The 120,000-nt window shown below is 38.3% G+C and overlaps 4 protein-coding genes and 1 long non-coding RNA gene across 9 annotated transcripts; all 5 read right to left on the bottom strand.

The window, feature by feature from the left end:
- Positions 1 to 5,223: 5,223 nt before the first annotated feature.
- Positions 5,224 to 8,288, bottom strand: LOC131930042 (antistasin-like). Its single transcript, XM_059286405.1, has 3 exons — positions 8,153 to 8,288; positions 6,983 to 7,123; positions 5,224 to 5,679 (listed from the first exon to the last, which is right to left on the bottom strand). The coding sequence occupies exons 1-3, from the start codon at positions 8,190 to 8,192 to the stop codon at positions 5,564 to 5,566; spliced, it is 297 nt and encodes a 98-aa protein (XP_059142388.1). The 5' UTR covers positions 8,193 to 8,288; the 3' UTR covers positions 5,224 to 5,563.
- Positions 8,289 to 9,939: 1,651 nt separating this feature from the next.
- On the bottom strand, positions 9,940 to 12,079 carry LOC131930043 (BPTI/Kunitz domain-containing protein 4-like). Its single transcript, XM_059286406.1, has 3 exons — positions 11,975 to 12,079; positions 11,416 to 11,556; positions 9,940 to 10,178 (listed from the first exon to the last, which is right to left on the bottom strand). Exons 1-3 carry the CDS (start codon positions 12,012 to 12,014, stop codon positions 10,057 to 10,059), a joined length of 303 nt encoding a protein of 100 aa, XP_059142389.1. The 5' UTR covers positions 12,015 to 12,079; the 3' UTR covers positions 9,940 to 10,056.
- Positions 12,080 to 12,736: 657 nt separating this feature from the next.
- Positions 12,737 to 13,786, bottom strand: LOC131930044 (uncharacterized). Its single transcript, XR_009384076.1, has 2 exons — positions 13,664 to 13,786; positions 12,737 to 13,047 (listed from the first exon to the last, which is right to left on the bottom strand). It is a non-coding gene; the product is annotated as an uncharacterized LOC131930044 (long non-coding RNA).
- Positions 13,787 to 22,865: 9,079 nt separating this feature from the next.
- LOC131930047 (neuronal acetylcholine receptor subunit alpha-10) lies at positions 22,866 to 94,060 on the bottom strand. Of its 5 annotated transcripts, none has more exons than XM_059286409.1 (9): positions 93,821 to 94,060; positions 62,210 to 62,303; positions 39,121 to 39,314; positions 37,805 to 37,914; positions 36,282 to 36,474; positions 35,637 to 35,901; positions 34,989 to 35,075; positions 31,199 to 31,314; positions 22,866 to 24,020 (listed from the first exon to the last, which is right to left on the bottom strand). In XM_059286409.1, exons 2-9 carry the CDS (start codon positions 62,271 to 62,273, stop codon positions 23,463 to 23,465), a joined length of 1,587 nt encoding a protein of 528 aa, XP_059142392.1. In that variant the 5' UTR covers positions 62,274 to 62,303; positions 93,821 to 94,060; the 3' UTR covers positions 22,866 to 23,462. The 5 variants fall into 5 exon arrangements, with proteins under 5 accessions (XP_059142392.1, XP_059142394.1, XP_059142393.1 ...); XM_059286411.1 differs by lacking the exon at positions 93,821 to 94,060 and adding an exon at positions 77,573 to 77,774; XM_059286410.1 differs by lacking the exon at positions 93,821 to 94,060 and adding an exon at positions 68,309 to 68,482.
- A 5,516-nt stretch (positions 94,061 to 99,576) lies between these two features.
- Positions 99,577 to 100,389, bottom strand: LOC131930045 (histone H1-gamma, late-like). The gene is made up of 2 exons (XM_059286408.1): positions 100,206 to 100,389; positions 99,577 to 100,025 (listed from the first exon to the last, which is right to left on the bottom strand). Exons 1-2 carry the CDS (start codon positions 100,387 to 100,389, stop codon positions 99,577 to 99,579), a joined length of 633 nt encoding a protein of 210 aa, XP_059142391.1.
- Positions 100,390 to 120,000: the final 19,611 nt, after the last annotated feature.

Genomic DNA, 120,000 nt, shown 5'->3' with positions numbered 1-120,000 from the left:
CCTACTTCACAGGAGCAATCAATTAGTGTGACACTTTAATTTATACGTTCTAACTTATATTTCCTATTGATGTATTCCTAGCGATTCCATTGCTCAACAAAAGAGAGTTCTGTACGAAGCTTGACCTGTGTCAGCCAGGGTACGGCCCCGCCCCCACCCTCATGCCTGGCCTGGTCCTACTAGGGATGTTGTATTGTCCGGAGGGAAAAGTGTGTACAGCAAGCTACTGTGGAAACATATGCGTCTGATAAATATGGCATCAAATGTCTCATGGAATCGCTGGTCCGATGTAATCACTGGCCCTATGTAATCATTGGCTTTATGTAATCACTAGCTTTATGTAATCATTGGCTTTAAGTAATCATTAGCTTTATGTAATCATTGACCCTATGTAAGCATTAGTTCTATGTAATCATTGGCCCTATGTAAGCATTAGTTCTGTGTAATCATTGGCCCCATGTACGCAATAGTTCTATGTAATCATTGGCTCTATGTAATCACTGTTTGTATGTAATTATTGAATCTATGTAATCATCGGCTCTATATAATCACTGGCCCTATGTAATCATTGGCTTAATGTAATCATTAGCTTTATGTAATCAGTTGCCCTATGTAAGCATTAGCTCTATGTAATCATTGACTCTATGTAATCACTGTATGCAATTATTGAATCTATGTAATCATTGGCTCTATAAAATCGCTGACTTTATGTAATCATTGGCCCTATGGAATAATTGGCTCTATGTAATTATTGGTTCTATTTAATCACTGACCTTATGTATTTATTTGTTCCATATAATCACTGACTGTATATAATCTTTGTCCCTATGTATTCACTGACACTCCATTTCGTGTTATTATCAGCATGCTTTCAGTCGTTATTGTCATTAATTATAAAAAAAACAACTAACCCATACACCTGTTCCAGTCTAACTGTTATGTCACTTAGTTCACAATACAAACTTTACGTTCTCCATCTGTCTATGACGGTCAAGTGTGAGTACATGTCTGGCACTGAGAAATTGATGTCTGGGAATTAATGTTATTATATTGGATCCTTCGTTATTGATCCAACCGAGAATATTCTCGAAATTATTCGAAAGGTCTATTAAAAAATGTTGTTTTTTTTTAAATTATGTACGATGTTATTGAACTAAACATAGTTATAAACATCTGTTTGGTTTTATGTGGACTTAACAATTTTGTTGTTTACATTTTGTTACTGGAAATTTACATAAACATGGCATAACTATGTCATGTGGTTTAAAAAAAATATAATTTTATTTTTAAAATTTGCTAGAAATTGGGGTAGACAGAAGATTGAATGCCATGAAGTTAATATTGACACAAAAAAAACCAATTGTTGTCTGTATATCTGTGCGTCTGTAACACGATAACTTTAGTACGTTTCAGTTGTGTTGACGAATTTTGATATATAAGTATAATACCAAATGTGGGTCTGTGTCAACTTTTGAGCAATTTCCAGTTACCGGAAGTGGTATATGTTCTATTTCCAATGTCTTAAAAGCCATTAATGTTCACGTAAGGTCGAGGAAACTTCAAATACTTGTATTAAATTGTAAGCGCAATAATCATGATGGCAGGATTCTCGTCAACTCGTTGATGTCCATTACAATACTGTCTTATTCAAGAAGGTGCCATACATAAACGCTCATGTCATTGGTGCGTCCTGGTGACTAATATACCCCCCCCCCCAACGAGATGGAATTTATATAGTAAACATATACTTTTACTAGTGTCCGTCCCCCCGGAAAATGTACACCGCCCCCCCCCCCCCCCGCCCCCCCCCCCCGGAAAATATTAAGTGCCCCCCCCCCGGAGAAAAACGTCTGGAAGAAAAACTGCACACTAGGCGTGTGAGCAAATATGAACATCTGGTAGGACACGATCCGAGTTTTGTCTTGTGGTTTTTATCAGTCAATGAATGCATTGGAACGTTGTGGTTTCGGCATTTTTTTTTTAAATTAACTGAAATTCTGTTATACTTATTTCAAAAAGCCAACAGGATGTGAGAATTGGGAGTCTTCACTCACACAAAACAATAGTTAAGAGTTTATAAGTGGCAGAATTTCTGATCTTGTAAATGTTGCCGTCTTGCCGTGGTGTTTATCGAAACATATAAGCATCTAAAAATAGAAGTGTTACCTTTGTGTCCTTGTAACTGGCCGTAGAGAGTTAGACTGCTAGCCCGAAAATTTCGAGTTCGAATCCGGGTTCAAGTCAGTAGAATAGTACCTTAGTCTACCTAGCACTGATGGGTACCTAACTCACGTTAGGGAAACAAAGGCGGCTGGGCACAGTGCTGACCACACTATCCCTTCATATGCGGGGGTCTCTGAAACAGGTGAACTCTACTTCCTCTGCCCCGTGTGTCCTGGGCATTTACGGGAAAAGATGATGATGAGATGATGAACTTACAATAACAAATATCTAATTCAATCCATCACCTAGGCCTCGTATCAAGTTTTAATTGATCAAGTTAATGTGCAACAATCGCCTAACTATGACTTCAGTTACACTAACCTGCCGTGCTATTGGGATGTGAGCTGATAGAGAACATTCTAGAAATCTTAAAATATTTTATCCTAAGCTAGTTACTCCAACAGTTCGTTCGATCTCAGCAATACATTTTAATAAAAGACTACCGCTGTTACCAATACAGGTATTACATTTTCTTTTCTGACTTGTAAAGTACCCTTTTGAACGTTAGTTTACCTATTTCAGTGACCTGGATATTTGTAGGGATATTGTAGTTAGGTACATTCGCAGCCGCCTTTACTGTTCCAAACGTGCTTTTCTGACCTGTAGAGTATTATAAAAACTAGTTTGTATTATACTTTATAGATTGTTACAAGTTTTTTTCCCCGTCAAACCGACCTCATATTGAGTTATAACAGTTTTTGTTAACTGCTAACCTTGGCCTAAATATGTTAAATTAAATTGCTATAAGGTATGCATACAACGTATAACTCGGCATACTTAATGAGAGTGAACGTGTACAATTTTTCATTGTTTTCCTGTAAGCTAGGACTAAAACAAATAATATATCGCATAAACTGTTGACAAGTAATATTTAATGGTTTAAAACTAAATTACCTTCCTTGCCAGAATTAAGAACGAAAATATAACAAGAAATGATAAGCATTCAATTTGTTATCTGGATTAAAAACATAACTTTTAAAATTCCTTATCTCTGAAAGTCGGGCTGTGAGGTTCTAGAGTCAGTCATTAGCTCCAGTATCGTCAAAGTGTTGTCAGAGAACTCCGTGATGAAGATCTTCATTTTCTTGGCTCTACTGTCTTTAGCGGCGGGTGAGAAAAATTAACCAGTGTTTTATAGAAGTGTAAATATTGCTAGATCTATAACATTGTTTATACTTAAAAAATTACATGTATTTTATAATGACTAAAGTGTATCCTAAATATATTTTAAGTGATCCGATAAAGGTTAATTCCCAAGAATTCATATTTTATTATATATTATTTGCTGAAATATTGACATACTTATTTATATACATATATTTATTTATTTATTTAATTTCATTTATTCATGTTTTATTGTATTAATGTATTCATGTATTCATTCATTAGTTTATTAGCTCATTAGTTTGTTAGTTTATTCGTTTATTAGTTTATTCATTTTTTCATTTTTTTTATTTATTTAGTTATTTATTTATTTTCAGTTATTCAATTATTCATTTATTCGTTAATTCCTTTATTTCTTTATTCATGTATTCATTTATTCCTTTATTTATTTATTCATTTATTCGTTTATTCATTTATTCGTTTATTCATTTATTCGTTTATTTTTTTATTCGTCTATTCGTTTATTTGTTTATTCGTTTATTCGTTTGTTTATTTGTTTATTTGTTGATTTATTTATTTAAATTTTATTTAAATTTTATATATTTTATTTATTTATTTATTTTTATTTGATTTTATTTATTTCATTTATTTTATTTATTTTATTTATTTTATTTATTTTATTTATTTTATTTATTTTATTTATTTTATTTATTTTATTTATTTTATTTATTTTATTTATTTTATTTATTTTATTTATTTTATTTATTTTATTTATTTTATTTATTTTATTTATTTTATTTATTTTATTTATTTTATTTATTTATTTTTTTTATTTTATTTTTTTTATTTATTTTATTTATTTTATTTATTTTATTTATTTTATTTATTTTATTTATTTTATTTATTTTATTTATTTTATTTATTTTATTTATTTTATTTATTTTATTTATTTTATTTATTTTATTTTATTTTATTTATTTATTTATTTTTTTATTTTATTTACTTTATTTATTTTATTTTATTTATTTAATTTATTTACAAATATATGAACCATACATGGGTGTGTTTATGCGTCTTTGTGAGTGTGTTTGCATGTTTAAACATTTTGAGCTAAAATGTTTTTTTATTATATCTATTTTGTATTTTACAAATTTTATTCTAAAACTAACATAGCATTGAACACTGATATTTTTAAAAAAACATCGGGATTCCGTGTATCTATTTTTATCCTCTATTCCCAGGTTCGCCCGTCCCCCGAGCATTCTGTGACAAGATTGACTTGTGTGTGCTGGGTCTAGATCCGGTGCCAACCATCTACCCTCAGATGTCGTTTTATCCGTTCGCGTGTGTGGTTGGAACAGTGTGTACTCACTCTATCTGTGGCAACGTGTGCATGAAGAAATAAGGCCAAAGGTCAAATGTCATTGCACGCTACACTTTTATAGAGTACAAATGCTGAAATTAACTCGAACCATACATGCAGTCAGATATGTGCATATATATAAGATTATTTTATTTCTAATAATTAAGCAACTCTAATAATAAATTGTGGATGCAATAAGCAATAAAATATTTGCTAATACTTTCAGTTCGTGTTGGTGTTTCTTGTACGTCTGTAGTGGTGTGAACAATTTAAGTCCAGTGTTGTTCAGTGAAAAATTTGCTTCGTTATTTGCCCAGTTTTAAAATATTTCTCTGGCAACATTGGTGTTTCAATAGCCAGCCGTTGAAACAAAAAATTTAATTAACTAACTCCTAAAATTGGAGCTAGTCTGAATATTACGCGAACAAAAGGTCCTTTCTACTACAAGACATGATAATAAACCAATTTAGTAATCCCAGAGCAGAGAGTGATTTTAAATTTAAAAATTGTAAAAGCCAACAAATGCAAACATACAATTTTGATTTTGTTTATTGTTAGGTGCGTTTTTTTTCTTGTTTAAGACAGTGAAAACATTAGAAGCTTTTTTTTTTAAGAAAAAATACCAAATGTGAAAATACTTTTCTTGTAGTTTATTGCGATATCTGTTTAACAGGTTCTTGAACAATGTATTCATGTTGTTATCTCACTGATGTTGAAACATCGGACAGCTGTTGACAAGGATGTTGGAAGCTGGTGTGTGGTGATGTTGGCAGCTGGTGTGTGGTGATGTTGGCAGTTGGTGTGTGGTGATGTTGGCAGTTGGTGTGTGGTGATGTTGGCAGTTGGTGTGTGATGATGTTGGCAGCTGGAGTATCAGACAACGGGAGCCGTGTTACACCCACACGTGACGCACCCATCAGCTCCGACCTTGTGACCGTACGGGCAGAAGCTGTTACACATATACATGGGGCAGGCGATCTGACGCTTAGCTGGGGAATAGCACATATATGTTTTACATAATAGCTGGGGAATAGCACATATACGTTTTACATAATAGCTGGGGAATAGCACATATACGTTTTACATAATAGCTGGGGAATAGCACATATATGTTTTACATAATAGCTGGGGAATAGCACATATACGTTTTACATAATAGCTGGGGAATAGCACATATACGTTTTACATAATAGCTGGGGAATAGCACATATACGTTTTACATAATAGCTGGGGAATAGCACATATACGTTTTACATAATAGCTGGGGAATAGCACATATATGTTTTACATAATAGCTGGGGAATAGCACACATATGTTTTACATAATAGCTGGGGAATAGCACATATATGTTTTACATAATAGCTGGGGAATAGCACATATATGTTTTACATAATAGCTGGGGAATAGCACACATATGTTTTACATAATAGCTGGGGAATAGCACATACATGTGGTTTACACAGTATGTCTTAGCTGGGGAATTGCACATATATGTGGTTTACATAACGTCTCAGCTGGGGAATAGTACATATATGTGGCTTACATAATGTCGTACATGGGGAATAGCACATACATTTTTTACATAACGTGTCTGAGCTGGGGAATAGCACACATGTTTTTTTTTAAATAACGTCTTAGATAGGGAATAGCACATACATGTGGTTTACATAACGTGTCCTAGCTTTCAAATATATATCGGTTTATTTCGTTCGCTGGGGTGGGGAGATAGACGTGTTCTCGGGGGTAGGGACACTGCCCGCCTGAAGAGATGCCTGACAGAAACTCTGATATTCATAAACAAACGTACGATTTTTCTATGAAGTATTTGCAGGGATCTCCCTGTAAAGTAATTTGAGATCATCCGAATTTTAGGATATCTGAAAATTTTAATCAAGAACTAAATAGTATTTGTGTGTTTTGGTACAACTGTTTAAGAACAATTTCACTAAATCCAACACCATTTTCGTTTTAGTAAAATATCATGTGCACAGTTTATTTATATGTATAACTTTCTGGAACAAATTGCAATTACTCGGTTTTTAAGCGTAGATTTTTCATTTAGTAACTGGGACCCAAGTGATATGAACATGGTTACACTCGGGTAATATGAAGATAGTGACACAAAATATGAACATAATGACCCTTACCTAATACCAACATGATGACGATTATGTAATATGAACATGGTAATACTCACGAAATATAAACATAATGAACCTTACCTAACATGAACATGGTGGCACAAATAATATGGACAAGGTGGCACGTAAAATGAACAAGCTGAGACTCACGTAAAATGAACATGCACCTATGACAGCCGCCGATGTTCATGCACCACTTGTGCAGCGGGCAGGTGTTAGAACCAGGCTCACACTCATCCTGACATACGGTCTCTTGACGCTTCGACGGCACGTTGATAACAGATGCAGCACCTAGTAGATACAGGTGGAAGTTTTGTCATACATAACATTTTAGTGGTCGGACGGTAGAGCATACGACGGCACGTTGATAACAGATAAACAGGTGGAAGGAATATTAGAATGTTTATTCATAGTGGTCGTACGAAGTGGTCGAGTGGTTAAGCGTTCGACTGCTAACCCGAAAGTCTCGAGTTTGGATCTTGATCAGGAGTTTGCAGAACGCCACTGTGTCCACTCCCGTGGGTACCTGACTAACGTTATAGCGAGAAGAGGCGGCTGAGTATAGTGATTATCATACAATAAATTCTTGTAAGTCAATGTCAAGAAATATGAACTCTTCTTCATCTTCTATAGTTCTGTTCGACAGAAGAGCTTGACTTTAAATGGATAAGGTGAAATCTTATTTTAAAATTATAATATGCATAGAATCACCTTTTGTATAATGGTACTGTTTGCCTGTATTTTAAACTGATGTATATTTAAAGACCAGACATTATTGGTAACTGTAATGCAGCAGAATTTTACAAAACATGAACATGTACCTATAGAGTCCAACTTACCTGTTTTGTTGGTCAAAACAGAAGAAATTAGACTCACCTGTTGACCGGATGTATGTTACAAATTTAATTCTAATATTGACCTATTAATGCATATTACAGATGTAAGTGTAGTGTAGACTTACCTATGCATATAATTCAGATGTTAGTGTAATGTAGACTTACCTATGCATATAATTCAGATGTTAGTGTAATGTAGACTTACCTATGCATATAATTCAGATGTACGTGTAATGTAGACTTACCTATGCATATTATTCAGATGTTAGTTTAATGTAGACTTACCTATGATTGTATGGAGCAGATGTAACTCTAGATTTACATGTGAATGTAAGTTACAGATGTAAGTGTAATGCAGATTTACCTGTTATGTATACTACATATGTAAGTGTAATGTAGACTTACCTATGATTGTATGGAGCAGATGTAACTCTAGCTTTACAAGTGAATGTATACTACAGATGTAAGTGTAATGTAGACCTACCTAGAGCAACAAAAACACAGAGAACGATGAAGACCTTCATTGTGAAGCAGACGTTAAGCTTTGAGTCCCTGTCACCCAGACGACAGATTTTTATCTCAGATTTGGTTCCCGCGTCTAAGCTTTGTTTCAACGGTTCTCAAAACTTATCACGTGGTCTTCGTTGTGTCCACAGCCCCCCCCCCCCCACCCCCCTCCCAACAACACCTAACCTGCATTAGGTACTTCGCTGTTATACGACCATTCTGTGACCAAACATGTATATTGATGACCCTTGTATGGCATAGTCTATACCTTGGAATCAAGCTTGTTTTATTTTTTAAATTAAATATTAAATTTTATAACAAGAATTTTATTGTGCCAAAAACGGCCTCCTTGTGGTTGCTATATTTTATCCTTGAACTCGACTGAATGAATCCTGTGCCGATAACGTCATTAGGTAAATGAACTCGTGTTGTTTTGTTAATTAACTGTAGGGCAAAAATAATCAGCTAAAAACGTTGTCGTCATTGATCTCATTTTTGTCGCTAAAAGATTACAAGTATAATTGTAACTTGTTACTCTCAGACCAACGCAGTATATTATATCAGCCAAAGATCTTCTTCTTTCTTCTTCGTTCTTAATTTTTAGTGTTGGAAGGGATCGAGCCTTATCTGCCAGAGGGTTTGAACTCGAGACTTTTTCGAATTTATCAACCATGAGCTTTTTTCCAACTTGACCACACCTCCATCACAATTAAGGATTACGTGTCAATTGGTTATGCGCCATTGTCTCAGATTTCAGCCTGCTTTTCTTTTTTGGATTTGCTTCCATAGCCTTTGTCCAACCAAGAACAAACTACAAGGCAGCAATTGTTTGATTTTGGAGTTGTCTCTCCTAGAAGAGTGGCTGTCCCCAAATAACGAGTCTCATCTGCCCGAGGGTTCGAACTCGAGACTCTCTGGTTTAGCAAAGATGATCAAATTCGTTGAAATCTCAATCTATAATTTTAATGCTACATTAAAGAATTACAGTCTTGAAATATGTGAATATATTATATATCACTATAGGGTCGGGGTTGGTTTATCTTTGTGATATGTTGTGTTATATCTGGTACTATAGTGGTATATAGAAACTCAAATTTAATTTCATTTAAGTTAATTTTTAATTTTTGCTGTTATAGAATTTGTCTATACACGAATTAACGTTCTGAGTTATTTATCTCTTTAACAGAAGTTAAACCTTTACGAATAGGTCCTAAAGTTAAGAGCGATTTCTCTGTAAAGTGAACTGATAAACATCAGATACAGAGTTTTTGAGAATCCTATATTTTTGTGTCATAGGTCTACTTGCAAGGACACGATCCATGTATTGTAGCTTAAACCATATCCACAAATGAACTATGCTTGCTAATTTAGGTTTAACGGATAATCATGATTAGTGTTCGGTTTAGAGTTGGGGAAATGATTAAACTATTGCAAAGTTAAAGGGATGAGACTGAAAATTTATTTTTCTTCGTTCTTAATTTTTATCATTGAAGAATTCCCCCTACATAATCAAGTAGTACAAGACAACAAGTTATGTGCCAAAGGGCCCGCTGACTCAGACTTCAGTCTGCTTTTCTTTCTGAATTCGCTTCCGTAACATACTAACCACATATGAACAAACTAACGATTGTTTGATTTTGGAGTTTTTCCACAATGTGTTGCTGTAACAGCTAACAAGCCTCCTCTGTCTGGGAAGATTTTTAGCAAAGCAACTAATTTCACTACGTCTTACACAACAAATATAAAATAACCAAACCAACGTGATTTTCGTTTCGATGATGTTTTATTGTCGTTTTGTTGGCGTGACAATGTAATCTGTCTCTAGGTGAGCACTGTATTCAAGTACAACAGTACAAGGGTCTCGCAGCTGTGACACAGGCTTTAAGCTGTGGGAGCCGGATTACACTCGCAGCCTCTACAGCCGTCAGCTCCGACCTTGTAGCCGTACTGGCAGAAGCTGGCACACATCACCATAGGGCATTGAATTATCTGGCGTTTTCCGGCTGGGGAGGGCATAATACACATATAATTATATATTTAGAAACTAGAAACATCGAAACATAATACATAAAAGTAGTAGATAGATTTGCCTGTAATATTTTCTGACCGCTTAAGGAACGTAACTTTTATCATTACATGGGATCATTATAATAATCATCAACCATGGTTACAATTAAAACATGACATTTAAAAGAGATTGCAGAATTAACTGATGTCAAACTCGTCCTCTTAGCCTTGATATATCATGGGACGGCGTGGCCAAGCAGTAGAGCGTTAGGCTGCTAATTGAATGTCTCTAGTTCCAATCTGGGTTTAAGTCAGTAGAACACCCTTAGTCCACTCAGCTCTGATGGATACCTAACTCACGTTAGGGAAAGTAAAGGCGGCTGGGCATTGTGATGGTCGCTCTATCATTTCATAGGCCGAGGTCACAGAAACAGGTGACCCCCCCCCACCCCCCACACCAACCAACCACAGTAGGAAAGTGTCCTTATGATGCGCACGTGCAGTAATCTAAGTACCACACGACTTACGTAACAGTATCATGCAGTAACCTAAGTAACCTAGTAGCCTAAGTAACACACTACTCACGTGCAGTCACCTAAGTAACACACGACTTAAGTGCAGTAACCTAAGTAACACACGACCTTCGTGCAGTAACCTAAGTAACACGCGACTTACGTGCAGTAACCTAAGTAACACGTGACTTACGTGCAGTAACCTAAGTAACACACGACTCACGTGCAGTAACCTAAGTAACACATGACTTACGTGCAGTAACCTAAGTAACACGTGACTTACGTGCAGTAACCTAAGCCTAAATTTTGATCTTTTGATGATCATAGTCCTAAATATTAAATCAAGAGCTAAAAATAACCTAAGCTTAAAAGCTAAACTTATAATTAAATTTAAACCTAAACCTAATTCTTAACCAGAACATCAATAAGAATTTTATTTTCTTCGTTCTTAATCCTGATAGTAAAGAATTACTCCAGCACAATGAAGTAACCTAAGTAACACACGACCTTCGTGCAGTAACCTAAGTAACACGCGACTTACGTGCAGTAACCTAAGTAACACGTGACTTACGTGCAGTAACCTAAGTAACACACGACTCACATGCAGTAACCTAAGTAACACACGACTCACGTGCAGTAACCTAAGTAACACATGACTTACGTGCAGTAACCTAAGTAACACACGACTCACGTTCAGTAACCTAAGTAACACACGACTTACGTAACAGTATCATGCACTTGGTGCAGCCGCCCTCGCCGATGGTCAAACACACGTGACCATGGCTGCACGTGCCCGCCACACCTGGCTCACATTGGTTCTCACAGGTGACCTGCCGCTTGTGCTGCAGGACCGATGCAGTCGCTGTTTGATTGGTCAGTTTAATTAGGGGTGAAGGGACACTAATTGTTTAATTGATCAAGATTTCTTTTATAAAACCAAAAACAGCAAATCTAGGATATTTTAAGTTGTAGTTGCTACTCCATGCCCAAATTTAATCGTATGTATGGCAGATAATTATTAACACATATACAGTACATAAGCCCACATACTCACCAATCACTCATCACAACCCACCAATCACTCAGCATTGACACACAAATCACACAGCACATAATCACCAATCACTCAGCACTTACACACCAATCACTCACCACTGACTCACCAATCACACATTAAGTACACACCAATCACTCAGCACTGACACACCAATCACTCATCACAAACTCACCAATCACTCAGCACTCAGCTCTGACTCACCAATCCCACCTCACGTACTCACCTAGAACCAGAGTTGCGACAAGAACGATCAGAGTCTTCATGTTTACACAGACGTCCGTATTGAAGTCCCGAACCTACAGCCGACAGAAGTTTATCACAACTTTCTTCACACGCTGCAACACTATTATAGCGGTTCTCAAACTACGCTCAATTCTACCAGAGCAGAGGTAAATCTGAACACTAAATCAGCTGATGCGCTAGCATAGGGAATCTATCTTAAATAATTGAAGCCTAAATTTTGATCTTTTGATGATCATAGTCCTAAATATTAAATCAAGAGCTAAAAATAACCTAAGCTTAAAAGCTAAACTTATAATTAAATTTAAACCTAAACCTAATTCTTAACCAGAACATCAATAAGAATTTTATTTTCTTCGTTCTTAATCCTGATAGTAAAGAATTACTCCAGCACAATGAAGTATTTTGTCTCAGCCCGTCGACTCCGATTTCAGCCAGCTTTTCTTTATGAATTGGTCTCACCTTTGTCCATCCCAGTGTTTCTTCCAGGGGGGGGGGCGGACATTGTTGAAAGTATATATTTTCTATATAAATTATATAAATTTCATTTCGTTCGGGGGTGGGGGGGGGGTAAATTCTGGTCCATCCTAAAACAACCTACAAAGCAGCAGCACTGTGATTTTGGGATTGAGTTTCTGTCCCCAAACTACAAGCGCTGTTTTCCCTGAAGTGATTATTTCACTGTAACTAATTTCACTACGTCTTATACAGTAAGTATAAAAGCACCAAACGAATGAGATAATGCGTTCTTTTGTTTAAATGTTTTTTATTATCGTGTTAGTTGATGTAAAAGTTGATGTGAAAGTTGATGTGAAAGTTGATGTGAGAGCTCGACATTTCCATCAACCTCTAGGTGAGCACTACATTCGCGTACAACAGCTCACGGGTCTGACAAATGCGATACAGGATTACACTCACAGCTGTGACACAGGCTTTAAGCTGTGGGAGCCGGATTACATTCGCAGCCTCTACAGCCGTCAGCTCCCAGCTTGTAGCCGTACTGGCAGAAGCTGGCACACATCAACATAGGGCATTGAATTATCTGGCGTTTTCCGGCTGGGGAGGGCATAATACACAGATAATGACACATCTCCATAGGGCGTTGAATTTTTTAAACACATAACATACACATCAACAGAGGGCATTGAATTATTTACACACATACTTATACACATCAACAGAGTGCATTAAATTATGTACACATAATATACACATCAACAGAGGGCATTGACTTATGTACACATAATATACACATCAATAGAGTGCATTAAATTATGTACACATAATATACACATCAACAGAGGGCATTGAATTATGTACACATAATATACACATCACCAGAGGGCATTAAATTATTTGGCGTTTCCCGGCTGGGGAGGGCATAGCACATCAAACTTCTAGCTACTCGTTTTACTACACGCAATTGTGTTGATTAAATTTAAATATTTCAAAAACCATGTATCATAATAAAGAAGAAAACATTAATTATTTTAGCCTATATATACATATGTACGTGTGTCTGTGTGTGTGCGTGTATGAATGCATATGTGTGATTTTTATTCTCCTAACTTTGATAGATTAACTGCCCCCCCCCCCACCCCCATATTCGACCACAAGATCTAAGTGTACAAACGATGCACAAGTGCAGTAACCCACGTGACAGGTGACTTACGTAAGATGATCATGCACCTGTGGCAGCCGCTGACGGTGATGCAGATGTGCCCATGGCTGCACGTGCCCGCCACACCTGGCTCACATTGGTCCTCGCAGATAATGTCCTGGCGCTTGTCCTGCAAACAAAAACAAACCCAAATCCAAATGCAAACACAAACCCAACCACAAACGTAAACCCAAACTCAAACACAAAGAAAACACAAACGCAAGCAAACGAAAAGTGCTCATATTCTAGCCCGGGGCGCCAAATCGCATCATGCTGAGGCGCCGGCGGAACCGCCTGATTCAACTATAGTACCCCAACTTATTCTTAGTCTTATGGGCTAACGAACGTAGGCGCCATAGCGAACACGGGAAGGCCCGGGGCGCCAAAAAACACTCTGCCAGGGCACCAAAGGACGCCTGGATTCGGCTCAGTTAAAGACTATAGATAAAGGTAAACAGAGGAAATATTTGTGTTCATCAGACGGAAACTTTGAAGCTTTAAAACATAAGTGTTTGTATTTTCTTTGTGTTTGTGGTTGGGTTTGTCTTTGCGTTTGATTTTGTGTTTTCGTTTGTGTTTGTATTTGTGTTTGTGTTATGTTTGCGCTTTTTGTGTTTTGGTTGGTTGTGGTTAGGGTGGGCAATGCCGGGTATATGCTGATTACTAAACACACAAGTCATGGTCCTTTGCAGATAGTTTTTCACAGATGCCAGTGCAGGGCCTGGCCGGGACGGCTAGTTAAATTATATTTTTAAAAGCCTACATTTTCTAAACTGAGTTTGAGAAATAGTTTTTGCAAACAAAAACATGGATCAATAAAACTACAATTTTATAATTATAAACCAACTTTAATTTTGAAACAGTTGCTATTATTTGTTTATGTATTTTATTGGTAAATGCTTTAATCCAACACATTTTATTTTATTACTTCTACGCGTAATTTAGTGTCATTCCGCTCTGGTAAGTATGTAATTGAAAACAATAACAGCGTTTATTGAAAATACTAGTTCTCCGACAATCAAATTAATTTAAAATGTGTCACGCGAATTTATGGAGTAGTAATTGATTAATGTGTTCACGTCTGTTTTGAGAAAAAAAAATCTCAATTATTGTATCGAAAAAAAACTGTTCACAAATACGTTTATAAATTTTCCCGCTTGAAGTAATTATATAATTACGGAACAAGTGTTTAGTTTTAAAAACAAATAGCGCATTTTCATGTGTTTTCCCAGTGTTTTCGCTAAGAACAAGTACATACATTTTAATACAATTTAGACTCTCATAAAAGGTGACAAATTACTTAATGACACTCTAAACTCATTGTTCGGTAATAAAAAGGCTGATCTGTTTTGAATGACAGCTACGGTTATTTCAAATATCAGCATAGATAAATTAAACTTAAGTCACGCTTTGATAAAGAAAAAAATAAATTTAAAAAATGTCAAGAAATTTGAGAAAAATGTTATAGCCTTTATATTATAAATGCCGGAACTCTGTGGATGACGTTTAGAAACTAAGGGCGATAATGTTTATGTTTGACGCACATTTTTAGTAAAACCCGATGAAAGGTAGAAAGCCAATTTAAAAATTTTATATACTAAAAAATTTGTTATTGAATTTGTAATTTTTAACAAAAGCTATAATATATAATATATATATATATATTTTTTATTTTTTTTTATTGTAAAAAAATATAAACTAATTTGTGAATACGTGTTAGCAATTGTGTAATGGATCTTGTTGCTAACTATTGTCTGATGTTAAATTGGATAGAGTTGTGTTGCGTTGTGTTGAGTTGTGTTGAGTTGTGTTATTGAGTTGTGTTTTTGAGTTGTGTTGTTGAGTTGTGTTGTGTTGTTGAGTTGTGGAGTTGTGTTGTTGAGTTGTGTTGAGTTGTGGAGTTGTGTTGAGTTGTGTTAAGTTGTGGAGTTGTGTTGAGTTGTCGAGTTGTGTTGAGTTGTGTTATTGAGTTGTGTTGTTGAGTTGTGGGGTTGTGTTGTTGAGTTGTGGAGTTGTGGAGTTGTGTTGAGTTGTGTTAAGTTGTGGAGTTGTGTTGAGTTGTCGAGTTGTGTTGAGTTGTGTTCTTGAGTTGTGTTGTTGAGTTGTGGAGTTGTGTTGTTGAGTTGTGGAGTTGTGGAGTTGTGTTGAGTTGTGGAGTTGTGTTGAGTTGTGTTGAGTTGTGGAGTTGTGTTGAGTTGTGTTGAGTTGTGTTATTGAGCTGTGTTGAGTTGTGGAGTTGTGTTGAGTTGTGTTAAGTTGTGGAGTTGTATTGAGTTGTGGAGTTGTGGAGTTGTGTTGAGTTGTGAAGTTTTGTTGAGTTGTGTTGAGTTGTGGAGTTGTGTTGAGTTGTGGAGTTGTGGAGTTGTGTTGAGTTGTGGAGTTGTGTTGAGTTGTGGAGTTTTTGTTAGCATTTTCTTGTAGTTTTTTTGTGCTTTGCTATGTTTGTGTTGTGCTTTTACGGTGTTGCGTATTTGTGTTGTTATTTTTGTTTTTATGTGATGTGTTTTTTTTATTCTGTTTATGTTGCGTTGTGTTTTATCGTGTTGCGGTTTCGCTGTGCTTTGTTTATTTTATGCTTTATGCAGTGGTTTGTTTTGTAACTATTGTATTGTAAGTTTTTTTGTTAACGTGTGTATTTATTGTGTTGTGCTTATATTGGTTTTAGTGTGCTGTGTTTGTTTGCTTAGTGTTTTTGTTGGTTTGTGTTTTGTTTGTTTCGTTTTGCGGATTTTAAAACTTACGTTTTCTGACAGTCTGCGTAATGATACAATTTTTCGTAGATCTTGCTTATGGTCTAGTAAAATATAAATCTTGTTTCAGGCGAATATATTACAACACTAACATTTATATACATTTTGTTTGTGAATTAATATTAGACTAGTCAAGTACAATGGCAAGGACCAATCACGTCATCTCAACATTGGAACATGTCCTACAGGACAACTCCTCTGATGTATTACAGGACAACTTCGCTACCCTAAAGGACAATACATCCAATGTCCTACAGGACATCTCCACTGTCCTACGTGCGAACCCCGCTGTCCCACAGGAGGACTTCTCGCTAGAAACAACAGCACTGTCTGCAATAGAAGCCATCTTCTCCTGTATCGGCATCATGGGGAATTTCCTGGCCATTCGGATATTCTCCTCCATGGGCATCAAAGACGGAGCAACTTTATCCTTCTTCTTTCTCTCCATCTCCGACCTGATGTACCTCATCTGCGTCACTTCCGCTTCCATCTCCTACATATTTCTCACCCTCGAGCTCACCACCCACCTAACTTTTCCAATCGATCCGTACGGCGTCCACGTTTTTGCAGCCAACTCCGGCGGGTTAATCTACTACAACACCATGTTAAATCTAACCTTCATATCCGTCGTACGCTGCTTGAGCGTGGGCAGGCCCCTGTGGTTTAGAGAAAAGTTTGGAACGCAGAAGAACTACATCATATTTACAATAGCGTTCGCAGTGTTCACTATCGCCCATGCTGTACCCTTCTACGCCTTGATGGGGATCATACCGCAACACGACCCTAGGTTTAACGTGACCAGGCCGGCACTGTGGGTTTCTCCTTATTTTAAACCGGCACTGGCCGTGCTGTGGCCGGCTGTGGGATTTGTTCTGCCAATCGCCATACAAATTATTGTAGTTGTCTGCGCTTTTCTAATGAAGAGTTATCTGACCGAAGCTTTGATGTTTCGTCATAAAAACACATCAGCGGGTACAAGTGAAGGCGCAATTAATTTATGTAAACATTACAATAGTGAAGCTAAGGATATGAAAATGGATTCATTAAAGCATGGTGGTTATGTAGCTAAGGACGCAAAGTTAGATGCATTGAAACAATGCAATAGTGAGGTTAAGGACACGAAAATAAACCAAATGAAACAAGGAAATAGTGAAGTTAAGGTCACGAGATTGAGCGGCAAGGAGCTGCAGGTGACCCGACAGATGTTCGTCCTGTCCCTCGTGTTTATAACCAGCAATATCCCAAAGGTCGGGTACTGCCTAGCGTACATTGTCCTCCCCGAGTTCTCGGTCAACGGCAAATACGGGCGTCTGTACGAGGTGCTCGATGTTGCCGCCCACACCTTCCAGATTCTCTTCTGTTGCTGTAACATTCTCGTCTATTTTAAATACAACGCCAAGTTCCGCGCATTTTTTTGGAAATAAGTACTCACATCCGTTTGACTTGACTTGACAAATCCAAATTTATTGTCTTTATTTTGAGATAGCTACTCTATTACGAGTTTCAACAAACTGTTATTTTTACAAACTTTAGTATCTATTGGATACCTTTACTCATAATTAGGAAGAGACCCACGCTTTTCTTTATATTTATTTAAACAGTAGTGTATAATTTATTTTCTACTTTTTAGTGTATTATTACATAAAAGCTTGTTATTGAAACGTATTTATGATTTTTTTAAAACACCACTTCAAATTTCGCCATTTTATTTGATTAACCAGTCAACTTCAAGTTTTGTGTCTTTATTTGGAAATAGTTAAATTGTATTCAAAAGTTATTTAAGTCATTTCATGCGTGCTATGATTGTACTACCCATTAAAATAAAAACAAATAAAAATACTTTTAAGAATTTCTGTTCTGGCTTCTGATAATGCCTTTTGATCTGTTCTTAACATTGTTTTGTTTCAATATTTGCTTGTAACTTAAGATTACTTTTTTAAAAATTTCTTAACTAATTAAATACTTTTGTTGCAATATTAAGTGTGTTCGTGTTATCAAAATTATTAATCTGTTGACAAAAGGGAAAAAGCTATGTCATAAAACTTAAATAGGGCCTACAGTAATATTATATACGAGCCGACCCGCGGCGTATCATATGCCGTTATTTAGTTGTTGTTTTTTCTACTTTTCAGTAATTCATTATTTGTGAATTCGACAGTACCAATGCTGCCACTGAAAATATTTGCTTTAAAACACTATCAGTAGGTCGTTAAGGATGATAATCCCCCCCCCCCCCCCCACCGTCCTTTCCCCCAACCCCTACTTTAAAATTGAAGTCATTCTAAACGTCGATAATTAATAACTCATTCAACGAGTCTCATTGATTCTATTTCTGTCCATGGGTGACTACAATGTGAACTTTTGACTCCGCAGCTAAGGACTGAGCACAGTAAACTAAGCAGTCAAGAGAAACCGAGTTTGCACACCTTATTTTAGTCTAGTTCTTATGCCATTTTATATTCTACCTTTGATTATTATATATGCAATTGATGTTCATATCTTTGATGCTGTGTAAAACTATCCAAAAAAATTATTATTACTGATTTAAATGTTCAAAACAATTTAATTTTTTTTTAAAAATTGTTTGAGGACTGTATAGATATAGATGTTTGAAAGGGAAGAATGTTTGCTTTGATGTGTCTCGTTGTAATAACATAAATTTTCCGATTGCTTAAAATGTGTATCATTTTAATTCTGTGTAATCACAAATTTATTTCAGCTCTACTTAAAAAACCCAAATTCCACCCCGTACCCCACCCCCCTCACCCACCACGCCGAGGGGAAAAAATCCCTTGAATCAACATTTAATTACACATTTGCATTTTCAGGTTGGTTTTTTTTTTTTCATTTTTTCATTTTTTTTTATATTTAGACGTTTTGTATTAGATCTATGTATAAGTAAACCATCTTAAATGAATGAAAGTAGGCTACAAGTAAGAAAGAAATATTACTATTGTAAATCTGTATCAGTCCTCACAAGCCGGTGATGAAAACTGTAATACTAAAGCGAACACACACAACTGACGCTGTAAATTACATGTCTTAGGCAAAAAAAAAACCTTTTGATAGCTTGTCATAAAGCTACTAATATTTTTCAATTATTCCAAATTAATTTCATCTCGACTCAAAACCCAACCCCCCCCCTCCCCCCCCCCCCCTCAACCCACTACGCCGATGGGAAAAAAAATCAATTGAATCGCTATTTAAGTTCAGTATTGCATTTCATTTTTTTAAAATAAAATTGCTATTAGCGTTTAGTATTAGATCTATCTATAAGTAAACCGTCTTAAATGAATGAAATAAGCTACATGTAAAAATGAAGTATTACTATAGTAAATCTGTATCAGTCCTTACAAGCCGATGATAAAAAATGTAATACTAAAGCGAACATGCAAGGCAAACTGACGCTGTAAATTACATGTCTGAGGCGAAAAAAAAAGAGGAAAAAAAGAAAAGCACTTAATAGCCGTTAATTTAAAACTTCAAAAAATTACTTTACTGCACGTCAATATTTGAGAGGAAATGATCAAGGTAGAATTATAATTGATGACGTATGAGCGCGGTGAATGACAGCTATTATATGGTGTGACAATCATTCAGCTGTGTGCTTGATATATTGTTAGGGGTTGTTTTATTAGAGGGAGAGGGGAGTGACCGTTAGTATATGGTGTGACAATCATTCAGTTGTGTGCTTGATATTGTTAGGGGTTGTTTGAGTGGGGGGGAGTGACAGCTAGTATATGGTGTGACAATCATTCAGCTGTGTGCTTGATATATTGTTAGGGGTTGTTTTGGTAGGGGGGAAGGGGGGGGGAGTGACCGTTAGTATATGGCGTAACAATCATTCAGCTGTGTGCTTGATATAGGGGTTGTTTAAGAAAAAAATTTGTTAATAGAAATATTTACTTTTTTTATAAAAACGTGCATAAAAATCGAATATTTAAAGATATACTATGTGTATGTTGCGTCTTGGATTTATTGAATACTAAACGCGATCCGAGACAACGTTCAGTACTTGAGTTGTTCTCGTGTTCACACATTACACGCATGTCCTCTTCCCTGGCGGCGATCAACATGCCCCCCCTCCCCCCTTACAATCGTGCACACATCTTTTATACTCACGTTCGACCTTGGGATAGCAATACATAAACACACGGCGTTAACTGAGCTCACACACGAACTCTCTCCTGAGTTGTAGTCTATGTGAACCTATTCTAATCTAACTTACAAATGGATCCATAACAGTGTATAAAATAGAAATTCGTTGAATTCACGTTGGTGATTTATATATAGGTAAGATGAACTCTTAGTAATTAAGGTAATAGTAACCTGATTAACTAATTGATTAAAATAAAAATAGTTTGAAGGTAGCTAACTGATTAAAATAAAGAATCATTGAACAAGTGTGTTTGATTTTAAAACGGTAAATTGAACTCACCTGGCTAATTAAAATAAAGATTAACTGGTTGATAGGTAGATGTTATTAATAGTGGAGATGATGCCGTAGATTGGGGGTTCGTAGTTCCACTCTTGGGGTCAGAGGGGGATCTAACATTGAATTCAGTCATATACATCAGCTGAGCTATTTCAAGACTTACCATTTTCATCAACAGAACAATATCAAGACTTACCATCTTCATGTACTGAATAATATCACCATCAATTTTAATGCGATTACTCAGATAAAATTTTACAAAAGACTTCTAAAATCACCCCAAGTATTACTATTTAATTCACAAAATCTGTGTTATTTAAACCATTCTCAGAACAAAGACACTTTACTAATTTATATATCTACACACAAAAAATGACTTCAAGGGAAGTAATATTTATATATAAAAAATAAATTCTAAAAATATAGTTGCTTCCCTTTAGTTAAGTTTCAAAGAATTTAAAACAACGCATAGTTATTAATAAATTGCTTTTAATTATGTATTGTAAACACATACTTGAGATATAAACTGTTGAAGTTATGTAATAGATGTGCGACATAACAATTTTTAGGGTGATTAGGAGATGAGTTTTAAAAAATGCATGTATCAGATATAGACAGCTGAATTCAGTGAATACAAGTGTGTTTAGAATACGTTAATGGCATAAGTTAAAAAAAACATATTGAATCAATATTCAGATTTTCAAAGTGTGTATCAAACGGTTTTTAATGTATTATATGAATAATATTTCATATTTCATTTTTAGTTTAGTGATGCAGTTGTTGTCGACACTATAATGTAGCCAACTATCATGCTCTCCGCCCCACCCACCCCCATTGCTTAGATGCCCCCCCCCCCCACACACCCCCCCCCCCCACCTTTCCTTCTAAAACGTTCTCATTCTAAAAGAAAGGAACTTTTTTCCATTTAACTTTTCTTTAATATAATATGCTATATGTCCGCTTCCATTCCCTCTCATATAAGTCGCCATCCCTTTAATTCCTCTCCTTTGAGAGTGACACGCCCCCCCCCCACACATTACCTCCCAACCCCTCCCCTGTTGAACAAATGTTTCACGTTAAATATTAGCCCCCCCCCCCCCCCCGATGTTTGCTATAAATAGTTACATTTTGATAAGTGGACGTGGTATAGTGTGAATTCTATTGACGCATAAAAAGTTGGCTAAAGTGCGAACCCTAAGTCAAATCAACAATCTCGCATATTGTGCTAACGTCACTTGTCAAGTTTATTCAAGTGGAAGTGCGAAAAGGGGGAGAGAGTGTAGTCAAAACAGTCTAAAATTCACAGACCATCACTTTTTTTTTTGTACATATAAATAGAAGATCTGAAACATCGCTATATTTCACATTTAAAAAGCTAATCACAGTATACAACTTTACAATCATTGCTTATGTTGGATCACTGCAAGTTCAAAGGATGAGTCGTATGCAGCACAAGGATAGTATCTATAAAGGGGGTGGTGAGGTAGTTTATAAGTCACGCCACGCTTTTTTCTCCAATTCAATCCCCCCTCCACACTAATAACGTCTAATTTTAGTTTCCCCACACCTTCCTACCACTTTTTACCCTCCCCCCCCCCTCACAACTCACGCGTCTCAAACTGAATTTTTTTTTCTATTTTTTTTTATATCGATACATTTTATTTTCAATCCGCTCTTTCAAAAGAGCTGGGTCAAAACTAGGTGCATTGTTTTAATTTAATTACAATTTACAAAACCTAAAAAACCTTTAAAATGCAATAATTTGACGTCTCGCTTTCCTGCACCAACCCTTATCCACTCCTTAACGCCTCAAGAAGACTACACATGTATACACAAATTCTTCTGGATACATACATTTGTACGCATGTATATGCATTAATCTGCATACATTTGTGAATATTCAAATGTGTATACATACACAAATATACATCTGTACATATACATATTTAAAGACATACTCTTAGTATATCATACAAGACAATATACCGAGAATTAGCTACATAATTATATACAAATTACACGCTGAAAGTCTTCCACTAAACCCATAGTAGTTAGCCGAAGTGTATTTACACGGTCTCACTATATCACATGTCTCACAATTGTTGTATTCTTGTTCAATCTTATTGCTTTTTGAATAAATCCATTATATTGCACATTGAAAAATCAAACTGTGTCACTTTTTACATTCGATATGTACGGTTCAGTCTCTCTTCTTACATACAGTTAGTAAGAGTCGGTCTCACTTTTTATACGTAGTTAGTACGATACAGTCTCACTGATTGCATTAAATTAGTAAAAGACAGTCTCACTTTTTACATAAAATGACGCATAAATCAGTCTCACTTTTTACATGAAATGCACGATTCATTATAATTTTCATAAAAAGAAAATAATGTTTAAATCGCGACAATCAAGTTGCATTATTTACAAATAAAAATACGTGATCCAGTTTCACTTTTAATACACAAGAATGCTTGAATCAGTCTCACTTTGTATAGACGAATCAGTTTCACTATGTACAGACACATTTTAAAAATCCATTTCACCACGTTTTCAAAATAACTCCGTGTTCGCAACCATGCCCACTTTACGACATTCACATGTCACGTGACTCACGGGGACAACATCACGTGTCGCTCTCGTCGACGCTTCCGGTTTGGAACATGGTCGTCTCGAACAAGGCCAAGGCCGAGACCACAATGGCCACCAGGTAGACGAAGAAGAAGAGTCTGTCCAGGACGAGGGCCACGAGCTTCCACTCCCTGGCCAGGTACTCCTTGTGCGCCTTAGCCGCCCCCTTCTCCTCCAGTCTCTTCAACTGCAGCTTGATTTCTCGTACGTCCGCCTCCAGCTGACTGAGATGGGAGGGTAGAGGCACAATGCGGTCGGACAAATCCGTCTCGCTGCCCATGCTGTAGTTTCTAGGGCGCCAGTTCTCATCTGGCTGAAGCTCGAACACCCCCACGCGATCGTACTTAAAATCAACGTGGTGCCGCTTGTCTTTGTTGTTTTTGTTGAGGTTGACGTTGTTGCCGCCGCGGCCGTTTGACGCCTGGTCGACAGTGACGGCGTTGGCGTCGTTGTTGGCGCTGTAGGCGATGCTGTTTCTCCGCTCGACCCGTTCTTTCTTGTCCATCAGGGTTTTTTGCATGCAGAAGACGCGGGCGAAGAAGTCGAGCATCAGCTGAAAGGGGCAACACATGTTTAGAGTTAGTGTGTTGTTGGGTTTACACACTGCGGTGACGTAAGTCGCAGGGGCGTCGCCTAGCAACTACACGCGGGTAAGACAATAGGGCTGGTAAGTAGGTCACCAACCAGTTTTATGGCTCATGCACTGTTTATTGAGCCGTAGAACAATTTGGTGACCTACTTACCAGCCCTATTGGGGAGTAGGTTAGGGTATATTGGTTGTTTTGTTATAAAATCCGTCGCGTAATGATTGTTTAAGTGGAGAGTGCAAATTTGGCTATATCGTTTTTAGGATTTCACTATAGTTTATATTTAGGCTTATTTCATTTTTAGGATTAGACTATGGTTTATATTTAGGCTAATTGAATTTTTAGGATTAGACTATGGTTTATATTTAGGCTAATTGAATTTTTAGGATTAGACTATGCTTTATATTTAGGCTTATTTAACTTTTAGGTTTACATTTTGGCTTATTGAATGTTTAGGATTAGATTATGGTTTTTATTTAGGCTTATTGACTTTTAGGATTAGACTATTGATTATATTTAGACTTGTTTCATTTTTAGAATTAGCCTATTGGTTATATTTAGACTTATTTCATTTTTAGGATTTAACTACAGAAAAAGAATTTTAAAATCTGGTTTATTTTTAGCGATTTGCCTAATTTTAGGTCTTTTTAAAAATACCATATTAGAGTAAAGTTTCATTTGGACGGCTAAGCATCACGCTAGCTTTGAGTTAAAAGTTATCTGGAGGTTAGAAGTGAAAGTTAGGATTAGGTTTAGATATCGGTTCTGGGTTAGGAATAACATATGTTACTATACCAAAAAGAGGAAAACTATAAATAACTCCTTAGTTTCTTGTGTGCTTCGCCATTCGAGTAGTGTCTATAAATAACGTGATGCAACAATCAGATCCGCCGATGATCAAGCATTGTTGATCGAACAAGCGTTGATCGATCAAGAATGTCGCTAATCCCTCACATTAAAACATCAACCATTGTTAAACAACTACACGCATCTTAACACGGGAAGAGTAATCAATATAGAAATCGTCATCGCTTCTCATTGATTTGTATGTAATGATTGTGAGTCTGGCTTGTACATGAGTATGTTGTTATCATACATAACTTTTAACATATTAAACATAAATTCATCCTAACTCAACCTAAGAGAAAATTGAATTGATAGGTGAAACCTATGTTAACCAAATCTGTCAAAGTGTGTAATGCTTTATTTTTAAAGGGAACCAATCTCCTATCACAAGACTTACCCTCCTACAATACTTACCCTCCTACAAGACTTACCCTCCTACAATACTTACCCTCCTACAAGACTTACCCTCCTACAATACTTACCCTCCTACAAGACTTACCCTCCTACAAGACTTACCCTACCACAAGACTTACCCTCCTACAAGACTTACCCTCCTACAAGACTTACCCTACCACAAGACTTACCCTACCACAAGACTTACCCTACCACAAGACTTACCCTCCTACAAGACTTACCCTCCTACAAGACTTACCCTCCTACAAGACTTACCCTACCACAAGACTTACCCTTCTACCACAAGACTTACCCTACAACAAGACTTACCCTCAAGACTTACCCTCCCACAAGACCTACCCTCCAACAAGACTTACCCTCCTACAAGACTTACCCTCCTCCTACAAACTTACCCTCCTACAAGACTTACCTCCTACAAGACTTACCCTACCACAAGACTTACCCTTCTACCACAAGACTTACCCTTCTACCACAAGACTTACCCTCAAGACTTACCCTCCTACAAGACTTACCCTCCAACAAGACTTACCCTCCTCCTACAAACTTACCCTCCAACAAGACTTACCCTCCTACAAGACTTACCCTACCACAAGACTTACCCTCCTCCTACAAACTTACCCTCCTACAAGACTTACCCTCCTACAAGACTTACCCTCCTACAAGACTTACCCTACCACAAGACTTACCCTCCTCCTACAAACTTACCCTCCAACAAGACTTACCCTCCAACAAGACTTACCCTCCTACAAGACTTACCCTCCAACAAGACTTACCCTCCTACAAGACTTACCCTACCACAAGACTTACCCTCCTCCTACAAACTTACCCTCCAACAAGACTTACCCTCCTACAAACTTACCCTCCTACAAGACTTACCCTCCTACAAGACTTACCCTCCTCCTACAAGACTTACCCTCCTCCTACAAACTTACCCTCCAACAAGACCTACCCTCCAACAAGACCTACCCTCCTACAAACTTACCCTCCAACAAGACTTACCCTCCTACAAGACTTACTGTGATGACGCAAGGTTGCGTCGAGCTCAGGTAGATAGCAGAAGCAGGCTATAGCAAGTTGGTCAGACTAGTCAGAGAGAGAGAGACCAATAAAAATACGCGAACTGACCGGTCACGTGGGAGGGTCAGCTGACCACTGAGGCGTGGGTCAGTAGTAGAGAGATAGGCCGGCAGTTGATAGGTAGCTAGCGAGGAATAGAGAAGGTGTTAGGAAGCGGTTAGAGACGGTCGTAGTATGTAGAGCTAGGGAACAGTTAGTGTTAGGATTAGTCATGGGAGTGTGCAGTTAGTAATATAGTGAACAGTTAGCAGTAATAGTAAACAGTAGAGAGTATAGAATAGGCTAGTTAGGTAGATACTTGATTATATAATTTTAATAAAGAACTTTGTATTTGGAACTTGAACTGTGTGTTATTGGATCCATTCGTTCCGCCATCGTAAAAATCCCCACCCTCACATCTGGTGGAGCGCGGGTCGAGTAAGGGAAAGAACGTATATCAGTTACTCATGACGGAGTAAGACTTGTGTATTGCTTTCTCTAACTCATCACAAAGCGGACTTCTTCAGTCGGAACGAGTTTGGAACACAAGGGAACTGTCACCATATTCACAAAGATAAGTACCTTCCAACATTTTTTTAAACGTTTGGGTTTATACCCGTGCTGGATAGTTTGTGCCAGCGGTTTTTCTGCCTTACACATTCTATTGTTACGCACTGTTGCCTTAGTTATTTTGACTTTCCTCAACACACACACATACACAACCATGGAGGCAGAGTTTCAATGCTATAAACAGGGCATACCATTAGACAAAACAGGAGAAGAAGTTGAAACATTTGTAGAGAATAAGCTAGAAAACAAGATAGTCAAGATAGTAAGAAATGTCAAGAACAAAAGCAGAGTTAGCGTTAGCATTAGTGAAAAGGAAAGTACATCAAATAGATAACACGCAACTGCCCTAGAACATCAACCCCATGACCAGGAATTGGACCCGGACCGCCCCCATAAATGATTTTGAACAACGGACATAAAAGTGAAGTCAAGTCGAGTATTTTTGTGTTGATCTAAGTAGTCGAGGAAATCGACGTTAAGTCGTACAGTCAGAAGTCAGTGTAGTCAAATCTGAAGTCAATTGTGTTATTGAAGTCAGTGAAGTATAAGTCAGAACTGAAGTCAAAGAAGTTATTTGAAGTCAGTCAAGTCAGTCAATAAGTTGTTGAAGTCGTAGTTGAGGTCATAGTGACGTAGTTGAAGTCATGTTGCAGTCAAAGAAAAGTCTTTGAAGTTATAAAGTCGTTGAGGTCATAGTGAAGAAGTGAAATCGTCGAAGTTATAGTGAAGTCTTGGAAATCAAAGTGATGTCGTTGAAATCATTGAAGCCAAAGTTAAAGTCTTTGAAGTCAAAGTGAAGTCTTTGAAGTCAAAGTGAAGTCTTTGAAGTCATATTGAAGTTGTTGAAGTCAAAGTGAATTATTTGAAGTCATATTGAAGTCGTTGAAGTCATATTGAAGTAGTTAAAGTCAAGGAAAAGTCTTTGAAGTCAAAGTGAAGACGTTTAAGTCGTCGAAGTTCAAGTCAGTCAGTGAAGTCCTTAAAGTTGAATTGAAGTCGAAGTCAGTCAGAGGTCTATGAAGTCAGTCGATTTAGTTGTCGCAGTGAAGTTAGTCGTCAAAGAGAATTTAGTCGTCAAGTGAAGTCGAAGTCGGTCAGTGATGTTTATGAAGTCAGTGAAGTAAGTCGTCAAATTGAAATAAGTCGTAAATTGAAGTCAGTCAAGTTACTGAAGTCAAAGTGAAATAAGTGAAGTTACTGAAGTCAGTCAAAGTGAAATAAGTCAAGTTACTGAAGTCAAAAGTGAAGTCAGTCATTAAGTCAAGCGACCCAGTCTAAGTCAAGTCAGAAGTCAGATAGTGAGAGCTGCTCCACTATATGATTACGTGTTCAAATATTGATTTGAAATGGCACTATATTATTGATATACACTCACATGTCTATTCTTTTTGTGAAGCTATTTCTAAGCTCTAGTAGTGTTTACGTCTATTGAGTTTATTAGGCTTTACAGATTGTTGCTAGATTAGAGTGTACTGATATTTTATTTGGTTATGTTGTAATGTTATTTTTTTAATGTTTGTTATGCCGCCAGACAAATGTTCAGCACGTTTAAATTTGGGATTGAGGTTTTTTTTAATGGAAGGTACCTCTGTCTGTATACTTGTCTGCGCGGGCAATAAATGGTCATGTAAAGCCATTGCTCATGGTCTCGTAATACAATTTCAGACCCACCAGCGTTATACAGAATGAGACGAGATGAAGCAGACACTTCAAAGAATGCCGCCACCTGAAGCCCCTGATCACGTTGAGTTACCTGGACAGCGAACAGCCTGCTGGACGTGAATAGCCCTGGTCAAGACAGCGAACGCATCGCCACCACTTCGCCCCACCCTGGGGTTATCTAACAGACCGCCAGCTACGTTAACCTACGTCGGCAGATACAAAGAGTAGACGACCCATCGTCCAAGTTCCCAGCGTCGGAATGTTACGTCATTGTTCGCCACCGCATCAGACAGCTCCAGTTCATCGTATAACCACTCTACGTGGACGTCTCAACCAGCGTTGAGATCAGTTTGTTGCGTCATCACATTGACCAACGAAAGTTACGCCTACACCCGCCTCACGGGAATTTACATCAAAACTCGCCACAACCTACCCACCACAGAGGAACGCCAGTAATTACATAACACTTACACATACACTTACACTGCTCGCAGAGCCCGTTCAACCAGTTACACATTACTACTAAGATTAGCCCAAGGCCAGTACACGACAACCTAGCCAGAACTGAGTTCACATGATTGGATTCACACATACCATGAAACATGGACATACATTATCAAGCAGAGACACCACAGACGTCAGGATACTTACACGAGAACTAGAACAATGACATTTTTTTATTCAGGAACACAGACACAAGAATTTATGTTTTTGTAAACTGTGCTGTCCCATTTTGTATTTGATTTATATGATTGATGTTAGGGATAGAATAGAGTAGTAAGATAGATAGTTGTTGATGTATTAGATGAGTAGCAGACGCTGAAAAATATAATTTGTCAGCTACAGAAAGGGAGGGAGATATGTGATGACGCAAGGTTGCGTCGAGCTCAGGTAGATAGCAGAAGCAGGCTATAGCAAGTTGGTCAGACTAGTCAGAGAGAGAGAGACCAATAAAAATACGCGAACTGACCGGTCACGTGGGAGGGTCAGCTGACCACTGAGGCGTGGGTCAGTAGTAGAGAGATAGGCCGGCAGTTGATAGGTAGCTAGCGAAGAGTGCAGAAGGTGTTAGGAAGCGGTTAGAGACGGTTGTAGTATGTAGAGCTAGGGAACAGTTAGTGTTAGGATTAGTCATGGGAGTGCGCAGTTAGTAATATAGTGAACAGTTAGCAGTAATAGTAAACAGTAGAGAGTATAGAATAGGCTAGTTAGGTAGATACTTGATTATATAATTTTAATAAAGAACTTTGTATTTGGAACTTGAACTGTGTGTTATTGGATCCATTCGTTCCGCCATCGTAAAAATCCCCACCCTCACACTTACCCTCCTACAAGACTTACCCTCCTACAAGTTTTATCCTACCACAAGACTTACCCTCCTACAAGACTTACCCTCCTACAAGTCTTACCCGCCAACAAGACTTACCCTCCTACAAGACTTACCCTACCACAAGACTTACCCTACCACAAGACTTACCCTACCACAAGACTTACCCTCCTCCTACAAACTTACCCTCCTACAAGACTTACCCTCCAACAAGACTTACCCTCCTACAAGACTTACCCTACCACAAGACTTACCCTACCACAAGACTTACCCTACCACAAGACTTACCCTCCTACCACAAGACTTACCCTCCTACCACAAGACTTACCCTCCTCCTACAAACTTACCCTCCTACAAGACTTACCCTCCTACAAGACTTACCCTCCTACAAGACTTACCCTCCTACAAGACTTACCCTCCTACAAGACTTACCCTCCTACAAGACTTACCCTCCAACAAGATTTACCCTCCTACAAGACTTACCCTCCTACAAGACTTACCCTCCTACAAGACTTACCCTCCTACAAGACTTACCCTCCAACAAGACTTACCCTCCTACAAGACTTACCCTACCACAAGACTTACCCTACCACAAGACTTACCCTCCTCCTACAAACTTACCCTCCTACAAGACTTACCCTCCAACAAGACTTACCCTCCTCCTACAAACTTACCCTCCTACAAGACTTACCCTCCAACAAGACTTACCCTCCTACAAGACTTACCCTACCACAAGACTTACCCTACCACAAGACTTACCCTACCACAAGACTTACCCTACCACAAGACTTACCCTCCTACCACAAGACTTACCCTCCTACCACAAGACTTACCCTCCTCCTACAAACTTACCCTCCTACAAGACTTACCCTCCTACAAGACTTACCCTCCTACAAGACTTACCCTCCTACAAGACTTACCCTCCAACAAGACTTACCCTACCACAAGACTTACCCTCCTCCTACAAACTTACCCTCCTACAAGACTTACCCTCCAACAAGACTTACCCTACCACAAGACTTACCCTCCTCCTACAAACTTACCCTCCTACAAGACTTACCCTCCTACAAGTTTTATCCTACCACAAGACTTACCCTCCTACAAGACTTACCCTCCTACAAGACTTACCCTCCTACAAGACTTACCCTCCAACAAGACTTACCCTACCACAAGACTTACCCTCCTCCTACAAACTTACCCTCCTACAAGACTTACCCTCCAACAAGACTTACCCTACCACAAGACTTACCCTCCTCCTACAACACTTACCCTCCTGAAAACTCTTGGCACCTTGGTACCCGGCCCATGAAAGTACAGGTTGACCACTACAGCGGAAAGCAGTGTGGACATGGTGATCATGATCATGTTCAGACAGTAGTAGGCCCCTGTGGACACCAGGATGAGACGTATACTACAACTATTCAAACGTGTATTTAGTAAGCGGACTTACATCCAATTACATTAGGACAAATCGTGATATGTGCTTCATTAGTGTGCGATAATATCACACTAATAGAGCCTTTAAAAAGTGTGTTCGATTACAGGTTGTTAATAAAAACTAAAATGACTTGCTGATTTTAATTCCAAAACGTATCCCTAACCCAAAAGTCAATCCAATTCCTAACATTACCTTAACCTTAAATTCTAGCCTTAAAATTAAACCTGAAATTAATATATTATTTACAACCTAACACACTCAAGTAGTACTAAAAACTTCGGCCATTTATATCACAACTACTAAAACTAAAACAAGGACACATTATAGATCTAACCATGAAACAACTGAAATAGAAATATCTAAAAACAAGAAACACAATTTATAGCAATACTGGTCAATGCCCTATGCTATACCATCCCCAATTAAAACGCTTGAATGGCTTAGCTTTAAGAATTCAATTTTTCAAAAGAGCTTTAACCCCTTTATGGACCGCAATATTAAACCAGTAGCTATCCTCCACCCACTACGATTTTTAAAAATTCAATAAAAATTCGGTTTATTCAGGGGACATAAGTACTCCAATCGTACCATAAGAACCTGGAGCATTGGTTCTTACCCTTTTTGGAGGTACTGAACCCTACCACTTTCATATGCGCATGCACCGAACCCTTCTTAATAGCTCTACAGTCTGCAATGACAAAATCCTATCGTAAATTATTGGAGTCGGGTGTGTGTCATGACACCAATGAGACTGACTCACCGAACCCCTAGGGTTCGATCGAACCCAGGTTACGAACCATTGATCTAGAGAAAAGAAAGCAGGTTGAATACGGAGTCAATGGACCATGTTGGTGCACAATATTATTTAGGTTTGAGGACAGCAACTATAAAAAGGTTTATTTTTACTTTGATCCCCACCCCACCCCCCCCCCCCCCCCCACCTCCAATGTTATCATTATGCACGAAAAAGGAAACCCACTTTAATACTAACATGGAGATTCTTCATTAATTAAAAATTAGCCTCCTTATATTCCAACAGAGTTAATTTTTTTTTTAATTTAGATAAAAGTCATCTACAGATTTTGTTTTAAATCTATAATTAAAATCAGTAAGGCATTAGGGAAAAGTGGGACGTGCCTTAGCTAACCTAAAACTTAATTTTCTGATAAATGATAACTAATAATTACTTCCTCTTTACACTATCATGCAATGTAAGACAAACTTAATTAAAACAAAAACATTTTCTCCAAACTCCTATTTTACACAAACTTAACTAAAACAAAAACATTTTCTCCTAACTCTTATGTTACACAACCTTAACTAAAACAAAATCAACTTCTATGTTACACAAACTTAATTAAAACATAATCATTTTCTCCTAATTGCTGACAATGGCAAGTGTCAGGTACAAAAACTGGCCCCGCCCACCTGGCAAGATGACGTGCCAGATGAGAAGTTAATGACATACGTCACGAGTAATTACATTAATGCCAGTTAATCAACCTAAACCCAGTACCCGCTCCTGTGATGGGATCACGAGTAAACTAAAAGTATTAGATGGACGTTAAAGTTCTGGTGGCACTCGGTACAAATGGGTACTTGGAAGAGGATTTGTGTTGTTTTTGTTCACTTCTTGTTTTGTTTGTTTTTTCACTATGTTGTTTATATATATGAAATTTGTAATTCTATCATCAAAGATGAGAAAACTAAACTTTTAAATGGATTTTTTTACAAGACGTTATTTATAACATTCACTTATATTTGTTTAACCTTTTTTTTCTTACACTAATTAAAATTGTCTTCAAAGTCAAGATCATCTGGTGATTAGGAATTGGAAATCTAAGCACAAAGCCTTGGCATTAAGAAAAGTTACAGGAGTTGCCCGTGTATCAGACCCCGTCCCCTCCCCTCTTCACACAGCCGATGGACCCAAGTGAGTAATTAGATATGCATTAATTCGGTTAGGGGTGGGTGGATAAAGGGAAAACTCCCACTAACTTCCATTAACCTCTGCCCATGGTCTAGGGACCGCTCCCACTAACTTCCATTAACCTCTACCTATGGTGTAGGGACCACTCCCCCTAACTTCCATTAACCTCTACCTATGGTGTAGGGACCACTCCTTCTTACTTCCATTAACCTCTACCTATGGTGTAGGGACCACTCCCCCTAACTTCCATTAACCTCTACCTATGGTGTAGGGACCACTCCTTCTTACTTCCATTAACCTCTACCTATGGTGTAGGGACCACTCCTTCTTACTTCCATTAACCTCTGCCCATGGTGTAGGGACCACTCCTTCTTACTTCCATTAACCTCTACCTATGGTGTAGGGACCACTCCTTCTTACTTCCATTAACCTCTACCTATGGTGTAGGGACCACTCCTTCTTACTTCCATTAACCTCTGCCCATGGTGTAGGGACCACTCCTTCTTACTTCCATTAACCTCTACCTATGGTGTAGGGACCACTCCCCCTAACTTCCATTAACCTCTACCTATGGTGTAGGGACCACTCCCCCTAACTTCCATTAACCTCTACCTATGGTGTAGATTCCCGCTATGAGCTTGTTAGATTCTGTGGGATTGATCAGCTTTTTACTAGCCCTGTTACTTAACTAGACACATCGGCGTATGACTGGGACACGACTTATCGCCCCTACTTTGTTCATATATGAGGCGGGGAGGTAACCCAGTAAACATATCCATCTCTTGTGATTATGTATATAAAATAACCACATATATATCTCTTAACTTGCTGAAACAAAAACCTTCATTAAGGATAACATGACAATACTCAACAAGCTAATTTTCCTCCCTTTCAGACACAAATCTTCTATCCCCTACCTATAAGGTGTAACACAGCACTATACAATACGCTAACTAAACAGCAAACTCTCTTACCTATAAGGAGTACCACAACATTATTTAACACTAATTAGACAGCATTTCATACCTATGTGTGTTACCGCTAAACTATAAAACACGCTAGCGGCTAGCCTATTAGGGCAGGGGTCGGCAACCTGCGGCTCGCCAGCCGCATGCGGCTCTTTTGATATCAAGATGCGGCTCTCCAGCTCTTTGAACAAATACTAATAATCTTAATAAAAAAATTAAATATTAGAAATAAAAACAATGTTAGTGGCTCTTTAAAACCAGGGAAATTTTGAAAATTGTAACTTTTGGCTCTTCTGCTTCAAAAGGTTGCCGACCCCTGTATTAGGGGTACCACACCACTATACAACACGCTAACTAGCCTATGTGTTACCGCTAAACTATACAACACACTAACTAACCTATGAGGGGTACCACAACAGTATACAAACCGTTCACTAACCTATGAGGGGTACCACAACAGTATACAAACCGTTCACTAACCTATGAGGGGTACCACAACAGTATACAAACCGTTCACTAAACTATGAGGGGTACCACAAAACTATAAAACACGCAAACTAACCTATGAGGGGTACCACAACAGTATACAACACGCTCTCTAACCTATGAGTGGACCACAGAACTATACAACACACTAACTAACCTATAAGGTGTACCACAACATTATACAACACACTAACTAACCTATGTGTTACCGTTTAACTATACAACACGTTCACTAACCTATGAGGGGTATGCTTGAAGCTGCAGGTGGAGTAGACTCAGCCAACAACAGCAGCAGCACGAAGAAGGCCACGAAGATGTTCATGCCTGAAATAAACAACAGCAGATGATGTCAGCTTTAGAGAAGTCATCTTATCTTCGGTGGCATTCAGAACATCACACGGCGCAACTCATCAACATACTTCCTTGTTCGTGCCCTAGACACATGGACAGATAAAGTAAAGCTTATCCCCTCCACTTGCAGAGGAATAGTGTTTGCAGTATAACGTCCAGCCGTTTTTGTTCCTTAACCTGAGTCAGATACCCATCTGAACTCGAGAATTTCGGGTTAGCAGTCGTGAGCTCTACCACCCGGCCACGCCGTCCCTAGAGCACGCGATTAGATCGTAAATTCTAGTTAACTGTCTGTAGTTAGGCAAGTTAAGCTAACTGGCCGCGGTGCTGTCACCTACAATGTCAAGTCACTTGAACAACCCCCCCCCCCCTCCCCACCCCCACCCCCACCCCCACCTTTGATATATTAGGTCATTCATGGATAATCCTTCACCCTTCTCCTACCGACAAGAAATACATAATTTAAAATATTCACTGATCATACAACAATCACAGACAATCCATGACGACGTGCGCACACCAATGACGTCACACCTAACTGCATCTTGGCCGGGGACTCTGGCGGGAGCCAGAAGAGTACGAGGGTGACGCTGGAGAGTAGGACGCAGGGCAGGATCAGGATGTAGCTGTAGAACGCCACCTTGCGGCGGATGACCAGCTTGAAGACCAAGTCGACGTAGGGCTCAGGGCAGCAGGGGTAGTACTTGACGTTTCTCTTGGCGCTCGACTCCAGGATGTCCCACTCGTTGCTGAGGATGTAGTCGGTCATCTCGAACCCCGTCACGTTGGTGTAGAGAAACTGGTGGGTAGGGCAGGAGGGGAAAGTTTACGAGTTGAAAGTTTAGGGGCAGGAGATGAAAGTTTAGGGGCAGAAGATAAAAGTTTAGGGACAGGAGAAGAAAGTTTAGGAGCAGGAAGGGGAACGTTAGGGGCAGGAGATGAAAGGTTAGGGGCATAAGAAGAAAGTTTAAGGTTAGGAGATGAAAGTTTAGAGGCAGGAGATGAAAGTTTTAGGGCAGGGGATGAAAGTTTAAAAGGAAGTATTATAGAGCCAATAGTGAAAACGTTAGAGGCAGAGAGAGAAAAACTTAGGGGAAGCTTTGCGCCTTTTAACGGCGCTAAGTCCAGCCTTTACGGGCCTACATGTAAATCAAGTTTAGAACCGTCGTATATACCCACCTGTAAATCAAGTTTAGAACCGTCGTAGGTCCACGAGCCAAACTTCATGCGACAGGTCTGGATATCAAACGGGAAGTGACGTATGTCGATGGAGCAGGAACTCTTGAAGACGGCCTGGGGTATCCAGACGACGTCACCATTGCTGGACAAGACACACAAGGCTTCACGCTTCTCCTCCAATCGCGTGTCAGCACTGGAGTCACGTGGTCAGACATGGCGGAAGGTAGGAATGGTGTGGAAAACAAAAATAAAATTTTAATTGGAAAGAAAATACGATTATGTGCATGTTGATGTGTATGTTGATGTGTATGCTGATGTGTATGTTGATGTGTATGTTGTTGTGTATGCTGATGTGTATGTTGATGTGTATGTAGATGAATATGTTGATGTGTATGTTGATGTGTATGTTGTTGTGTATGTTGATGTGATTGTTGATGTGTATGTTGATGTGTATGTTGACGTGTATGTTGATGTGTATGTTGATGTGTATGCTGATGTGTATGTGTATGTTGATGTGTATTTTGATGTGTATGTTGATGTGCATGTGTATGTTGATGTGTATGTTGGTGTGTATGCTGATGATGTACGAGGTTAACAAGGGAAGCGACTGGGTTGAGTGACGTGGAGTGTGTTGTTGCCTAGGGAGAATGAGTGGGAAGAAACGAAGGCAGAAAGGACAACAAATATTAGAGAGACCACGATCTTGTTACTTGGAGGCGGGGAGAAAGATAGGAGTCCATAGGAAATTGTTAAATGGGATGGCGTGGCCTAAGCGGTAGAGCGCTAGGCTGCTAACCCTAAAGTCCCTGGTTCAAATTCGGGTCCAAGTCAGTAGAGCGTCCCTAGTCCACCCAGCTCTGATGGGTACCTAACTCACGATAGGGAAATTAAAGGCGCCATGGCAGTGCTGACCACACCTTCCCTTCATATGCCGAGGTCAAGAAACAAATAAACTACTTCATCTGCCCAATGGATCGCTAGGACTAAACTAAAGATGGTTCTTTATGCAACTGTTTGAATCAATTCAATGGCTGTGTTAGCGTCACCTATTGTCGAGAACCATGAACATTGATTTTAATTCTTATAAAAACTTCAGAAGGGCAATACTATAAAGTATCGTGATTTTCCTAGAGGTGTCGTTGAAAGAGTCAAAAATAGCATTAGGACTATGGGTCAGGTATAATTCAGATTAGGAATTAGGATTAGGGTAATAAAAATAATATCTTAGAGCTATTCTAACGGCGTTGGTGCTGCAGATACCCAAACAGTTCTAGATTGTTGTTTTTTATTGCCCTACAACTCTCTACTGCACGATGCACACTACTCCATCCCTAACACCCCTCCCCTCCCCCTACCCCCAGCTATAAATCCCATCTCTTCCTCCTAAAAATTAACATTTCAACGAATCCATAACTGATCAGTCGAGAAGATACAAGTATCGATTTCATGCTTTATGTTGATGGGCGGCAGCACAGCGAGGAGCATACTCGATACCAAAAAAACTGCAGTAGTCGACTACTCACTAGTTGTAGAGCTTAATATCCGGCTTCCAGATATCGTTGTTGTTGACTCGAACTGTCGTGATGTCGCCGTACTCGGATTCGTTCCACACCAGATACATATCGTTCCAGTTCTGACAGTTAAAAAACATAAATCAGGTTATAAAATTAATGAGAATAATTAGATTTTATCAAATCTGAAAAAAAAATGTAACTGTTTTACTATAAAAGTTAGTTCATGATACCAGTCGAACGACGGATGTCTCCAATATCGGTTTCGTTTGTTGTGATGCTACAATCTCGCTTATTTCCCTAACTCAATGTAAACAACGAAAGATTTTTTTTAATGTCTGGAGTTACACATCACTTAACTCACAGCTTAAGCTCATCTGGACATTGAGGTGAAGATTGACGTGGTTATTGTACAACACAAGACAATGTATACACTTGTTGAACACAGAGGAGAAACATACCATAGTGTCACTTGTCAGGGGCGTAGCGAGGGGGGGGGGGGGGGGCGGGGGGTGCGGACCGCACCGGGTGACACCATTTAGGGGGGTGACACCAAAGCAAAAAATAGCAAAATATATAGAGAAATACTTGAGGGGGGGGTGCAAATCGAAAGTTTGAGGGGGGGGGGGGTGCAAATCGAAAACTTGAAAGTTTGTCCCCGGGAAGGTTCGCTACGCCTCTGGGGGGTGACACTATTTAGTGCCGAACCGGGTGACACCCAACCTCGCTAAGCCACTGTCGCTTGTGCAGGCATTATACCTTTTTAGGTTGCTCAAAATTAGGAAATTTGGGTAGACAAAGATGGGGCTTTTTTGTAACTTTAAATCATGTTTTATTATGTATCCTTTGGTAAGAGTTATATAATTGGTAATTAGCTACGATCTCCATTATACTTGCACGATCCAGGTCAAATCACATAAGTTGCAAAATATTAGTTGTAAGCTCAGTCGTCTCATATAAGTCTTGGTCAGCTCAGTCAACTCAAGTAAGTCATCGCCAGCTCAGTCAACTCACGTAAGTCAGCTCAGTCAACTCACTTAAGTCATGCTCAGTCAACTCACGTAAGTCATGGTTATCTCAGTCAACTTACATAAGTCATGCTCAGTCAACTCACATAAGTCATGCTCAGTCAACTCACGTAAGTCATGCTCAGTCAACTCACATAAGTCATGCTCAGTCAACTCACGTAAGTTATGCTCAGTCAACTCACATAAGTTATGCTCAGTCACCTCACATAAGTCAGCTCAGTCAACTCACGTAAGTCATGCTCTATTAACTCACGTAAGTCAGCTCAGTCACCTCACATAAGTCATGTTCAGTCAACTCACGTAAGTGGCCCAAACATTGGTCGTCAGGATCTGGTTCCTCTCGTCTAAGTCCAAGATTTGTATGAGCGACATCCCGTAGCTGATGGTGATGGTGTCGTTCTGTTCGGCCACGGGCCGCCCCATCTTACCCCTCTCGCTGTAGTTGCCGATCAGGTCTCGGATCAGACGTTTCTCGTGGGACATGTGTACAATACCTGGGGTGGGGGTGAAGACAATTTGAATTAGGTCCTAAAAATGCGATTGATAACTTAGAGAGAGATAAAAAGTCACGAAACAAGACTTAAAAGTTTAGTTGGTGTACGGGTCACAGGTAAATAAGCAATAGATAAATACGTCATTTCAGAATGGCAATCTTAAACAGAGAGTTTCGCGAATGTCCAAGAAAACTCTTAAATGCCATTGATGCAGATGTTTGCAACACTGACTAAATAAACATGATATAGTTTCTATAGACGTCAATTGTGTGCTACATTCAATCCATTCAATCTATTCAATCTATTCAATCCATTCAATCCATTCAATTCATTCAATCCATGCAATCCATGCAATCCATTCAATCCATTCAATCCATTTAATCAATATAATCCATTCAATCAATTCAATCCCTTTTATCCATTTCATCCATTTCATCCATTCAATCCATTTAATACATTCAATTCTTGGTTTAAATTCAAAGAAAACGATCAGGCCAATAAAGAAAACTATCAGTCTAACCCTCAGACATTATACCCACGACACATCCCCCCCCCCACCCCACTGGAAATTATGCACGACATGTAAGTCAGTGTTGTGTATGTTGTAAGTCAGTGTTGTGTATGTTGTAAGGCCGTGTTGTGTATGTTGTAAGTCAGTGTTGTGTATGTTGTAAGTCAGTGTTGTGTATGTTGTAAGGCCGTGTTGTGTATATTGTAAGGCCGTGTTGTGTATGTTGTAAGGCCGTGTTGTGTATATTGTAAGGCCGTGTTGTGTATATTGTAAGGCCGTGTTGTGTATGTTGTAAGGCCGTGTTGTGTATGTTGTAAGTCAGTGTTGTGTATGTTGTAAGTCAGTGTTGTGTATGTTGTAAGGCCGTGTTGTGTATATTGTAAGGCCGTGTTGTGTATGTTGTAAGGCCGTGTTGTGTATGTTGTAAGGCCGTGTTGTGTATGTTGTAAGGCCGTGTTGTGTATGTTGTAAGGCCGTGTTGTGTATGTTGTAAGGCCGTGTTGTGTATGTTGTAAGGCCGTGTTGTGTATATTGTACGTCCGGGCTGTGTATGTCATGGTGGTGTATGTCTATGTCGTGTATGTCTTGGTGGTGTATGTCTATGTCGTGTATGTCTATGTCGTGTATGTCTTGGTGGTGTATGTCATGGTGGTGTATGTCTATGTCGTGTATGTCTTGGTGGTGTATGTCTATGTCGTGTATGTCTATGTCGTGTATGTCATGGTGGTGTATGTCATGGTGGCGTATATCATGGTGGTGTATGTCATGGTGGTGGATCTGCCTTGGCTCTCAGACTCTAACTAGTGAAGCTTTTCTTTGTATTTTCTGTCGCCCATCAGACTATGGAGCTATGTTTGTCTTTGCTAGCTAGTCTCGTGACCTAATGTGCCACAACATCGTGCGAATGGAAGGGAAAATGTAAGTGGGTAAAAGGGGCGGCCATGAGGTAAGCTCCAAATCCTATTTAATTTTTGTATTTAATTTTATTTTTTATTTTTTTTTATTTTTTTTTTTTAATTTTTCAAACTCTCTTATCTTAAAGGAGGCGACAAATACAAGAAAATAGGACTTACTTAAAGATTGTAGATTAGCTACCATTTACTAATATATAGGGAAATATATAACATATGACTATTGTCTCTGATATTTATATATAATAATTTTAGTTTGTAAATGTATATTTTAAACATAATACTTGATTGATATTCATAAAAAAATATTTGTTTTATTTTTCTTATTAGTTTACATATAGCCATTACTGTGTCTTTATGTCTGATTTTGCAGATTGCTTCAATATGGGAATTTAGTTTTATGTTACCTCCCTTGTCACACAAGAATTTACACATGGGAGTTAACGATCGAATTTTTTTTGTGTTGCACTCACTATACCTTAATAGTATTTTTTTTATATTATAAACTTTTGATTTTTTAAAATCTTTCTTTAATCAAAGTGCTGATAACAATGCAAGAGTTTTTAAAATAAAATAAATAAAAATCGTTTGTTCAGATTTTAACTAAATCTATTTTTAACTTGATGTCTTGTTTCTTAACATTCTAAATCTAAAAAAAAAGTGAAGATATTAATCAAGTGATGGAATTCTGCGACATCTCACTGGTCACACTAAAAACTGGTACGGGCGTCGAGTTGCGTTTTCATATTTAACGCCAGTGACATTTTAAAAGTAAAAGGTTCCTATAATTATATCCAGAGTTTCTTCCAGGCATCTCTTCGCGGGGGGGGGGGGGGCGGAATTTATATAGTAAACATATACTTTTACTAGTGTTCCCCCCCCCCCCCCGAAAATATCAAGTCTCCCCCCCCCCCCCCCCCCGGAGAAAAAAGTCTGGAAGAAACACTGATTTTTAACCAATGGTGATCTTTCAATAATAAACGTCTAATAACATAATTTATTCTAAACCAGATTTCGAGGGTTGGTTTGTGGAAATGTAACAACACGATTTGGACTGACGGTCAAACAACTGCATCCTAATACATAAAAGCCCATATGCTTCCATGCTTTCCACTAGTGAAATGCGCATAATAATGTCAGTTGCTCTTTTAAAATTTTGAAATTGTGTCGATCGTAACTTTTGGTTCTTCCGTCATTAAAGGTAGCCGACCTTTGAGCTATACTCATAGAGGGTTGGTGGCCAAAGGGTGTGTTTACGTACTAGTTTAAATGTAACTTGTATATTTATTTTTAATTTATATGTCCCTTAATTGAAGCGATCTAAAAACTACAGTGTTAGTTATTAAAATGTATCCTAAAGTTCATTTGTAAACGATTTATGTATAAAATAAAACTTCCGATTTCTGGCAAAAGCTTATGATTGTTTAATAGTATAATTTTACGTATTTTAATATGTAGCACGATCAAATTTCAGAAATATTTTGTTGATTATTTGATATTGCAATTATTATCGTTATTGTTTTGTTTCTGTTTTGTTTGATATTTTATTATGTTTATTGTTTAAATTTAATTTTAATTGAACTCCCTTGAACAATTGGAACATGGGAGATAATTTGATTCGATGTTTACGATTCCAAATATATTAATTATACTCAAAAAAACTTTGAAAACCTGTTTAGACAATGGCTAAAATTATGCTTCATTACAACTACAGCTCTGTCGTCGCTAGAGAGAGGAGTCACGTGATATAAATTGGCTAGAGCTGCGCTTTCTGACGTCACAATGTACAAAACGTTTGCAAGCGTCGAGTTCGATTATTGTATTTAGCACCAAAGACCTAAAAAAATAATATCAACATAACGGTAAGTGTAGACAATGTTTATCTTTTGATAACAACTGTCTGATTAGGCCTAAATAATATATTCTAAACCAGATTAAGGGAAAATGTTTGTGATAGAGCAACAGCGCTATTTGGTTGGTGTATGTCCGTCCGTCCGCCCACCCTTACCCTTACCCGACCTTCCTCCCATCCCCCACCCAAGAAGATTCTGGGAAAATGGAGAGCATACATTATTTTGGAAATATTTTTTTCTGAACTACCTTAACGTAAAAATGCAGAAAGATGTCTTTTTAAATAACATTTTTACTCATGTTTTTTTTTTAAATCGCTGTTAAATCTATGAGGTGCGAAACTGCGAACTGTGTAAAGTGCGAGACAAGGTTAGGCAATGACCGCTTTAACTTTATGTGATCAGACATTACGCTTGAGCATAATATGTCTGGGTAGTCAGTTCTAGTTTTAGAGTGAGTAAAAGCTGATTAACACAAATCAATCCAAAGAAACCATGCTACGTAGACTTTCGTTATTTAAATTATAAACCGTCCGAAATAATTAAATAACTAACCATACGTATTTCTTAGAATGCCGGCAAAAAAAAAATAGTTTTACTTTATCTACCCTCACAACTGTCCGACACATCCGTCCCACACCCTTCGCCCCCCCCCCCCCCACCTTCCTGATCTTAACCGCCCCCGTTGCTTCTAAGACATCCTTCAGACCAGCATCAGATAAAATATCAGGTGTCGCCCTTCAAATACAGATCGGTTACTGTTCGTGCCGTCTCAAGTCTGGTCTGTTTTAAGACATGTCTCAAGTCTGGTCTGTTTTAAGACATGTCTCAATCCTTGTCTGCTTTCATGACGTTTTAAATCTGGTTTGAGACCAAGGTTTCTTTCAGACATTTTCACAAATGGTGGAGGAGTGGGGGTCAAACTCCCGGCAGGAGGCACTTAAAACTTCCGGGGTATACTTGTTGAATTTTATATTTTGTATAATAAATGTTTTTTTTTTCTATTTCTCCTGGAAAGGGGGGGGGGATACTCCTGCCTCCATTGCCCCACCCATATCTCTCTCCTTCTAAAGATATACTTGACAGAAACCTTGTTTAAAACGTGTTTTTTGTGAATTTTCAGGAGTCTCATCTGTTTGTTGTAGTGAGATTCCCATGGCTTTGAACTGTTTGCTAGAAGCCTACACCACGTTCAGACCTTAGTACTTTCTAGCTGCGCACTCTTATGTGTGCGCACTTTTCTCTTTGCACACGTTTTCTTTAACAAATTTTTTTCTGTGTGTGCACTTTTCTCTTAGCGCAAATTTCCGTGTGCAACCTTTATAAGTGTGTGCTTTTCTTAATGAGCATATTTCTTGAAATGGGTGAAGCGAGTGTTGCAAAATTAACTGTTTAAAATATTTCTTTTTATAAATTTATTTTAAAACATCAAAAATTGTAATATAGCACATGCACATGTTAAGTTTACACCCCGTAGACTTACGAGAATGTTGGAACAGCTTAACACCCAATTACTATTTAGGCCTAGTAATGGATGCTACCGAAAATATCAAATCCCTATATTACATTATCAGTTAATGTACACATAGCATGTAAATGAATTAGTAATTTGTATTACTTTTGGCCGAGAAAATTGAATACATTTCATAGCGTACGTCTTGATAAGTAGATCTATAGATCTTAACCAAATTTGAATGAAATAGTTGATTTCTTCATATTCTAAAATTAGAAATGACGCCTTTAGTTTTGTGAACTTTCCATAGTTTAACCTTGTGACATGAGACGTCATTTTTTTTGCGATCTTACACAACAATAAACACTTTTTCGGCTGCATTGTGAAAAATATGTTTCTACATTCGAATTTTCCTTTCTTTTTTTTTATCTTCTTTAAATAAAATTTAGTTTATACATTTAAAACATCCACCATATTATTTTCAACTAAGTCCGTATCTTTAAGTTATCCATATACCTCTGAACATGCTGATCAAATAGCCTAAAAATGGTACGGAGAGAGAGAAATTAGCGTCAAATTAATGATTATTGACAAATAAATGCATTCCGTATAAAATAACATTGGGGTCATCCATAAATGACGTCACGCTTTTTTGACGATGTTTACCTCCCCCCCCCCCTCCACCCCTCCGTCTCACGTCGTCACAAAAGCCTGACACCCAACCCTCTATGACGTCACACCTCTGCCTACAACCCCCCCCCCCTCAAAATTGCAGTTAAATTTTTTCAAACATCGATATTTTTTCTAAAATATTGTCTGAACTATCAAAATAGAGTATTTTAATCAATTCCTATTACAATTTATTAAAACAGTTTTCTATAACGCAAAATAACGTCTAAAATTCGTTTTCTTACATTGCTTTTTGATAATGCAAAAGTGTGACGTCGCACCATCTGAACCCCCCCCCCTCCCCCTCATCACACACCATCACAAAATTACGGACCCCCCTCCCCCTACTAGTGTGACGTCATTTATGGACGACCCCACCCATTTAGCGATTTTCGAAAAAGTCGGCACTTGGGCAGTGGCAAACATGGAATTGTTGCCACGGGGCTGGTCACTACACGACTGTGGGGCTGGTCACTACACGACTGTGGGGCTGGTCACTACACGACTGTGGGGCTGGTCACTACACGACTGTGGGGCTGGTCACTACACGACTGTGGGGCTGGTCACTACACGACTGTGGGGCTGGTCACTACACGACTGCGGGGCTGGTCACTACACGACTGCGGGGCTGGTCACTACACGACTGCGGGGCTGGTCACTACACGACTGTGGGGCTGGTCACTACACGACTGTGGGGCTGGTCACTACACGACTGTGGGGCTGGTCACTACACGACTGTGGGGCTGGTCACTACACGACTGTGGGGCTGGTCACTACACGACTGTGGGGCTGGTCACTACACGACTGTGGGGCTGGTCACTACACGACTGTGGGGCTGGTCACTACACGACTGTGGGGCTGGTCACTACACGACTGTGGGGCTGGTCACTACACGACTGTGGGGCTGGTCACTGCACGACTGTGGGACTGGTCACAGCACGACTGTGGGGCTGGTCACTACACGACTGTGGGACTGGTCACTACACGACTGTGGGGCTGGTCACTACACGACTGTGGGGCTGGTCACTACTCGACTGTGGGGCTGGTCACTACACGACTGTGGGGCTGGTCACTACACGACTGTGGGGCTGGTCACTACACGACTGTGGGGCTGGTCACTACACGACTGTGGGGCTGGTCACTGGTGCCCAAGCGGCTGTAACTTTCCGTATGCTTTCTACCTCACCTATTCTCACTGTTCTCTGATGAGTGTTTTTATCATGCTTAAAGTTGCATTTCTTTATGATGTTTTTAATGAGTTTTGAAAATAAAATAATATGATTATTAAGGTTTGAGTATGGAACTGGAGAGCCGCATCTTGACATCAAAAGAGCCGCAGGTTGCCGACCCCTGGCCTAAAATGTTACGGAGAGAGAGAGAAATTAGCATATTGGCTTCTATATGGTAGTAGTAGAATAATACTAGAATACCCGTCATCCCTTGGATAACTGTGGGTTTCGGGGGTCATCCATCAAAAAACATCACGTCTGTCACTCAGAGGCATAGCGAGCCTTCCCGGCGCCCGGGGACAAACTTTTCGATTTTAACCCCCCCCCCCCCAAGATTTCGATTTTCACCCCCCCCCTCAAACTTTTGATGTGCACCCCCCCCCCCCACTCAAACTTTCGATTTGAACCCCCCTCAACCTTTCAATTTATTTTTCCAAACCATTTTGGCGCCCCAACATACGTCCCCCCGCCCCCCCCCTTCACTCCCCCCCGCCTCCCCTCCCCCCCCGCCTCCCCTTTCCCCCCCCCCCGCCTCCCCTTCCCCCCCCCCCCCCCCGCCCCCCGCCTCCCCTCCCCCCCCCCCCCCCCGCCTCCCCACCCGCCCCCCCCTCCTCGCTACGCTACTGCAGTGTCACTTATCGTCACAAAAACAGAGCCCACATTCAAAAATATGTTTCTTATCTTTTAAAAACACCGAAAACACCGATTTCGGACTATCCCTTCATATACTGACGTCACATGTGACCTACTCAACTCTACTTCACCTGCCCAGTGTCCCGCCAAGTCTCAGACAACATGTTTTTATCGTTTAAAAAACGATTCCAGCCGAACATGTCTCTGACCACACTATCCTTTCATATGGTTAGGACAAAGAAACAGATGAACTCTACTTCACCTGCCCTGTATCCTGCCAAGTTCAGATAGGCAACTTTATCATTAACATCTAAAAAAAAAAAATTGAAAAAAAAAAATCATTTTTTATCATTAACATCTAAAAAAAAAAAAAATTGAAAAAAAAAATATCATTGATATATTGGTCTAGAACCTGTACCACTCGCATGAGAGCGGACTACGCTACAGACTTAGCTATTTACTCCTGACGTCACAAATGAATTTTTATACTATACTTTGATGCAACTTGATTTCGAGCGTCTAGTCTAGAAGTAGTAACTTTCAAATTAAATTTTATCTTAAATTAGCCAAACAAAGATTTATATAAAATAATTAAGGCCTGAAATAGATTCTAGATGTATTAAGGCCTGAAATAGATTCTAGATGTAGAATTTACATTAAGTCTAGATTTAGAATTTACATTGAGTTTAGTGATCTAGATCTAGGCTAGATTCATAAATTTCCTTCGACAGCTGATCTTTAGATCTAGAGAAATTTATTGTAAAACTAAATGAAAAAAGACAGTTGAAAATTGATATAAGTGTTGGAACGTAATAAATACAGCAAACGGACGTATTGTTAAAGTTATGACCGACAGAAAATTAGATTTAGAACGCGTTAAACTTTGGAATGGGAACACAATTTTCTTCGATAGACGCCGCCATTTTATTGTACTAAAGAGTCAACAAAAAACTCTGACGTCACTATCAAGGGACGTCACTATCCCCACAAAGTTTATTCAAAGTATTAACATTTTTTAAAAAATACGGTTAATTTAACAATGAATAAATCAATAAATTAATTAACGTCTTTAAATAAATTTGTGATTAACAGTCTGTCTGCATTAAAAAATTATTCTCTACCTACATACTATTTTACAGCTCTCCAGATAGAGCCGAACATATCAGGATACTTGATCAGGCAAACAAACAAACAAACAAAAAAACAAATAAATATTCAAACATGTAAACAAACTTGACTTTTAGTAGTATATAGATAATATATCCCTTAGTATTAAGGGATCCAAAATTTTTAAACAACCACCGAAGAAGGGAACGAAAATTAAATGGTGGTGGAAATTTTATTATCACAGACATAATTATATAAGATTCAAGCGTCTGGCATTTGCATTTTATAATTTATTTTTAAAATTATATTTTAAAAAGTTAAAAATTTAACTTTTAGATCAACGTTTTATTAAACATTTATGTTTATTAAAAAAAACCTAAAATAATCATAAGCATTTAGTGAAGTTTTTCTTTATTTATTGTTTGTATTTCGGTAATTCAATTTAAAGTTTTCTCCCTTGACAAAATATTTCATTAAAGGATTTACACAAGAGAGGTAATTGAGTTTGATGAATTAAATATGATGTTTTTGTTTAGTGGGTTGATGCATTTAGTATTCAGTTGTTTTTTAACGTTTGTTAAAAAATTTGTATTACAAAATCGTGGAAGGGGTTTGTAATTAATTAATTTTATTTTGACCGTATAGTTATTTTATAGAATTTAAGGCAAACGGCCGAGTGATCATTAAACCAAACAAGATTTAAACAAGAGTTTGTGTAATCGTATTTTCTTGTTGAATTTACATAATTATGATTTCTACTCATGTAATAAGTTCATTATAAAGAGTAACCTAAAAGATAAAAAAAAAACCTTATAACTAATATTAATTTACAATAAAAAAAATATAGAATATCTGGTATAGCTATTTTTTTCCCAGAAACTCCTGTTTCAGAGTGGGATACGGTGGTTCATAAATGAAGGCTTTACGGATACTACCTAAATTCTGGCGATGTTGCCGTCTACACATCTTTCAACCATTCACACTACTTGAGCAACCGGCCCAATATTTAGCTATTTGGTTTTAATACATTTTTGTACATGTGTTAAAAAATGTAATTAGGGCACTATTTTTTTTAAAACACACTAACCTAGATATGATTTTAAATTTTTTGGACTTTTTAAAGAATTTTTAAAAAAGGAGCATGAGGGAATGTTATGTTGAGAGTAATATACTTTCTGAACACTATTAAATGAATTTGATGTGAATATGAGCAATAGGTGGGTTTTTTTTTTTAAGATATATCATGTCAAATGTAATAAAAATAGGCTGCAGAATGATGGTAGTGTAGTGGCAGTAAGGTGACAGTGTGGTGACAGTGTGGTGACAGTGTGGTGACAGTGTGGTGACAGTTTGGTGACAGGGTGGTGACAGTGTGGTGACAGTACGGTGACAGTGTGGTGACAGTGTGGTGACAGTGTGGTGATAGTGTGGTGACAGTAAGGCGACAGTGTGGTGACAGTGTGGTGACAGTAAGGTGACAGTGTGGTGACAGTAAGGTGACAGTGTGGTGACAGTGTGGTGACAGTGTGGTGACAGTGTGGTGACAGTGTGGTGACAGTGTGGTGACAGTACGGTGACATGTAGTGAATGTATGGTGGAAGTAGAGTGAATGTATGACGGCAGTATGATGGATATATAGGGCAGTATAGTGTATGTATGTTGGCAGTATGGTGGATGAATGGGGCAGTATAGTCGCAGTATTTTGGATGAATGGGGCAGTATAGTGGCAGTATGTTGGATGAATGGGGCAGTATAGTGGCAGTATGGTGGATGAATGGGGCAGTATAGTGGCAGTATGTTGGATGAATGGGGCAGTATAGTGGCAGTATGTTGGATGAATGGGGCAGTATAGTGGCAGTATGGTGGATGAATGGGGCAGTATAGTGGCAGTATGTTGGATGAATGGGGCAGTATAGTGGCAGTATAGTGCCAGTATGGTGGATGAATGGGGCAGTATAGTGGCAGTATGTTGGATGAATGGGGCAGTATAGTGGAAGTATATTGGATGAATGGGGCAGTATAGTGGCAGTATGTTGGATGAATGGGGCAGTATAGTGGAAGTATATTGGATGAATGGGGCAGTATAGTGGCAGTATGTTGGAAGTATGGTGGCAGTATGATGGTAGCATGGTGGCAGTATAGTGAATGTATGGTGGCAGTGTAGTGAAAGTTTGGTGGACGTATGGTGGTATTTAGTGGAAGTTCCTGGTGATTTTTCCTTGATGACTTATTTCAAATCTTCTGTTTTTAGAAAAAAAAGAATGTCAGAAAGATATCCAACACTAGCCACTTCGTATCTCTCTGACAGCCATATTTAGTACTGGAAAATCTCTCTGACAGCCATATTTTGTACTGGAAAATCTCTCTGACACCCATATTTTGTGGTTGGAAACGTTCGGTGTTTTCTTCTTCTTCTTCTTCTTCTTCTTCTTCGTTCTTAATTGAGAATATGGTGGAGGATTTAGACAACAAGTCCAACTTCGTGAACAAACCGGACTGTGGTCTCCAGATCAGCAGGTGCCCCATATAATTTTTCGATATTAGACAATCGGTTATCTTGTACTGGGTTAATGATTTTATTTGGTGAATGTCGTATGATAATAGCATTCGGGTTAAACAAAGGTTAGGGCTTCTATTTGGTTAGGTTTAGGATTGTCTATTAAGGTTAATTGAACATTATTTTGAGTGAAAGTGATATGTTGACAGTGGGATGGCAAAGTTAGGGTTACTATTTGGTTAGGAAGAGATATCATGATATATTCATAACGATGAGCATTGAATCCGAAACGAAAGCTGCTCTGTATTCCATTAGCGCATATTACCTAATTGTCATACGAATTGCGTATGATAATTACGCCTGATGTTAATGTATCTACCGAAACAATTACCCCCCCCCCCCCCCACATGGACGCGTGGGCCTCTATGAACACAGCAAGTTAACAACACAACGTCATTAGTGGACAATGGGCAGTAACCCTATCAGGAATAATAAACAAACACCAGCCCGGCAAAGGAAAGATGTGGAGAGTGAATGCCCCTGATGTAGTTAACCGAAAAGGCGAATACCTCGATAAATCATCGGGCGCCCGCTTTCACGGAAAATGAGCGAAGCGCAAAAACATGTAAATGCGAGATCAGATGATGAGGGGGGTGAAGGGGGGAGGAAGGAGGGGCAGCCCCGAGTTGACTCTGGGATATTTGGTGTTAGATAAATCACACCCTTGTACAAAATGGCCACCCAATAAAAGGGAACCCGGAATTCGAGTTTATGTAATAACGCTGTTGTGTGTGTGTGTGTGTGTGTAGGGATGCGAGGGGGAGTGGAGGGATGGATAACAGTATCGATTATTTTATTTATTCTCTCGATGGGTGGGGACCCTTATTAATGCAGTTGTCTGTCGGCGGTCCTTGCTACATTACGATGAAACCTAATCCTGTATTTTTCCTTATAGCACTGGTCCTTTTGTTTTGAACTAAAATGTTTCAGTGATTCGAACTTTATTAGTGAATTTTTGCCTAGACGTAGCCCTTTGCTCCAGCCTTAGATCTAGCTCTTACCCTCGCCCTGATATTAACTCTTTAACCACAACTTATTACCGGCAACGACTTCTCTCATTAACCCTTTAACCACAACTTATTACTGGCAACGACTTGCCCTGTCATTAACCCTTTAACCACAACTTATTAAGGCAACGACTTGCCCTGTCATTAACCCTTTAGCCACAACTTATTAAGGCAACGACTTGCCCTGTCATTAACCCTTTAACCACAACTTATTACTGGCAACGACTTGTCCTGATATTAACCCTTTAACCACAACTTATTACTGGCAACGACTTGTCCTGACTTTAACCCTTTAACCACAACTTATTACTGGCAAGGACTTTCCCTGTCATTAACCCTTTAACCACAACTTATTACTAGCAACGACTTGCCTTGTCATTAACCCTTTAACCACAACTCATTAAGGCAACGACTTGCCCTGTCATTAACCCTTTAACCACAACTTATTACTGGCAACGACTTACCCTGACATTATGATTAACCCTTTAACCACAACTTATTACTGGCAAAGACTTGCCCTGTCATTAACCCTTTAACCACAACTTATCACAATGACACCGGATCGGAAAGTTGGAAACACTTATACATTTTAGTTATAGTCAATGTATTAGAATAATCGTCGTAGTTGTAGTCGAATGATATTTTGTCCAACCTTCGTTTTAATAGGAGTATCCATCTCCGATGCCTTAGGACTCGTACATAAAACATGGCATACAGCTAAGGGAAAAGAGGGGTTTGGGCTTTTGTGACGATGAGTTAGGCGATCGGGTATGGGGGTGGGGGTAAGAAAAACGTGTTTTTGTGGTTGTTTTTTTTTGTTTTATATAAATGATTAACAACGGAAAGACGTCACTAAATTATTCATCTTTTACACTAAGTTGAGGATAGGGCATAGTAAGCTTATCAGGTGTGTATGATGTGTGGGAGTTTGGTCCTTATATTTCTAACGATGTGTGACAATCAGAGGCATCTTTTCTGGGAGAGAGCCCACCGCCCCCCCCCCCCTCCGCCCCCTCAGAACAAAATACACCTTATGTAGAAAATATATAGATTTTCCAGTGTCCGACCCCCACCCCCGCCCGGAAAATCGTGTCTGCCCCTCCCGAAATTTTCAAGTGCCACCCCACCCCCCACCCCCCTCTTCCCCGGTATAAAACACTTTGACGCTAGATAGGTAACGGTAATGCTGGGCAAAAACTTTTGCTGACGTCGTAAGCAAAAGGTCGGTTATCATAAACTAGACAGGGTCTAATATCTTAAAAACGTAGACAAAAGCAAGCAGCATTTTTTTTAAAATATGAGTTCCATGTTTAAAGTTTATGTTAAAGCCTTTATCAACAATATCTATCCCATGGAGCAAATGTTGGGCTGGTTTATTTTCCTCTGTCTCGATCGTACTTAAAATGGAAATATGTTTTTTATTTAACTTTAAAAAAATCCATGTTTTAAAATTTGTTTTAAAAATCCATCAACAAATGCTATCACATGTATCAGACGTTTTTCAGGAGCAGACGTTCAAATCGACGTCATCGGTAACGCTATCACATTATTCATCTAAGCCCCGCCCACTCCTCACCCGCTGCGCCGATCAACTATCAAGGGACATAATCAAAACTGCGCGGATAATAACCACGCAACGACGGCGGTATTCTCCCCTTGAGTGATTCATCATTAATTACTTTTTATGATGCCGCCAATGCTGCCTACAGAATGCAGTGACGTCGGCTGATTCTCTTCTGCCAGCAGGCGTCATTCAGCTGATATGGCGGTTGGTGCCAGAACCCGGTACAAGACAAGTGTATCACCGCACTATTACGTCCCCTACATATGCTGTAACGACTGGATTACCCATCCTAATGCGATACATTAGATTTTATTCCCGTGAATAATATATTGGAAGTAATCTTTTACATCTGTAGTGCATTCAGACATTTCGAGAAATTTCTTTGTTTCTAAATAACTTTTTCTTTTGCTTAAGATTCGGTTGTTGTTTAGTTATACTCGCTAGAAGAAAAAAAAAGAACTATATGCGTTTTAGCGCCGGGATGGTGGAAGAAGAGGGTGCCCCTGAGTCGACTCAGTTCTAATGGGTACCTGTCAGCAGTTGAAAAAAAAAAGTAAGAACGGCTGGACAACGTGCTGACAACACCGTCCTTTTAAATTTTAAACTTAGAGAATCAGATCAACTCTACTTCATCTTCCCTATTGACCATCTGGTTCAGGGTTTCTTTCAGACATTTTGCTCCGGTGATGGGGGGGGGGGGCATCACACTTGAAACTACCGGGATGAGGGGGGATTGGACAGTAGTTAAAATATATAGGCCTATTTTATATTTAAATTTTATTTTATTTTCTATTTCGTACCGACACACCGCCTACTCAACAACACCGGATATATACCTGGAAAAAAAACACGCGGCGGGCCTGAAAGGGAACATCACTTTTCTTGTATTACCTTGTCTGTCTAATCAGTACCAATCGCTCAAAAACACTATAGAAACTATCCCAGTAGCTATCATTGCTCCCTAAGATAAGCTTACAATTTACACGAAACCTTAGATCAACATTCACTGACTGAACTTGTGCTGCACCTGACACCTAACCCAAATCCTAATTCAGTGGTGACTAACCACGGGAAGATTTCCTTGTCCCTCCACATGTGGCAAAAACACCAGGCGTTTGAATGTCACATTATAAACCACCGTTTGTCATTATTAACAACCTTTACCATTATTAACCACCGATACCAACCTATTAAAATAAATATTGTTCCATTGTTAACAAATTTTACCATTATAAACCACCGTTTGTCATTATAAACCACCTATTACCATTATTTACCCGTATTAACCAGCGCTACCAACCCGTGAAAATATAGCTCACTTTTCCATCACCATGGTTACCTATAAAACAACAAAGTGACGGAATTATGAAAATACATTTCACAACAATTTCTTTTGTTAGACATGTGTTCTTCTGACTGCTCTCTAAGTAGCGTGAATTTCTTCAATGGTTCGCCTGGGTTTATATGCTTACCTATTCTTTTAGCCTAGAATCTATTATGTCATTCTTTTTCGTGTAGCTTTGGCAAGTTTTGTTTCGTTTGACTGAAACTTTTTATTTTCCTTTTGTTTTCTCTACAGTGTTCCGAAAAGACAAACAGAATAGCAAAACTATTATGGTTAAATTGTGATTAGATTCAAGAACAAAAAGAAATTATTCATTTTCATTATGACTCGCACCATACCTGATTATTTTGAATAATACCTTAAGGCCATACTTGAGATTTTGAATAATACCTGAAGGCCATACTTGAGATCTTGAATAATACCTTAGGATCATTACTAAGGTTTTTGAATTACACCGTACGGTCTTACCTGAGACCTTTGAATAACACCTCAATGTTATACCTCGGGTTTCTAACGTGAGCAAGATACTGGGACCACACTAGGTGCTCCATGCGTGAATAAGACCCCAGGGTCGGTGCTGTGTTTACCAAGAACCTAACCTTAACGCTAAATCCAAATGACCCACCTTCTTTGGTACCTGTATCTTGGCACTGGTTATTTGATTCCCCCCTCCCCCCACATTTCTCCCAACACCACGCCGCCCTATGATTTGTTTATTTAAATCTCTGGGAGTGCGCGGTGGACGTTGAACTAAAACCAACAACCCAGAATAAATATTCCCAGATATTTTAAGAATCGGCGCAGGTAGTAACGTTACATTAAATAATATTTAGCTTGCTGAAGTTTAGGGGACGGTGTAGTCGATTACATGATTTTTCTCAAAAAGTAAAGAATCCTCTTTAGACCTAGCGATCCATTGAAAGGATGAAGAAGAGTTCAAGACCCCCGTCCATGTGTTGGAATTAAAGATAACCAAGAAAATATGAATTACAGTAATCTGTTCTTTGGAGAATCTAGCGTTCCACTTTTTACCTTTAGCTATAGCAGTACTCGATATATGTGGTTGGGATAGTTAGCGCTTATGGTGCGGCCTAGCGGTAGAGCGCAAGACAGCTAACCAGAAAGTCTCGAGTTCGAATCCGGGTTAATGTCAATAGAATGTTCCAGCCATCTCTGATGGGTAGGCTGCCTAACTAGCGTTAAGGAAAGTAAAGTCGACTGGTCATAATGCTGATCACACTATCCCTTCACACGCCGAGCTCACAGAAACAGGTGAACTCTACTTCACTTGCCCCATGGACCGTCAGGTTCAAAAAGGGTACAGTCAACGTTTGACATCGTTAGCCACCCAGGCGTTTTGGCAAGTTGCGGGATGGCAAAACTCCGAGACATTGTCAAGTTGTTTTTGTCATCTTACGAAAACCACTTGGCATAAATCCCCAGCTAGTCAACAAGTGTGTCAGACGTATAGATACACTACCTGATGCTAGTCAGCAGGTACTAACGACATTTTGATACGGGTTTTTAACATTACTCCCTGTCAATTAACTCCCCGATAACATTTCTCCACCCCCCCCCCCCCACCACCCCCCCCATTCCTATATCAACACTCCCCCCAGTCAACTCCCCCACGGCAATTATCACCACACACTTAGGAATAATTATACACGCTCCCATCAAAGTAAGAATACCTACGTGGTATAGAAGGGTTAGGCATTCTATAAAATGCGAGCACTTGGCCGACATAGTACGAATTATATCACTAAGAGAAACACACGGAAAGTATGGAACAAACGTATCCCATCCTTCTAAACCTAAACCTCCATCTCGAACTCAACCTATACCCGAACCCAAACCTGAACCTAAACTTGAACCTGGTATTGAAACTAAGAATGAAACAGAAACACCTCGTTAAACCTAAACCTAAAATAAAACCTAAATCTTGTCAAATCTATACCTAAAATTATAACCTTAATCTAAACCTTACCCAAACCTAAAGCATTACAGTTGACAATGCACACTTTTGAAACCAGTTACCAAGGGTTTCGTGACTGTCGTCCGTGTATTCTATTAATCAACCTCACCCTAAAGCGAGTTGCAAGTAGAGTTATAATATCAATTCTACCCTAACTTTTACCCTAGTCCAGGTGTCGGCAACCTGCGGCTCGCGAGCCGCATGCGGCTCTTTTGATGTCAAGATGCGGCTCTTTCAGCTCGATGCACAAATATAAATAATTTTTTTTTTATTTTTAAAACTCATAAAAGTATTAGTCGGCAACACTTGGTAATGAACGATATAATAATAAATATAAACAGTACGCACTCGCCATTCTATTAGAATATTTAGTGACTCTTTATTTTAATATAGATCTACTTCCTTGTTTCCTAAAACTGAGTTATTTAAATATAAAGAATGCCTATGTTTGGATCATATTTATCGGGGCACTAGCGCCCACCACTATGGCGTGCTGTGTGAAAGCCTTGAGTGTAAGTTAATCACTCACCGTAACATCACCGTTAATCACTCACCGACGGTAAGTGGCGCTCTCGTGAATCCGATAACACTACCGCCGGGGCGTCGCGTAGCCCCTAGCTCGGTTTAATTATCGAATGTCGCATTGTAGGGTGCTCCTCAAAACTAAGGAAGGCGCTTAGTGCTCACGGGATTGCCCTGGGCGCCAAATCGCACCTGTAGAGACGCCAGAGGGCGCGCCTAATTCAATTTAGTGAGAGACTATAACAACCTATTGTATCCATAGCCTATCGCGCTGTTTAAAATGAACGTATTGTTGCCCATCGTGTCTATAGTGTACATCCTTAAAAAAAAAACTATGTAGGCGCTATAGTGCTCGCAGGGTCGCCAAATGGACGAGGCGCCGGCGGTTGCGTCTGTTGCAGTTTTGCCGCTGAATATAGTAGTACCCCTAACCCGCTATGCAGAACGCCCGATTAACGGATGCCAAGTACTAACATAGCCGCTCTGGAACTCTGGGCGCCAAAACGTGTATTGACAAAAAAATGCACCACCCGGGCGCCGCCTATAAGAAATTGTAATTTTTTTTTCGCAGCAATCTTCTCGGGAGTATTTTCATCTACTCTCCAAAGTTTCATGGCACTCGGATAAACTGTGTCGAACCGCATACAACTTTCTTTACAGTATATAGAGAAAAATCACACCTCTACCCCCCTGGGGCGCCGCCCTTGCGAAATTAAAAAAAATGTGCACAAACCTCCCTAGGAGTATTCTCAACAATTTTTGCAAGTTTCATGGCGATCGGATGTAAGGTGTAGTAATGCATAAAAGAAAAACAGACACACACACAAACACACATACATTGTTATATATATATATATATATATATATATATATATATATATATATATATATATATATATATATATATATATATATATATATATATATATATATATATATATATATATACCAAATCCTAATAAAAGATCATAATATTAACAATAGTATAAAAATGTTGGCGGCTCTTTAAAAACTTGGAAATTTTGTAAATTGTAACTTTTGGCTCTTCTGTCTCAAAAGGTTGCCGACCCCTGGCCTATCGCGCTGTTTGAACTAAACGTATTGTTGCCCATCGTGTCTATAGTGTACAGCATTTTATTAAAAAGGGCAGGCGCCATAATGTTCGCAGGTAAGCACGGGGCGCTTCGGGTCGCGCAATGGACGAGGCGTCGGCGGTTGCGCCTGTCGCTTATAGCCGCTGAATAAAGTAGTACCCATACCCACTACGCAGAAAGCCCAAAACGTGTATTGACTAAAAATGAACCACCCGGGCGCCGCCCATAAGATATATTAATTTTATTTTCGCAGAAATCTTCTCGGGAGTATTCTCTCTAAAGTTTCATGGCACTCGGTGTCGAACCGCATCCTACTTTTATTTTTATTTTACCGTATATAGAGAAAAATCTCACCCTTCTGGGGCGCCGCGAAATTTTTAAAAAAAAATTTTTGGTACAAGCACCCTTTCCTTGGAGTGTTTTAATCAACTCGGTAAAGTTTCTTGACGATCGGTTGAACGGTGTCAATTCGCAATCGACTTTTATTTGTATATACCGTATATAGAGAAAAAACAAATCGTCGGCCTGCCGGGACGCGATCAACGCGAATTTGAAAAAAAAGGAAAACGGCACAAACACAATCAGACATACATTGATATATATATATATATATATATATATATATATATATATATATATATATATATATATATATATATATATATATATATATATATATATATATATATATATATATATATATATATATATATATACACACACATATATATATATATACATATATATATATATATATATATATATATATATATATATATATATATATATATATATATATACCAAATCCTAACTAAAGATCATAATATTGATATAAAATTGTTGGTGGCTCATTAAATAGTGAAAAAATTTGTAAATTGTAGCTTTTGGCTCTTCCATCTCAAAAGGTTGCCGACCCCTGCCCTAGTCCTAAGTTTACATTGAATCCTAACCTTACAATCATGTAAAATACTCTAGTATTACGACGTTCCAATTGAAATGAATAACCGCGACTTTAAAATAAAAGAACTATCGGGGGGAGGGAGGGGGGATGAGGAAAGTTTAATTACCTGTTGTCATTCAGGTTTTGTTTTTTTTTTTTTGTTTTTTTTTTTTTTTTTTTTTTGAGTTATCGGACCTAAAATATTAAGAAGAATATGGCCATATATTTAATTTGGTAATGCTTATTTCCGCCAACGATAGAGGGAATACGCAAGGTGCTGATATCCTCTCACATCCTGTCGAGTTACTTTATTTAATAGTTATTTTTAGAATTTTTGGACGGAATTTTGTTTAATTTCAGGTTATTTTTTTTTACAAACTGTTTCAAGCGCTGCGATAGTATGACGGCCATCAAGAAAGATTCGGGTTCGGAACTTGTTAGAATTATGGTGGGTTTTTTGTTTTGTCATTGCTACAAATGGCATTAATAAGATAAGGTTTAACGCATTATATCTTACTTGGTTAGGGTTAGGGTTGTGGGTTGGGTTTAGTGGAAGTGGTTGGGATTGAGGTTAAGTGTTAAGGATTATGGTTTGGTTTAGAGTTAGGATTGGGTTAGGGATAGGGATAGGCTAAGAAAATTTTTAAAAAAGCTTTGTATCAGAGCAAAAATTAAGAATTGTAACTGAATTAATGAAATAACTATCTTTTAATCTTTTAACGTATGGATCTATATGAGGAGGCTTTTTTTTTCCTTTCAGAAAATTTTGTCTTAATTTAGAGGAAATGCGAAAGGCGCATATATCATTTCACATCCTGTCTAGGAAATAAACACTGTGCTTATTCCCTCTCAACTGTGAGAGGATATACCCATCCTCAACAGGATGTGAGAGGATATAAGCCCCTTGCGTATTTCCTCTACCGTTGGCCGAAATAAGCACAACCATTTAATTTTTATCAGATGGTATTTTTAGAAAGCCTTCTTCCTCAATAACAAAAAAAAATTATCATAATCCCTGTACAACGGGATACAGCTATCAGAAAAAAAATATTGTATCGAATTTGCATGGGTTTGTTTGTTTTTATGTTTAAAGCCCTTTCCATGCCTCATTCTTCCGAAATATGTAACCACGATAATAGAAAAGCTGACGCAAGGCTAATAAAACAAGGGACATGGTGTTTGTTTATCACACGGTTTCATAAAAACAACAATCCCGGAAAAAACATGGCGACAGTCCGCTGTGGCGCCATCTGGAGGCGACGATACATAGATGGGATAACTCTAGCAGACAGAAAAAACACGACACGACGGAAACGCGACACGACATTTTATTGATATAAATCGCACAGCGGGAGCTAGAGACGACAAATGTTGTTTTTTTTCAAGCAGAAAAGTTGCCGTATTTGTTGTCCCTCTTTGTTTGAGCGAAGTAAACACAATTTTATGAATCTCATTCAAATGTCACTATCTAGTCACCGTAAGTATTTGGCCTATAACTTTTCTAAAATTTTCTTATATTTAACTTCGATTAGTTTTTATTGTTTAGGTCGCCAGGGTTAAATCTACAGTTATTTTTTTTACGTTAAAATCGAGGCGCGGTTATAGATAGAACTGAATGTAAGCCTTATTTTTATTTTTCTACTTCGGCATATGAATAGTAGTTCAATACCACTCACTTAACCAAATGTCATTGATTCATGTCGGGTACAGTTTAGGGCTGAGTGAGCTCAGGTACATCCAGCGGACTAGAGCCTAGAAACTGAACTCTAGAAATCTGGATTAACGAATTGGCATTTAACCATTTGATCACGTGACCACAACATTTAACCATTTGACCACGTGATCACAACATTTAACCATTTGACAACGTCACCACAACATTCAACCATTTAACCATTTGACAACGTCACCACAACATTCAACCATTTAACCATTTGACAACGTGACCACGACATTTAACCATTTGATCACGTGACCATCATTTAACCATTTGACCACAGCCTTTAGCCATTTGACCACGTGACCACAGCATTTAACCATTTGACCACAGCCTTTAGCCACTTGACCACGTGACCACAGCATTTAACCATTTGACCACAGCCTTTAGCCACTTGACCACGTGACCACAGCATTTAACCATTTGACCACAGCCTTTAGCCACTTGACCACGTGACCACAGCATTTAACCATTTGACCACGTGACCACAACATTTAACCATTTGACAACGTGACCACAGCATTTAACCATTTGACCACGTGACCACAACATTTAACCATTTGACCACATGACATCAACATTTAACCATGTGACCACGGGACATCAACATTTAACCATTGGACCACGTGACCACGACATTTAACCATTGACCACGTGACCACATCATTTAACCATTTGACCAAGTGATTACAGTCGAGTCAGAGATGAGTACATTTAATGACAACGTCAGAATTCATGCTAAAAATAGCAGACAGGTAGAAAGGAAAATAAACAGTTAAATATAGTTGATGTGGTAGTGAGTTATGTCGAGTACACGATACAAGTGGTACCTCTCTGAGACAAAGATACGTGGAGTTATCTATAAGGGGGAACTATCTGGGCATTTGGACAATAACCGATACGGAGTTATCTTTGAGGGGGGGGGACTCTTTTCCAACACGGTTATTAAGGGGGAATTATCTGGGAATATACAAATACTTAATGTAAAAAGGGTAACTCTTGGAATATGGACAACAACATATATTTATCTTTAAAGGAGGGTGGGGGACTCTAAAAACGTAACTTGGACAAACATGAAGTAAACGGTAAATATTTTTCGAACAAGGACATTGTCATAGAGTAGATTTAAATATGACTAGACTAACAGTAGAGTAAGGCATAGTAATCAATAAGGACGTTTTAGAGTTCGTATTGACGGTTTGAGAGTACTAGCTGTTGTTTTACTTGTTTGACAGAACGTATGTATGTATGAGTACAAGGTGGCTAGTACAGAACAATGTAGGAGACATGACTGGAGAGACAGTGAATTGAATAGTGGGCGGAAGGAACTTTGTTTTAATAGTTGAGTCAAGTTATATATGTATAATAGTGGGGGAATATTCATCTTAAATGTGTCGTTTTGTTTCTTTTGCACGGAAATATATCAGGCGCCGCCCTCTTCACTGAAGATAGTATAGTTAAGTTCATAGGCATAGGACTTTACTCCTCTCCCTTCGTCAAATTCCCCACCCCCACCTACCCCCTGACATTGTCCCTCCCCGGAAACATTAACCCCTTATCAATTACCCCCCCCCCCCCCAATTATTAAGAACCCTAACCCCAATCTAGGTAACCCTAACTCAACATCAATCCTAACCCCTACTCTAAGCCTACATCTAACCCTAACCTAACACTAACCATAACTGGGCGTGGGGTAATTGACAGGGGGTACTCACCGAGATAAACAAACAGGAAGTTAAGGGATAACTCTCTAGGTACAATGACGTCACAACAACAACAAACAGCGAGTTATCAGCCCATGGCGTACTCACCTTGTGTTAGTACCACGTGACACACAAACGCTAGGCTTAACACTTGCACGCTCGGGGCGGCCATGACGTCACGCTGTCCGATCCTTACGTCACACTGTCAGAAGCACAAAAACGATCAGACAAATGCAAGCTGCACACCCTTCGTTCACCTCACCTATGTAAAACCTCTTACATGGGCTAATTAAGTGCAGGAGGGGGCAAGAGTTATGAATGTATGTCAAATTGTTCGATATCTGGAGCATTCATAACCTAGATAGAATCTAACACGGAACGTTCGTAAATTGGAATATTTATAACACTGAACGTTCGTAATGTAGAAAAAAAAAATTCACGGACAGATCGTATTAAGTTCAGTTCGTAATAAGGGTATTCATAATCTGGAAAGTTCGTAACACTGAACGTTCGTAATATGTAAAGTTCGTAACACGAAACGTTCGTAATATGTAAAGTTCGTAACACGAAACGTTCGTAATTTGGAAAGTTCGTAACACGAAACGTTTGTAGTATGTAAAGTTCGTAACACGAAACGTTTGTAATATGTAAAGTTCGTAACACGAAACGTTCGTAATAGGTAAAGTTTCTAACACGAAACGTTCGTAATATGTAAAGTTCGTAACACGAAACTTTCGTAATCCGGCAAGTTCGTAACTCGGAACGTTCTTACCTGAAAGGCTGAAATCCCAAAACGCCCTTAATCTTAACTTAAGTAACGATAAAAAAAAAAAAAAACTCTAAATCATGACCTCCCACCTCAAATTGAACGACGCTTGTGTATACAACAAGACTTCACTTCTGAAGATGTTGATGGTTATGTTCAGAGGGTGTTACATACAACTTTTTTTTTTTAATTTCCTACATGTGTTTTACCTTACCTCGTTTAAAAAAAAATGTGTTTTCCTTTTTCACATAAGGCGTGAAATACCCAACATACGAAGTTGAGTGAACACGTAGCAAAAAAAAAATAATATGTAATCTCTTTCTATATCCTGCACCATTACAGACATCATATAATTTTTAAAAAGTTAAACTAGGATGCATGAAATAATATTTTGGCCGATCGCCGTTTTCTATGTTAATCGCTCCTCTATTAATAAACTACGGGTTTTTCCCAAACTGCAAACGCGTAGTGTACATCATCACTTTATGGTGCCTTGTTAAAATAAAATGTGTTAAAATTTGGCTACAAGTCTATGGAGGAATAATCGAAACTCGAATAACAATTCGTAATTCGAATCTTTGTTTTTGTAACTCGAAACACGTAACTCGAATCTTTGTTTTGATATTTTATTGAATTCGTATCTCGAATCACCCTTAGCTACAGTACACTACTATACGACATTTCAAAAGCGTTGTTCTACAAAGCGAAAAATGGGGGGGGGGGGGGGGATTACAATCAGCGGCATAAGTAACGTATATAAAACTACACATAGGTCTGTAAACTAGCCTGTTGGCTACTGAGTTGAAGCATTTTCACGTGCAGATGTTTTACGACACAACTGTTTACATTTTTTTTTGTCTGAGATCTAGCCTCATACACTAAACCTGTATCACACTACTTTACCTGTGTGTAAGCTTGGCCTTCGGGCGCAATCAAATCTGACACTTGTGAAATCTGGCCAATTAAAACCGGAAGTTGGTTCTACCCCCCCCCCCCCACCCCTCCCCCTCCTTTTGTCCACGCGTCCGGGTGAGAAGATTTCAACGTCAGCCTGGTTAGGTGTGGTATCAACGTGACCCAGGTCAAGACGACCAGATACTTATCCTAAACATGAAGCAACAAATCCATAAAGCACTTGTTCATCTTGACCCAAAAAGACCCGATACTTATCCTAAACATGTAGCAAACAAATCCATAAGGCACTTGTTCATCTTAACCCAGTTCAAAAGTACCCGATACTTATCCTAAACATGTAGCAACAAATCCATAACGCACTTGTTCATCTTGACCCGGTTTAAAAGTACCCAATACTTATCCTAAACATGTAGCAACAAATCCATAAGGCACTTGTTCATCTTGACCCAAAAAGACCCGATACTTATCCTAAACATGTAGCAAACAAATCCATAAGGCACTTGTTCATCTTAACCCAGTTCAAAAGCACCCGATACTTATCCTAAACATGTAGCAACAAATCCATAACGCACTTGTTCATCTTGACCCGGTTCAAAAGTACCCAGTACTTATCCTAAACATGTAACAACAAATCCATAACTCACTTGTTCATCTTGACCCGGTTCATGTCAGTTTGATACTGATCCCAAACTTTTAGCAACAAATCCAAAAGCAAGAATTCATGGTACATGGTACATGGTACATGTATATGAAACCATTGATGCGGTTTTACACATTTTGGGATAAGTGCCACGTTATCTATATGGCCATCTCTTCGCCAAATATAACCCCCTACATCTTCCCTTTCCCTGTTACTCATTAATATGCACGTTATATACTTGTGGACCGGTCTTAATATCCTCATAAATGTGAAATCCAGTATCCACATAAGTATGAGATCCAGTATCCACAAAAATATGAGATAAAATACTCAAGTCCAGATTTGGTCTGTATTCTACATATGGATTGGGACTGTTATCCACCTATGCTTTGGATCTGTCATCCACAAAGATTGGACCTGATATCCACATATGGATTGGACCTGCTATCCACATATAGATTGGACCTGCCATCCACATATAGATTGGACCTCCATCCACACATAGATTGGACCTCCATCCACATATAGATTGGATCTGTCATCCACATAGATTGGACCTGCCTACCACATATAGATTGGACCTGCCATCCACATATATATTGGACCTGCCATCCACATATAGATTGGACCTGCCATCCACATATAGATCGGACCTGCCATCCACATATAGATTGGACCTGCCATCCACATATAGATTGGACCTGCCATCCACATATAGATCGGACCTGCCATCCACATATAGATTGGACCTGATATCCACATATAGATTGGACCTGCCATCCACATATATATTGGACCTGCCATCCACATATAGATTGGACCTGCCATCCACATATAGATCGGACCTGCCATCCACATATAGATTGGACCTGCCATCCACATATAGATTGGACCTGCCATCCACATATAGATTGGACCTGCTATCCACATATAGATTGGACCTGCCATCCACATATAGATTGGACCTAATATCCACATATAGATTGGACCTGCTATCCACATATAGATTGGACCTGCTATAGACATATAGATTGGACCTGCTATCCACATATAGATTGGACCTAATATCCACATATAGATTGGACCTGCTATCCACATATAGATTGGACCTGCCATCCACATATAGATTGGACCTGATATCCACATATATATTGGACCTGCCATCCACATATATATTGGACCTGCCATCCACATATAGATTGGACCTGCCATCCACATATAGATCGGACCTGCCATCCACATATAGATTGGACCTGCCATCCACATATAGATTGGACCTGCCATCCACATATAGATTGGACCTGCTATCCACAATATAGATTGGACCTGCCATCCACATATAGATTGGACCTGCCATCCACATATAGATTGGATCTGATATCCACATATAGATTGGACCTTCTATCTACATACAAATTGAGTATATTATCTCCATATAAATTGGTTCTAGTACCCATATAAAAAGACGTGTATTTAAAAAATAGCTGGCAATATTTTACACCGTCTAGACCCGTCTCGGATATTTCCCTAGAGACCATAGTGGGAAAATAAATATGTCTGTTTTAAAACATAACCACATAATATCTTTCTAGCTTCAGAAAATGGACAAGACTACTGAGTTACCCACTTTTGTTTTTGTAAAACCCTTCATTTTTTAGATTTGGTTTATTACATAATTTAAAAATAAGCTTGTAACAATTTTTTTTAGAAATTCGAGCTGTTATGTTCTTTCAGGTTTAAGCAAGGATTTTAATTAATTTTATCATTGCACTTTTTCTATTCTACACTATTCGTACTTTGTTACCTCCCCTATTATGGATGTATCACAAAATAGTAGGACAGTCGGTTGATTGTCTGCCCTTGGGATCTCAATGTTTTGACAAACAGCTAGGAATAAGGGGTGGGCGGACGAGTCATCAGTTTTCTCGGTTGTAAGGTTTTTTTTGTATTTAAAAATATTTGCCGTTTCTTCCAATATTTTACGCAGGCCACAATTTGTCGTAACTTATTTCGTAAGATCATGTACGTATTTTAGCTAAACCATTTGTTTTAGTTATGCCAATTCTGAACAATTGCAATTTTTTTAAACAAGGATTTAATTAAATTACGGTTCATCCAAAACTGTATTGTTGTTTTAGTCCCATTGACCCTCTCTGAAAAGTTTCCTTTCCTCTCCCCACCCAGACTTCTGACACTTTCATTTGACCTTCACCCCTTTTACTGTCATCCCTTGCAATATTTTTTTATAATCAAATACATGACATCATGTAAATATTCATTATATACATTTGCAAAACCTTTCGTTTTCAGTTGGTGTTCAAAAGTATGTTAAAAAATTGGATGTTGATGTACTTGTTTTAATTGCAAATAAAAGTATTTTAAAAAAAAAAAAAAATTTAAACTAAGTAATAATGTAAATTTTGTAACTGTAAATATGTTGTACTTTGTATTATGGAAAATAAAAGTATTTTTTTTAAATCTAAGTAATAGGAGGACTGCAAAGGTAATACCAAATGATAAAATAATTTGAGATATCCTATTATACATGTCCCTAATTCCCCAAAACAACCCACCCACCACCCCAACTCTAAGCAGAACTTTGTATCACCCTTTGATTAAATCTACTTAAATTTTAGGTTTCAAAAAAATTATATTAGACGGTTTGTAATATGTCGGCTATAAGTAAACCATTTTCAATGACTGAAAGTAGGCCTACGTGGCAGACCGAAGTATTACTATTGTAAATCTGTATCAGTCCTCACAAGCCGATGATGAAAAATCTATATATATAATTCTCTTCTGGGAGCCGTTAGAAAACAAGCTGCAAGCGCCTCCTTGCAGTCCCCTCTCTTTCTCTCTATCTCTATCACTACCACCCCCACCCCACTCCCACATTGTCTGGTGAGCTGTGGTCACGCTGTTTACATTTTACAATCATAGAGACGGGTTTGGTGACGGCTATTAGGGGCAGATAATTTAGTTTGAAACGATTTTAAACTTACAGGAGGTTACTAAGAGGAGGCTGCTTTCACGGGGGGGGGGGGGGGCGGGGGAGGGGGGGTTTATTGTTTTTAAGCAAATATTTTCAGTGGCAGCATTGGTACTGTCAAATTCACAAATTATAAATTACTGAAAAGTAGAAAAAAAAACAACTAAAAGCGGCGTATGATACGCAGCGGGTCGGCTCGTGTAATACTAAAGCGAACACGCAAGGCAAACTAAAGCTATAAAATACAAATCTAAGGCCTTAACTATATCCTTGCATAACGAAATTAATAATTTCTTACTTTATGCTTGGTTGACGAAATTAATTATTTCATTCATTTATGCTTGACCAACGAAATTAATTATCTCTTACATTTATGCTTGACCAACGAAATTAATCATTTCTTACATTTATGTTTGACCAAGAATTTAATTATTACTTCGATTTATCCTAAACATAACAATTCCATATATTTGTATTATATATTATAGCCCTATATATATATATATATATATATATATATATATATATATATAATATATATATATATATATATATATATATATATACACAAAAATCCTTTAACATGTGAAAAATCCTACCTTTTTTTCCTATATCTAACTCGCATGTATAGCCAAAATGACATCCGCCAGCTAACAGAAGACGAGTTATCGCTTCAGAAATCTCTAATAATAACAAAAGCAATATTTCAGCCCCTTTGTAGGTTTTTTTTTTCTTCGTGTTTTCAAACTACCCGGATGGACAAATCTCCAAGTCGCCATCTAGATTTCCAGGACGCCATTCGAGACGGGAATCACGTGACCACGGCTACGATACAGCAACGAGTGCGCGCAATGTCAACAAATAATACCTTACACGCGGGGAGAGAAAAACACTTACATGAAAAGTTATCTCCCCGACTGATCAAATCATTGTGTCCGCCCCGCTTCGAGATCCATGTTGAACATGCAAGGGAGAGCATTCCGCGGTATAATAGATATTGCATACACTGCGCAATTTCCTCTCTTTAACCGGAAGTCGTTAGCGCATTCTTAACCGGCTAAAAAAAAGCCATATTTCAGTCTGATTTTTTTTTTTTTATATTTCTTGTGTGAATTGTTTTTTTTAAAGATGTTGAGGTTTTGGGGTAAAATAAAATATCGTCGGAAAATGTCAAGTCGACTCAGCTATTGAGACGACAGGTAACAGTTTTTCCAATACATTATAGACACAATTCAATATTTCATATATTGGGGGGGGGGAGGGGGAGGGGAATCGCTCTCGATATTTTCTTGTCACGTGTTCTTTGGAATTCAGAAAACGTGAGCATACACCCCCCTCCCCCTTAAAGACGAGAAATTATCTATATATATAATTCTCTTCTGGGAGCCGTTAGAAAACAAGCTGCAAGCGCCTCCTTGCAGTCCCCTCTCTTTCTCTCTATCACTATCACTACCACCCCCACCCCACCCCCACATTGTCTGGTGAGCTGTGGTCACACTGCATGTTTACAAAGCTAAATGTTTACAAATCGTAGAGCAGTAGAGCCGGGTTTCTATTAGGGGCAGATAATTTAGTTCGATTTTAAACTTAAAGGAGGTAACTAAGAAATAACTAAGAGGAGGCTGCTTTCACGGGGGGGGGGGGGGTGTAGGGTCGGGTTTAGGGGAAAGGGGGGGGGTTAGTGTTTTAAAGCAAATATTTTCAGTGGCAGCATTGGTACTGTCGAATTCACAAATTATGAATTACTGAAAAGTAGAAAATAAAACAATAAAACAACTAAATAGCGGCGTATGATACGCTGCGGGTCGGCTCGTTATTATTATTATTCTGCTGTCAAAATTTTAGTGTTGTTCCAACACAATTAAGTATACGTGTGAACGTGTTAAGCGCCATATAAGCCGTTGACTTCAATTTCAGCCTGCTTTTCTTTTTGGATTTTCTCCCATATCCTTTGTCCAACCAAGAACAAACTGCAAGGCAGCAGTTGTTTGATTTTGGAGTTGTCTCTCCTGGAAGAGTGGCTGTCCCCAGCTGTCGAGCCTCATCTGCCCGAGTTCGAGCCTCATCGAACTCGAGACTTTTCGGTTTAGCAACCAAGAGCATTAACGACTCGACCACGTCGACTAGAAACAAAAATCGAATGGTTCAGCTTACCTTAGCAATAGAAATGTTGGTTATAACACAAAAACTTCATGAAATATTTTAGTCCATATTTTAAACATTTCCTAGCAGGCTAATGTTAATACTCCTTGCAGAAAAAAGATATTGCTTTCCATACGCTCAGTATTTTAGTCCATTACATGTTTGCCGGATACAGTATAGCTAATGAATTTATCCCTTCAAGACATCATTAAATTGTTGCCAATCCGCTCTATATTTCAGTCAATTTTCCAAATTTCTTCCTCTAGCTAAGTCTAGCTAACGCACTGCTCACTTCGAGATCTCGTTAAATTGTTCCGTAACCGCTGGATACATCAGTCCGTAATTTGTAATTCCCCAAGGGTTGATATGACGTCTAGCTAACACTCTAGGCACTACCAGTCTTCGACTGATGGAAAAGTAGGAAGGGAAAAAAACCACATCGGTGCCAGAGATTTTGGAGCCGTGAGGTACCAGACATTCTCGTGGACGACATTCTTCACACGCGATGTCGTCTCGTGCCAGCGGGTCAGAGGTTACACTTCCGGCACCTTGCACTGGAACTGGGGAGGTTTGGGGGGGGGGGGTTCCATTTCTTGGCCAATTTTTTTTTATTTTTTTTTTTTGAATTGGGGGTATAATTTCAACTGGCTTGGTGATGGGTTTGATTTCAAATTGATCTCCCTCGTCACACAGGTCATCGTGACAAGACAGCACGTCACATGTGATTTGATCACAGTGTGTATTGAGTCGTTTGTATTTAGCTCATTCTTAAGCTCACACTTTACTTCACACTTAAGCTCACGCTTAAGCTCACACTTTAGCTCTCAATGCATCACGAACCTCTTGCCACTTAGCCTCACACTATGACTGAATTTTGCAGTCGTTTGTAATTAACCCACGCTTAAGCTCCCAATACTGAAGAGTTCGCTAGTAATTAGCTCACACTTAAGCTCTTAACGCGGTACGAGTCTCTTCTAATTACCTCATATTTTAACTCTCAGTTGCAAGATTGGGGGGCGGGGTGTTTTTATTGAAAGAAACCTATTTTATGACGTCTTTTCCAGGTCAACATCTCCCTACCTTCTTCCCATGTATTGATTTAGACCGCACATACATATTCGTCTAGCGGCTAGACTCTAGCCGATTAGGATTATTCAACCTTTTAACCCTTAAGTGTTTGGGTTTAAGGTTAAATTAAGGGTTGGCTATCGTTACTGTCCGAGTCAATAATGTAAATATGTGGGCATACCTAATCAATATCCCATTCTTCCTTTACTTTTTTTTTTTTGCTTTACGTTTTTGCATATATTCATTTTGGCTTTAATCCAGATATCCTACCGGTTTTCTCCCTTTTAATTGTAGGAAAAGTGCATAGTTAAAATATTACCGACATGGAAAAATTGAGTTCCTCCCATCTTTCAAAGAGTGAAGTGTAGGTTATTTAACTTATAAAAAGCAGTTGTTCCCCGTAATTAAACAACTGACATATCCATCCCCCCACGCAGAAACGTTTTTTTTTCCCTTCACCACTTGAAAACAACAAAAAACTCCCTTTCTTACCTGAACACTTAAACTAGCAGAACGGCCCGTCTGTGGGCCGAAAAACAACGGGCGGTCCGTTGTTTCCATAATATCGTCAGCATAATGGCACTTCAGATCGTTATTCCTGACAAGGAACTAGGTTTAGCGCCGATAAAGTATTCTGTTGTTAATCTTGTATCGCCAAAATTAAATTATACTATATATATAAGCACACACTCACACGCACACACATATATCTACATATATATATATATATATATATATATATATATATATATATATATATATATATATATATATATATATATATATATATATATATACATACATATATATATATATATATATATATATATATATATATATATATATATATATGTGTGTGTGTGTGTGTGTGTGTTTGTGTGTTTGTGTATGTGTGTGTGTATGTGTGTGTTGATGTATGCATTACTAAAGTACATATAGGCCCCTATACGCCTGTTTAGCAAAGCAAAAGTAGGTTTAGATCTAAGGAGACTGTTACTTTTATTATACACATATTTTAAAAAAAGAAACTCATCACAAAGTTGTAGAGCGCAGTTATTTGTTTTTATTCGTAGAGTCGTTCGACGCCCTTTTCATCCTAGCTGATGTTGATGACGTGTTGACGATGCAGTGTTGGGCGCCTGCTTTCATCTGTATCGCTAATTCCTATTTATTTTTAAGAGTTTCCTTTAATTATGTTTTTTCCAAATATAATTGCAGACGATTAGCGTCTACAGTCAGGCGTTTTTCTAATGTTTTTTTTTTAAAGCGGTACGTCATAAATGACGCCACGGTATTTTAGCCGATTTTTACCATCTCGGACCATCCCAAAACTGCTCCCTCCTAAAATGATTTCACAAAGCTCCACTCATTCTTCTTAAAAACATTTTTTAATTAAAATATTATGTAATGACTTTGCCCCTCCCGACCCCCCCCCCCCCCCCCCTCTCATCCCATAGTACCATCGAATATGTGACGTCAGTTATATACGAGCTGTAGACAGAGATTACATGACGAAGACTTGGGTAGTGCGTATTCAGCTCAACGGATGACGAAATAAGCAACGTACTTATTACTGTCATTCGGCAGTCGAAGGAATAAACACGGTGCTTATTTCGGTCAATAAGCAGGCGAGGAAATAAACACTTTGAATTTTTCAGTCAATGTGCTGGCGAAGAAATAAACACTGTGCTTATTTCGGTCAGTGGGCTGGCGAATTAATAGAAAGCGTGCTTATATAATTTTTCTGCAGATGCATCAAGAGAAGCTAGTTTTAATAATCCAGTTGAAATTCTTAATATTTGCTCTCATAAATATCATCATTAATATGTTTTTAAAATTATCCTTAACTGTAACACCAACCCTCGATTAACCCTATCCGAAAGATAATCCTAATTCCTAGCCTTAACCTTAACCCCTAACTACAAAACCCTAACCATTAACCCTTGTTAATGTCATTTGAATTATTTAAAAAAATCCTTTTAAAATAAATCGGGAGTGATCTCCCCTAAACTTTCTCGAATATTCTTATCTATAATAATAGTTTCGCTGTCTGTCTGACAAGAACGCTCTGTCTGACAAGAACGCTCTGTCTGACAAGAACGCTCTAGAGAAAACACAAGGAAATTAAAAACATGCATAGTATTTCGAAAAACGAAGTATGACGTCGACACATATAGCATAGAGTTGAAAATAATCTCAAGGCGGAAAGTGCACACAGTAATATAATGACGTCATTGATTATCGCGTAAACATTGAATAAAAAGGAAATGTTGTCTAATCTAAATGGTTTGCGTGAAGAGTTTCTTGCATACAATTCTACGGGTAGGGGCGAAGCCCCACCCCCCGCGTAAGAACGTCTGAGCCCCCCCCCCCCTCCCCAACTCAAAAGAAATTTCCTCATCGATACTCTATAATAAAATTACCGCCTAATTAATGTGTCTATTCTAAAAAGTGGTTTTCTTGCAATGGGACGGTAGACATGTTTTTTTTTTTGGGGGGGGGGGGGGGGGGGGGGGGGGGTGGAGGGGTGGGGGGGGGGGTGGTGTGAGAAATCGGAAGTAGCGTAAAGTACTACTTCCAGTCTACTGAAATTACTCAAAATTTAACAGAAGGTAGAGAATTAGATCTTTTACTTACATGTGAAATTTCATTTATCTATCTGAAATAGTACTCAAGTTATAGGCACGATAACTTGAGTACCGTTACAGCTAGGTTGATGAAATTTCATATATAAGTATTTTATCAAAATCGTAGATCCGTATCAACTTTTGAGCGATTTCCGATAACCGGAAGTGGTACTTTTTCTACGTTGAATTTTTCAAAAGCCTATAACTTGAGTACAATTTTGGATAGATAAATGAAACTTCACATGTAAGAATAAGATCTAATTCTCTAACGTTTGTCAAATTTTGAGTAATTTCCGTTGACCGGAAGTAGTAATTTACGCTACTTCCGATTACTCAAAAAAACTAATGTAAATTTTTAAAGTACTAATAATATTGCGCACTATTATGCACTTTTTTATTTGGCGTTCACTTGGTGTGCAATCTTTTGTCTACGAGATTTTATTCTATTTTTAAAACTTTAAGTATTTAAAATGGATTAAAAAAAAATTCATAAAAAACGTTTTAATAACAAGCTTTTATGTAATGATACACTAAAAAGTAGAAAATAAATTATAGACTACTATTTAAATAACTATAAAGAAAAGCGTGGGTCACTTTAGTATCTATTGGATACCTTTACTAATGTTAAGGAAGACACCCACGCTTTTCTTTATAGTTATTTAAATAGTAGTCTATAATTTATTTTCTACTTTTTAGTGTATCATTACATAAAAGCTTGTTATTAAAACGTTTTTTATGAATTTTTTTTTCAGTACTTTACATGTTTTATTTACAATAGAGTTACATGACTAAAAACCATTGCGCGCCTACTGAACATCACGTTCAGTAGGCGCGCAATGGTTTTTGAACGCAGCCATTACGTGATGGCGCAACTATTGAAGGTGATGACGCGTGTGGTGTGGTTGGCTAGACATGCCTACTAATTCGGTCCAAATTTTTATTAATTCATAAAAAATTAATTAGGCATCCAATTAAGTCAAATTTAGTTTCAGATTGCATTGTCTTCATGTCTTGACCCACGTGCCAACTGTGAATCGTATCGGTCAAGTAGAACTGTCCGAATTTTCACTCCTGCGTTTCCGTCTAGACAGACAGACTGTCGAGGAAGTGAGTTAAATAAAAGCTTGTAAAAATCACATCTATAGCCCGAGTTCTCATCCCCCGTTGTTTTATATAAGAATATTCGAGAAAGTTTAGGGGAGATCACTCCCGGTTTAATTTTTTTTTTTTGTGCACGATTACAAGACTTTCTCTATACTTTGTATATACGAGAAAGTAAAAACGCAGTGCTATTCGGTACCTAACCCGAAACCTTCACGTTAGCCTCGCTTCTCTCGATACTACCACGCCTACTAGAATCAGTCACCTAATTTAATGTACAATATAAAATCAGTCAAACTTCTGTTGAACAATTCCAAAATGTTTTCCTGAAAATAGAAGCTAAATATAGATCACCATAGACCAATATTAGCAGGTTTTTTTTTATTTCGTCACTCATTGGCGGAAATAAACAATTCCAGATATTTGATTCAGTCCAAAAATATTTATACTTTTATCGGATTCATAAAACGACGTAGCATTTAGTTTTTTAATTTGCGTGTACATTAGTGTGTACGTTAGCTTCTTTAATTTTGTAACCAAAAAAGAAACGTAAGTAGTCAGAGATGTAGCCTGTCTACACAAAATCAATGTTGGAGTTGAGTGGTCTTTGGTGTACTTGTCCGTACAGTTATGGTATCTTTACAGAGTCGGTTTGTTTTTTACTTTCTCGTATATACGAAGTATAGAGAAAGTCTTGTAATCATGCAAAAAAAAATCGAGATTTTTACAAATCTCGACGTTTTACACCTCACTGATACGGAAAAACATAATTTTGCAATCTTGTCCGTATGTCTGTGTGTCTGTCTGTCTGTCTGTCTGTCTGTCTGTCTGTGTGTAAACACGATAACTTGAGTACCGTTACAGCTAGGTTGATGAAATCTCATATATAAGTATTTTATCAAAATCTTAGATCCGTATCAACTTTTGAGCGATTTCCGATAACCGGAAGTGGTTCTTTTTTGACTTTGAATTTTTCAAAAGCCTATAACTTGAGTACAATTTTGGATAGATAAATGAAATTTCAAATGTAAGTAAAAGATCTAATTCTCTACCTTCTTTCAAATTTTGAGTAATTTCCGTTGACCGGAAGTACTAATTTACGCTATTTCCTATTTCTCAAAAAAACGCATGTACATTTATAAAGTACTAATAATATTGCGCACTATTATGCACATTTTGTTTTGGCGTTTGCTTGTTGCGCAATTCTTTTTTCTATGAGATTCTATTCTATTTTTAAAATTTTAAGAAATTAAAAATCATGTCTATATTCCAAGTTATATAAGAATATTCGAGAAAGTTTTGGGGAGATCACTCGCGGTTTATTTGTCTTAAGGTCATTGTGGGGCTTGTTGACCAGTGTGTAAAGTGTTGGCCAAGGTCATACTAATTAGCCAGTTTGATCCTTTTTGGTTTTTATTTGAAAAACGTAACTTTCTCTAGAGTTTTCTCTGTAAGTAGTGAAGTTCAATCAAAGTGATATCCCTTTTTTATTAAGTCATATCACAGTGATCTCCCATTCTTTAGTGTTATATATATATATATATATATATATATATATATATATATATATATATATATATATATATATTAAATGCGTGGTTACTAACGTTACGATCAGTCGCCATTGCCTGACAAAATGTAAGTCAGATACAACTCTATCTCATCACATACAGGAGTCATATTTTCCCCTACGTCAGTCTATCAATCATCGCGTTACTTATTTTTCCTTACCTCCCTTAAAGTGCTGTACTTTCAACTACATTTTCCGCACCGCTGACCAGACGCTGTGGCGCGCACCCAAAGTGTTGATGTTCGACGCAGACGACTGACGCTATGGGTGCTGGTGATTGATGCGGCTTAAAGAATGTATTCTCGCACTGAGTAACATGCACGGAACATGGATGTCAGATGTTGCAAGGGGACGTAACAACGATGTTCAAACTTTACAAGGGGACGTAACTGATTAGTTCAAACTTGATTGGCCTTGTCTTGTTGGCACCAGATAAAAATGTGCGTTCACGACCGCAAGTTACTTTACCAGACGCAGTGCACTTTTGCCACGTATATATATATATATATATATATATATATATATATATATATATATATATATATATATATATATATATATATATATATATATATATATATATATATATATATATATGCGTGTGTGTGTGTGTGTATATTGGGGGGGGGGGGTACATGGTGATTGACGCACCAGGAAACACAACACATAGTGACGCCAGTGTTTTTCCAGACACGCCCCTTAAAGTAGTGTAATATTCGCTTTTTATTATTTATTAGAGTAATGCAAGACTATGTTTTTGTGGTTTTGTATATTAAAATTGTATAAAGCTGCTCAATTCTTTACATATTATTTCTCAGCCTTGGATCTGATAAAAAGCCGTCTCCTCCAGAAAATTAGCCCAGTTTTATCAACTTCCGAGGGGTAGATTTCGTTAAGAACGTCATTAACTACCCTTTTGTCATAGAGTTTTACACCTTGAAATCAAAACTCGGCCGTCATCTCTTTAAAGTCAATTAGATTGGAAACGTGGTAAAGCTGTCTGCACGTCAGCAATCATCGTGAGAAACGTCATCACAACCTACAGATTCCTATTGGACCCCTCAACTCTATGCAGCCCTTAGTGTGGCTAGTATAAAAACTTCTGAGAAGACTAAACCAAATCACAAACGTTTACAGAAACCGCGATGTAAAAGGAAAACGCATCATTGTTTTTAATTTCTTAACATCCACGATACACATGGAAGGCGCATAACGAACCAAACTAATTTAAATAGATTTCTTATAAAAGTCCAGTTTATATATGAACCTTATAAGGACATATACATATGTATATATGTATATATGTATATATATATATATATATATATATATATATATATATATATATATATATATATATATATATATATATATATATATGTATGTATATATATATATGTATATATATATATATATATATATATATATATATATATATATATATATATATATATATATATATATATAATTTATACAAGTCAAGTTAAAATATGTTGCTTATATACTTATATATATATACATATCTATATATACGTATCTGTATAAATCTCTCTTTATATATGTATATATACACTATATAGAAATAGATATATGGATAGATACATGCCTAAATATCTAGTTAAGAGTTCTAGCAGAAAAACGAATAGTACATACCAAAAATCGTGTTCACACTACTAATATTTTATAACCTCATCCACTGCAACTTATTTACTTTAATATACTAAAAATTCCTGTTAACACTACTTATAACCTCATCCACTGCAAGTTATTGACTTTAATATCCAGTTAGACAAGCCGAGCCAATGTTCACAGATCACACAGGCACCTCCTACCATCCCGCTACCGAAAAACGTTAATGCATAATCACATTGATTACACGAGGTAGCGCGCAGCAAATATTTTTAAAAGCTTTTAGGGTAAACCACCGGGGCCATCTTGGTGGGGATAAATAGCTCGCTCGCACCGCGGGGGTAGCCTGGTGGGAGGGGGGGGTTGAATCATTGAGCAGAATTGGGGAGGACGTTGAGCCTGAATGGGTGGATTAATCCCACTTCCCACTTCCCACCCCCGTCATCCCTCCCCTTCTAGAGTGACCTCTGTAGAGCGTTTGGGTACAATCAAAAGTAGTCCCTATCAATCTTCTGTCCTCCGACGCGTCTGTGACGTCATCATGACTTTGTGGTTCGACACAGAGAGTTCTAGTTTTCCTTTTTTTCTTTTTTTTTTAACTTCAGCTGGACAATACGGTAGCAAAGGGAAGGGAATGATTGTTTTAAGATAGCGTCATAGTTAGAGTTAGCATTAGGCTTAAAGTCAGGGATAAAGTCATGATTAAAGTTAGTTTCAAAGTCAAGTTTATGAAAGCGAGAACAGCAGAAACAAAACACCGAACAATTTTTATAAATACATTTCTTCATACAAGTTCCTAGCCCACAGTTGTTCGGAGGGGTTGTTTATAGATGATGTCCAGAAATTCTGGTTGGTTTACAATCCTGGACTGGGTTGGCTCATGGATGTCCTGCAGATTTAAGTCCAGACCAAGATCCGAACTTTCGGGTTGGCAGTCAAGTCCTCTACCACTCGACCACGCCTTCCCCTTACAAAACATACAATATGTAACATTTCTTGATCTAACCCGAAAATCTCGAAACCCAAAAATCTCGAAACCCTAAAGTCTCGAACCCGAAAATCTCGAAACCCTAAAGTCTCGAAACCCGAAAATCTCGAAACCCTAAAATCTCGAAACCCGAAAGTCTCGAGTTCTTATACCGGGTCCCCGTGGGTAGAACGTGTCTGAGTCCACCCTTTAAAAGTAAAGGCGCTGCGCACAGTGCTGACACCATCCCTTCATATGTCGTGGTCACTGAAAACATCCTCCCCGTGAACCATCAGGTTTGAAAATATGCTTTACTTTTTTTTATTTCTTGACCCCCTCCCCATCCTACCCCCGCCCCCTCCCTTTCGTTGCACTTCAACACAAACCATATTTTTTGGTGTATAAAAAAATCACTCTAACGTCATATCAAAAAACATAAAAATCAATAGATTCACTAATAGGAGGAGTAAGTACACTTTAAACCTCGCTTGCCTCCCTTATATAAAAATGCTTTGATGATCCCACATAGAAAGTCAATTTCAGATATTAACTCGTTAACGATTTGAATACCATTTCTCTAAGATCATTCACACCTGGGGTAGATCTGTTTAAGAGTCCATTTAGAATTTTTTTAACAAACTAAATTACGGACGTCACTTTTTTTTTTAACAAAGATAGTTATGTACGTTTATTTTCTTTAACAAAGATAATTTTTTACGTCTATTTTTTTTTTATTTTTAAATCCGGCCACGGGACCAAACACTTTAATTAAAAAGGGGGCATCAAACGGACGTAATCACCGGCGTGTATTTGATGAGTACTCACCGTTTTTAAACTGCTGATAATTTTTAACACGGTACAGCAGCGACCGGTAACCACCGAATTTGTCTCCCCTATGATAGAACCGACGCCAACTTTATTTACATTAGGACGTCGTGAGTGAAACGTAAACACGCGGATATGGGATTATCGGGTTGTTTAGTTAAGGATTTTATAACCGCGTTAGAGTTTTAGTATCGATAATATCCGGCTTAAAAGAAAGATAAAAAAAATTCCGATGTTTTGACCAGCTTGTATAACTAAAATTCCCTTTCGTTTCGTTTTTTTTTGTATACCATGTCGAAATGTCTGATAGATTTTTTTTTTAAATTCTCTGTAGGTGCTAAGAAGGATTCTACTTTGTTTACATGTTATGTTTTTTTTAGCGAGGCGAACAAGTATACAAGGGGGGGGGGGGGGGGATAAGGGGGATATTAGGGTGGAGTTATGCAAGATTTTATAAGGCGTTGTGGGGAAATACAATATTGATCCTCACATGTGGAATAATGCAAGATAGAATCCAAGTTGAATAAAGCAAGATTAAATCCCAGTCGAATAATGCAAGATTAAATCCCAGTGCAATAGTGTTAGATTAAATCTTAGTGGAATAGTGCAATATTAATCCCAGTGGAATAGTGCAAGATTAAATCCAGGTAGAATAGGTGCAAGAATATTTTTTTTAAAAAAACACTCATGGTTAGTTGGAAAAGTGCAAAGAAAACCCAGTAAAAAAAACTGTAAATAAAATCACACTTCAAACAAATGGTTCTAGAGGTACGCCGTACAGCATGCTAAAAAGTTCGACAAAAACTTGATCACATCAAAGAGACATCATTGTTTATATCGCTCAAATAAGTGCATTTATTTCACGTATGTTAGTCGATCTTACAGTCTACAGCATTAGTTTAGAGACACTAGTTCATTCATCTAGAGACACTTTATCAGACACACGTTAATTTATTCTAGAGATATAAGTTCATTCTAGGAATGTTAGTTCATTCTAGGAATGTTAGTTCATTCTGAATATTAGTTCATTCTAGGAACGTTATTTCATTACAGGACTGTTAGTTCATTCTAGGAATATTAGTTAATTCTAGGAATGTTATTTCACCCTTAGACGTTGATTCATCCTGGGGTTGTTAGATCATTCTAGAAATGTTAGTTTATTCTAGGATTGTTAGTTCATCTTACTGAACTTTATTTGTTCTTGGAATGCTAGTTCATTTTATGAATGTTAATTCCTTCTATGAATGTTAATTCATCCTAGTAATGCTAATTCACTCTGGAGAGTTCACTTATTCATTTATTGATTACGTCATGCGACCATCAGCTTAGCAACGCCCTCTCGTACAGTTACCTCAACATGGCGACCATTCATCCACAAGATGGCGCCCATTCTTGAGCCGTCGATGAACTCTATACTCGCAGCAAGGAAAATAAAATCACGCGACAAAATGATCAGTCAGACCACACACAAAAAAATCAATTTTAAAAAAAAAAAAGAAAAGCTTTAAACGCAAAGTTGAACTTACGTAATCACATAGTTGATTAGATTGACTGTATTGTTTTTTTTTTTACTCATTTCAGTTTTAATCACACGGTATAATGGAATGCTTTTCTGTGGCTAACACAAAGATAATTTTTTTTTAAAGTTGAATGTGTTTTATTTAGTACAGCTAGCACAAAGATCATTCATGAAACTTTGAAATATGTTATTTAATATACCTGGCATAAAGATCCTTTATTTAAACTTTTAAATGTTTTATTTAGTAATGCTAGCACAAAGATCATTCATGAAACTTTTCAATTTTTTGTTTAGTAATGCTAGCACAAAGATCATTCTTAAATATTTTTTTAAAGTGGTGTACAACTCAAGACACAAATTTAATGATAATTATTCAACCTGACCAGGTCCGATTATACGTCTTGTTTCTCAAAAAAATGCGTTTCTAATTTTAGATTGAAATAAATTCTTCTTTTGTACAAGTTTACTTTAATTATTTTTTTAACATTTGTTTTATGCAAATGATATTTTCTTAAAATGTTCATAAGTTATGTGTTTTAAATTCAAGTTGTTAGCCTAATTTTATAAGCGAAAAATAAAATTGATGTATTTTTGCTTTTGCGATAACTCATACAGCGCGTCATCGGGGTTGGCCGCCCCATTTCCTAAACCTAAACACCCTCTGGCATCGCCACTCGTAAAGGTATGAAGATGTAATCTAAAGGGGATCTGGGAGAGGGGTGCTTGAAGGGCGGGGGGGGGGATTTTTTTAATCGGGTAAAAGTATTTTCACATAGTTTTAAATATTGGTAAAATATTATTAATTACGAATAATCATAAAATCAAGTGTTTGATTATAATTAAACTGGGTATTATTTTAACTATATTTATTATATATATATATATATATATATATATATATATATATATATATATATATATATATATATATATATATATATATATATATATAAAGTGTTGTCTCAGTTCCTCGGTTCCTTAAGTACCTGTTCATCACGGCGTGGTATCCCTTTAGCTGTCACCCACCCACCCCACCCCTTCCACCCATTTTCTACTCAGTGATGTACTCTACGGCAGACAATCACCACAGTTGTGGGTCGGGGTCACCGACAGTGGTGGGGGGGGGGGTGAAAAAACCATTACGTGATTTCAGGGAGGGGGAAGTCACCGATAGTAGTGGGGGGAGAAGGGTCTTCAGACAATCGGTTTTTTGTTGTTGTTTTTTTTTTTTGGGGGGGGGGGGGGGGCAAGGTATAGATAGTTTTTTGGGGGAGGGCGTTGTGAAAAAACTACAAAACGTTAAGTGTTGGGTTGGTCACCTATAGTGGGAGGGGGGGTGTTGTGAAAAAAGTACAAAACATTAAGTGTTGGGGGGGTCACCTATAGTGGGGGGGGCGGAGGTGTTGTGAAAAAAACTACAAACCATCAAGTCATTTGTGTGGGGGGGGGGGGTCGCCGGTGATGTGTTGTGATAAAACTACAAACGTCTAATATCTGGTGGGTGAGGTTGCCTCAAGTGTGTGTGTGGGCGGGGGAGGGTGTTGTGGGAGAAATAAAACAACCACAAACCATTCAATGTTTTCCCCACCCAAACAATTTGTCACGTGTCTCCCGCTGTGTGGGAGAAACGTTTGACTAAAATAATGTGGTCGGTCGCCAATTTTTTTCTCTCTTCGTTCATCAAACATTTGAAAGATGGGAACAGAGAGGAGAAAGAAGAAAAACAATCTGCTTGTAAATAAGATGCGTACTTGTACGAACGCCCTCTATGGCGTATCGAGTCTTAATTTTGGCGGTATCGGTACCTTGATTCTGGTAGTTAAACTAACTGTATCTAACACTAACCCATTCTATAAGACTAGAACAGACCCTACGCTTTAACATTACCCTAGCTAGTACTCTAACTCATGTTTTAACGGTTACCATAACTGCGATACCGGCAGAATAAATATTCGATACTGAATATTGCTCAGTATTGCGCTACCACCAGGATCCATCAGTTTCAATGTAAACAATATCTGGTAAATTTCAACCCTCTTCTCCCCCCCCCCCCCACTCGCACAAGCCCGACCCATCACCCACCTCTTAAGTTATCAAACGCTAGGTCTTCTTAACCGAACGGGGAGGGGGGGGGGGACAACTTCCGAAATAAAATTACGTTGTTGGTGTTTCACACTTCTATTCAATTTCTAGACTGCAAACAAATTCCATCTGACGTTTGAAGTATTCGATTATTTTAACCTCCTGGGTTTGGTTTTGATGTATTCGATTATCTTAACCGTCTGTGTTGGTTGTTTTAATTTACACGCCGCTAGCCGGGTACCTCCGTCATACCATTAACACGGCCGTTGGGTTTGAGGCTTTGTACAGTTGTTTTGAAAAGATGCGCGTAAGTGATGCGTAAAAAAAAGCGGAAGTCTGTTTTATGGGTTAGTACGATCTTGTGTAGTGTTTAACAGAGGATTTATTCCTCCTTTTTTTAGAGGGTTTTTTTTTTTTCAGTATATTTTTTTTTTTCGTTTTTTTTTTACAGAGGAATTTTTTTTTTTGGGGAAGCTAATAAAAAAACTAGTTCTAATTAACTCAAACTAGACGAAAACATCAGGAGATATATCTACTAAGACAGCAAAAAATGGACGGACAAATGTTTTGTGCAGTTACCTCGTCCACGGCAAGGACGAATGAGTAAACAAATGTAATTGGATCCAGCGAAACAAAACAACAAAGTTTTTGACCAACACTAGACACAGTATGCCAAAAATAACTAAACAAAAGTACAAACACGCTGACGATTTGCAAATACTTTAAAACCTAAGCCATACTATAAACAAATAGCCCAATCTATACGCAAACAGCTGGCCCATACTATTAATAACTAACCTTATGTCGTACAGCGATTAACCCCATTTTATAAGTAGATTAAATATCTTAAAGATTAACCCAATACTATAAACAGAACCCCATTCTAGAAACAAGCGTAACACTACATTCGATTGAAAAACTTCATAAGCAATGTGTCTGATACTGGTTCCACAACATACCCCACCACCCCCCTTCCCCACACACACAATTCCTATAACTAGACAACTAACTAGGTATATAAACAACTAGTCCGATACAAGTTTCATTCCCTAACCCTAACCCAGAGTTTCTAAATTTTTTCCCGGAGGGTGGGGTGGCGGATTTAAATTACCGAGGGTGCGGATATAGGTAAAAGAATATGTTCTATTTAAACTCTATTTCTTTGGGGGGGGGGGTCGAAGGACGTGCTTTGGGCAGCCCCCCCCCCCCTCTCCACTTCAAAACACACACATACACACACCCCCAATAAATGTCTAATAGGAACTCTGCCCCTATTCCACCAGCATTTCTATAACTAGACAACTACCAAGGAATAGAATCAACTACTTTAACACTTGTTTCACACCTTCCCCTTTCCCTCCACATCAATATAACTTTTCACAGGTAAACCCACAAATTTAAATACTGGAACAAATACAGGTAGACAACAACGATGAGAGAGTTCAATAAAAAAAAATCTCCACCAAATCAAACGCTCTCGCACCGTTTAGCACGCAACGACCGGGTGAGTTAACCTACACGCTCCATGACGACCGAGGTGTGAGGTCGACCTGACCTTCCCCCCCCCCCCCCCACCCCCACACCCCCACCCGCACATATCATCAACAAACAACCTGGCACATGACAGCGCAGCGACCAAAAAAAAAAAAAAGATTTATTGAAACAAATTTCTTGGAACGAAAGATGGCTCTTGTAGCGAAGGGAAACCACTCCGGGGAGGCTATCGGATACGTCATTGTTCCCCTTGAGTTGATGAATCTGCTTTCATTTGATTACTACAATGTGAGTGGAATATCGGAGCGTTTGGCTACATTCGTACAGTCTAGTTTTGTCTGTGTGTTATGGGCAGAGGCGTAGCGAGGGGGAGGGGGTGCGGACCGCACCGGGTGACACCATTTAGGGGGGTGACACCAAAAATTAGCAAAATATATAGGAAAAACTTTAGGGGGGGTGCAAATCGAAAATTTGAAAGTTTGTCCCCGGGAAGGGTCGCTACGCCTATGGGGGGGGGGAAGTGACACCATTAAGTGCCGCACCGGGTGACACCCGACCTCGCTTCGCCACTGGTTATGGGGTCTAGTTCCATCGGGTCTAATTTTTTATGAGTAGCTGGTTACATTTATACACATTCAAACGTTGGTATAACTTTGTCAAAATATATCTTTATATATCGTGTGGTCTTTTATATACGGTCTAATTGTATTCTGTGCTTCTTACAATCACTAATGGTCTAATTTTGTCACTTTGAAATATATCGTTGTATCTATTTTAATCCGGTCTAATTTTATTCTATACAAGATTTCTTATATATAAGTACATTGGCTATTGTGCTGTGTTGTCTTTTCTAAGCGATCCTGGTCTATGTTCATACGGTCATTTACAGCGGTGGAACTGGACTTAGTTTAGAGCACACATACATATCATGTCAGCCACCAGTACAGTACCCCCACCCTCAAGCCCGTGGGTCATCCCCCCACTCCCTCGAAGAATTGCAATGGTAGATGGTAGGAATGAAGTCCCGTGGAAAACCCTATAATGTGAGTCACAAATCTTCATATCCATTTCTTGTTATTGTGTGATGTTCATATTTACTTCGTGTTAGTATGTGATGTTCATATCCACTTCTTGTTTGTATGTGATGTTCATATACACCTCTTGTTATTGTGTGATGTTCATATCTACTTCTTGTTAGTATGTGATGTTCATATGCACCTCTTGTTATTGTACGATGTTCATATCCACTTCTTGTTAGTATGTGATGTTCATATCTACTTCTTGTTAGTATGTGATGTTCATATCCACTTCTTGTTAGTATGTGATATTCATATTCATTGTTTGTTATTAGGCAAGAATAGCCGTTTAATGTATTTTTCCGACACAGTTGTGCGTGAAGCCCATCGGGGGCCTACACAAGAAGAAATTTAAAAAAAAGAAAAAGTATTTACAATAAATAAAATGTAAATAAACACACACACACGCGCGCGCGCACAAAGCTCCAAACAGAAATCCAAATTTAAGAATCAGTAGTTAAACAATGCAGAAAAAATTGTAGCGAACATACAAATATTATAAGACTATTATGGAAAATAAAGCGGGAATGATCCATAAACTTTCCGGAATATTCTTATTAAAAATTTATAACACAACGGGGATGGCAACAAGGGATATAGACATGATTTTTAATTAGTTTTTACATACTTAAACTTTTTAAAAATAGATTAGAATCTCATAGAAAAAAGAATTGCGCACCAAGTGAACGGCAAACAATATGTGTATAATAGTGCGGAATACTAGTACTTTATACGCTTTTAAAAAACCAAAAGTAGAATAAGTTCGACTTTCGGTTACCGGAAATCGCTGGAACAATGATACAGAACAACAAACTTGATATATATATATATAAAGTTTCATCAACCTAGCTGTAACGGTACTCAAGTTATCGTGTTCGCATACACACATACACACACACACACATACACTCACAGACATTCGGACAAAATTGCAAAATTGCAGGATTACAATACTTCTTCTATTCTATTCTAGTTTTTTTTTTTTTTTTTTTTTTTTTTTTTTTATATATTTTTATTTGCAATAAAACAAGTAACAGCTTATTTAACAATCACAACAGATAAGTTAATAATAATAAATTACATGATGTCAAACAAGTGATGGGTGATATATACAAAAGAAAATTAAAAAGGTGACACAAGCTCCCCAGAACAGCTCCTTACACCCCCATACCCATGCATCCCCGTGTGTGTGACTACACACTGCTACGACCCTGCCCACCCCACCGATACAATGTAACATTCTGTCAGAATGAAACAGTTTCTGTTTATTGTCTTGTAATTTTATTATTGTATCAACCTTTAAGCTGTCAAACATGACACGCTCCTTTAATTTTATACATCTGTTATTCACATATGTCAGGGGTCGGCAACCTGCGGCTCGCGAGCCGCATGCGGCTCTTTTGATATCAAGATGCGGCTCTCCAGCTCCTTGAACAAATACTAATAATCTTAATAAAAAAATAAAATATTTGAAATAAAAAAATGTTAGTGGCTCTTTAAAACCAGGGAAATTTTGAAAATTGTAACTTTTGGCTCTTCCGCTTCAAAAGGTTGCCGACCCCTGACATATGTAGTAGATATAGTGTTTTTTTTCCACGAGAAAGTAAAGTTGAATTATAAAAACAGTAAATTATATTAATATTAGAAGGCATAGACGTCTTGGTATTAAATAAACGTTATATGTTTTTAAATATGGTTTTTGATATTTCAATAGTTTTCTTTTATAAATGCCATCATGCAATATTTAATGTTAAAGAATATTTCTTGTGTCCTTGTATATTTTGTAAAGAACAGTGTTACATTCATTTATGTGATAATAAATGTTATTCGAACCCCGGAAGCTTCTGTAAAGAGCTAATTTCCTAGTGTTAATGAGTTATCTCCCTAGTTCTAATAACTTGTAGCCTTTGTTCAAATGAGTTAACGCCCTTGCCCTAATAAGTTAAAGCCTTTTGTCCTAACAAGCTAACACACGGAGTTCACGTGTTAAAACCCCTACATCCCTTCTGCAATGCTGTCTCAGAATACGTCCATATTTCAGCAACTTCGGATCCCATTTTTTCCCCTTTCTTCTAGGAGCTAAAAGTCATCCCAATTCCAGTAGCTGGACCCGGCTTATAGAATAATGGAATTCTAATCGGTCTCCCCCCGTCTGCTACTTACAACTAAGCTTCCGGTTAGATTAGGGCGTGTCTAATGGCGGCCCCTGCTAATTCTATTATCGCGGATCTAGGGGACAGAACTCGCGTCATTTCTAAAGGCGGGCACTAAGAATTTCAGCCTCGATTTTTTTTTGTTTATTCATTACCGGCACCAGTCAGTGGCATTAGTGGCAGACAGGACATTAGTGGCATCGGGGGCGATGCTGAAGTGTGGGGGAGGGGTGGGGGGAGGTCGGAGAGGGGGGAGGAACTAAGTGCAAGCGCGCATCAGCTTTAAAGTACTTGCAACTTTAAAAAAAAAAAAAAAACATTAAATAGAAATAGGTTGGTGAATTGTTTTCAAGTAGGGGTAGGACATCCAAAAATGACGTCACGCACATAAGGATCATCCATAAATGTCGTTATACACTTAATTAAAAAGTAAAGTATCCTTTCGACAATTACGACCCGTGGGGCAAGGTGAAGTAGAGTTGACCTGTTTAGTTGACTACGGCATAGGATGGGATAGTGTGGTCAGCGTTATGCCCAGCCGCCTTTACTGTACTTACCATAAGTCAGGTACCCATTAAAGCTGGATGGACTCAGGGACGTTATGCGGACTAGAGCCCGGGGTCCGAACGTTCTACCATTCGACCACGCCGTCCCTCCACACCCACAGGGGTCTCCATAATGACGTCAGACGCAAATGGGTAGGTGGTTGGGGGTGATATGTGGGGGTAATATGTGGGTGGTGGTATGTGGGGGTGATATGTGGGGGTGATATGTTGGGGTGATATGTGGGTGGTGGTATGTGGGGGTGATATGTGGGGGTGATATGTTGGGGTGATATGTTGGGGTGATATGTGGGTGGTGGTATGTGGGGGTGATATGTGGGGGTGATATGTGGGTGGTGGTATGTGGGTGGTGGTATGTGGGTGGTGGTATGTGGGGGTGATATGTGGGTGGTGGTATGTGGGGGTGATATGTGGGTGGTGGTATGTGGGTGGTGGTATGTGGGTGGTGGTATGTGGGGGTGATATGTGGGGATGATATGTGGGTGGTGGTATGTGGGGGTGATATGTGGGTGGTGGTATGTGGGGGTGATATGTGGGGGTGATATGTGGGGGTGATATGTGGGTGGTGGTATGTGGGTGGTGGTATGTGGGTGGTGGTATGTGGGGGTGATATGTTGGGGTGATATGTGGGGGTGATATGTGGGGGTGATATGTGGGGGTGGTATGTGGGGGTGACATGTGGGGGTGATATGTGGGTGGTGCTATGTGGGAGTGATATGTGGGGGTGATATGTGGGTGGTGGTATGTGGGGGTGATATGTTGGGGTGATATGTTGGGGGTGGTATGTGGGGGTGACATGTGGGGGTGATATGTGGGTGGTGGTATGTGGGAGTGATATGTGGGGGTGATATGTGGGTGGTGGTATGTGGGGGTGATATGTTGGGGTGATATGTTGGGGTGATATGTGGGGGTGATATGTGGGGGTGATATGTTGGGGTGATATGTTGGGGTGACATGTGAGGGTGATATGTGGGTGGTGGTATGTGGGAGTGATATGTGGGGTGATATGTGGGGGTGATATGTGGGGTGATATGTGGGGAGGGGATATGCGGGGGGGTTGGGTGAAAGTGTTTCTGTGACTTCAGCATCTGAAGGGACAGTGTGGTCAGCACTATGAGTTATGTATCAGAAATATGTGGACTTAGGGACGTACAACTGACTTGATTCAAACTCGATACTTTCGGGTCAGCAATCTAGCGCTCTACCGCTACGCCACGCCGTAACATATATACTAAAGAACAAAATAGATGTGACTATCAGTGGTCCGAGAAATGTCAAAATCGGCAAATAATTTTTGACACCTTTTAAGAACGACCGACTCAACTCTACAAAAGTCAACCCTAGTTTTCCTGAATGAAAAACATTCCGCTGTGAACCAAATGTAGTTTCATGCCAAGAGTTTTATTACCTAGTGGACCCGGAGAAAATGTTTTGTAAATTTCCCTCGGCCTGTTCGTAAGCCACTCTTGAGACCAAAGTGCTAAACACGGCATAAATATGGCTATACAGGACGGTACACGAAGGATAATGTATGTATACATCAGAGTTTCTTTCAGTCTACCGCACCCCCCCCCCCTCCGAATGTTGACCGCCCCCCCCCTCCCCCGAGAAAAAAGTCTGGAAGAAACACTGGTATACATTCTCAGTGTCTTTATGTAAAAAGGTATACATTATTTATTCTGTTGTGTAGGTATACACAGTAAACATGATGGTGTCAATGAAATATTTTATATTATATTTTTAAATTGATACTTTAAATATTTAGAACTTCATATTGTTAAGATTCAAACTTAATGGCGTTAAGAATCAAACTTGATACTATCAAGATTTAAAACTTATACTTTCAAGATACACATTAAGACGTTGTAAGGTCTAGTTTTACAACTTGATGTTATCAATAAAAACGTTACATTGTTGTCAAGTATAAATCAACCAAGAGCATCTTAAAACTAATTAGCATTCGTGAAATTAAACACGTTTATCGCTAACAGATTAGCTTTACATCATCCAACCTGGCCAACTCATTGCTCGCAATTGGCCAGGTGGATATTCCTACCGTGGGCCAAAGTCGCTATTCATATTTAGTCAGGGGGGTGTTCCTTCTTTTTATTCTTCTTCTTTCTTAATTGCAATGTTGGAAGGGTTTTCCTCCGACACAGTTAAGAATTACTTGTCACATAGGCAGTTGACTCCGTTTTCAGCCCAGAGTTTCTTCCTAGCAGCTCTTCGGGGGAAATGGAATTTATATAGAAAACTTATACTTTCACCAGTGACCGCTCCCCGGATATTCTAGTCGCCCCCCCCCCCCCCCAAGAAAACATCAAGTGCCCCCCCCCCCCCCCCCGCCCCCTGGTGAAAAAAAAGAAAAACTGTTCAGCCTGTTATTTTTTCTAGATTTGCTTCAATGGTCTTGCCCATCCTAGAGCAAACTACAAGGCAGCAGTTGTTTAATTTTGGAGTTTTTTCTACTAGATCGGTTGCTGTCTCCAGTTATCAAGCCTCATCTCCCCGGGGGTTCGAACTCGGGATTTGTTGGTTTAACAGCCATGAGCTTTACCTACCCGACCTGGCCAACCCCTAGTGGATGTTCTAACATCTGGCCAATGCTATTGTTGATATTTTGGCCAGATAAATGATCCTATATATGGCCAACTTATTGTTCATATGTTTAAAATCTAGCCAAAGGTTTATCTAATAACTATGACTGGCGAAAGTTATCTGATTGGGAAGGATTTCTTCCATCAATTATATCTACTGACTTTTATTTGATTCAAGACATGCAATAAAACAATAAATATTTGATTTCATTTCTTCAATTTTACGTCAGTAAATTGAAAAACAAAATGTCATTATTTTAAAAACAGCAAAATTGTTTAAATCAAAACATAAATTACTGTGCGTACTATAGATAGACTGCTATCTACAGTTAACGAACGTAAAAACTGTTGTTTGGGTCCGGGAATTGAACTTGGGATTTTCGTATCATGCACTTTAACATTGGGCCACACCGTCCACAAAATGTATTTTTAAATGTTTCAATTAATTATCAAAACATGTACGTAAAATATCTAAATGTAAACCCTTTCTTAATTATTAACAAGTACAAAGTTTCCAGATAGGTCGGTTCTTATGATAGATACTACAGGCCACATGATCTCGGCACATTGGAGGGGCGTACATAGGTGGGGCATACATACCTAAGGTATAGTGTGGTCAGTGGTATGACCAGCCGACTTGATTTTAACAGACTAGAGCCAGAAACCCATCAAGGCAGAGAGAACTCAAAGACATTAAACAAACGTCAGATTGATATTGTGACTATCATGTTTGTATTCGTGTGCAATTTTTAAACCAATTTCTATTGGCAATAAATTGAATAAAGCGGAAATATCAGTTCATGTTATGCTTGTGTTACTAAAATGATTACAGGTCGTGTATTGACTGTGCTACTGTTACTAAAATGATTACAGTTCGTGCTCTTCTTGTGCTACTGTTACTAAAATGATTACAGTTCGTGTATTGACTGTGCTACTGTTACTCAAATGATTACAGTTTGTGCCCTTTCTTGTGCTACTGTTACTAAAATGATTACAGTTTGTGTATTGACTGTGCTACTGTTACTAAAATGATAACAGTTCGTGTATTGACTGAGCTACTGTTAGTAAAATGATAACAGTTCGTGTATTGACTGTGCTACTGTTAGTAAAATGATTACAGTTCGTGTACTGACTGCTGTGCTACTGTTACTCAAATGATTACAGTTCGTGCCCTTCTTGTGCTACTGTTACACCTGTACCTGGACATTACCCCCGGGGTGTCAGAGATAAGGCCCGCCATCAACGGCTCACCCTGATAAAAGTGAAGACGGAAATAGACTCTCTTGAGTGTATCAGGGAGTCACGTGATTAAAACGTAGGTTTACACCCATTTTGTGAGCGATTTTTGTGCGTGCTACGATGACAGAGCCGTAACCACAATATTGAGATAGCTGGGCCCGATATCTTGGTGGGGGGGGCTGTATTTAATTAATAGCCACACAAAACCTTGTCCATTATAAATGTCAGCTAGTGCAGATAGCTTAGATTATCTTTTTGCACCGCAAATTTTGTGTTTTCCATATGTATAAAAGTTATTCAGAGACAAAAGAAATTCGGAGAAATCTTGGCAAAAATCATTGAGGGTTTGCTTAGATCATTGAAACTGTTACTTTATGTATGTATAAATATATATATATATATATATATATATATATATATATATATATATATATATATATATATATATATATATATACATGTTTGTAAAAGTCTGAATCACTGGCCTGGGTTTTAAAAGAATAACAAAATCGACAGAGGTTGGAGCACAGGATAAAATTGTTTAAATAGAAGGAACAGCTGAAGAAGAAATTCACCTACGTTAAAGCATGTCCATGCCGTTTGTCGTTCAGAACAATTAAAATGCCACAACCGATGTATGTGCGTGGAGATAGAAGATATTATCTCAGTAATTAGACAATTGGAAACTTTACAAATCATGCTCTGACAGGCCTTGGTTTTTAAGTGCAGTCATAAGTAGGGGTGTCATTTTTACCTGTGTCATTTTTACCTGTGTCATTTTTACCTGTGTCATTTTTACCTGTGTCATTCGCAGCCAACACCCACACAGTATACACACATGTACACATCCACGCACAGACACATAAACATAAACAAATACAAATATACACCACAAATTTTGCACACAGTGATAAACAAAATTCGTAAGCTTCATGCCCCTTGTGCCTAGTAAGCTACAAGCACTTGAAGACACGTCTCACTTTAAGTATATTGATCGCTATCCACTTTAATCAACTAATATTGCCTAATTAGCGTTAAGTCTTTCTTATAGGCAAATGTAGTGGTATACACTAAAAAAAACTTGTCTAATTAGCATTAGGTCTCACTTCGGACAATTTTAATAGTAGGCCTATACATTAAAAAATTGTCTAAATAGCATAAAAATCTCACTTTAGTTGTTTACACTAAAAAAAATACTATTGTCTAAATAGCCTTAAGTCTCACTTTAGGCAAATGTAGTGGTATAGGACTACATTTTTAAAAAGCACTATTTTCTAAACATCATCAAGTCTTAGTAGACATTTCAAGTGATATATCCTATAACTTTCTGTTATATGCATCAAGGTATAACACTGAAATCAGTTTTAGTGCTGGTACCACTAGTCTACTCAGAGGCGTAGCGACTCTTCCCGGCGCCCGGGGAAAAACTTTCAATTTGCACCCCCCTCCCCCCCCCCTCAACTTTTCGATTTGCACCCCCCCCCCCCCCAAATTCCAAAAATGCAGCTACAATGACATTTTAATTTATTTTTACAACCCATTTTGGCGCCCCCTAAGGTCGGCGCCCGGGGACATATATCCCCCCCTGCCCGTCCACCCCCCCCCCCATCGCTACGCCTCTGAGTCTACTAGACACTAACACTCGTTAATCTCTAACACTAAATTTGAAAACATGTTAGCGAATACTAAATTTTCTAATAGGTGTTAATTCAAATAAAAGCTATATTCTATTTTAAAACTATCAAACACAGACTTACCGAACATAGTTGAACACAATAGTCCGGAAATGAAGCACACTGTTTGGTTTAGATTCATGCTTGACCAGACTAGTTCAGAAAGTACCGGACTTCTCCAATGTCCAGTTCATTAAACAGTGTTCAAGTTTACAAGTATCCAAGTGTTGAATTGTTGACATGAGATATCAAAAACTACCTCTACATTTATTTAGTAATCACATTTAACAACTCAGTTTTAAAAAAGCTAAGCGCTGTTTATTGTCGATATATAGATCTAGACATATATATTTAACTGTCAATTCAAATGTAAACTATTACATATCTATACATTCATAATATTTTAAACTATATGCCTTTTTTTTTAAAAAAAAAAGCAATTTATCTGCAAAAAAAAAACTTAAAACATTATCTACTGATGAAATCCGATAAACTTTAATTTAAAACCATCAAAAACGTTGACAAATGAACTCAAACAATTACATTTTCCGAAATAAATTTGAAACTTTAAAAAATTTTAAGTTAAATTCAAATCTCAGATATCATGATAGATGTTAAAACTATCCGTAGCGTGCTCCGTAGCGTTCTTTAACGCTTTAATCTACGCCATTATCTATTTATTCTTTCATCTCTTCCGGCCGTTACATTATTTCCGTTCGCCGATAACACTAAATTCACGCACTTAAAGGGTTAACGACAGTCTAAACGCTTCTATTTTTAGCACCACTGTAATCGGGAGCTGTTGAGCGAGACGGGTCATTAATTAACGCGATACCTCAAATCAGCATCTTAAGGGGTCAAAAGGTTATCGATGAATCACATCTTCAAAACACGGTTTCACAGTTTCAAGTGGTATCCAACGGTGTAATCACGGGTTTCACATTTTCAAGTGGTATCCAATGGTGTGATCGATCTGATTGGCTTGATTTTTAGCATGAGAGACTTGTGGACGATATCGATAAACAACACATTCTTCACGGCCAGCTTACACACAAGTAGCTAAATAAGGATACTTCTATGTCTAACAAGTATATCAAACATGTATATGAAACATGTATATGAAACAAGTTCCAGTTTTCATCAATAAAACTCAAAAGTAAGAATTGTGACTTTAACTAAGAACAAGTAGCTATACACGGATACGATATTTTTTTGTCGCACAAATTAATCAAACATGTTTCTGAAACATGTATGTGAAACATGTTTCAAAAGTCGGCATTGCAGCTTTAACGAAGACTCAAGTAGCTACATACGGATACTTCTATTTCACACAAGTATATCAAACATGTTTATGAAATATGTATGTGAAACACGTTCCAACAGTCGGCATTGTAGCTTCGTCGAAGACACATACAGATACGATATTTTGTGTCACACAAGTATATGAAATACGTATATGAAAGATGTTCCAGATTATTTCAGTAAAACACAAAATAACAGCATTGTTATTTCAACAAACAATTAGCTACATACTGACACGACTATGTCACACAAGAATGTGAAACATGTATAAGAAACACGTTCTACGCTACACAAGTATATGAAACATGTATATGAAACATGTTCCAGTTGTCTACAGTAGAACACAAAAACTATGTTCTACGCCACACAAGTATATCAAACATGTATATACAACATGTTTCCAGAGCACAAAAACTCGGCATTGTAACAAAATATTAGCTCTCGCGTTAAAAAGTCCCAGAATCTACTGGGTCTACAGCCCTTGTGGCACCGCTAACCCCATTTTTGTTTTAATCTCGCTCTCACATTTCTCACTTCTCTAGCCCTCTCTCTCGTCTCCCCCTTCTCTCTCTCTCTCTCTCTCTCTCTCTCTGTCTACCTATGTATGTCTCTCTCTCTCTCTCTCTCATTCTTATCTAACGTTTTTTTATCTCCCCAAAATTCGATGACAGCATCAGCCTATTTATTTCATCTGTCATTTTCCTGCTCGTGTTATCTACATCAGCCGTATCAAATTGTGTTGACACCTCGTCTCTTAACACCTACACTCACGCACACCTCACGCACACACCTCACACACACATACACCTTACACACACACACCATCCTCAAACTTGCACGTGCACACGCAATCCTACATATATTTTACTCACGTTTTCATAATCATTCACGCATGCATTGACACGCTCTGTTACTATTTTTTTCTATTTTCTCTCTCTCTCTCTCTTTCTCTCTCTCTTTCTCTCTCTCTCTCTCTCTCTCTCTCTCTCTCTCTCTTCTCTCTCTCTCTCTCTCTCTCTCTCTTTCTCTCTCCCTTTCTATAACAATCATTCACAAAACATTCGCTTTCTCAATTATTTTTTTCACAATTTCTTTAACACATTCACAAAAATCATGCTCTCTCTATTTCTATCTCTCTTTCTCTATCTTTCTATCTCTTTGTCTCGCTATCTCTGTGTCTCCCACACTGGCACACACTCTCACATATTTACCAAAAATAATCTCCCAAATTTATTGCTTGTCATTTTATAATTGTCCTGCGCCAGAATCTTACCACTACCGCTTATACTCTCGACTTTTTTTATCATGTCAGTGACTCACAGCTCCATTAACCTCTCCCATCCATATATCCACATCCACAGCCTTACCAAAGTCTAAATCCACTTCCCTCCCTCACCTCACCTCACGCCTACCTATACTCCCATCCTCTCCCCCACAGTTTATAAAGAGCCTATGACCATCCATACCCTCACCATATTGTACATTCATTGCCCTTCCCCCCCCCCCCTTTCTTCTTACCCCCACCCCCACTTACGTCCAATAGTTCATCACGCGCTACTATGAAATATCAATCCCCCACCCACATACCCGCGCCCCCCCCCCCCCCACCCTGAACTGTGATTCCCAATACACTAACTAAAAAACTCAGGTAAGAAGTTCTTCTCAATTTGTTTATTAACCTGTCCCTAATTAGCTGAACCAGTAGCTCCAGGAGATCCAACTGCTGGTGATGTTACATGATACATTTCCACATCATATTCTCCCAGGCCCCACCTATGTATGCCCCACCTATGTATGCCCCCCCCTATGTATGCCCCACCTATGTATGCCCCACCTATGTATGCCCCACCTATGTATGCCCCACCTATGTATGCCCCACCTATATATGCCCCACCTATGTATGCCCCACCTATGTATACACCCCTGCTATCTGACACTTCACGCTTTATAGAACAACTCACCGTAAACGAGGGCCATAATGTGCCTGGCCCTATCGAGTAGAACGGCAAGAAAGTACAGAGCTATAACTTGATTGCCCACGAATTGTTTTTTGTGTTGTTTTTATGCCAGACATTAACTCTCTTTTCTGGAGTTCGTCAGTTTGATAAATTGTCGACCTAAAAAATGTATATAAAAAATTGACATGAAACAGTAGTTCCCTGTTTTATGTCCTATCTGACATTCTCTTCATTGTTTTATGTCCTAACTGACGTCCTCTTCATTGTTTTATGTCCTAACTGACGTCCTCTTCATTGTTTTATGTCCTAACTGACGTCTTCTTCATTGTTTTATGTCCTAACTGACGTCCTCTTCATTGTTTTATGTCCTAACTGACGTCCTCTTCATTGTTTTATGTCCTAACTGACGTCCTCTTCATTGTTTCATGTCCTATCTGACGTATTTCTATGTTGTTTCATGTCCTATCTGATGTCATCTTCGTTGTTTCATGTCCTAACTGACGTCTTTATCCGTTGTTTTATGTCCTATTTGACGTCTGCCTTCCTTGTTTCATGCCCTTTATTACGTCTTCCTTCATTATTTCATGTTTTCTATGTCGTGTGTCCCTTCACTGTTGCGTGCATACTTACAAAAGTACTACCAAACTAAGTAGCCTACACCATTACAGGGAGTAGAACTTAGAAGTGCCAAGTGAAGCGGTGAGGGAATAAGTTATACCATTCTCTCCTCTTGATGCCGTATCGAGAGTTGCTGCTCTTTACTGCTTCGACTGGAGTAGAAAACAAATTGCAAGGAGTGCTCCCCCTTTTACTTCTGATTTTTAAGACTGGCATTCCACTTTACCTATCATTTCTAGAGACCCGTCTTGGCCTGGTTCTTCCAGGTTTCAACTTTAGTAAACATTTACCCACAATTCCAGAAATTTTTCAACACTTCCTCCCCTATATATCTCATCTCTCCATATTTTTTCCAGATTTCTCTACTTCTTTCAGATTCCTATACATTTCTCCAATTTTAGAAAGAATTCTCAAGATTTCTTCACATTTCTTCTAATTTCCGAATTTCTCCAAGCACCTTCACATTTTTTTCTGATATATACATTTTTCCAAATGTTTTACATTTCTCCACATATTTTAAAATATCTCCACATTTCTCCACTTTTCTCTGGATATCTCTAAACTTCCCCACTTTGTACACATTTTCCAGCATTTTTTTTCATATTTCTCCAAATGTCTCCACTTTGTAAAATATCTCTCAAGAGCCCTCTAGCTAGAAGAATGGTTAATGTGTGTCAGACGAGTGTCAAATGCGGCTATCATTTGACTCATTTAGTTTGGATCGATGTCTTTCAAATTTTACAGATTAAGTGCTGGTCCAATGACAACGCAAGAATACCATTTTCTTTACTGAATATTAAATTAATGATTGCATAATTTAAAAAAAATTATTTAAAAATTACCATTTTCACTTAATAGGGGGTGATCAAATTTTAGCTAAAATATTTGTGTCCTATGAGGTGTCGACTTAATTTTAGAAAAGAAACAGATGTAAAGGTAAATTTGGTACTCAATTTTGTTCTGTTTAAAATTTAAATTAATATATTCTAAAAATATTTTAAACAATTAAAAACTATAAATTTAATTTTCATCAAAATTACCTTTTAAATGCTCAAAAAAGAAAAGAAAACAAATATTTTTTTTATCTTTAGATACAACAATAAAAGCGGTATCGATCATATTGCTCTTAAAATATTTTTTTATCTTTTTATTTCATCAAAGCTCCTAATATACTAAGGACAAGCAAACTTCACTGACGTCAAAGATCCCACCTCACCCTCCCGTACAAGCCAACAAAGTCCATTTTGACAAGATTTCTGGGAAAATGTAAGCCGTGTTGTCCAGCCCTCCCCCACACTGCTGCTCCAGCTACTGAACGCGGGATCTGCCTTTAAAATGAGCTGCGCTTTTCCCTGGAGATGCTGCGCTATGCAAGCAGTCTCCGGCATATACAGTTTTCATGTTAACTTTAAGCTCCTTATGCGATACTTAAGCTGTTTTTTGGCGAGTCTGTACGGTGGTTTAGCCATTTAGCTTCTAGCTTAGCCAGCCCATCCTTTTAGCTATTCTGGTCGATTTATACTTGACAAGTTACTTCTTGGATAGTTTAGGATCTTTTTGGTCAGTCTATAACCAGGTTTAGCCTCTCTTTTGGCCAGTCTATAACCAGGTTTAGCCTCTCTTTTGGCCAGTCTATAACCAAGTTTAGCCTCACTTTTGGCCAGTCTATAACCAAGTTTAGCCTCTCTTTTGGCCAGTCTATAACCAAGTTTAGCCTCACTTTTGGCCAGTCTATAACCAAGTTTAGCCTCTCTTTTGGCCAGTCTATAACCAAGTTTAGCCTCTCTTTTGGCCAGTCTATAACCAGGTTTAGCCTCTCTTTTGGCCAGTCTATAACCAAGTTATCCTTTCTCTTTTGGCCAGTCTATAACCAGGTTTAGCCTCTCTTTTAGCCAGTCTATAACCAGGTTTAGCCTCTCTTTTGGCCAGTCTATAACCAAGTTTAGCATCTCTTTTGGCCAGTCAATAACCAGGTTTAGCCTCTCTTTTAGCCAGTCTATAACCAAGTTTAGCCTCTCTTTTAGCCAGTCTATAACCAGGTTTAGCATTTCTTTTGGCCAGTCTATAACCAGGTTTAGCCTCTCTTTTAGCCAGTCTATAACCAAGTTTAGCCTCTCTTTTAGCCAGTCTATAACCAGGTTTAGCATTTCTTTTGGCCAGTCTATAACCAAGTTTAGCCTCTCTTTTGGCCAGTCTATAACCAAGTTTAGTCTCTCTTTTGGCCAGTCTATAACCAAGTTTAGCCTCACTTTTGGCCAGTCTATAACCAGGTTTAGCCTCTCTTTTGGCCAGTCTATAACCAAGTTTAGCTTCTCTTTTGGCCAGTCTATAACCAAGTTTAGCCTCTCTTTTGGCCAGTCTATAACCAGATTTAGCCTCTCTTTTGGCCAGTCTATAACCAAGTTTAGCCTCTCTTTTGGCCAGTCTATAACCATGTTTAACCTCACGTATGGCGAGTCAGTAACGGAAATACTTTTGGTCAGTCTATAACCAGGTTTAGCCTCTCTTTTGGCCAGTCTATAACCAAGTTTAGCCTCTCTTTTGGTCAGTCTATAACCAGGTTTAGCCTCTCTTTTTGGCCAGTCTATAACCAGGTTTAGCCTCTCTTTTGGCCAGTCTATAACCAGGTTTAGCCTCTCTTTTGGCCAGTCTATAACCAAGTTTAGCCTCTCTTTTGGCCAGTCTATAACCAGGTTTAGCCTCTCTTTTGGCCAGTCTATAACCAGGTTTAGCCTCTCTTTTGGTCAGTCTATAACCAAGTTTAGCCTTTCTCATTTTGGCCAGTCTATAACCAAGTTTAGCCTCACTTTTGGCTAGTCTTTAACCAAGTTTAGCCTCACTTTTGGCCAGTCTATAACCAGGTTTAGCCTCTCTTTTGGCCAGTCTATAACCAAGTTTAGCCTCACTTTTGGCCAGTCTATAACCAAGTTTAGCCTCTCTTTTGGCCAGTCTATAACCAAGTTTAGCCTCACTTTTGGCCAGTCTATAACCAAGTTTAGCCTCTCTTTTGGCCAGTCTATAACCAAGTTTAGCCTCTCTTTTGGCCAGTCTATAACCAAGTTTAGCCTTTCTCTTTTGGCCAGTCTATAACCAAGTTTAGCCTTTCTCATTTTGGCCAGTCTATAACCAAGTTTAGCCTCTCTTTTGGCCAGTCTATAACCAAGTTTAGCCTCTCTTTTGGCCAGTCTATAACCAAGTTTAGCCTCTCTTTTGGCCAGTCTATAACCAAGTTTAGCCTCACTTTTGGCCAGTCTATAACCAAGTTTAGCCTCTCTTTTGGCCAGTCTATAACCAAGTTTAGCCTCTCTTTTCGCCAGTCTATAACCAAGTTTAGCCTCTCTTTTGGCCAGTCTATAACCAAGTTTAGCCTCTCTTTTGGCCAGTCTATAACAAAGTTTAGCATCTCTTTTGGCCAGTCTATAACCAGGTTTAGCCTCTCTTTTAGCCAGTCTATAACCAGGTTTAGCATTTCTTTTGGCCAGTCTATAACCAGGTTTAGCCTCTCTTTTAGCCAGTCTATAACCAGGTTTAGCATTTCTTTTGGCCAGTCTATAACCAGGTTTAGCCTCTCTTTTAGCCAGTCTATAACCAAGTTTAGCCTCTCTTTTAGCCAGTCTATAACCAGGTTTAGCATTTCTTTTGGCCAGTCTATAACCAGGTTTAGCCTCTCTTTTAGCCAGTCTATAACCAAGTTTAGCCTCTCTTTTGGCCAGTCTATAACCAAGTTTAGCCTCTCTTTTGGCCAGTCTATAACCAAGTTTAGCCTCACTTTTGGCCAGTCTATAACCAGGTTTAGTCTCTCTTTTGGCAGTATATAACCAAGTTTAGCTTCTCTTTTGGCCAGTCTATAACCAAGTTTAGCTTCTCTTTTGGCCAGTCTATAACCAAGTTTAGCTTCTCTTTTGGTCAGTCTATAACCAGGTTTAGCCTCTCTTTTGGCCAGTCTATAACCAGGTTTAGCCTCTCTTTTGGCCAGTCTATAACCAAGTTTAGCCTCTCTTTTGGCCAGTCTATAACCAAGTTTAGCCTCACTTTTGGCCAGTCTATAACCAGGTTTAGCCTCTCTTTTGGCAGTATATAACCAAGTTTAGCTTCTCTTTTGGCCAGTCTATAACCAGGTTTAGCCTCTCTTTTGGCCAGTCTATAACCAAGTTTAGCTTCTCTTTTGGCCAGTCTATAACCAAGTTTAGCCTCTCTTTTGGCGAGTCAGTAAATAGCTTTAGATTTTCTATCGGAAAAACTGTTAAATACTGTACACAACTTCCAAGTACACGTACTGATTGATCAGGTGCTGATATTGTTATATGAACTGTGTGCACACACGTGTAATGTAAAATGTAATTGTTTAGCTGGATGTTTTACTGTAGGGTTAGACACATACACATATGGGATACTGTGGGTTAAACAAATAACAGGGAGAAAAATAAACAGTAGCCTATGAGTAAGTCAAGCAGTTAGGAAACAACAGGTAAGTAGCAGCTGATAACAGCAGTTTGTAAAAAAATCGAGCTGTTCTGAAACAGTAGGTAAGAAACCTTAGGTAAGTAACTGCAGTATGTAAAAGTAAAACAGGAAACAACAGGTAAGAAACAACAGTGTGTAGAAATAGATTTTTTATGAAACAGCAAGTAAGAAACAGAAGGTAACAACAATATGTAAAAATACAGTAGGTATGAACAGTGTTTCTTCCAGACTTTTTTCTCCGGGGGGGGGAGCACTTGAAATTTTCGGGGGGGGGGTAGACTTTCTTCGGGGGGCCGACACTGTTAAAAGTATATATTTTCTATATAAATTTTATTTCGTTCGGGGGGCGGTAGACTTTTTTCGGGGAGGGGGCGGAGCCCCCCCCCCCCCCCCGAAGAGATGCCTGGAAGAAACTCTGGGTATGTAACAGCAGGTATGAAACAGCAGGTAAGAAACAGCAGGTAAGAAACAGCAGGTAAGAAACAGAAGGTAACAAACAACATGGCACCCAAGACACGCCAGGTAAGTTTTTCTACGTCATCGTCCCGGCCGTTTAACCCGCGCAGGTGTTTACATATTTTGACCCGGCCCACACAACAAATCGGCCCTGCTTACACAAGGGCTGTATAACAACCTCATCAATGGCCGCGGTACGCGAGAGTTGCATCCCCTTCCTATTTTTTCTAGATGTGACATTTCGTTGAGTCGGATCGAACACTTGCGTCTTGGACATTTTTTGTGTACAATTCTACCCCTTTCCCCTTCCTGCATATTTTTTAATCCCATGGGGGTGTGGGGTTGGCAGGAGATTCTGGCATATAAACCTGACCGAATCTGCCAGACTGGATGCCTTGTCATGCAAATGCCAAAGTCGAATGGCACATGTACGCGATCAATAGGGAGGCATAGCGATAAGCCATCTGGGAGGGAGGGAGGGGGGAGGGAGGGAGAAAATGTTCACAACACTCTTTGCTATAATTTCTGTAGATGGGCTGTACTTTAAAACTAGGTAATTTTTAAATAGACTCGAGTGATGTCTTTAAGTCTTTAAGTAGCAACTCAAGTCAAAAGTCAAGTAATCACGTCAATTAGTTCATAGTTAGTTAAATGGACTTCCAAATAATGTTGATTAGATGGGGGGGGGGGGGGGGGGGCACAATTTTATCATGGTGTGTAATTTAGTCCTTAAAAAAACGTAAACGATTTATCAATCTCTTCCAGCCCCCCCCCCCCCCCACATTATGTTTTGTAAATACAATTTGTAAACTGCTACATCAAAAGTGCAGCGATACACCAAATGTAAACAAAACGTCAACGTTTGATTGGCTGGGCTGTTGTGAAGGCATGCAGTGAGACCTCCATGTATTGGTCTGAATTTAGGTCCCCTTGTGTCACCTAATGTCCTCTTATGTTCATAATGTCTCATAAGTTCCCCTGAAACCTCTTATGCGACCTTAATTTAGAGTCACAGCAGTTATTGAAGTTTAAAAAGGCAACCAAGGAACATAAAAAAGGCAACAAAAATTGACTGTACGAGAAAGTACATGCGAGTGCAAACGATTGTGTGGTCGAATGGTAGAGTTTACGGCTGCTAACCTGAACGTCTTCAGTTCGAATCCCAGGCTCAAGTCTGTGGGACGTCCCTTGGTCTATCCAGCTCTTCTGGTAAACAGAGACGGCTGGGCATAGTGCTGACCACACTAACACCTGGTATGCCGAGGTCATTATAACAGATTAACTCTGCTTCATCTGCCCCATGTGTCTTGGGCTCGAACGGGAAAAGATAATGATGACAATGGACGATGTTTCTAAAACACTCTTGGAAACCTCGACATTATAACATAATCTGCTTGATAAAATAAAAATTAAGTAAAGAAATCGAAATCATAAAAAGCAAACTTAATTAGGGGATGTTTTTAACGGAAGAAAAAAAAATCTGGCTAGGCCTCATGTGTGGGGGTTGCCAAATTGCACGCCAGTAAGACCGTGACGTGCGACCACGGTCTTCGAGTTCGAACTCTCCCCTAGGATTAAATAAATAGATCCAGATTAAAAACCGTCAAGGGAAATAACTATTTCTGGAGAACTTCGGGATTTCCCGCAGGGAGCTGACAGGCAAGTCAATATGGTGTCAAGCGAGTTAATTTTTTTTTCCGGGGGGGTGGGGATTTAAGTAAGGGGGATGGGTGGAGGGGTGAGCTGGGAGTATTGTATGATGTTTCTATTGAGTGCATGTGTAAATCCTGCCCCCCTCCCCACCGTCATTTGACCCCCACCTAGAGGTACTGAACAAACAGGACGGATATTTATGTCAGCTCTACGACACGGCCAGTTAAATCATCCATAGGACGGTACAGTAGTAACGGAAGTGGACGGCCAGTTAAATCATCCATAGGACGGTACAGTGGTAACGGAAGTGGACGGCCAGTTAAATCATCCATAGGACGGTACAGTGGTAACGGAAGTGGACGGCCAGTTAAATCATCCATAGGACGGTACAATGGTAACGGAATGGACGGCCAGTTAAATCATCCATAGGACGGTACAGTAGTAACGGAAGTGGACGGCCAGTTAAATCATCCATAGGACGGTACAGTGGTAACGGAAGTGGACGGCCAGTTAAATCATCCATAGGACAGTACAATGGTGACGGAATGGACGGCCAGTTAAATCATCCATAGGACGGTATCGTGGTAACGGAATGGACGGCCCAGTGGTAACGGAATAGACGGCCAGTTAAATCATCCATAGGACGGTACAGTAGTACTGGAATGGACGGCCAAGTGGTACCGGAATAGACGGCCAGTTAAATCATCCATAGGACGGTACAGTAGTACTGGAATGGACGGCCAAGTGGTACCGGAATAGACGGCCAGTTAAATCATCCATAGGACGATTTTTTTTTTAAATTTCAAAAAAATCTTCACTCTTTTTTTAACTTCCTCGTAACGGCGTATATTGTTTTGTTGGGTATGTGTATTTGAATTAGATAACTTGAGAACCTTTTTCATTGAGGGCGAAATGTTTCACGTATAAATTTTATTTTCCATACGTAGGTTTGTTACACATTTTTGAACGATTTCCAGTAACCTGAAGTGGTACTTTACTTATTTTCGGTTTCTAAGAAACCTTCAGAATATGAAAATCCGTGTTTCTTTCAGACATTTTCTCTCCGGGGGGGGGGGTGTTAATATTTTTAGAGGGGGGATGCGGACTAAATTTTCAGGGAGGGGGGATGGGGTGCGATAGACTTGGAAGAAACTGATAAAAGTGTTAATTCATATTCTCATAAAGTAACATATTCTAAGAGCTCTGTTTTATCGAATCTAGTTCGCCTGTCAGAAATAAACCCACCATTTGTATAGTAAACCCTTACTGTCCTATACGACTACATGACAAAGTTTAGGGGAGCTCACTCCCGCTTTGTCTATAAAATAAAATGGAATGAAAGAAATTTTGTAATTTATAGTGTAAAGAAAATCTAGACGTAGAATATCAGAAATACATTTTTTAATAAATCAGTTCTCTAAAGCTGTTAGAAAAACACATCACCGGCTCCAAAAGATATCCAGCTCCCAAAATATACGCCATGTATAAACAAGGGAAACAATTAGAAAACATTCAATATATTGACACAGCTAAGTCACACAAACACATTATGATCTCCCCTTGAAAACAACAAACACTAACAAGGGAAACAAAAACGTAAACATGTCTACGCTTCAACTTGTGGACACATTTTTGAAATGTTGGAATTTGCGTCAATAAAAAAATGTTTTCTATTGATCTGACAGTGAGGTTGGTGTTGATGCAATGGGAGGGGGGTGGGGAAGGAATGTAATGATTGTTTTTGGCGCAGTACAAAATGGTAGGGAGGGGGGTATTTTTTTACGAAGCTGATTTATTATCGTGAGTATGTGTATTGTATATAACTCAGTACCCTCAAGGACAGCTGCCTCAAAATACTGCATAGTTCGTTTGCTATATTCTCCAACTTTTTTACACCCCTCCCCCTCAAACATCACCACCGTAGCTTTTTTGTATAACACAGACAGAACATGACACGACCTTTATGCACTTACTGGTACTGTGGGGTGGAAACGGAGGGGATAGTGTCGAACATTGTGGGGAAATGGAACTGTATGGGGTAGTGTGGTACAGTGTGGGGTAGTGTGGGACCGTGTGGGACAGTGTAGGGTATTGTGGGACAGTGTGGGACAGTGTGGGGTAGTGTGGGACAGTGTGGGATATTGTGGGACAGTGTGGGACAGTGTGGGACAGTGTGGGGTATTGTGGGACAGTGTGGGACAGTGTGGGACAGTGTGGGGTAGTGTGGGACAGTGTGAGACAGTGTGGGGTAGTGTGGGACCGTGTGGGACAGTGTGGGGTCTTGTGGGACAGTGTGGGACAATGTGTAGTAAAAGTACAGTGTAGTATAGTGTGAGACAAAGTGAGGCAATGGAAAAAGAATTATCACAGCCTAAAATATGAACAAATCCCATCGGTCTCAATAAAAAGAATTTTAGAACAATGAACTGAATTTTACGTCGATGAAGTGGTGGCTTTTTATATTCTTTGAAATTCGTCTGAATTAGCTCAGCATTCTATTTTCCGGAATTCACCATAAACAGACAAACACACACACAAACACACACACACACACACATATATATATATATATATATATATATATATATATATATATATATATATATATATATATATATATATATATATATATATGTCCACCCAACTCTGATGGGTACCTAACTCACGTTAGGGAAAGTAAAGGCGGCTGGGCATAGTGCTGACCACACTATCTCTTCAGGTCACAGAAACAAGTGAACTCTACTTCACTTGCCCTATAGACCGTCAGGTTTGAAAGGGAACTTTACTTACTTTACTATGTATATATATATATATATATATATATATATATATATATATATATATATATATATATATATATATATATATATATATATAAATATATATATATATATATATATATATATATATATATATATATATATATATATATATATATATAATATATATATATATATATATATATATATATATATATATATTACCACTTTGGTGGAGCCGCAACTGATAACAATCTTTTTTTTTCTCAGCTGAACCTATCTACACGTCAACAAAACTCCCGTGTTAAAATAATACAGACAAACAGCAGCGTACGTTTAACTAGCGCTATTCTACCAGCAACAAAAACTGCAGGGGAGATTTTCACACGTGGTATTCCGGTTAGACACGGCAGGTTCCTGGGTTTAGGAACACCGAGATTTTCTATTTATCTTGGTCAATGATCTGTGGCAAACTTTTATGCTTGCCAAACTCACTCATTGAGCTACTATAAATATATATAGGCTGTATATATAGGCTGTATATATATATATATATATATATATGCTATTAACTATTATGGCTATTCGAAATATTGTGAGATACCAAGGGCAGAGTACGAAATTTATGGGACGTACATGTGCACCCAGCTCTGATGGGTACCTAACATTAGCGCTTCACATGCCGAGATCACAGAAACAGGTGAACTCTACTTCACTTGCCCCATAGACCGTTAGGGAACCATACTCACTTACTATGGGATTAGCACAGTCGTTTTGAAATAGGGTGTGTTGTTAGCCCGTGTGCAAGAGTTTAAAACAATGTTTCCCTGTTTCTCTTAGCTGTATAGAAATCGTGTGTCCATTATACAGCACAGAGAGGGGCAGGGTGGGGTTCCTCCTCTGTGGTATATGGTCAAATGTGGTAGTGTGGGTATCCAGTTGTCTTTTCTTTATATTTTTTAATATTTATTTATTTATTTGGGGGGGGGGGGGGGGGTTACTCTTTTATCTTCGTTCTTTATTATAATGTTAGGCGGGATACTCTCCATCACAATTAAGAATTACGTGTCAACATATTATGCGCAATATTGGCCGTTGACTCCGATTTCAGCCTGCTTTTCGTTTTGGACTTGCTTCCATAGCCTTTGTCCAACCAAAAACAAATTACAATTCATTATTTGATTCTAGATGGGTTGCTGTCCTCAGCTATTGAGCCTTATCTCCACGGGGATTTGAACTCGAGACTTTCCGGTTTAGCAACCATGAGCTTTACCGATCCGAATGAAGACAACAAGCGATTTGATTCCAATCATTTGTTCCAAACATCCCAGTATTTTTTAGGAAAGGTTTCCTAGAAACGTATGTAATATGAGTGGTGTATTCTTAGGAAAGGTTTTCAAACTTTATATAGGGTAGATCTAGTTGGTGAGTGAAAAATAAACGTTGTCTGTTTTGTATATAAACACTAACAAAAAGAAATTTCTGATTCATTGTCACACAAAATTAGGATAATAAGTTTAATCTCTTCCAGGCCTAATTAATTATTCAACAATTAATATCCGGTAATGCAGGCAGTGAACTCATAAATCCATTTAACTTGTGATAACATCCTCCACACAATCAAGCGGATCCTCGAAGATTAAAAAGACAGCCGGAAATTGTGTTCCGCCCCATCTCCGAAACAATCTATGTTATTAGTGTAAGCACAGCAGTTAAAAAAAAAAAAAAGCTCACAACAACTGCTCCGCGCATTGTAAAGACCGCACCTCAACAAATCTTGACAGACGCGCCGAGGCGCATAAGCTGCTCTCGCTGTTTCTAATAACAGAGTAATTTACAATCTTTAAAAATTCCGGGCACATCCGGAACCTCATCATGTATAGGGGGGTGGGGGTGGTGGGGGGGGGGGTTGAAGAACCTGCTTGAGATAAATTCACCTGATGAAGATGTAAGACTTAACAAAGACGTTCTCATAGTTTGTGTCTATTCAATTATGTCTGGATGTCTGGCGGTGTACGACATAAAAAAATGTTTATGATCGACATTTTTGGCCTATATTTTATCTTGTTGCTGTAGGCTTTTATATTATTTGAAGAATTTTACCGAATTTCCTTTAACTTTTCTTTGCTATTTTCAAGGTATATATATATATAATATATATATATATATATATATATATATATATATATATATATATATATATATATATATATATACACATAATAGTAATTAAAATATTTGTTGTTTTTTTTATTTAAAAAATTAAAACGCCTCCATTGCTCTCATGAGACCCCCAGGCTTTGCCCTTGAATAGCCATATTGTTCAATAAAGGTTAAAAAGGTTTATTCTCCTGACTGTCATTAGCAAAGATGCAGACTTGTCATCTTCTTTTACAACATATAGGACCTACATGCCAGATGACACATCCGATGACAGATGTGCGGGAGCTAAGGTCCAAGCTGACCACGGCAAGATAGCATACGCTATTCGCTAGTTTCCAGTATATGTAAATATAATATCGTCTTTAATTGGTGTTTTGTTTTCTTGTTCGTTATGTACTTATGTACTTTTGTTTTTTTTACTGGTTGTTTTGTTGGTTTTTTTTTTTTTTTTTTTTTAGAATCTTTTTCTAGCCGAGAATTAATAGAGTATAATCCGAGTAATCCTAAGAAATTAATTCTTGAAAGCCAATATAAACAAAATCATAAATGTAGCAAAAAAGTTTGCGTAAACAAAAGTGTACTAAGCCAGAGGGTCACACTAATTGCTGGTAGATTTATATTCTGTTTTAGAAGGTAAAAAAACGATCTAAAAAATCGAATGAAATCGCTAACCCGGTTATATTTTTATATAACACGCATGAATTTTTCGCAAAGGTACAGGGAATTATTGCGCATTTAATACATTTTTATCTGTTTTAACGAGGTTTGTATAAAGCATCAAAATTGTTTAGTTGAGAAAAGTATGGGAAGTAGAAATTGTAGGGTTAAAGCCAGGATATTGACTCAGTAAGTAGAAGAAACAGGACAAGTTGACTTTGTATGTAGAAGAAATAGGGTAAGTTGACTTTGTAGGTAGGCTATAAGAAACATGGTAAGTTGACTTTGTAGATAGGCTATAAGAAGCGGGTAAGTTGACTTTGTAGGTACGCTATAAGAAACAGGGTAAGTTAACTTTGTAGGTAGGCTATAAGAAAAGGGTAAGTTGACTTTGTAGGTACAAGAAACAGGGCAAGTTGACTTTGTAGGTAGGCTATAAGAAAAGGGTAAGTTGACTTTGTAGGTACGCTATAAGAAACAGGGTAAGTTGACTTTGTAGGTAGGCTATAAGAAACGGGGTAAGTTGACTTTGTAGGTAGGCTATAAGAAAAGGGTAAGTTGACTTTGTAGGTAGGCTATAAGAAAAGGGTAAGTTGACTTTGTAGGTACGCTATAAGAAACAGGGTAAGTTGACTTTGTAGGTAGGCTATAAGAAACGGGGTAAGTTGACTTTGTAGGTAGGCTATAAGAAAAGGGTAAGTTGACTTTGTAGGTAGGCTATAAGAAAAGGGTAAGTTGACTTTGTAGGTTGGCTATAAGAAACAGGGTAAGTTGAGTTTGTAGGTAGGCTATAAGAAAAGGGTAAGTTGACTTTGTAGGTTGGCTATAAGAAAAGGATAAGTTGACTGTGTAGGTAGGCTATAAGAAACAGGGTAGGTTGTAGGGATATGAAATAGGAAACTTTGTAAAGATGAAAAATCTGGCTGTAACTTGCAGATGTGTAGTGCTGTGATACGACCAGTTAGCCTAGTAGTTACGGAGAGACGCGACGTCTTACATACATGACGTCCCAGAACACGGTTAGGGTGGACACTTGGGATGGGATGGGGATTCAGATTTTTTAGCGATGGGCTACTATAGGGGGAAAAGAAAGACCAAGAAAGGTGAAATTTGTGTATAAATTATATTTATAAAATATTAATTTATATTTGACATTTTTTTTTTTTGCTTTTTTTTGGGTGGGGGGGGGGGTGGGGGTGGGGGTTTCAAATATGTGACGTTTTTGTCGTTTTATCTTCTTTTTTTTATTTGCTTGGTGGGGGTTTAAAAATCGGCTAGATTAGAGGATGACGTCATTTGTTATTTACTGACGACCCGTTAAGTGAAAGTTTGAGGGATTCGAGTCATTTTTTTTTACTCAAGTTAACGGTCTGCGGCTTACTCATCGCAGCTCATGCAGGTAAATCACGGAGAGGAATTTCGCTGCCACTTTAAAAAAATGTGTAAAAAGTTAATTTTTCACGATGATAACGTTTTTTTTCTTACCGCTGATGTCATGCAGCATTGAGTTCTTGAGGAAACACCAAAAGGTCCCCTCGGCGCAACCGAGGAAGATTATCAGGGGACGCTACTCCAAACAAATTCTTTCAGGCGAGTTCTGTTTTTAAGTGCAGAAAAAAAATAATTTAAACGCTAAAGTTAGTAGATACTGGGTCTTTTTTTCTTACTTTTTTTTATTACTTTTTTTTAAAAGTGAAGCCGGCTCATAAATATATTAATAGATGAAGTTTCAAAAAACCGATCGTTATTTTTTTTTGTATCTACATCGACGTAGTTGAAAATTTTGGCAACTTAACAACATTTGTAATTTATTGCCTACTTAATTTTTAAAAAAAAAATTACAATATCATTATAATTATATTTTAAAAAGAGTGTAGATTTCGAGTTATTCAACGATGTTATGATGTTACAGTTAAATCGCAGAATGACGTTACGTATGTCTATACTAAAAATAAATAACAATTATTCTTTGAAATTTAAAAATAAAAATCGAAAAAAAAGTTAATGTTTTCGAAAAGTTGATACAAACAACTCAATCAAAAAATACAAGTATTCCATTAATAGTTACAAGTTTTATCATTGATGTGGATGCGAGAAATGAATGATGGGAATCACTGAACAAACTCAGCAAATGGTCTATAACTGCGGTATGGCAAGGAACACCAAGAAAACAACTCAGTCTTCACACTATCAACGAAAACATCCAGCGATAAAGCTAACCCTAGACAACTCAGTGTTAGGAGAAAAAAATCTCTACCCACTTACCTCGGTGTCACTTGAGACACTCGACTCAATTGGAAAAAAAACAAATTGAAAATGCCCGAAGTAAAGCAATCAAAAGACTTGCACTAATGAGAAAACTGGCAGGCACAGACTGGGGAGAGAATCATCACATCCTGGAAATAAACAGCACCATTTAAATCGGACCTTCTTCTTTTTCGCGTTCTTAATTTAATGTTGGAAGGGATCCCTCCAACACAGTTAAGCCTGCTTTTCTTTTTGGATTTGCTTCCATTGCCTTTTTCCAACCAAGAACAAACTTAAAGGCAGAAGTTGTTTGATTTTGGAGTTGTCTCTCCTAGAAGAGTGGCTGTCCCCAGTTAATGAGCCTCATCTGCCCGAGGGTTCGAACTCGAGACTTTTCGATTAAGCAACTATGAGCTTTATCAACTCGGCCACGCCGACCCCTAAGTCAGACCTACCCTGGAATATTGTGCTACTGCCCTGGAATATAGTGATTTAACGTTGGAATATGGTGCAACAACCCTGGGTGCTACAACCATGGGTGCTACAACCCTGAGTGCTACAAACAGGTGCTACAACCCAGAATGCTACAACCATGGGTGCTACAACCCTGAGTGCTGCAACCCTGAAATATGGTGCTACAGCAATATGAAATTGAACATCGTACCTCTATAGAGCTCAATACCCTACTAGAACACAGTACCGCAATAGAACACCGTACCATATACTAGAACACCGTACCCTACTAGAACACCGTACCGTATTAGAACACCGTACCGTACTAGAACACCGTACCGTGCTAGAACACCGTACGTACTAGAACACCGTACCGTACTAGAACACCGTACCGTACTAGAACACCATACCGTGCTAGAACACCGTACCGTACTAGAACACCGTACCGTACTAGAACACCGTACCGTACTAGAACACCGTACCGTACTAGAACACCGTACCGTACTAGAACACCGTACCATACTAGAACACCGTACCGTACTAGAACACCGTACCGTACTAGAACACCGTACCGTACTAGAACACCGTACCGTACTAGAACACCGTACCGTGCTAGAACACCGTACCGTGCTAGAACACCGTACCATACTAGAACACCGTACCGTACTAGAACACCGTACCGTACTAGAACACCGTACCGTATTAGAACACCGTACCGTACTAGAACACCGTACCGTGCTAGAACACCGTACCGTGCTAGAACACCGTACCATACTAGAACACCGTACCATACTAGAACACCGTACCGTACTAGAACACCGTACCGTATTAGAACACCGTACCGTACTAGAACACCGTACCATACTAGAACACCGTACCCTACTAGAACACCGTACCGTATTAGAACACCGTACGTACTAGAACACCGTACCGTACTAGAACACCGTACCGTACTAGAACACCGTACCGTACTAGAACACCGTACCGTACTGAAACATAACCTACAACTAGCCAAATAAACATCATTTGTATATCGCAGCTGTCTCAGTCATGTGTAACAACATTGTTTCACATATCAAGGGTATTTTTCATTAATCTCATAGTGCAATTCTACACATTCAGTAGCCATTTAAAGTCTAAGTTACTGGTGCGATCAATGGATTATATATTTTATACAACCCATCTATTCATCTACTTTATCTTGCAAACACGAAAACAAACCAACAAGTGTAACTAACAAACAAACAAACGTGTATTTAACAAACAGGGTATAACAAAAAAAAGACTAAAAAAACTTTAACAAGCAAAAAAAAGGTGTGACAAACAAACGACTCAAAGTTTAACAAACAAACAGAAAGTAACTAACAACCACATACAGTTTAACAAACAGACAAGATGTAGCAAGCAAGCGAAGTTTAGCAACCAGTGTGTAAAAAACCAATCAGAGTGGGACAAACAATCCAGCTATACAATCAAACAACAACAACAGTGTGTATACAACAACAACAGTGTGTATGCAACAACAACAGTGTTTATACAACAACAACAGTGTGGATACAACAACAACAGTGTGTATACAACACAAACAGCTGAAACACACACACTATCTTTACGGTTTGTTCACCCAAAACAATAACGGATATTCATTGCGTAAAGAAAAAGAGTATTTGCTGCATATTCTAGTAATTACAATACTATTGTTCTAAATCAGAAATAGTTGTCTATTGTTTTATTACGGTTATAAATGGGCTCTTGTTTTGTTCTGTTTTTTGTGGGGAGGGATGGCATCCAACGGTAATTTATCACCATCAAACAATCGTTTGTTAGCATTCCACAATCGCGATTGTAACAGATGAATGGCCATTGAGAGATGTGAGGACCCAGCCCCATCGATACATCTCGACTCTGCGCATGACAGCAATTATTTTCTACATTTGTATTCGTTCATCGAGTGAGGGACGAGGGGGGGGGGGGGGTGATATGCATGGGAGACGTGTATCATGTGCTTAAAATATGATTTGGTTTGTTTAACGTTTGGCGTGAAGAATCAGGGACAGCGTTCGTGTAGTTGGTTGTTTGTGGTATTTTGTTCCTGGGTGATTTGGTGTTTGTGATTTGATACTCCTGTGGGTATTTGTGATGTTTTCTTCTTGGTTGATTGGGTATTTGTGATGTTTTGTTCGTGAGTGATTGGGTATTTTTTATGTTTGGTTCATGTGTGATTAAGTATTTGTGATGTTTAGTTCATGTGTGATTGGGCATTTGTGATGTTTTGTTCGTTAGTGATTGGTTATTTATGATGTTTTGTTCATGTGTAATTGGGTATTTGTGATGTTTTGTTCGTTAGTGATTGGTTATTTATGATGTTTTGTTCATGTGTAATTGGGTGTTTGTGACGTTTCGTGATGACAAGGCCTGATGTTTTGTGACTTATCATCGTGTGATGATTGAGTGAATACTGTTAACTCAATAAAAGTAGACTCGCAATAGAATTAACTCAATAAAAGTAGACTCGCAATAGAATTAACTCAATAAAAGTAGACTCGCAATAGAATTAACTCAATAAAAGTACACTCGCAATAAACTTAACTCAATAAAAGTAGACTCGTCATAGACTCGCCATAAAGTTAACCCAAATAGCTTAGGTAGATTAGGTAGAGTACATCTCTTTGAATGTCACGTGATGCTTAATTAGGAAACATTATATAGTGCATGTAAATAATTGATCGCGAATATATCTTAATTACCCTCTGTCTTCGCTATTCTCCACAACAACAGCAAAAAACAAGGTTAATAATACATGCCCGATCGAGCTTGGCTTCTAAAACCAAATCAGAATTTTTTATTAATTTTTTTTTTGGCCAATTTTGATTGAGTTCCTTAAAAATGCATCTGGCTCGTTTTATCAGATTACATCTTAATTAGCACGCGGTGCTCAGGTAATTCTTGTCAGGTGAAGACGGTGGGGAGGGGGCAGGGAAACCTGGTGCAGTGAGCACAGAACCGTGACACCCTTATGGGGGATGTAACAAGGTCTGGTTTACCAGGCTGGAACCAACACGTAGGTGGGTAGCTTGGCTCTGGTCATATATATTTATGTATATATATATATATATATATATATATATATATATATATATATATATATATATATATATATATGTATATATATATATATATATATATATATACATACATATATATATATATATATTTATATATATATATATATATATATATATATATATATATATATATATGAGTGTAAGTGTGTGTGTGTGTGTGTATATATATGTGTGTGTGTGTGTGTGTGTTTATGAAAACCTGTATGTGACCTCATTTTTTCCCAAATAACTTAACACTCCCATCCATACACAAAGAGATCTGCTCGTGAAGCAAAGTCATGTAGGCATAATAGTTTCTATTAGTAAATCACTGCTTTTATTAACTAGATTATATATATATATATATATATATATATATATATATATATATATATATATATATATATATATATATATATATATATATATGCCATTCGCATTTTTTATGTCAGCTGATATCACAAGAAGAAAAAAAAAATCATTGATCAGAAATTTATGGAATAGTTATGGGATATTTAATATGTTGCCCTGGTTACATGAACATAAAGGAAAGGTTATGGGATATTTAGTGTGTTGGCTTAGCTCCAACACAGGGGATGTTTTTAGGGTCAGCGGTCTCAGATGAAAGAAATCCTTTGCTAGATAAATGATGACCCTCGGTCAGACTTGTGGTCTCTGGGTATGTCGATGTAGATCAGAAAATGTCAAGTGAATAGTGGGTGGGTTGGGAGGGGGGTCATAGTCATCACAAAATATGTGTACCTGTATTCACTTAAGAACGGTGGAGCTTTCTTTAAACAAAATTGTAAACACATATGTACACCTGCTCACATGTACATATGTACACATGCATATTAGTACAACAATCTTAGGGATGGGTACTGATGCACATACCGCATGTTATAAGTAAGTAATTATTTTTACTATCTGAAGTAAATAGGAAAAAGGTAAGTTCCACTTCCGGTTATCGAAAACCGCTGAAAAGCTGATACAGAACTACAAATTTGATATATACTTGTATATGAAATTTCATCAACCTAGCTGTAACGGTGCTCAAGTTATCGTATTCACAGACACACATACACACATACAAACTCACAGACACACGGACGAGATTGCAAAACTATGTTTTTCCGACTCATGGAGGTGTAAAACGTCGAGATTTGCAAAAATCTCGATTTATTTTTTTTTATTTATTTATTTTTTTTTTTTGCACGATTACAATCCTTTCTCTATACTTCGTATACGAGAAAGTAAAAAGGTGTTGTTAACGATACGTTAATATGTCAAAATTGTATGTTACGGAATATGTGCGTGATCACTTAAGAACAAGCATAAAGTAAAGCTGCCCTTTCGGACCTAACGATCCATAATGCAGATGAAGTTTATGTTTCTTGGCCTCGGCACATGAAGGGATAGTGTGGTTAGCACTGTGCACTTTCCCCATCGTGAGTCATGTATCCATCGGAGTTGGGTGGGCTCCGGGAAGTCCTGCAGTCAGGACCGAGATTCGAACTCGAGACTTTCTGCTAGCAGTCGAACGCTCTACCATTCGACCATGCCGTTACACAATACATGACTAGCAAAACTTTCAAACAAAACCAAATATCGTCTGCTTGTTAAATATTTTATAATCATTTACACAACTACTATCCATTTTCTTCTTTGCTATAGAGAAAATACGTAACTTCTTTTGTAATGTAGTAAAACACGGTGCAATATTCCTCACTGGGAAAATGCGTTGCATACCTATATTGCAGATATTTTTTTTATTTATTTGTTATAACTTTAATTCTAGACTCATCAACTGGGAAAATGTGTTGCATACTTATATCATACACTTGCAGATTTTTTTTTTACTTATTTGTTATAATTTTAAATCTAGACGGTAAAAAAATGTATGAAATATTAAGATTTTAAGTCAACCTTAACCCTCCCGTGCCATTTTTATCGTCTGCATCTTTTTAAACCGAACAAAGAAAAATTAAGACCGTTCAAATGCTGTTGAATATTCATATATTTCTCACTTAACTGATCCTTCTCATCGCATTTCATCGTTGGCTTTTTGCTGGAGTTATCACCCCTTTGCCTGGTTGCAGCGGTATTTTCAGTGTTTCTCCCAGACTTTTTTCTAACTTCACACTAGATCCAAACCATATACTGTAGTAGGTTATTTCTATATTTTATCTTCACAGTAAATTCAGTGTTTCTTTCACTTTTTTCTCCTGGGTGGGGGGTGTGTCTTAAAACTTTCAGGCTAAATTTTTCGGGGGAGGATGGGATGGGGGAGGGCGGGACGGACACTGGTAAAAGTGTATATTTTCTAATATAAATTTTATTTCGTTTGTGGGATGGAGGTAGATGTGTCCCCCCCCCCCCCCCCTTTTCCCTTTAACCCCCCCCCCCCCCCCCCCCCCCCCCCCCCCCCCCCCCCCCCCCCCGCCCCCGAGCAAAGAGTTGCCTGAAACATCAGTCTATACGCTGTTGTTGGTTGTCTCTATATTATGATTTTTACTTTACAGTAAATTAGGTGAATGTGTTGTAAGTTATACCTGTATTTTATCTTAACTTCACTGTATATTCAGGCTGCGCTTTGTTAGTTAAAACTATATTTTATCTCAATTTACAGCATATTCGGTTTATGTGTTGTTAATTTTAAACAGACGTGTAACAGGCTTATGTCTGATTAGTGCGGGGGTGGGGGGGGTGGGATGGCGGAGGATGCAGGTAGACTTATATAAATGACATCTTCTATTGAAGTTGGAAGTAACAGATTAGTGTGTGCCAAAAGTTAGTGGGGGTTTAGTCATAACACGTTTTAATATCTGGGTAACTCGAGTCACGTGGGACGTGTATGGGGTAATCTCACAGAGATATAGATTTGGTGGGTAAACTTACAGAGGTAACTCATGTTGGTAGGTAAACTTACAGAGGTAATTTTTGTAGTTAGGTAAACTTACAGAGGTAATTTTTGTAGATAGGTAAACTTACAGAGGTAACTCTTAAAGGTGGGTAAACTTACAGAGGTAGTTCTTCTAGTTGGGTAAACTTACAGAGGTAATTTTTGTAGATAGGTAAACTTACAGAGGTAGTTCTTACAGGTGGGTAAACTTACAGTGATAACTCTTAAAGGTGGGTAACTTTACAGAGGTAACTATTGCATGTTGGTAACCTTACAGGGGTATAGATGTAGGCGGGTAACCTTACAGAGGTAACTATTTTAGGTGGGTAATCTTACAGAGGTAACTATTTTAGGTGGGTAATCTTACAGAGGTAACTATTTTAGGTGGGTAATCTTACAGAGGTAACTCTTGTCGGTGGGTAACCTTACAGAGGTAACACGAGTACGTTGGTAACCTTCCACGCGTAAAAGGTGCAGAGGGGGTAACCTTACATAGAGGATAAGGAGGAGGTAGGAGGAAAAGCTTTCACATGTAACACTTTTGTTTTAGTATCCTCACAGGTGTATCATGTTCCCGCCTATATAGCTACATCTAGGAAATCTTTCATCTGAATACGTTGCCAGAACAAAGCAACGACAAAACAGCCAAAACGTATTTTATCCACGTCTAAGCTGGCTGAAATTCTGTCTGCGGCCAACTTTTTGTGTGTGTAAGGGGACGTAACCTCTCAACTCGGGCAGCATCTGTCAATGTTAGCCCGCGATTAACTCCTCCTGCCTCCCTTCAACAAAGATGACGTGATTTACACGCGAATACCGAAATCGTACAAAAAAAATGGTGCTCTCAAGTTATGACAAACCGTCAGATTGTTTTTTAAAATAAATCTTTTACATTTTTTTTTACTTGTGTTAGTATTTACACGTCAGGAAGGGAGGGGCTTAGGAGGATATTGTAAATTATTGTTTGTGCTGCGTCCGTTATAAAAATATGCCATTCACACACATATACATAAGGCACTATATATATATATATATATATATATATATATATATATATATATATATATATATATATATATATATATATATATATATATATATATATATATATATATATATATTTATTTATTTATTTATTTATTTATTTATTTATATAAATATATATATATATATATATATATATATATATATATATATATATATATATATATATATATATATATATATATATATATGAGTATATGTATATATATGTATATGTATATATATATATATATATATATATATATATATATATATATATATATATATATATATATATATATATATATATATATATCATAGATGAAAAGCTCGAGGATTAAAATAAAATATCCTGTATTCCCGTAAAAAAAACTGTAACGCTCTTATATTGAACCATTTCGCTATCAATTTTTAATCAGATTTAAAAGTCTAAAGTCAAAGTGCTGCGTTTCATCTAGACAGATTATTGGGTGAGGTTGTCTCTTCTTTACTTCTCTCCCCTTAA

This window comes from Physella acuta, unplaced genomic scaffold (genome assembly GCF_028476545.2).
Source record: "Physella acuta isolate Inbredline_101_S28 unplaced genomic scaffold, ASM2847654v3 ptg001707l, whole genome shotgun sequence".
NCBI classification, from domain to species: domain Eukaryota; kingdom Metazoa; phylum Mollusca; class Gastropoda; family Physidae; genus Physella; species Physella acuta.
Note: the sequence above shows the minus strand (reverse complement) of the source record. Positions and strands in the feature narration are given on the sequence as shown.

Coding starts and splice junctions, on each gene's coding strand:
- LOC131930042 (XM_059286405.1), bottom strand. CDS start 8,192: ATGAAGGTCTTCATCGTTCTCTGTGTTTTTGTTGCTCTAG. Junction 7,124..8,152: donor CTGTGTTTTTGTTGCTCTAG/GTAGGTCTACAT, acceptor TGTATCTACTAG/GTGCTGCATCTGTTATCAAC. Junction 5,680..6,982: donor TAGGTGCATGTTCATTTTAC/GTGAGTCTCAGC, acceptor GCTATTCCCCAG/CTAAGCGTCAGATCGCCTGC.
- LOC131930043 (XM_059286406.1), bottom strand. CDS start 12,014: ATGAAGACTCTGATCGTTCTTGTCGCAACTCTGGTTCTAG. Junction 11,557..11,974: donor TGTCGCAACTCTGGTTCTAG/GTGAGTACGTGA, acceptor CCAATCAAACAG/CGACTGCATCGGTCCTGCAG. Junction 10,179..11,415: donor CAAGTGCATGATACTGTTAC/GTAAGTCGTGTG, acceptor TGCCCTCCCCAG/CCGGAAAACGCCAGATAATT.
- LOC131930047 (XM_059286409.1), bottom strand. CDS start 62,273: ATGGCCGCCCCGAGCGTGCAAGTGTTAAGCCTAGCGTTTGTGTGTCAC. Junction 39,315..62,209: donor TCACGTGGTACTAACACAAG/GTGAGTACGCCA, acceptor CCCCCACCCCAG/GTATTGTACACATGTCCCAC. Junction 36,475..37,804: donor GATATTAAGCTCTACAACTA/GTGAGTAGTCGA, acceptor ACGTGACTCCAG/TGCTGACACGCGATTGGAGG.
- LOC131930045 (XM_059286408.1), bottom strand. CDS start 100,389: ATGAGAAAGGCTAAACTTGGTTATAGACTGACCAAAAGAGAGGCTAAA. Junction 100,026..100,205: donor CAAAAGAGAGGCTAAACCTG/GTTATAGACTGG, acceptor TGGCCAAAAGAG/AGGCTAAACTTGGTTATAGA.